This window comes from Rissa tridactyla, chromosome 12, assembly GCF_028500815.1.
Source record: "Rissa tridactyla isolate bRisTri1 chromosome 12, bRisTri1.patW.cur.20221130, whole genome shotgun sequence".
Classification (NCBI taxonomy): domain Eukaryota; kingdom Metazoa; phylum Chordata; class Aves; order Charadriiformes; family Laridae; genus Rissa; species Rissa tridactyla.
The window spans coordinates 10,574,831-10,719,009 of record NC_071477.1 but is presented as its reverse complement, the minus strand read 5'-3'; the positions used below and the strand labels follow the sequence as shown (position 1 = coordinate 10,719,009).

The 144,179-nt window shown below is 41.5% G+C and overlaps 1 protein-coding gene and 2 long non-coding RNA genes across 12 annotated transcripts; 1 reads left to right on the top strand and 2 right to left on the bottom strand.

Annotated features, from left to right (window-relative positions):
• The first annotated feature begins 38,581 nt into the window (after positions 1-38,581).
• On the top strand, positions 38,582-137,788 carry EYA2 (EYA transcriptional coactivator and phosphatase 2). Of its 10 annotated transcripts, none has more exons than XM_054218818.1 (17): positions 38,582-38,693; positions 81,080-81,198; positions 82,963-83,007; positions 85,155-85,203; positions 85,797-85,939; positions 88,835-88,951; positions 103,942-104,009; positions 105,974-106,151; positions 107,776-107,903; positions 108,370-108,453; positions 121,998-122,087; positions 128,932-128,990; positions 130,205-130,365; positions 131,390-131,504; positions 132,120-132,241; positions 133,068-133,168; positions 137,201-137,788. In XM_054218818.1, exons 2-17 carry the CDS (start codon positions 81,090-81,092, stop codon positions 137,279-137,281), a joined length of 1,650 nt encoding a protein of 549 aa, XP_054074793.1. In that variant the 5' UTR covers positions 38,582-38,693; positions 81,080-81,089; the 3' UTR covers positions 137,282-137,788. The 10 variants fall into 10 exon arrangements, with proteins under 10 accessions (XP_054074793.1, XP_054074791.1, XP_054074787.1 ...); XM_054218816.1 differs by lacking the exon at positions 38,582-38,693 and adding an exon at positions 39,680-39,741; XM_054218812.1 differs by lacking the exon at positions 38,582-38,693 and adding an exon at positions 40,057-40,171 and having other exon boundaries at positions 82,963-82,998.
• LOC128916779 (uncharacterized) lies at positions 99,350-106,185 on the bottom strand. Its single transcript, XR_008469045.1, has 3 exons — positions 106,097-106,185; positions 102,937-103,074; positions 99,350-99,513 (listed from the first exon to the last, which is right to left on the bottom strand). It is a non-coding gene; the product is annotated as an uncharacterized LOC128916779 (long non-coding RNA).
• LOC128916778 (uncharacterized) lies at positions 111,460-128,995 on the bottom strand. The gene is made up of 5 exons (XR_008469044.1): positions 128,903-128,995; positions 127,958-128,079; positions 126,776-126,978; positions 116,932-117,014; positions 111,460-111,536 (listed from the first exon to the last, which is right to left on the bottom strand). It is a non-coding gene; the product is annotated as an uncharacterized LOC128916778 (long non-coding RNA).
• Positions 137,789-144,179: the final 6,391 nt, after the last annotated feature.

Below are 144,179 nucleotides of genomic sequence, written 5' to 3'. Positions count from 1 at the left end.
AGAATCACCATCAATATATACAGATGGTTTGGAATACCTAATGAAGGGTGAAAAACTGGGCTTGTGGTAATTATTTATAATGCCTCTTAGGACAGTTAAAAGTAACTGAAAGGTCTCTGTGGAGTTTTAGAGCTTTCTTCTCACTGCACTCTACTGCTTCCACTCCTTCTTTTGCTCTGTTTTTTCATATAAAATATGGCCTATCCTGGAAATTCATTTAAAAAAATCAAAACTCTGAAGAAACTCACAACAGGCACCTTGCAATGATTAAATTGCAGTAAGCCACAGCAAGAAAACTACTGATGATGCCACGATGATGCCTGCAAAGGAAGGGCTCCTGGAAGGGCACCATCTCCTAGAGATAGCTAACTCTAAATTTGGTCCCAGCAAGTGCGGGCTTAAGGTTCCTTTTAATGCTGCTTTTAAATGCACCAATCCTGCATTTAAATGCACAAATCCTTCCAGCCATCCGATGCGGAGCTTACGTTTTACTTACTCTCAGACCTGCCCACAGCCTCAGCAAGTCTATAAGAAAGATAACTTGGTTCTCTTCTCCTTAGTCTCTATTCAGGGCTTTTGATTTTGCCCAGGTACAAGATTGGGCTGCTGTGTCTGTGCCACAGACTCAATATTTTCCACCTGTGGTAACCTCACTTGAAACACTACAGTTAATGAGGTCTTGGAGCACTTCACCTTCTGCAATCCAGTGCTCATCAGAGTAGATTTACATAACTCGGTGGTCACCAACACTAGTACATCTACTTTGGAGCTGCTTTTTGGATGGGAGGTGCTGGAAGGGTTCAAGAAGAAGAGGCAATACTGAACGGGGAATGAAACTATATCATAAATTAGACTTTTACTCAGAATTTCTAAACGTTGAGTGCTGTAATTTCAAAACAGCAGTCATTCCAGAGATGAATGAAGAAATAATTTCTTTATTACCTACCCAGCACTCCTCACTGCTCCGATAAGATGCCAGCACTCCAAATACTCCAAAGAAAAAAAAGATCAATCTATTCTCAAGTCTGACCACCATGCTATAAGGGACTGTTCCTGCAATTGTTTTGTGTTTCCTAACTTAGAAATACCAATGGACAGAAAATAAGTTAAACCCAGAATACTCCTGAAGCCTTCTTAATCAACCGTAAAAAGGGAAAAGAAAAAAAAAAAAGTACCCGTAGATACAACCAGATTCAGCAATAACAAGTAGAAATCATGGCTAATGTCAGCTGGAGTGCAGGATGCTAAGAAGTTATCAGTGCTATGATATTAGATATATACATATCTAAGCAGAATCGAGCACTCTCTAAGGAAGCATTAAAAGCCACAGCTCTAAGCTCACTATCTGACTCTGGCATAGTGCCACTAACGCATTCCTTGGGGTCTCACACACCATATACCTGGTTCATCTATAAAGAGATGAGCTCTCAGACCGCAGATCTTCCCTCAATGAGACAGCAGTGCCTCCTGCTGTACTCCAGGCTGCATTTATTCCCAGACGTCCAGCTCTGTCTGGTTTCAGTTACCAGTGAAGCTATGGTTGGCATTTTGAGAAGAACTGAGGTGAGTAATGGAAGATGTGTCTAACTGGCCTCAGCAGCTCTGGAAACATCAGCCTGTCTCACAGAAATACACTCTGCACAATCCAACACGGGACAACAGCAAGTTGTGCAGTGGGTGAGGCAGCCTGAAATACAGACATTCTGTTCATAAACCAGCTTTTAATCCATTTCTGAGTACGTTGAGTATCGCAGCACATCAGGGCTGACCTGCGGCACCCACGGGGTTTCAGCCTCCTGGGCCACGCACCCCTCCTCTTGCTTTAACACGCTCCAGCACTGATCTGCAGGAAGCCCTGCTGCAGCTCTGCGACCTTCTGCTGAACAGACTCTCGCTTGTGCTGACCCACGACAAACTATCGCAGTTGGGGAATGCTGACTGTATCACAGCCCACGTGAATGCCAAGTCTGCCTTAATCCAAAAACATCAGAAAAAGGAACTGGGGGTCAATCTTACTTAAGGAATGTGCCAAACTTCCTGGAGGTCACAGCGAGAGAACAAGCCCAATGTTTTACCTCTGAAATGGAGACACAGGGAGGTTTTAAATCCTTTTGAGTCATCAGCCTGTAAAGCAGGTAGACTAGCGAAATAAAAGAGGGGCTTGTCTCCGCTCTGGGCTGTAACTGGGAGCCTTTCACTGGAGAGGGTTCTTCCTCCCCCTCGGGGTGGTTTTCTGCATATCAGGTAGAAAAATCTCTTTGAAAAACAGCAAGTCAAATCTTTCAAAACAATCACTATGATAACAAAGAAGAATAATAATGTTAAAGACGACTAAGCCACCACAACTTCCACCCAAAAAGTTTCTGAAGGCTTTGCAGAACCTATTTCTCAAGCCTCTGTGCGGGGCAGCCAGCTCTGGGGAAGAATATCAACAACAAGCACCTCCACGACTTGGTGTGGTCATTTCTCACTGCAGTGGGAAGAGCTTTGCAGTGGTGAGGCTGCTCGAGCCAGAGGACGAGGCTCTGGGCTGCTCTCAAAGCTCACTGACCGGCACTGGCCGCCCACCACCCTTCCCTCCCCAGCACCACGCTAATCCCAGTAACACGCCCCCAGGACTTACATCAGATGATGGCACTGCTGAGATGGATGTCCGTCTGTCCCGCCCTCGCACCATTTGAATCAGCCTTGTTTGTCTGACTTCCAGGCTTTGGGGCTACGTAATGTCTGCAAAGCAGTTTGAGACTTTTGACTCAAAAGATGCCATGGGTGCAAAGGATAGTCTTTTCATTCCCAGGCAAGTTTTAGACAACCAGGACGTTTCAGAGCACGTCTGGGAGACTTCTACATTTTATATTTGGAGAAATTGAGGCAGGAGGTTACATGGTTTCTAAAGATCACTAAACAAAACTGTGGGAGTGCCAGTAACTGGGCGTAGACAACTACAGCTCTTCAAATGACCTGTTCCATTAGAAAAATTTCTTTTCTACTCCTTTGCCATTAAGGATTGAGAAATATCGTAATGGTCCTGCTCACAGAAAGCAGAGAAGGACATTTATACCTGAAACAATTTTCCTCAGTGAACAGGATTGCCAAATCACCTTCTTCATGCAAGCCCCTGTTCAGTGTCGGGGTAGAAGGGGTTAGTGGGCCTGGAAGCTGTGACACCTCCCGTGCCAGGACCGCCTGTGACCGCAGCGCTCCTGCCAGCCTGGCTCTGCCGCCTTGTGCCAAATCCAGCCCTGCTGCAGTAATCCCCTATCATCAGCATGGCCAGGAAAAATGTTGTCTGCAAGCTGTGATGCCAACATCACTGCAGCGATGAGCCTTAGGAAGGAGTGCCAGGATGAACGTTAGCTCTTCTGTAAGTAGAAGCCGCAGAAGTGGTAGCTGAAGACCTAACGGAGCTGTGGTGCAAAGCCTTGCAAGGATGGCCTCAGCTGAGGACAAGGTCAAAAAAGCAAGGAGGGACTTGTTTGGAGGCAAGAAAGTACCTGTGAACACTAGCAGAGTCACTCCAGACTTACTCTGGGGTAAATGAGAGAAAAAACTTGGTCTTGCGCATGTACAGCCAAAAATGAATCTATGCAAAACCTGAGTAACATGGGGGAAGTATTTCTCTTCAATTCTTCCCCACTTTGCCCATTTCATACTTCTTTTCTTCCTCATCCCAGAGGAAAAGCTCGATCCATCAACTGACAGGCAATCCATATATGATTTCAAATTTTCCTGAAACTCTCCTCAGAAACACTTTTCCTTAGAAAATTATCTGCACCCTCTGCAGACCAAAGAGAGCATCATCTTCTGAGCATTTATGCAAACCAAGCCAAGCTTTTAAATCTTTGGCAGTTCAAAATTCACAGCATAAAACTGGGAGATTTCAGGAGTTTTTCATAGCTCTGTTACTGAATTCTTAAAACTAAGCAAGCACAGCATTTGAGCATTCATGCAAAAATATAAAACAATTAATTTGCATTATTAAGACGGTTTTCTTCAGCTTCATTGGTTGTCTTCTTTCCAAAATTGTCCTTGAGAGTAAGTAGGAGTAGTCAGAAAAGTAATCCTTCTGCCATCAATAGGAATGCGAGCATGTGGCGTCCTTTCTGAAATGAAATAGTTGATGCTCATTGTCGGCCAGAGGAAGGAGATTGTGACCACAGCATCTATCTACATTCTTATCAGACATTTTGTGTGCAGTAGCAAGAAATGCTCAAAGTGAAAGTTTTTATCGGGGAAGGGGAAGAGGCTTCTCTACTTCACACACTAAGATCTGACAAAGAATATTTGCAGAAAGGCAATTCTGAATTCATTCAGGGAGACCTTGAAAAGAAAATATAAGGCTAAAGATTGAGCTCTTCAGAGACTAAGGAGACCGTTCCTGCGCCAGCCACCTAGTACTATACGCAGGAAGTCCACAAATGAACTACGCCCGCAAATAATGGAAGCAACAAGTATGCATCAGGCTGCTGCAAGACAGTTCAAGAGTATGACTCAGAATATGTTAATTGTTGTTAATTTTGTGACCTGCTTTATCTGTTCCACTGTCTTTTTGCTTAATTGTTTTTTACTTGCTTATCTGTTGAAATTAAGCATCCCAGCTCCATTTCCCAGGTCAACAGTTAAAGGGATTAAGTAGGTTCCTTAATTCCAAACAGTGAGACAGGTCCGGGTATGATTGCAGAACTTCATTTATCCTGCCCAGACAGCAATTACATCTGATGGACTTTCTGGCTGCCACAAGTTTTCTAGAGCCCTCCCTGTTTGAGCAGGTTAGCGTCCATGCTAACCTGAAAAGGCTCTGACAGACAGCCAAACACTCATACTTTCTATCATCTCTCGCTTTTTTTTTTAAGTTGAAATAGCCCGGTTTTGGCTTTCTCTGCAGAAGATAACTTAGGCAAGGTCTTTTCTTTCATGCATGTTCACAGCTTTGTGCCAGGATCTAATGAGACTCTGAACCAAAGCTGACACAGTCGGTCTCAGGCAGAATAATCTCTTCTCGCAGTGCATGTAAGTGCTTTTTGGACTGGTTTCCTTTCTCTCAGGCAATTATAGGTGATTTTAAAAAGACAGATGTTGTCAGATTCCTCCTTTGTCTAACATGCTTTTTTTTTTTTTCCTTTGGGTCTCTCTTTTCTGAACAGTAATAAAAAAGTTGGCATTTCTGGGGGACTTCCCAAATTTCTGACCACACTCACCACAGGGTTGCATTCCAGCACAAAATCCCAGCCGTTTCCTGTTTTTCTGTCACAACTAGTAAACAAGCACCCCAAAAGATCAGCATTTGTAGGGAGGAGCTGTGGATAGTCTGCTGGCAAATGACTGCATTTAAGTACAATTTTATATTTATGAAGAACTCTCCTCTCTTGATAAGAGACAAAGGTATTTTTTGTACTTAAGAACGACGTCTCACTGAGCATTTTATTACAATCTGATAGCCAGAAGTATCCTTGGAGGAATAAAATTACCTGTTACAATCCCTATGAACAGCCTGGCAATTAGAAGCAATTAAGATCCCCATTTAGCCTTTCACAGCTCTCACCCAGCTGCTTGCTCCAGCCTCCTATCTTAGCAGCCCTTCACTGGAACTCCCTCCAGTTTATTGGTATCTTAAACTGGGGAGCCCAGAACCAGCGTTTCACTCCAGGAGGGGTCACACAGCGGTGGGGCAGAGGGGAATCACCATTTTCTCCAACCTGCTGGCTGTGCTTTTATTAACACTACCTGATGTGCCTTCATCACCTTTGTGTTCACAATTCCTTCCCTCTTCTTGCTTTCCCTGTGGAGAGATGAACAGATTCCTCCAATCAAAGATAATTTTCATGTGCTCTTTATCTTTCCATTGTGAAAAAAATAATAATAAAATGAGGTGTTATTGGTTTTGCAGTAACCTCCCAGTTTTGGTAAAACTTCAGCCTTAATTGAGCCTACTTTGCAAAATACTCTGGTTCTAGGAAAGCCTGAAGGAATTGAATGGAGCCCAAAATTGAGGCCTTGAGCAAATGTTAGACAGCTGCATGCATCTTTCCAAAGTAAAACAGATACTGAATGTAGCTGCTTGGAAATTAGGATTTTCTGCTTCTGCTATGCTTGTCATTTTGCAAGTTCTTGTTGTTTTATTTATCAGTTTGGATGCACCTGACCTTGTCTGTTCCATCTTGAAAACCTCCCTGTGCAGAGACAGCAGCTGGGCAACCGTCCCGCGCACAGTCCCAAGCAAAGCAATCAAATAACCCAACGAGGTTGTAGATGTGTTTGTTTCAGACATTGTTTAAGCAAAAAGAGGGTGGAAATAAACTTAGTGAGGTTCACCAGCCTTCACCAGAACAGACGCAGCAGGAAATCCCTCTGGGCTGCTCAGCTCACTATGGCTGCTGTCCCGTGGCTCCCTCTGACCTGACCACCCTGTCTCCTACCTCCCAGCTGCCCCTTCCGATGTCCTTACCTAACCGAGATGGAGCAATAAACTCATCTGGGTAAAAAAACACACTGTAGGAAAAGAGAAGAAAAAAGTCACTCTCTGTACAAATTTCTTTCTTGATGATGAAAATGTCAAATGAAAATGTATCTCCCCTCCAGTCATGGGAAGATGTCAAGCACTCGGTCTCTTTTTCCTGCCCCTGCTCTCCACAGTGTCTGTAGGGTGATTTTTGGGAGCTCTCCCCTACACACAGGCCAGACGATGTGGGAACCCGAGGGAGCTGTGGCTGCACACCCTGGCCCTGCCTCAAAGAGCCCTCTCGCTGCTGCCAAATATTCACCAGAGGATCAGTGTCTCTTCAACCTGCCTTCAGGGTTCTAGATGGTATCTTCATTCTCTTGAACAGGGATCAAAAAAAAAAAAGTCCCTTGGATCCAAACACACCTGAGCTGCTGAGGACTGTTGACCTGGCTCTTCCTTCTGCTCTTATTCTCCAGGCCAGTGACACCATCCACCCGTGAGCTACAGCACGAGTGGTCCTTGTGTTGTTCACTGCCTTCCATATTTACTTGGACGGTGATATTAAGAGGGACTTTACTTCTTCTGAAGGACAACAAGTAGGTGACCTTGGCAGAGGCACCTGGACCCTCTGCCCTGCCAGGACAGAGGTCTGGCTCAGCTCAAGGCCTCTGGCCTCATCAAGATTAACAACTGAGATTGGATGCCCTCTTGTGCCATCCTGTCCCCTGGAGCAGGGTGGCTGGCAGAGGCTGGTGAGTGATGGACCAGGGCCACCCCAGTCCTGGCCCCACCAGAGCCCCTGGGAGCGAAGCCTGGCCTCGGCCACAGCTCCAGCCCTGCACTCTCCGGGGTCCACAGCCGTTATTCTCATTTCTGTCACCAGTTGCGACAGCATTGCCGGGGCCAGTTCTTAGCTGCCCTGCAGTGACAGCACTCTTTTACACCAGGGAAAAGTGTCTGCAAAATGCCTTTAAACCCAAACAACAAAAGGCCATATCCACTTTGCAATAAGTAAATGAAAATGTAAGCGTTGAGGAAACGGAGGATCACTCCTCTTGTGCACAGTAAACAGCTTCCCCACCTCCAGGACCATTTCTTGGCTCCTCTCTCTTTAAATCATCAGTGGAAAAACCAGGAGGACTCAGTCCCTTAAAGCTCTTTCCTTTTTTTGCCTGTCGTTTAATTAAATTATCCTATAATGAAATCTTTCCCTAATGAGTCAGTGTTTAATAATTTATTAGACACTGAAGCCCTGCTTGGAGTCTCATCAATTATGTATCACAGCACCAGGCACTTTCAATCTCTCTTTTTTCATTTCTCATTCACTTCATTAAAAGCCCCAGCCTTGCTGCTTCTGGGTTTCAATTCACTTGCCCAGACTTAGAGGTCAGTTCATTGACACCTATTTTTGTCCAGCGCTCACCGACAGATGTGTGCGTGCATGTGTTAGATGCTCTAAAATTACAGGTGGCATCTGGGTACATGTCTGGGCACACATGTACCACAGCATGGTACCTGTCTTTCTGCCTGTTAGCAAGAATGGGCATTTATCACAGATTTATGCAGACCGTCATGTAGTTGTATGTATATATGTCTGTAGATTTATAAAATCAGTATATGTGTGGGTCTTTTTCTGTTCGCACTTGCACATCTACGTCTATAAGGTTATATTTGCTTATACATCCATGTAGGTATATATCAATACTGGCAGTCCTGCCTATGTCAGTGTGCCAGCACATCCTCCTAACTGCAGTGAACGAGTTTGTCTTATTCCACTATCTTTTTCATTTTTGTTCTCCTTAAAACAATAGCACACATAACCTGTATGAATCAGTCAGGAAATACTATACATGAGCTGTAAAGATAATGAGTTTGTACCTACTGAAGTGATCAGTACCAAGCACACATTGCTGCAGTCCTGACTGACACCTGCAGAGGAATTTGGGGAAGGACCTGACTTTTCACTGAGATTTCTCGTCCCGTTCGCCATCAGCCCTCTACAGTCTGTAGAGCTCTAAGCCTTTATATAGACCAGGCTCCCTTAGTTACTCCGCGGTCAGTAACTCCACCGGCTATTTATCCTGGGAGAATTTTTCTGTGAGGATTTGTGTAAAGTACATTGCTGTTAAAAACTGAGTCTAGGGGAACAGTTTTCCTGAAGAATTATTGTCCTTGGAAGAGTTATTCTAAAACTTCACCCATTTGCTCCAGCTTGTTTCATTAATTCTACTCAATTCTCATAAAACTATATTTAGTTTAGTCTCCATTTGGGAATGGAGAGTCAAGTTGGGTTGTTTCTAACTCACGCAGTGTCCTCGGTAATCCCGGGGTGCCGATGCTCGGGAGAGCTGGGAGGTCTGGAGCAGGTGAAGCCCCTGGCTCCACACGCAGCATCGGGAGCGCAGCTCAGCGTGGTGACACTGGCGGTGGCAGAGCAGACGTGATGTTGAACTGGTGCTGTCCTGTAGAGGTACAAAGTTTTTTAGTTTCTTTTCCTGAGACAAAGCCGTGCTTAGTCCCTAGCTGAATTTGGGCACACTGAAGCACCACTGGTTTATCACAACATCTTCAGGTGTATTCCAAGAGAGAAACAGACCCACAGCACACGCATTGGGTCACCGCGTGTTCCCAGTGACCAGACTCTGACTGAGCAGGAGGAACCTAGGGCAGAGGTAATCCCTTCTCCTCCTCTGAACAACCAGCCCAGCCTTGTCACCTGTCCACTGCCTCTGTTAGATCCAGGGCCGCTCTGGTCCCTGGCGACACAGGGTGGGGTTGTTGTTGGTCCACTCTGCCGCTCCCGCTTACCAATGTTTCCAAGGATGGGAAAATCACACTCACTCACATGTACATGCATTTGCATTTTGAATACTTAACTAGACAGCTGTACATGGGAAAGGTTTTTTTGATCAATTTATACCCCAAAGCACAAAATTTTATTTTCTTCTTAATTATCTTATCAGGCATTTCTGAAAGAGTTGTTAGCCGTAGCAATCTCATCAGGCCTTTCAAAAAATCTACTGTGATTTTAGAGGGTCTTTCTTTACTTCAAATTGTTTCCTTCAAAGTGAACATTTTCCCACACCCACAGTAAAAGGCTCCATAACAGACACCAGTAATATACATTTTACTAATTAAATTATGATCTTTTTTTTTAAAAAAAAAAAGGATACAGCCTTCCAGAAGAACCCCGTATTGGTGTTACTGGAACCCTGTGTTGCTCATCAATAAATATTCTGTGTCAATAGGCCATTAACTATTAATCCCAGTGCTGGCCATTTGAGAACTTTACATCAACACTCTTGTTATTTTACACATTGCATCTCATCTTATTAAGTGACTTGCACATGTGGACAAGAGCACAGGCTCACAAATGAGCCCACGTCAATAATGCACAGGACACCACCTCTGATAAGGAAGGGGGAGAATCGCAAGAAAATGAGGATGTCTGGGGCTATCATGAGTATTTATTTACATTGAGAAGAAAGAGAATCCACTCTTGAAGAGCTTATTGTATTACCTAAGCTGAACTTCCAACATATGTTCACTCTCAACCACATTCTGTCTTCGGTTTTGGGGTTTTTTTTATCCTTAAAGAAAATTTGGTGTTAGTGAAAGATGCCAGACTGATGAGCAGCGTACACTGCTCACCGTGCAGGCTGCTGCCCAAACGAGCTCCTCTCCGGCCCCCGCTCCCTGCTGCTACCTGATGCAGAGAGATGATTTCCAGGGTGAGAGCTGAGCTCGCTGCTCCAGCCCTATAGTACTACCAAAGAGTATCACCTCCAGGATTGTGTTCTCCACAATATGACAGACAGCAAGGGGAGAGTCTAATAGCTTTGATTCTCACCCTTTTCTTCAACAGCATCTTACAGCTAAATTGCATTAAACACAAAAAGCAGGAGCAACAATTATTTTAATGGTGAAAAATGGTGCATCAATAAACAGTGATTTTTCAAATTAATTCAATATGATGAACATTGTTTCTCCCAACAAACTCTCTCTGGGCACCTAATTTATGTTCTCAAATCAAATCCTGACCTGTTGATTTTAACCTGATTCTTCTGTAAATCACCCTAGAAATATTTAGATTCCCCAACTGGCTTTTCTCTTCCTTCCAAGTAACAGTTGTGCAAGTCCACAAAGCTCCTCCAAGCAATTACTCAACTGGACAAACTAAGAAATACAATATCCTGTATCCAGCTACCAGAGATGTCCCTGCAGTATTCCTCAGGCTGTTACGGAAGGTGACTGACAAAGTTTTGAAAAGTCCTATTAGTGACATATATGGTGAGACTGAAGGGGAAAAAATACTTACTTTTTGGTTTAGCTCTAGCAAAAAAATAGAAGTGAGAGGATAAGCAAAGAAGAGAGATTTGCAGTAGGTGTCAAGATCACGTCTGGCAACGTGGTAGCCAGACAAACACACACACACACAGAGTTGAATAATATTGAAGTGGCAATTGCTACTCTGTGATTACATGGATCTAATTCCTGGCATTTAGTTGGCCAGAATTCAGCAGGAATTGGTGTGTCTTCGATGGAGAGAAATGATGACAGTGCAACAGCTGTGCTCGCTAGCAAACTGCGTAATGATATTCAGGTTTTATGGCTCTTTGGTTTGATTCCTAATAGCAACTATCCTATTATCCCTGGTCAACACAGGTTAGCACCTGCTAAAAGCAATTTCTCATAAATTAGTTCATGTCAGCTCTTGAATGGCTGCTACTGAAGCCCAAGGTCTGCCCGTACCGCGCAGCAGCGGCTCTGCTGGGTGCAGACGGCCGTCTCCCCGCAGCTGTGCGTCGGCGCGGGCAGCCCAGCAGAACAACCCGGGCAGTGTTGGGCTCTGCCAGGCTGGGGGGGGTGGGGGGTTGCACGGGGACCCACACCTGTGCTGTGCAGATGGTAAGTGTTCTCCTTCGCCTTGGGGGATGGCGGAGGAGGTGAGCACAGGGTCTCTGCTTGCTTCTAAACCGGGGTATCCCAGCGGGCTTGGCTGGCTGCAGGAGGCAGAGCCCACTCCTTGCACCGCATCCCTGAGCGGCCTAAAGGAACTATGTGTGTCCAGTGCTGGGAAAGGTGTCCTCTGTCAGGAGTCAGCAAGTCCACGGCACAGACTGACGCGTAAAGTGGGGCTCACTCAGCTGCGCCGGAGTCTTGCTGAACATTGGGCATTATTTTTACATAACATATTTCCAAATCAACACTTCAAGGAAAAACCTGGACTCTACCAAGCATCTGAGGCCAAACTCTGCCCTAAGTCAATGCCACCGTGAAGATACGGATGGTCCTTGAGCGAAATTTGAATCACTCAGCTGTAAAAATGCAGGTCTGCCTCCAGTTCTCCCTGCCCTTTGGCTGCTAGAGATTAACACATGTTTCACACTCTCTGCATAGACCCACATGTGCCTATTCATGCCTGCTCCATGCACAGCTCCAGAGACAGCATCGTACAAGATCCACGAGCAGCAGCTTTGCAGGCTGAGCTGCCGGCATTGACCTTGGCGCGGACGAGCGGCATGCAGGACACAGATGGAACATTTCCTCGACACAGACAGACCTTATATTACACAGAGTCCAGCAGGTCACTGTAAGTGCTTTGAATCAATGAGGCATCTCACGAGAGCCCGTGCAGGCCCCCGAACTGGGCTGAAACCTGATCGCGCAGCTCAATGTGTTACAACAATTTTTCAAGTGCATTGAAAACAAGGGGGCTATGGGGCAAGCAGTTGTCCCTCCTGAGGAAAGAGCCAGAAAAGGATGAGGTTTACACATGGCTTGTTCAGGATCACCAAACTAGGATTTGAACGGACCAAAACGAAAAGCACCAGTTGTGAACTGGGGGAAGCAACAAAACCTGATGCCAGTCAGTTGGCTGACAGTGGTCAGAGAATGAGTGGTCAGCACAACACATTTCCCAGTTACGGTGATTTCATCGACCTGTCGTTATAGAGCAGTGTTTCCTGCAGATGCCACAATTGTCACCTCGCAGACCAGGGAACCTTGTTTTCACATGTGCTACTGGGCTCCAGTCCTTCCCTTCGCTTGCACAAAGTCCCATCCTGGGGTCTCCAGTCCCAGCAGCGACAGCTGCGGGAAGCCTGTGCAGCCTGCCCAAAGGAGGCACAAGGGCTACTGGGAAACACTACCTTTCCCCCCACCTCCTTTATCACACCTATTTTTACTCCTTTTACGACCCTAGACTTCCTTTTCTATTTCTGACGGGTTTTGTCACCGCCTTTGTTTTCATTTCCAGAAGATAATTTTCTCTTCATTTTTTCCCCTGCATCTGTTCTTCCTACACAGCGTTTCTCGTTTTTCTTTTCCACTCAGTCCTACCACCTGCTATGCTCTTGAAACCATACATTTCCACAGCTCCTTCTTCCTCTTTATTTGTAGACAGCTTCTATTTTTAACACGGCAATTTCTTTAGCTGTTGGACAATGTACGAAACACTTCCCAGACATTTAGGCTTCCAACCAGAGGGAGGCTGAGCAGACCTTTTACCCTTCCTCGGGGGCAGCGGTAATGCGACACGCTTTTCAAGCAAGACATGGATGACTCGCTAAGCAGTCTCAGATTCATGTTAGCTAACAACCAAGCTGGACGGGCACACCGTCATCCACAAAAGTAGTAATGACTCTTGAGAAAAACATTAAATGTCATCTTTTACCTGGGAAAAGGTGACCATGGGAGCAGACCCCGGACCCCGTAACGGTGGTGTGGGTACGCAGAGGTGCAGAGCCCCAGGCAGGCATTGCTTCTACAAAACAGTGTTTTCAACACATCCAATTTCTCAACAGTTGGACCCCAGCAACAGCAAATACTAGCAAGCACACAGCACGGATGCCCGGGAGTCAAACAGTCACAGGGTTAGGTGCACCGATCCCGCAGGACAGCACTTGCCATCCGACAGACTCAGCGGTCTGAATAACAGAAAGTAACCTGGAAAGTTGGAAAAAGGTATGAGAGTCAATGCAGGAAAGTCATGGGCAGCAAGAGCATGAAGACCTCAGTTTTCAGCACCAGACAGGGTGAAAAAAAAAAAAAGAAAAAAAAAAAAAAAAGAAAAAACCTACCAGAGCCAACTTCATCTGTCATAGGCAAGCTGATTACAATCAATAGACACTTAATGGTCTCTCAGAGTCCCATCTGGGCAATTAGCAATAGCATTAAGCAAGCGAAGATGTATTGTAAGTCTGTTTCTTCAGTGGAAGTGACAGAAAAGACAAACAAGAAACCAAATTACATTTTTAGATCCAAATTCTTCACTCATTAATACTGCCTGAAACCTACTGCCACGGGTAAAAATGGAACAAATGTCACAGTTTTTCTTTTCTTTCTGCAATTTTCTGACTGGTTTTTTGTTTTAAATTTAAAAAATTCAATCTCAGTTTCAAACTGTAATAAAACCTATTGAAGTCAGGAGGTAAATACGAGTGCCAGTGAGGAAAGAGTGGCCTTTGGGGTATTTGTTTTACAACCAAATAAATCAAAAATAATGATTTTGAATGCCCCAGACTTCATTAAAATCAAAAAGCAGCGTTCACATTTTCGTTTTCTCAACCTTAAAATGCAGCAGGTATCATCCCAGGCTTTCTGAGGATAGAAAATAGCACTAAAAATAATTGAAAAAAGGGAATTTTTCTGTACATCTTTTATTTTGTTCATGGCAAAATGGCAAAGACTGAATAATAATGTATTAATCAGGCAAAAGTACTCTCAGTTTTATTAAATATGACACTGCTGCATTATGAATAACAAAATCAGATATCTACAAGTCCTGTAACTAAATTACTGTCTCCACTGTGATCTCAGGACACTTTTCGTGAGAAATGACCCAGTATCTTGCACAAATTTAGTTGATTATCCTAAATTATTCTTCTGCAATTCATCTGACCCACTATTGTGCAGATTTTGACCTGTGATTTCATAGAAAATAAAGACTAAGGTTGTTTCTGGATTGGGATAATATTTTCTATTATATGTTGTGCTCTTTTAGTGTCTACCAATCCAGATCTTCCAAGAAATACAGAGAAAGTAAATTATGAATATGTGAGTTCCTATATGAAATGTACTTCATTATTATTGCACAAGCAAAATAGGAATCTGTGCACACAGCTGACAAATTGGGTGCACTCTTACATTAAAATTAATTACCTGTTTTGTGTGCCATCAGCAAACTTACACAGACAAGACAAATTACCATACAGAAGTCAAGTCTATAATATAAAAAAAATCAATTTTGAAAGCTTTTTTATCAGCTCAAGACTTCATAGAGTCTGTCAGAGAGTACAGTGTTAGGCTCCATAAATTTTGGCAAGTTATTAGCACCTTTCTATATCCAAGTGGGGCTAGTAGGATCAAATTTGCAGCAGATGCTTTTAACTTAATCCATGGAATTTTGCAGACAAAACAGACAAATTGCAGAAACGTATGTCAATTTGCCAATGGAAAGCCATATCCTGTCTATACATAAGCTATGTTGAGCAATCAAAAAGAACTGGTGAAATATGCATTCCTTATGCATTTGCTCTGTGCCCTATCTATGAATTGAAGATGATAATCTCAAAACAATAGAGCAAGAAAACACCACGGCCCTGAGCGTGCTAAACCTGTATTGTGGTAACTTACCGCATCGCTTACCGGTGTAACAGAAACTCCTTTGAGCTCACTGTTGCCCCTCTAAGAATCAAATTACATTTTAAACCTGCAGCGCTACTATTTTTCTTATCTTTGATCTACTGTACAAAGCAATTTTAAATGTGTCCTGAGCGGACTTGTTTTCAACAAACTTTTTAACTATTGCACTGGTGGTGAGCTCTGAATGCCAGGAGCAGCAACTCGCTTGGAAATACTTAGTAAATCACTTTATCTGAAATAGTTGTCAGTGAGATAGAGACTGTGTTTCTTTGCAAAATCTTATCTAAGAGTTCTTTACAATGGCTTTATTAAATACTGTAGAAGACTGACAGTTCTCCAAACTGCCAGCCATAACAACTGAGCCACAACCAGATGCCAAGAGTCAGGCCACAGTACCAATTACATTTGGCAGGATAGGTTGCTGAAATGCTTCTAGTCATTGAATTTCTTCTTTAAAACCCCTTTCTTTCCTCTACCGTAATGAGTTTTGCAAACATATATAAAAGATGGCACAGACACAGCTTGTAACATATTGACTGGGTTAACCAGGTCTGCCTAGAAGGGTTTTAGGTATGAAAGTGATACTGAAAGCAATCCTGAATGCTGGCTGCGTGCTCCTAATTGATTTACATAAATGTTTATGTGACTCTGATTTGATAAACATTACATGCAACGTTAAAGGATTCGTAGGACAGATTTTTACAGCTTTCCATTTGGTCTCCATTTATCAGCAGAGACAGAGATCAGCCAGAAAAGGCCCGGGAGGAGAGGCAGAGAAGGACCAGGAGATCTAGTGTCAGAGGCAGTAAACATCAGATTCAGTTTGTCATTTCTGATGGGGTGTTATTAAAAGTTTCTGGGCTCCCCAGTACAATGGAGACATAGACATACTGGAGCAAGTCCAGCAAAGGGCAAGAAAGATGATTAAGGAACTGGAGCATCAGACATATCAAGAAAGGCTGAGGGCTGGGGCTGTTCAGCCTGGAGAAGAGAAGCTTCCTGGAGGACCTTATTAATGTGTACACATACCTGACGGGACGCAGATGAGCAGATGGATCAGTGATACCCAGTGACAAGACAAGCGGCAATGGGCACAAAATCAAATGAAAAATTCCATTAAAACATATGAAAAACCCTTTTTTTTTATGGTTAGAATGGTCAGACACTGGACCACGTTGCTCAGAAAGGTTGTGAAGGTACTCAAACCCAACTGGACATGACCTTGAGCAACCTGCTCTGGCTGACCCTGCTTTGAGCAGGGGGCTGGACTAGGTGATCTCCAGAGACCCTTTCCACCCTCAGCACTTCGGTGATTCTGCTGCACAGATGGGGTCCGCGTAGCGATAAACAGCCACCTCATCTTGACTTACACCATCTGAAAGGTTGGATCTATAGCAAGATACTGAAGGCAAAAGTGATTTTTGCTACATTCTCGATTCCGTAGATCGATCTGGTGGCATACAAAATATGTTGATAATTTATCATTTCTTGCTGTCAAACACAGTGGCAGCACTGTAGAGAATTATTTTTTTTCTGAACATGGTGTGGGTGTCTGTATGCTAATGACAATATCCTACACCTGGGTACAACTGTCGTTATTAATACTGATGTAAATGAAATGTTAATTCTTGCTAACAGATTAAACTATGAAATGCTTTAAAAGCAGAATTGCTACAATAAAAGCAATTGGGTTGTTTCTTTGTAATTTGATGGCCCACAGAAGTGCAGAAACATATCTTATGGCTTTACAAATCTGTGATAATTTCCTTCAACTTTTACTTTTATTGCCTCGTCATTAAATTCACATCGGGTTCTTAAAACAAAAATGTTTAAAACAGATGTGGCTGTTAAAGTTACAATATGAATTTTACAACCCTAAATTTTATGACATTGAAAGAAATTTCAGCCACCAAAGTCAGAGAAAAGAATGGAAGCAGAAGACAGCTCTGAGAGTGACAGATTTCCATAGTTACCAAAAACTTAAGCTAACATAAAGCATACATTATATACTAACTGTGCAAGTCAGTGTTTAGAAAGAAATTTATCTAAAACCCCATGAATTATCAGGACTGAATAGCAAACAAACAAGAAAAATGTGAGGTAAAGCTTTAATGTCTTAGTTCCACTTCTGTCCTTTACCACTTTCCTCTATGGATCTAATTTATGGGACTAAATAGTTTGCTGTACAGTGATCCACACAGTGTCTGTCAAGCAATCATGAGGCAAAGATTCATTCTAACAAAAATCATAATTTTCATTATATTTGGGAGAGGAAATTCAACTTCCATTTAATCTGACTATAAAAAACCTGATATCTGATTCCACCAGAAGTTCCACTTTGGGTAGGCAGACAGACAGAAATGTAGACATGGTCACTTTATGTCTTAAAATAATTCACAACAAGTGTAGGAATGACCTCTCGCAACATATTATCCCCCACAATATGTTTTCTGATCTTTCATGTGTATGGCTCCGTGCTAATTTCTCATTTCCTGGGTTTGAGTCTGGGTGCCACAACCCTTCACCAGTATGTGCACGTTTCCATCACTCCCTTTCAGCAAGAAACATCTTCTCACATTGAATATTCTTCTCAGATCAGGTTCAGCAGGATTACATCATGATTATCCCAAGTGTGAAAGGTAAAAAATTGGCTGCGGCCTTGCTTCTTGCTTTCTCTTGCTCTCAACCTTTATTGCCTTTCCAGTTCTATAAGTATCTAAAGCTTTGATCCTCCTAGCAACTGTATTTCAGTCTTTTCCAAGGCAATTCATATGAGTGGCCATTGCTAAATTTGAAGTCGACATATTTCAGATATGGACTGGCTGACCCTCTTTACAATAAAAAAAAATCCATAATTTGGTTTAAAACCTGCCCCTTTTTTTGTTGTTTATTCAGATCAACACATCTCAGCTTGTAATTGTTTTAAGAAGTTTTAGTGAGAGTTTAAATCTTATGCTCAGGGAAAGTGGAAATTCCAAACCAAGATAATCTTTAGTGAGACTGTATCATCTCCCTGTGTGCTGCAAGAGCACACTGAGAAGTTTTCCTGTTGGGTTTCAGTGAGATGTGTATTTAAATTAAGAGTGGTATCACCTAATCAACCCATGCAATCAAGTTGCTACAAAGATTTTATTTTTTTTCATTTATATACTCTCCGTTTTTAATTGGCTCGATGTTGTTCTTTAGCTCGGTCTCTGGCAGAAGAGCACCTGAGCAGTTCTCCTGTCCACAGAAGCGTCCCTGCACCACATTGCTCCGTGTTTCTTCTCTCTAACTCCTCTGCACATGAGCTCCTGTGGACTTTCTCCTGTTCCCCAGCTCCTTGTTCTTGCCTATATTTTGCTAAGGACTGGGCAGAGGATTTCCAGCCTTGTGCTGGTCCTTGATTTACTGCTTTTCCTCCCATGCACTTCACGGTAACTTCCTCATCCTTGTTATTCCCATCATATCAAGCACATCCGAGAAAACGCAGCTCTGTCAGTCAGCCACATTATGACGTACACTTTTGGCTTCAGCAGAAAAAAAACCCTTTTCCTCTTCTCTTCCAGTCGTCCTGAGCTCCAGCTCCTCTTCACCAGCAGCCGCATTACCTCACGATTTCGGCAGCCCTCCCTCTGATCTCCCCCTTCCCTCGTGACTGATCTCAACGCTGGCCAGGTAACTTTCCATATTAGCAGCTAATCTCTCTGCTCCCATATGGCTGGGGTCAGTCATCATTTCCATGACTTATTTCTTTCAATATCCGTAAAAAGTGAGGAAGTCCTTGGCATCAAGTAGCTTTAAATGATGTCAGGGGTCAACCGTGTCTTTGTTCCAGCACCGTAAATGTTCCCCCGTGCCTGTGCTCACCTCTGAACACTGCCCTGTAGCGAGCAAGGGGGTAACACAGGTGTCCTTCCTTCTCATGTAATTTACGGCAGACATTATTATATCCGCAGCAGTTCAGTTAAAAATAATACGGTCCCTTTTCTATCGGCCAAGTTGTAGGTGCCTGAGAAATGTCTAAGTTAGGAGGGTAAGTCTGGGGCTTGCAGGGAAATCTGATAAAATCCCGCCTCTGTTTCCAGCATCACAATGTCTGCAAGACTCAAATCTCTCTCAAAATTTGTATCATCCATGCAAGGCCACAAAGGCAAAAGAGGAGAAAATAGATATCTAAAATGACATTTTAAAAAAGACAGTGATCTGAGTTGCCAGAAAGCAGAAGCTCCATTGTTTAAGGGAGGTACGCAGCTCTGTTTGACAACGATCGGTATACCTTGCTCAGGTCTATTAAACTTCGTCTCTTTTAAAACTATTTTCTTATAATTCATCCCCATTGTTGTGTAAAATCTACAGGTAATGATGCTTTTACAAGTAAAGCATATATATCTGCCAGCATCTTGGCTCCTCTGTCATCTAGACAAGTTCCGAGTAGGATTGAATATCTCTTTGATTAATGCTAATGCTTGATTAGCGTGCTAATGCTCTCATGAATGGCAGTAAGCCATCACATAGGAGAAAGCGTTATATGAAACCTTTAGAGACTGGCAGGAGAAGATGATATAACAGACCTCTTAACATTTTAATTTTTACAATTTATTGTAGCTAATTTATGTGCAACTTGCATGCTATGGTACAGTGTTAACATTATCTGAAAAGTCAGAAATCTCTCTGATATTGAGACTCATGTACATAAATAAAGTCACATATATACTGAAATTCTTAAATAGCCTCCAGACATTTCCAGTCTCGCTATTGCACGTAGCTTCAGAAAATGTATTTCTTTGTTGAAAGTATCACCATCAGTTCCCATTCACAAATAGTTTGGACATGATATAATAGCGACACCGCTTCAAACCAGGCAGCCCCCAGATTTCACAGATGTGCTGTGTAACTGGCTGCCACCCAAGCGCCGGTATACTCCAGCCAGAGCAGCACAAAGAGGTTTCACCCAGAAAGCCAGACCAGCTCCTCCCTAGGACTGCAGAGAGCAAAGCACGAGCTGTGTTTGTCAGCACTGACCTGCACGTTTTCATCAGCACCAAAAATAGATGGGGCATCATCCACAAGTAATACCAGCTGAGGGGTCCTCTGAGACAGCACTACATTTCCTTTTGTGCTTGGGGAAAAAGGAATACACAAAAGAATGATGGGAATAAATTCCACCTGCTGTTTCAGGACACGTTGTTGAGCTAATTAAGGCTCTTCTGGTCACAAGCCTGCTATACAAGGAGGCAAAACAGGAGGAGGAGCAGCAGAGGGTCTGTGCAAGGTTTTTATCACATTAGGCAGCACAAAGTGTTGCTATTTCAGATCCTGACATCCTGACCCACCTGGGTGATGTCTCTGAAGCTTAGAAATACTGTAAAAATAACAATCTCACACACATTTCACTGACAAGTTCTTGCCTTCTCCCTTCTTTTTAGTAAAGGCTTGACTTCTGGCATTGTGGGAATCAGCACAGCGTCGGGATCGTTTGTAGTCCCTCGTGTGACTACACCTTTGCCTCTGTCTAATTAACACAGTTCAGAAATGCTAGTCTGCAAATACTCATTGGAGTCTCGTGGAAGCCGAGCTATCTTCTCTACTTAGTTGTAAAAAGGGGCTAGTAATATGATTGACTGTTGCAGCATGGATGCAAAGGTGAAGTAATTCATTTTGAGAAGCATTCAGATATGATGGTGATACCACCATGGAAATGTACACAAGTAGATTAACTTTCATATTTTGGCAGCATTTGAATAATGTGAAGTATAAAACATCTGGGACCACATATTAAAAGGGAATATAAAAATCCTGAATAGCCAGTGAACATCCAGTGGATGAAGCAGTACAGGATAATGCAATTGTGATTTAACTGAACCAAGCATTGCTGGGGATGGGGCAGGGGAAGGCTGCACTGAAGTTACAACGTTAATTCTTTACTATCCTAGTTTTTGAGTGCTTGAATTAACAATTTTGACATATTTTGTGAAATGTAATATAAAGTTTGTGCATACCATAATGATTTCAATGGAAGTGCATGTAGGTATTACTAGATAGTATATAGTATCCCTGACACTTTTCTCTAACTTACGTTATAACTGTGTCTTGCACATGAGAGAAACTAGAGATACATGTGAAATACAGAGACAAACAAGCATCCATTTTTTGTACCAGCTATGGCATTAAGGAGTACCTTGGGCCTCAGCTCTGCCTCAAAGTTCCTGCTGAGCAGCTTTCCAGCTTTTTGCAGCTTCTCTGATAAACTCACTCATAGAAAATGCCAGTAGGAAAACAATGTTATATGTGAAACGAATCTGGTTTCAAGTTCTGTCCTAGCCTCCAAGCCAAGTACATCCCTGTTGAAAGATTTGTGTACCTGTGACCCGTTCTTGTGTTGCCCTGAAAACTGAGCAAAGAGAGGAACAGATGGTTTATACACACAAATGAGTTGATTACAACAGTTTAAGCTAAGCTTAACCTCTAGATTTGGGCCTCGTACTCTGCAGCTGAGGGATAACCAGAGCAGACACTCTCTCACACATAAAAACTGGGAAACATTTTTGCAAGGTGCTGGGAAATGAAATATCAGAGATGTAAATGCAAATCTTCCCCAAGATTAACATCCCAAATGTGCAAACAATCAAAGCTGTGTCTGCGCAGACTGTCAAACGTGGCCATCCAAACAGAACTCATAAGCTGTTGAAATGGCCCTGCCTTTTGGTATGGTCATGCAAAAATGCAGTCATAATTGCAGAAATATCATTCTCACTCATTCTTCCTGCTCCACATATCCATGAAGATGGCCACTGACACCTGTGCAGCCCCTTTCACACGAGCAGTTCGGAAGGTAATGAAGATGGTGACCAAAGTTATCATTTGCTGATGCATATGTGGCAGCACTGGCAAACAGTGTTCTTGGAATTCATTCCCAGCTCTGGTAGAAAAAGCATCTCCCTGGTGCAAAGTCCCTTCTCCTGCCATCCCACAGCAGAGCTGGGGACAAACACACGGCAGGGACTGAGTGTGCTTTCACATATGGAGCAGCTCAGCCTGGGCCAGGGCTGAAGGACTTTGGTGGGGAAGAGGAATTCTTTACTTAGTTTTCACTTACTGTGGGATGTGCAAATGAGAACCCATCAGTGCTTCAGCGGAGGCAAAAGTACAGTTTGGCTCCGGAGAGCATCTTTGTAAAAAGACCATCATGGAGTATCTACTCCTCCTCACTTTGATTTCCACATAGAAATATATTACAAGTAAAAATTGTTTAATAAGAGTTAAATTACCAAGATCAAAGTCAGTTTTGTGTGTGTGAGTTCTTTCAGCCCTATGCCTTCATCACACGCTATTCTGTAGGTCAAATTAGAATCTCAGCAATATTCATGGTACCCCACTGCCTTAATGAGTTTGAACAGGTGAATTTAGTGAACTTAGATTTGTATTGAATCCTCAGTTTGCTGGTTCTCCATTGTTTTGCTTCTTTCAAGCTAACAGAAGTAAAAATCAGTAAAAACTTATTTTTGGCACTAGAGGCAATTGATGTGACTGAATACAGAAAAACAGCAGATCAACTGAAACAGTTCCATTATTACATGGTCATTTTGAATGTTGAACTTCACTTGAAGCCAAAGAACACGCTAAAGAAAATAAAGCTTGAATATATTGTTCCCACATTTGCAAACCACTAACATAAGAATATTTTTGAGCATCCTTAGTATTCACCATTTTTGGCTATAACTTTATCTCAGTCACCATCTCCAATGCCAAGTTTATTTTTAAAGAGCAGTCTAGTTCCTGCCCCTTCAGGTTTATGCAGACAGCTGTTTTGTTTTGCTCTTCCCATGCTATGAAAAATCTGTCATTCAGTATTTAATTCTAGCACCTAACTGGCTCTCTTGAGACAACAGAGGAGCCTCCAACAAATATGAACCCATCAAGATCCCCGAGTAGGATAAAAAACCCCAAAGTGAAGGCTAAAGCAAAACAGCAGGTCAGGAAGCTCAAAGGCTTGTAGCGTTGATTTCTTTGGCACAAAAACCACTGCGTTAGTCCAGTCCGTACTCTGATTTAAATGGAATTATCCTGAGGTAAAAATAAAGGAATGCAGCGGTGAATCAGGCTCATTGTCTAGCTTTAGTACAAAGCTGAGATGAAGGCACTGGGCTGTGTGTGATGCAAGGTGTAAATGAACAACACGCGGGAGCACGGCTTGATCTCTTCCTTATGGCGCTCGCTAAACTCTGTGTCAGGTATTTGTCTGCACAGCTCCCTGGGCCACGCAAGGCTCATCTGTTTTGTAATAAAAAGGTTTGGCTGCTACATCAAGATCTTAAAAAACAATTGGAGCCAAATGGTACAATAAGAGCCCACCATTTTCCTGTCAAAATTGGGAAGAAGCCACTTTTATTTGGGGACTGTTTAAGGCTGCCAGCTCCTGTCTGTCAATATGTACTCGGGAGCAATTTGCTGTCCTTGCTTCTAATCCTTTCATGTGGCTGCCCAACAACTGCACTTGATTTTTTCACCCCTTGTGAAGGTGTAAGGGCTGCTCCTGCTGCGGCTCCTTCCCTCCTCCTTGTTATCCAAAGCAATAGCCATCCCCTGCCCTGAATAACCCGCAGAAAGCAGGGGTTTGGCTGGCCCGTCACGCAAACTGCAACGTTTCAGGTGGGGAGAGGCTGTGGGGAGAAACCAGGCTCAGGAAGAGCGGAAGATCAGTAACTCATCAAGCCCTTAACATGGCTTTCAGCAAATATTGCTCTATTGTGCTTTATATATCCCTCAGGAAAACCAATGGCAGGTGACTTTGCCTGATTTCAGGCTGTTTTAAACACTGCACTATGTGCATCAGGTATCATCGCGAGCAAGGGGTTCATCAGACCTTCTGGGTGTCCTGAAACAGGATTGTTGCATACTCGTGGTAACAAGACTTGTCAATTAGACTCGCATTTTTGTGAATTGCCACGCATGTTGAGAATTTTTTAAGCAGGGTCTGTAAAACAGACAGAGAAAACCAGAGAAGCACCCACTGGAATATGCAGAGCTTTTGGCCAAGTGTTGAAGCATTTGAAGTTCCCATGAAAGCAACAACAGCCCTAACGGTATGCTACTAGATAACGAGATACGACTTCATTTGAAATATATGAAGTATATTGAAAATCTCAGTTACGAGGACAATCTAAACCCTCAAAAGCTATAAGAGCACATCATGATTGTTTCAAGCACCAACTGACCTTTCCGTACACCAGTGAGGGAACCTCCATGTGATGCTGGAGCTCTGGGATTAGCGGCACTGTCAGATTCACAGGAACCACGACCTGGGTGTACACGAGCCTCCCAGAGAGGCAAATGACACTTCTTGAAGCAGCTTCCTGCCTTTACAGGATATGTCTTCTTTCCGTATCTCACTATAATCTGGCTGAATTTTAATCAGAAACTTAGCTGAAAAGGGGCTTCTCACTGTGTTTCACAATACCTGGCACTGGCTGCTCCAACAGTGAGCACAACCGCCCTAAGAAAAACACTATTTCAGCCATAATTTCCTGTCTTTCTGTTTCTGCTTTTCGGGGTTATGCATACCATTACCTAGAGCTTAGCAGTGTTGTGAAAGACACTAACCAAGTGTAATGACTTGGGGAATTCAGCTCACTTTAGAGTTTCCAGAAATTTTTCTCCCCCAAGAAGTTTTTCCAGCTCTTTTATAGGCACCAGAAGGAAAAACAGTTTGCCCAGACAGCAGCAGTGTGAGCTGTCTTTGGATTCACACAGTAAAATGCAGAAGGCATTTGCTGGGCAACTCTTGAAGTGTGCACTCCACAAGATTTAATCAAGGAAACTCAAGTTCATGTCCTATTTTGCAAGAGGTATATTCCGCAAAAGGGCTGGGCACACCTCCAGAGAAAACTCATCACTGCTGTGGAGCAAAACCGAGAGGGCAAATATTTGAAGGTTGGAAACAGCCCCACACTGCTCCTGCACTGCCTGGTGACCACTGACCTGCAGAGACAGGACCACAGCTTGTGCTGGGGCAATCGCAAACTGTGGGGCACTGGTGCTGCTTTCAGCATCGTGTGCCTGGCAGCAGCCCATGCAAAGCACCTTGGTGGGTCTTCTAAAAACTCAAGAAAGTCCCTCACAGTTGCCAAAAGTCGTAATAAGTGTTCTTAAATTTTTTTGTTCTTTTGGTAGACAGATAACTTTGATTTGGAAATGCCTATTTAACTACGAGACAGAGTAATTTGGGAAGCTCATTATGTTCCATAAATGACACTGGAGTTATACCAGCCCAACCAGAAAAGCTATCAACAACCAAAGCAGAGAAGAAGAGGCAGATTCTGTTATCTTCACTCACCTAAACTAGCACTTCTGCAAAAGTAACCCCATGGAAGCTGATGGCTATTGAATGAGAAGAAAATCAGCATTAAAATAATATTCAAATAGCAATAGAATCCCTCTGTTTGCAATAACAAAAATGAATGTCAAGGGTGATGATGATCAACAGCAATAAGGAGCAAAGCATGCTTCTTTTTAAAGGGAAAACATCTGCTCTGTTTTGTTTTTTCCTGAACACTGTGAAAAGAGTTGGTTTTGCCTCAGGAGGTAGGAAAGGTTTCACTCCTCTAGTAATGCCTTCATTTTTCTTCTGACCCCTTGGATCATTTAATTGGGCTCCTTTTAAAGCCAGTATGTAGGTAAACTGCATGCATAATTAGCCAGCTGGGTCCCCTGCCAAGAGTGTGTCATTTAGTATCTGTGAGTGCCAGCAGGGTCAGGCATGACACATGGTGCAGTTCTGAAAAGCAAACAATCTTACGGTCTCGTCCATAAAACATGGAACACGTTCAGGGCTCTATCGGGCTCTTTCAGCAGTTTCTCATGCATGACCAGAGGTGTGGATTTTATGTGCAACTCATAAAGAAAACTCTCTAATTTGCACGCCACAAGTACTAGCAGGTGATGGCTCAGGGTAGCAGAGGAGGTGAAAATACTTGGCGACTGCATGTAAAAAATACCCTTTTCCATTTAGTACAGGCATCCATTGCCACGTGACGGCTTAAGGAGCTAAGCAGCAACTTTGAAATGTGGTTGGGAATCACTGTTTCATATCCCAGCAGGACTAGCTCAGCCTCTTTGGGAGGTGAAGTTTTAGGAATCAACTTGTAAGCACATTTTAATTTGCATGAAATGCTCTGGCAGGGTGCACCCTTCGCTTTCAGTGCCAAGGCGATGCTTTGCACAGCCATCAGAGAGTTAATGGTGCCCTGGCCCTGTGGTCACTGGCACAAAATCTTGGGTGGATTTTGCAGAAGGGTGTGTATAAATGAACTCCAGGCATCTCTCCAGCCACTTGAAAAGCACTTGTAGTAACAGAGATGCATTACGCTGCATTTCTGGCTTTGCTGGAAGTTATCAGTCACGATAGGGTCTGCAGCAAGGAGACACACTGAGATTTATCCGGAACTGATGAACAGAGAGACTGTTTCCTGCCCAAGATAGAGTAATTTAATGCATCATTATTATACCATCGCTTCCACTGAGTGACTCTTACCCCAAATATCTGCCTCGCCTTCGTTTAATTTCCTTCCAAAATCCAGATGAGACTCATACACGTGATTAAGCGTTACCCGCCTGCACACAGTGAGGAGCCATCAGACACCATCTGCTTCGAGAGACTCCTGTTTCCATCAGCTACCTTTGCTCTTCCCTGGGGTCAGCTGCGACTCTGCCACCAGAGGCTTATCCGCCCATTTGAGGGTATGATAACAAGTCCGCTGTTGTTAAAAAAAAAATATCCTATTTTGATGAGGAGGACTTTCACACTTTACATGGAAAACAGAACACATAAAGCACTCACAAAACCTGTGATCAAGAAATATGGTGACATTCATACCCTGGCAGTGACAGACCCAAAGCCAAGCCCAAGGCACGGATCCCAGCAGTTCTGTGCTTGTCAAGCACTCACATTGTGCCTCCTCACTGCCTCACAACCAGCTCTGGAAAAGACACTCCAGACACCTATGCATTTTCAAAGAGCCACAGGCAAAGGATGAGCAGGGAATGTTTAAAGGATGTCCTTATCCCAGGATGCCCACACCACCTCTTATACCGACATTTCTTTATTGTGGGCGCTTCATAGGCCACTGCTTTTATTTGTTGAGGCATGGGCAAACTTGCTGCTTCAAAATATTAAGTGCCAGATCTGCAAAATCAAGAACTGTTGCTTCTTCCTATTTCTCAGTATTTGAATCTCTCAGTCTCCCTTCTAAGTTTTTCTCCATGAGTAGGAAGGCTAGTAGCCCGCCTGTGTGCTTGCTTATGTAAGGTACATGGAAACGCTGACAAATTCATCCATTCCAGAAGCTGGAGATCTAAGAAAAACACCCGGTACTGTGAGACTCTCAGCGGTCATAAGACTTTGATGTTTTGAATGATGGAGTTTCCACCACTTCCACTGGAGACTACTCCATAACAGGTCCCTGTATACTCATGTTGCTGTTACTCAGCAGTTTTGTATTTTCACTACAAAACCACTCCTTTCATATCATTCTTGACATCCCATACAGAGGAAAGCCAAAGTACGGAGGTTTCTCAATTCTCCGTAACACTTAGGGGTATGAGATTAATACATTTATGTGGTCCACTTAAGGTTATCACATGATTGTCTTCAGGAAATGAAAGGGGCCAGAGCTTTTACACATTTTTAAGCATATACCAATAATAATTATTTTAAAAACCCCTCTCCAATCTTCTTGTTTAACAAAGAAGATATTGTTTGAAAGATAGAAAATAAATTAATTTTCTACTATGACCTCATTAAAATTGGATTTAAGTTCCAACCCAAAAGAATTTTAGAACAACATTAGTCTCCTGCCCTTAAATCTCCATCTATTGAAGCTGGTCTATTTATTAATATCCCTGCCAGAAAGCATATTTTGACTGGCCTGCGAGCTGAGCAGACAGTCTCTCCCCAGAAGCTCACACATGAAGGCCATTTCCTTATTCATTTCTTCTAAGCAAAGAGGGTGTTTCCAACCATATCATTTTTAATCAAAGCACTCTTGACTCAGACACAATTGTTCACGTTGACAGACAGATGGGGATTTGATCCTGACCCAAGAAAACAAAAAAGCAGAAAGGGCAGCGCCTCTCTTATCTGCAATGAATGAACAAGATTAGCCATAACCTGTTTTCTTCTCACTATACAACAAATCCAGTGTGTGCTCTCAGCACAGCCGTAGATTCTCATCTTGTAATTTTTAATACAAGACATATACAGCCTGAGGGAACAAATTACTCTTCTGTATTCAACACGCTTCAGTGCCTTCAGAGGACTGTGCTTGAGAAACACAGTTACTTTGCTTGGCAGGAAAAGCCTTTGAAAACAAAGGAGAGGACTCTGCGATGAAAGTGAAGTTCATCCCAAAACCAACAAAAGAAAGCAGTTTGGGAAGTTGGACATGCTTTGGTGGAAAATTGTCAAAGCACGAGTTTACTTTCTAAGTGGCACTGTGCATCAAATTGTTTTTCTGTGCAATCCCAAAGCATGACTGTCTTGGAAAAAAAAAAAGAAACACAAAAAAACCCAGTCTGAAATCAGCCAGACTCTGCATCCTGCGCATGAACTTTCCCGTTGGGAACCTGGAGCTGAGCAGAGAGGATGGGGAGCCTTTCTCTTCCCTCTCCCCCCTTCTGTCCGTCTGCTCTTAAAATCTCAGCTCCTCTGGCACTACTTTCTCATGTGAAAGTGAAGGAAAATGGAATCTCGATTGCTACTGAAATAAAAATACCAACGAGAGATGAAAAACGTGTTGAGTCTCCATAAATAAGGCAGAGTGGGCTCACTGTCTGATAGCCTTCTGCAGCTGTGCACTAAATCAGAACAGTGTAGGCCTGCACGCTCAAAACAGTGACATTCTTTTAAGAATGACAAGATTTTTAAAGTTATAAGGTTTGAGAGATCCTATATGTTTCATTCAGCATGAGTGTGTTTTGAGCCTATGAAAGCAGTGAAAACTAGAAACTTATTCTATCACAAAAAAAAAAAAAAAAGAAAAGAGATTTTTGTGTAATGCCCTGTCTTCACAAACAAAAACCCACAAAGAGTAAATTTACTTTTGCTGAGCTAGGAAATGGGCATCTTTTTTTTTAGATTGAATATTTGACAAATCACATCAAATGCTGCATTTGAATTTCCTTTTCCCCGTGCTTTGCCACCTGAAGATTTCTATAGGACTCAAATGTCAAATACAGAAAATGTTTCTATTTCGCTGACTGCAGTACTTCACACTAACTGGCCTATAGTATTTTTTCTGTATAAATACTCTTTATAAGAAACCTTTTCAAGAAAAATCCAATTTCAGACTGCTACTTTTCTGTTTTCCAGAACTGTTTTCAAATATGATATAATTCTATTTCCATTTTAAATGGTCAAAATGAAAATATCAAAATATTCCTGCTTTATCCTGCATCCATTCAGAACATCATTTCAGGTTTTGGCAACTGAACATTTTTGTTTTCCACCTCTGATGGCAGGGCAGGGGGGTTTCCAATTTCTTAACTTCTCCCTCTCTACAAAAAACATTATGGCTTGTAAGGAGCATGAAAAGAGAAAGAAAAAAGTAAAAAAAAAGTTATATCACTTTGCCTAGGGCATGTAAATGGTGTTTATTTATCCCCTTTCTCTCTTGAAAAGATTTAATTAGAGTGCCATTTTCAGATACAGGTTCTTTTTTTTTTTTTTTAGTAGAATTGAGATTTTCCTATGTATTTAAGTGCAACATTCAAGTCCAAACTACAGTCCTATTTCCTCTTAAAAATGTAACCTAGTTCTATATGCCTTTCTCAACAGTTACATGGGTTTGGGAACAATGCAGCCTGTATTTTCCAGTTTACAAGTAATAAAGTGTAACTTCCAGGAAGGAAACCTGGGATGAAGTATCCTGTCATCTTTCTGTACAGTGGCTGGTATATTCATTTGCAGTACTAAGTATGCAAAAATATACACAGACATAAAATGTGATTTTAGTGTACATAAAAGTGCTTGGATAACAACGATCCCTTTGTTTGTTAGTTTGTGGGCATACTTCTCGAAGCGCAATGTTCTTCAATCTGTTCTGAAAATCTGAATTCACATACAGACAAATTCCTCGAGTATCTTCCTTACTAACAATTGTCATAACAGCAAAGAAAGAACATATGCAAAGGTTTACATATACAGTGCCTATTAACACAGCCTCAAAAGAACCCAAACCAATCCAAACAAAAAAACTTGCAAAAATAGTATATATGCTCCCTGCAGTGAATTTGATTTTGTCTGGTCTGTAACTGAATTCCCCTGACACTCCAGTTTTATGACTGTGTGATGTAGTGGTAAAGCAGGGCCATACTGATGATCTAAAGCAGAATAACCAGCATGTTTTTCATTTCAGAAGAGAAAAAAAAAAAAAAAAAAGTTTGCAAGAGAAAGTTTGCCAGTTTCAGCACTTCCTGGCCGCCAAGAACATTTACTGAAAATCAATGGTCTGTCCAAAACCTAATGTGAGCAGGAATCGCAGTGCAGCTGTTCAGAATCTATACTGCTTCCTAGGCAAAGTTTCTAAGCCCTTTCAGTCCTTTAGAATAATAAAAATGATTAATGGTCTTGAACACTGTGAACCAAGTGTTTTGAAGTGTAACCTGCTACTTGTAATGCACTCAATATTTCTGATCTGTATTGTACTGGCATACAGGGCCTCTGGAAGTTAATGTTAAAACAGGCAACGTTTGAAATGAATGAAGAGAAGCTCATGAAGTCTGACGGCAAAAACATTTTCTCCCAAACCAAGACATTATTTTCCATCAGTTTGTAAAGGCAAAAAAGAAGTGACTGTAAATATATATAAATATATATCATTTTCTATAAACATATATTCTAAGAGAGCAATGCAGATACCACACAACATTTTATCAGCAAAATAATCCATCTCATTCAGTGCAAGAGTTTGTTGTAAAGGGACCTGAAATTGTTTGGGAGAAACATAAAAGTGTTGGGTCCTCTCTGAGGCCGCGTGCAGCACAAAGAAGTTCAAAATTTCATAGAACAACTTCTTCCACCTGGACTTTCCCATATTCCTGCCCCTTTCGGGTGCAGCCCCAGCCATAAGCACAACCCTTGGAGCCGGTTTGATCTATGTCAAGAGTTGGTAGATTCACCCAAATAATAAAACTCCAGTGAGGCAGAGTAAAATGCTGGTGACCAGCAGATACCAGACACCTGCAATGTACAATCACACGGGTCACCAAGGGACACTTCTCTGGTTTGCACCGAGCCCTTCTCCAGCTGTCCCACGCCCGATCCCCAGGCCTGCTCCCACTGAGGCCACAGTTGCACAACCACCTTCTTCCGGAAAATTGGACACAGGCCTAAGCTGTCAGTTGGCTCCCCATTTACCCCGACTTGTTTGCTCATGCCCTGTACAAAACTCAAGCAAACAAACTGATGAATTCAGACCTTACCTATTTCCAGACATTGTCAGGGCCCTGAATGCACCAAAAGGTCTTCATTGTCTTGACCAGCCTCAGCTGGGACCCCCACCCACAGCCCCTGCCCACTACCCAGGAGCTCTATTTAAGCTCAGCCCCAGGGCACCTACCCCCTGCCTGGGCTGGAGGTGTTTGTGTCTCTAGCCCTGATGCCTGGGTGGACCTTGACTCAGTGCTGTGGGTGGCTTGTCTCTGGTCTTCTCTTTGGTCCCTCCTGCTTTTTGTACCTGGATGGACCCTGGACCTGGTGGATCTCTCCCTGCACCTGGGGTTCTCAATGGGCCCCACCACCAACATTCATCTCTGCCTGTGCTGGGGTCACACTTGGTTCCCAGATCACCTTCCCTCAAGGATCTATTGTTGTTTACTGCTCCCTGAAAAACATAAACTTTAAGTGAAAAGCTGTTGGGGATGGAAAAATCTGCAACAAACTACAATGGAACAAGAGAAAGCTTGACCCCTGGATGGGATCTCTGCTGCTGCTTCAGCATCCCTGCTGCCTGTGCTACCCCATCTGCTTGTTGGATGTAATAGAAGCTCAGAAAAGCATTATAAGGAACACTCAGCTAACATTTATAGAGAGGTAATGTGCTAAGTTCTCTTATGAAACTTTTTACTCTAAATTTACAGGCCTTATATGCAATATTATTTCAGGGACAGCATATTGTATTCATTAGATATTTCAAATGGTATAAACAAGGCAGTAGAAGCCCTCAAATTGCTGCAAACCAGATGGAGATCTTATCATACTACCTCCCACAACTTAGAATAACTTCTCCTTGAGAGCCCCAAGTTATTCTGCTTGCAGCATAGCTGATGAGTGAATCTCCTGGATCAATACTGAACTGTGCCTTGTAGAGCAGATATTTGCCCGTCCCTTCTCTCTGCTAAGGATGGACACAGAGTGCAGCCTCCTGCCTGAGCACTCACTTCACTAGTGTGCAGTAGTGGAAGGTGCATGTAGGCTTAAACAAGAACAAAGTAAAAAATTAGATCACAAGAAGTCACATTTTCAGAGCATAAGGGAACATTTTAGTCTAATTATCTTCTTGGGCACAGAAAGAAAAGGAAACATTTTACCAGAGTCAGTTTTTAAAAGAATTATCCTAGGTAAATTGATCTGCAGAGAATTGCTCACAAAACTGTAAATCGTATTGATTTACTTGCTTTACATTTCTAAAGGGTGACCAATGAGTTATTGGAACGGTGCGCGGAGCCCTCAGTCTCACAGATTGAGGCCGTGGTTTATTCCTGCCTGTAATATGGATTAGCAAAATGCAAGTGATCTCTCTGTTGTAATAAACAGAAAGGCAATTACTATGTTTCTTAACCAAAAATGAGAATAGATTATTTGTGATTTCCTAGCACTACTTGACTAGATCTGAGTTTCTTAAATTTCACTGTATTTGCCTGGCAGTTAGGAAAGAGCCTTTATTCTTTTAATTTGGGGTGGGTCTTTACAGCTTGTAATTGCATGCATTCATTAGATGTAGAATAAGTTGCAGTCTGGAAGTGTATCTCCTTTGGTACTTTCCAGTTCTTTGGCGTGTAACGTTTTGCCCTTTCATTAGCTTGTAAAACAAATGTAAAAGTACTGTGAATACTAGTGGTGGGAAAATAGTAGAATGATCTTCTGCATCTATTGTAATCTCAGCTTGTTTTAAAATAATTAGCAACCATGTTTTGGAGCATTTTTTTAAGTATTACATTAAATCTTCTAATTAAAATTTTGAGGCAGCCAGATTGACTCATCTGAACGGAGCAATTAGTTTGGCAGAATTGACTCATGTTCATTCTACCTGACAGCGCTCCCTTTTGTGGGAATGTAACTCTTACTGTGAAAATGTTGTACTAAGCAAACCTTAGTTCCGCTCATAAATCAGTTTGATGAAAGGTTTGAAAGCCTGTTTCTATGGTGTAGTTAAATTACGTTGAAAGTACAACCGAATTTGTCCCTAGTTTTTTCCATCAAGTATGATGTGACTTAAAGAAAAGTTTGCTGAAGACAGAGTACAATTTAGAAAGCCAGCTGAGATTTCTTGAACAAAAGTAGATAGAATTTAGGTAAACATTCTCCAAGTTTAAAATAACGGACTGAAGCATTTGTCTTTGATTATCAATTTTAATGTACATTATGACACTTTATTCCCACGGCAAACAGGCGTGTTCAAAAAAAGCTCCAGAGTGCTTGCATTCAGATTCCTAAAATCAAACTCCTCCTTGCAGTCAAAATCCGATGTAAAGTTGGAAGAAGGATGGCTTTTGATTCATGTGTGAAGAAACTTTCCAAATACTTGCCAATTCTACAAAATAAATTAAACGGAAGATTTCTGGAAGACCAATCAGCCACTCTGTACCAGAGGTGCTGCTGAGCTGCTGTCGCAGCAACAGCTAAGGGACTTTGATGCTCTTGCATCAAAAGCTAACCAGTGCCTAATTTGGAGCCCACCCAAAATTCAGCTTTTTTTGGCTTACTATAATATCAACTACCTGGAGGCAGATGCAACACTATATGGGTCAGAAGTAACTTCAGTGGTGTCCCTGAATTACGTTTTGCCACGTGCATGCTGCTCTAGTCATAAAGAAACGGAGCCAGAAGTTGTAATTTATGAGTAGGTTTGCCAGTCTATGGAATTCATAAGTCTTCCCTGAGGAGGAAGCTGATATCTACAAAATACTTCACCTGAAGTGTAAAAAAAAAAAAAAAAAAAAAAGAGAGGAGAAAAAAAAAAGCTAACAGCCCATGAGAAAACAACTGCACAAATACCTTCCATCTTCCTTCATAGCTGCATGAGTGGACCATGTGTCTTCCTTTCGAACCACAAATATATCCTATTTTCAAAGGGAATGTTCTTTTAAGAAAACTTAATACAAGTTTTCTTAATCTGCCCTATAATGCACATATTGATTAGAGTTTGAAACTGGCCGTTTTCCTGCTCTGCTCTATTGCAAAAAAAAAAAAAAGGAAAAAAAACCCAAACACCCCAATCATGAACCTCCTCTCCAAATGGATCAGTGTCCAAATTCTTCCTAGTGATTTTTTTTTGTTACTGGTAATTGAAATAACATTTCAAACCTTTAAAATACTGTTTGAGCTCTGTCTCTGAGCAGGTTTTCAAATCTCTCCTGCAGCCCATCATTCCTCCCACCAGCAGAGCCATGGCCATTTCCCACATACAGAGTCGGGTTTGTAGCTGGATGCGCTGCAGTGAGTCAGCGGAAAGCCTGTATTTGCACATAATGCTCCAGCCCAAGCGAAGAAGGCAGCATGTCACCAGAATTTTGCTTTCCCATTAAGTTATTAAAAAAGCTGTGGGGAAAAAAAAACTCGTGGAGAAAAACTATCAAAACGGTCACAAAATTTATTTTCCATTTTAATACCTTTCCATATAAATTAATTGTTAAGCAGCGGTGCTCACAGGTGAAATTGGGTTTGTTCCTATTTTAGAGATGGCTGGCCGCAATAAAGAGCGGCAGTATCCCACCCTGCAACAAAACAGAAATTTTTTTCTCAATGGATGCATTATTTGTGAAATTTCACTGTTGTCATAGTATAAATCATTTTTCTGTTAAAGCACAAGGAAACAGGAAGGATGGAGTGGAAGGATCTTTTGTTTCTACAGGAGAAATTCCAAGCAAAATAGTGGGAGGGTTTAAAAAAAAAAAAAGGGAAAAAATTTCTGTGTTTTTTTTTTTTTTCATTTCAAGCCAGTAGTGGAAATTGATTAATGAAGCCCGTCTGTAGCTGGTACAAAGGGCCAAATCTTCAGCTAATATAAAATAGCAAGCTTCTACTTTTAAAAACCAGAAAGAGGAAGGGGACATAAAACTGAAAAACAAACAGGCATATTTGATCATTTAGTGGTGAAAAGATCAGGCACTCCTCAGTTGCAGGGTTTTATTTTTGTGCATTGTGTCAACGATTGGAAACCATATGTTTTAAGACCGGCTTCAATAGTATCAGTAGCTACAGTCCTCCTCTCAGATTACTTTTTACTGCCTGCCTAATTTTGAGCTTTAATAGCTAACATGCACTTTGCTTATCAGTTACAAATGTTCTGAATTTTGATGAAGCGGCCTAAACAACACACATTGGTTTATCATCGGTACTGAAGACCCAACTAACAATTTGTTTAATATTGGGGCCTGCGACTCTGCAAACAAGTATTTCTTAGAAATAAGAAGAATAATGTTAAAATCGATGGCTCTGGATGCTGAATATGAGATGTTAGCGTTGGGATCCTGACACAGCTCTTCTCATCCCTGGAAGAATCCATCCTACAAGGTGCTGAGCCTTTTGGCATCAAAAATGCAACCAAGTATAGCACCGTTAGGTCCCCTCGGGTGGCACTCCTGTTAAATAGCCGGTCCCACATTAAATCACACTGAGGTCAGTCTGGCGTTATTAAAATTAAATGTATGTTTAAAGTCTTAATGTCTTTCCAGAATCAGACCCTTCGTACCTTGCAGGATTGAGCATCTATATGAAATAGCTCTTTTTATGTAATTCTGGTTAGCTCTACAACAAAGAAATTCAAATAGTGTCTAGCTTGTGTTATTTATCCTCTAATTACTTGAGGACAGGGTACCTCTCCTTTGTTTTTAAAGCGCTGCATAAATTAATGATTTTCTAACAATAACAGCAGCAGCAATTCTGGGCATTTACCAGAGAGGAAGCAACCATTAGCCTTGAGAATGAAATTTCACTGCAGTCCACAAAATACTGTGTTAGGAAATATTATGGTTGCCAACTTTTGCAATTTTGTTGAAAGTCTTCTAAAATGTGAGGGTTGGGGTGTTTCGGTTGTGTGGGGTTTTTTTTTTTTTTTTCACAAAGCCTGAGCTCTGGCATCATGTGAAAACATGAAAATGTGAGATTCTTAGTTTTAATTTTAGAAGACAAGTAAGTTACTCAGCATTGTGGTTGCAAAGAGAAATTGAAAACATGAACCCAAGGGCCAGAGAACAATTAGTAAGACCTCAAAATGCATTGCTTTTAAAATCTTACACTTTGTAAAGCAATTTTGTGATACTCAGGGTGTTTCTATGCTTGGGGTTAAGCATATTCAGTACCCCAATAAACCCTCTATACCCTTTTCTGGTGGTTTCTCACCTTGGTTTGTACCAGAGGGTGGGATCAGATACTACTTGTCAGAGAGGATGCTGAAGTTACATATTGGCTCATTTCTCGTTTTTAAAAATGGAACTAGTTGTTTGTGCTGAAGTAACTGTTCATTTTGACAATGAGGTGGACAGCAGAAACTAGAAATGTTTCCTCAAGGGAAACACACTTTCCACAGTAACTAAACTTTGGGATCCATCCCCTTGCCTCCTCAGCGGAGAGGCCGAGTAGCTGTGGGCTCTCCCATGCTACGGGATGAGCTCTCCGGATCCCAGTATGGGCTGGCTGCTCAGGTCCCACGGGGTGCCCAAGGAGGACCATTAGCTCCTCAAACTGTCCAGGACACTGACACCCAGCAACTGGGAGCATTTCCATTTGGTGAATATATAAACTTTCTGCACAGTTTCCCTTTATTCTTTAAGTTTACAATACATGGGAATAAGCACAGGGTAACAAGTTGGGCAACCCACCTTCTAAACCTGCCAAAAAAAATCCACCATTCTGAGAAATCCCTGGCATGATATGAGTGACAATGACCCAGCTTGAAGAAATGGAGACTTTTATTGAGCTACTAGGACTTGCTCCTACTCTGTCTTGTCTTGCAGCCTGGTACCCTGTGCAGCCACAAGACCTGTGCACCCCAACCTCTGCGGGGCAGGAACCAGTTTGTTCCCTTGCCTTTCTAAATTGCTTTTAAGATCTACAGGTATTTTGCTGGATACTAACAATGACGAAAATACTTAAAATTCCCAATTGAAACGTATCCTTTATCTTCCTCTCTGCACCCTTTTCTCACCATGCCCTTATCTACTTTTCTAAATATTGCACACAGTGTTTTTAGTAAATAAAAAGGATATTAGAGTAGACAAATAATGTTTACCTACCAGCTCAAGAAAGGTGTTTCTGGCACCAATTCACAAGTTACAAAAATTACTTATACCGAAAGGGACAAGGAGTGTCTTTTTGTGTGCAGGGTGCTGTATAAACAATGAGGTCCTAGTCTCTGCCTGGCTTTCTGTGGCATTACCACAAACAATACTAATTCTTAAATACCTGCCTGCCTTTAAGCACTTAGGTAAATAATTGTATTGATTGTTGTAGGACTATTCACATGCATAAAACTAAGCATATATTCAAATATGTTGTGAAATCAGGGGTCGAGTGAATTTTGCGTGCAAGGCATTTTCAGATGATTAGGATATATGAACTTACTTGTTAAGACCAGCTTCAAAAGCAGCTAATGTGGCAATCGTTTTTTTGGGCAGGGCAGGGGGAGGAAGTAAAAGATGGGTTTTTTTCAAGACGGATCTAAAGGCTTTCTTGTACTTCAGAGACTCCTCACCAGAACCACGACTGCAGGCAAGAAAGGCAGCAAAGGAGTCCCCCAAACCAGCAATCTCTCCGAATTTAATGTGAGAACGGTGTAAACTCAGACCTGCAGATAATCCACAGGGAAATCAGGGGGTTAGTGCTGAGAACTGATGGGGAATAACAACTGAAAGAGCTTTGGTTTTTCTAGGCCGGCGGGAGGTAGCTCATGCTAGGAAGCCTGCCAGCTCTGAGCTGATGCTGGGAGCTTTGTCTCCTTTGGATTGTAGGAACACACTTTGCAGTCGAACTGATCTGAGAGATTTTGATAGTAAAACCAGCTGTCTCGTTGCAATGATGTTTTTGTTCCATTGTCAAAATTTTGAGTCAAATCCATGAGTGGGCCGCAGCTTGTTCAAACCCTGAACTCAACACCCTTTGTGCTCCTTTGGCTTTTCCACTGTGGTTCATGGGATATCTCCTTCCTGAGGAAAGGGCTAGGTGTAATAAAAGCCGTCGGTGTGAGGACTTGCAGGTCTCCTCCGATGCCTCCCCAGTGCTGGAGAGGCAGAACTGGAGAGCTGCAGCCTGCCTCAGGCTGGTGAGACGGGGGGAATAACGAGGAAGAGTGGGATGTGGAAACCAAACGCCCCAATGCCGCTGTGGCCAGGCTGCATCCCCAACAAGCAGGTATGCTGGTGGGAAGGGGCAGCTGTGTGGTACCTGTGCTGAGTATGAGGACAGGTTGGCATGGGCAGGGTGAAGATGTGCGCGTGGTGTGCAGTACAAGGGGATACAGGGAGGGTACACATGGTGGGAGGCCCCAGCCCCATCTCCTCAGCGTGAGCCCTCCAAAGGTGCCTGTTGCCCCTCTCTTGGATGTGCAGATGATGATGCACCTGATAGAGGTGTCATCGGGCAGGAGCAAAGTCCCCCTCAACGTGCACGTGGCAGAGACTGTCTCTGATTTTGTGCTGACATGGGAGATGGAGAAGAACCTCTGTATGGCCACAAAGCCACTCCGGTTCCCTTGAGGAGATTGGAGCTAGAAGTAAGATCAGCCAGGGAGCTTTCACCCTGTGGGGTGCCAGGAGCTGTGATGTTCTGCGTTGGTGAGCGCGGAGGGATGGCCCATGCCAGTGAAGCTGTATCTGCAGGTCTGTGGGACCTATGGCTCAGTGGCATAGCGTGCGTAAGAAAAACAGCCATCCACAAAAAGCTCTTCTTTTTAAATTGGTATTTAAAAATTGTTCCTAGGGATCAGTAACACAAGTACTGTAGTGAGAATGATGACTTTCATGGAAGCAGAGCCTACAGATAAGGTGGTATTCAAGTGTCCCCGCTTTAAACCACGAATTTCTTTTAAAAACTTGCAGCCAAATGTACATTGACTGCACTGACGAAGATAAAACTGTAGCTATGAAAGCGAGAAAAAAAAAAAAAAAAAGCGTTAAGAGAGTACCTGCCATCGGTGAAAATACCGACTGGCTTTTGCCAGGAAGCACGGGGGCAGCGGCGGGGACGGCTCTCTCTCCGGCCAGAGCGGCGGCGGTGGGTGGCAGGGGACAGGTTAGTGACAATAGCGGAGGGGCTGCCAGGGCGTCCCCGCGCTCCGGCCGGGCCCGGCGGGGTGCGGGACCCGCGGGAGGCTCCTCCTCCGCTCCGGCCCCGCAGCCCCGCGGGTGCTGGGACGCGGCCGAGGGCGCAGGCTGCGACACGCCGCGGCCCCACGCGTGCGGTAGGTGGGGTGCGGGACGGCCACCCGGGCCGGCGGGCAGCCCGGGGGAAGCCCCGTCGCGCTGTCGGGGGCCGGCGGTCCCGCTGACAGGCTACCGCGGGGGGCGGAGGGGCCGGGGGTTCCTGCCCGGCTACCGGGGAAGCAACAGGTCAGATGAACCGGTTAAAAATCCCCCGCGCCGTCCCTCCTGCTGCTGCGTGTGCCGGCGGGACGGCTCCGCACTGCTCCGCGCCCCTCCGCAGCCCGCGGGCTCCGGCGGGAGGCGCGGCGGGGAGGGGAGGTGGGCGCGCCCCGGGCGCAGCGCGGGGTGCGGAGCCACCGCCCCGCTCCGCTCCCTTCCGCGGGCATGCGCGCCTGCCTCGCACATGCTCACTGCGCCCGCAGCGGGCGCGCACACTCCGCAGGGCTGCGGCTCCGCGCTGCGCTTACGGTGAGTAGAGGCGGGGGAGGGCCAGGGCCGCGGAGCGGCTTCTCCTCGCGCCCGCGGAGGGGGCCGGTGCCGGACTGCTGAGCGGGGCTCTGCGTGCCCGCGGCTACTAGCCGGAGTGTGAATCCGCGGAGCGGGGCGAGGACGCGGGGCAGGGCGCTGCCGCGGAGCGGGGCGCTGGCCCCGAAAGCCGTCGGGGGAGCGCGGTGAGCCGCTCTCCGCGGGCGCGGAGCGGCGCCTTCCGCAGCGTGAAGCGCGTTGGGGTCCCGCCTGCGGAGCTGCGACCAAGAATTAACAGAGGTAGTTGGTTAGTCGATGCGCAGAGTTTGGTTTTACCTTAAATCTGTCTTCGTTTAGTAATTGTTTTAAAAACTGAAGTGTGCGTTTAAATAAAATGCTCTTTTTCGTTGCTTATACGAGGAAAACTTGTACTGTGATTTTTGCAGTTTAAGTAAACTTTTTTTGGTGTTAAACTTTGCTTGAGCGCAGTGAATGGCCTCTAAATGAAATTATTTATGGTATACAACTACTGCTTTTCAGACATTTTAAATAATGATATATTCTGTTCTATAAAATTGTAATTGTTAAAGTACATATGGTTAACCAATAAACAGTTTATTGGTCTGCATCAAACTTATTAACAGAAATTTTGTTCAGTGTAGTATCGAATTCACACATCCCTTAGCGCTGTTAAAGGCAATGGCAGGAACGGTTTATTGTTTAATCTTTCTCATGGAGTTTACAAATTTACTGAGAATTTCTTATCTCTGCAATGCCATCCATAGAAGAGTTTCCCCCCAATGCGTTGAGAAAGGATGTCTAAGTTCTTTCTGCCTGTCTACATCTGTGTGTATTAGGGCAGTCCCATCCACAAAAGATGGCTTATATTTTAATTAGTAGTTCTGTGTCTAAACTAAACTAATGTTTCTTAGATCATTTCTTACATGTAGTGTTGCATTGTTTTGTGTTACTTGTTGCTACATACAGGATAAAGGTTTTTCTCCTCATCCTTGTTGACATGAATAAACCATTTCTATTCTTAAACAAAGCTGAATTTTTATTTCTACTTTGAAATTCAAGGCATCATGTGGCCTCAAATGTTACTCATGCAAGTAGGAAAGACTTGCCATACAAATGCCTTGAAAATAATCAGTGCTTGCAGCTTTGGAAGCATTCCAGAAACTTTTTAAGCATGATTTGAAAATTCTCTTGAAATGGCACAGCAGCTGATAACTTGATTTAATTATTCTAACTTACATCTCTTAGTTAAAAAAAAAAATAATCTTAACGTGTGGTGCAAAATTAAATTGTGAAATTGAGTCAAATTGTCCACGCAATTCTTGTGCCTCTTCTACTCCCCTACCAACAGGTCAAAACATTTGGCTAAATAACAAGCAGTGTACTCTTTTGGTTTTAGGCTCATTGATTTGTTTTGCTTTGCTTTATTTAGCCCATTCCCTCCAGCTCATTTGCTTTTAAAATACTATGTAGAGACATGATTCCCATGACTCGCTAATCTTATCACCATTATTTGGTTGAAATGTTTGAGATCGACTCCTGTTTCAAATATCTCACAACCTTGGCAGTCTTAAATTTCATTAGAAAAGCTTCATTAGGGAGAAATAAAAATGTTGTTGATAATTCCCCCTCCAACAATAAGCCCCATATTCAACTACACGATGTGTGCAGATACACCTTGATTATACAAAGGAATTAAATTCAAGTGTTAATATGAAGAACTTGATCTCAGAATATCACTTGAGGAATTTGTGTATTGCTGTGGTGTTGTGCTTAGCTAGTTGATATGAAAATGTAATAATTTAACTATTAATCCTGCAAAAATTAGTTGCATGTTTAACTTCAAGCCTGTAAGGCATCGTGCTGAAGTCGGTGTGGCTGTATTTGTATGTCAGTGTGTCTGTGTGCACACTACTGACAAAGAAAACAATTCAAGAAGTTAGTAATTTTCTGCTGTCTTCCCAACTGTTATTTATGATGTGTAGTAGTAAAACAGCTATTCTGGAATCAGCTATAATTCTCTTCAGTAAGATTTGTTTCTTCTGTGCCAAATTTTGCAGTAACCAGGTGGTTTTAAGGTGTCTTCAACTGCGGAACAAGCAAGAACAGTGCTGAAGACTAATTATTCCTTGCAGTAAATTCCTTCTGCAATAAATTCACAGGTTGTTAGACTTAATCTGTGGAAATGATTGTTAAGATTACTTGCGCAGTGAAAAATGCTTTTAAAATTTTGTGAAAACTAGCAGAAGTTCTTAGAATGCTAAGAAAATATTTTTGAATTGATTTTGCCTGGCTGGAGTCACTTTTATTAGGGACAAACTGTTAAATGAAGTTGCAAATTCAAATCCTTTTCATAAACCACAGAATGTTGCACTTCTAATATGAAGATTTTAAATATATCCTGTAAGTGGAGGGGTCATTTGGTAGATCAAGTAGGGAAATCTCGTACTGCCGTTTCCAATGTCCAGTTACCATATGCATGTGTATTGTTCACAGCAATAGCAAGAGGAACTTGATTAGTACATGGTGTAGTCTCCTGGACTAACAATCAGGTTCTTTTCATTAAATGTCACATTGTACTACACGGAACAGAAAAATAGTTGTACCAAGAAGGAACAAAAAAATATATTCAGAGCCATAAACAATAGCATATACAAAAGTAAAGCCATTCAGGTTTTAGATACATCCTCCTTTTCAGTGGCTTAATTTAGTAAAAAGTACAAGATTTATTTTTTTTTAGTGTATATCTACTAAAAAAAAAAAAGCTACAACTGCTTAAACCTCTTGGCTTAGTATTCACTTTGATATGAACAGGGAGAACTAGGCAAATCTCTTTCCCTCCCTTTTCTACTGTAAAGCCAGAAAGACCATCCTGGCTGGGACTGTTTGTGAAGAGGTCTCATCAGAAAACAATTGCTCATGGCAGGCTAATTCTTAAAACAATACTTCATCTTTGTTTGCAGATCTTAACTCAAGTAATGATGTTTAACAAACACCTTGTTTTAATCAGGTGAGGATAAGCCTCTCAATTAGGATGCAAATAATTGCTCATCTGGGTTTGGTCATTTGGGGCCTGGAGGTGTTGCCATTTGCAGGTAGGTTTGGTACTACCAGGGTATTGAAGCAGGAGGGAGGAGGAAGCGGAAATATGGATTTAGGACTCTGCAGTCATCTTGCAAAATATTGTTTGATAACTGCATACAAAACCCAATCCAGTTCCCTTTTTCGGCAAGCTGTTCAGTTGCTCTTGACTTACAGCTGCAAGAGGCGTGAGAGGAAAATTGGATCCAAAATAGTGGTCACTGCATAGATGGTTCCAGTGAGTGTGTCACAGAGTGAATATTTAATTAAAAATAGTCAAACTTCTTTTCACTAAGTCTTTCTACTTGGGCTTTTAATTATGTCTTTCATTTATTTATGTATTATCGTATTTTTTTTCAAAGGTGTGTAAAAAGAGAGGAGAAAGATTACACGGCTATAAGCCTTTCCATTTAAAATTATTTGTCTGCAGCTGCTTAAGCCCTAGCATTAGGAGTCACATATAAACATGTTTGTTTAACATCCGCGTTATCTGTTAGATTGTACATGGTTCATTAACATGGAGAGAATACTTTTTGTTTAATAGTGTGTGGGACCTGCCAGAGGTCAGAAGAGGTTGTTTGCCTGAAGTCGAGATGGCATCTTGGCTTTGCTCTCATTCTGTTTGTCACCTCTGCTGCGTCCGGGAAATACTTCATTAGTGCCGTGCTGAGGTATTTTCCCTCGTGTTTATGTACAGACGCTCTGTGGAAAGCCAGAAGTCTGCTGCAGGGTTGCGGTAAGCTTTATGGAGGATTTTAAGGAAGTTTTGTTATAATTTGTGGAGGATTGTTTTAGTTGGGGTTCGATTAGAAAAAGCAGCTTGGAGAGGGGAGCCCGGGACGTTGTTGTGGTGCCCACAAAGTGCGTGGCTGTAAATCGCATTTTACGGAATCGGGGAGATGGGGGTCCGATGGCTTGGGAAGTTCGGAGAGTTTTGTATGCCAGTGAACAATGTTTTGTTGGTGTGGCTGGGTCACAGTCAGACTCGGAACAGCTGTAGCTGGTGGTAATGCTGAGCTGAGACTCAGGAGGAGAGGTGGCACCTCTGTCTGCTGGGGACAGGGCAGGAACGGGCCCTTGCGGAGTGCTGTCCGCTCTTTCTCCTCTTGACTAGAAACATGCTTGGATATGTGAAACTGTATCAGGGACACTGGAAATACCTTGCATAGAAGTAACCACGGCCTCAAGTTTGAAAAGGCTATTTAAAATGTTCTAATAAGATTTATGTATGCAAGCCAATGGCCATGCACTGCACACAGTATTGAGGCACAGATGTGCACACGCACACCTATGCACATTTTAATTTTTCATTTCAGCTTCTTGAAAATATTTCTGAATGTTTCTGACAAGTCAGTGATTTTCTCCAGCCCGACTTGGATGGTGGAGCTGTTTAGACTTTTTTTGCCTTGGAGGGAGAAGACAATTTAAATTTCTGTTAGGAAAAAAACAAAACAAAAAAAAAAAAAAAAAACCAGAAAATTGACTTCTATGATTTTTATCAAGCAATGACCCCTGGTAGATAATAACCAAAAGACATTGAATTAAATGAGCGTTATTATAGAGGTCAAAGTGGCTGTGGAAGATGCAATGTGAATGAAGCATACCGCAAATGTGCAGTTTTTTAAAAGCATAACAGTAAAAATAGAAGGGATTTAAAAAAAAAAACCAAAAACTGAACTTCTGTGTTGATTGTACGTTGTAACTGAAGTACAGTGAGGGCCTGGATATTGTTTTAAAAAAGCCAGCAAAACAGCTATTTCTAAAAAAAAAAATAGTAGGTTCCCTCAGAAGGGTAGAGAAAGAGAACAAAAGTAAGCGTTATGTTGGGGGGGAATGTCTGGTGTAGGGTTTTTTTTCTTTGAATTATTTTCAACAAGTACTTACTCTGTTCTGTATTTTTAAGAAATTATGTGGACAGCAATTTTGTTTCTTTACCAAGGCAGTGAAAACACCAAGAATCCTTTTTATAATTTGGAAAGAATGTCAAAAGAATGAAGTAGTTAAACCTAAGTGTATTAGATCATACGCCTTAAATGCATAAATAAGCATAACTGCAATCACAGAAACCAATGTTAAAACCACCAGGAAAACTCACCCACAAACCCTAATGACTTAAAGGGAATGACCTCAGCCATTGTGAAATTTGTGCCTATTTGTTGACTGACATTTTTTTGTAGAAGCAGAGTGCGTGTTTCGTTGGGGTGTGGGATTTTTGTTGTTTGAAAGACTTGCTGGGGGGTTTTTTGTTGTTGCTGCCAGGTTTGAATACAAAGAGTGAAAACGGGATTGAGGCCGGGAGAGCCTGGATGTGATTTGGGCCTTAGCGATTCAAAAAGCAGGTGAAGGGTTTGTTATTGATGGACAGAGACTGGTAGAAATTGATTGAAGTTTGTTTTTCAGATGTTAGAAACTTCCTTGATGATAGCCCATTTCTAACTTATTCCCAGCTGGTTTCCTCTTAAGGAAATGAAGGTTTAAAGTATTTGGTTACAAACCTGAGATTTCTTCACGTCCGTGTCTTTACGTGAGTGCTGCATGAAATGCCGGTATCATTCATCTCCCCTCTGCTTTTTGGAGAGGAAATTGATGCACGGTAGAACCTCAACTTGCCTTTGCTGTAACACCACTTAATAATTCAGGGAAATGGAAGTCTTGAATTATTTCAACAATAATAGACTTCTTTGGGAATGTTTTTAAACAAACCAGTGCTACAAACTGCAAACCTGGCCAGAGCCGAGTCACACTGCAGACAAGGCTTCTCTCTGCTGCCTGTTCCTGGCAGTGGGCTCCTATTTTTCTGGGATGCAGTAATTAAAGGAGGTCCATATTTAATTGCCTCCTCTTAGATGTGCAGAAAGGTTTAGGAAAATGAGTAGTTTTGTGCTGTTTGGTGTCTAACTCTAGGCGTTCAGTCTCATGGTGCGGAAATTCTCATTCGCCGTCCTTGCTTTTGGGAAGGAAAACAGCCCAGCTAAATAAATAAATAAAAATCCTAAATGAAAAGAATGATTTAATACTAGTCAGTCCAGATAGTAACTAGTTAACCCACAGAGAGCTGACTCCTCTCTGTGCTGGAATGGGCAGATTTCAGAGAAACTCAACCAGAGTAGGGAAGCCTGGTGCTTCCAAACAAAGACAAGGGGACGTGGGGAAAATTTCTTAAACTCAGCAGATGCCTTAAAAACTGGAAATGCCTCTAGGATTACTCAGGCACCCACAAGAAACAGCGAAGGGAAAGTGGGGCAGGCATCTGATTTTTTTTTTGTTGTTGTTTTTAAAATAGGTTGAGTAAGCAAAGCAATCTGGGGGCCCCAGTTATTTACAACTTAGTCTGCGCACCATGCAGAGTGCCTTATCAGCTGTCTCAAAGGCAAGTTTTGCGTCTATTGCAAATTGTGTCTCTTGATGACACATTTGATTCAGCTTTTTGCCGTGTAATTGTCCTACAGCTACTTTGAAATAACTTTGATCAGGTTTGAATATAGATCCGAATCACCAGTTTTGATTCCCCTTGTGACCGCTCTTCTGTGCTAAATTACTATCTTTAGTGTTTAATTGTAATTATCTGGCAATTCTTTGATTGTAAGTCAAGTCAAAATGTATTTACAGAATACTTTACTTTCTGTAAAAGCTGACAATGTGTACTTGAGTTTGTAAACTATGCAAATTTATTATTTTTTCCCATTTCTGTGGCTGAAACAACTCAAAATCTTGTTTAGAATTGAGCAATACTTTTTATTTGAAAGAGAGAGATTGTTTTTCCACCCTTTAACAAACTAAAAAGCACCATTTTTTATGAAACACGACAGTTTTATAAGTAAAACATTTGAATGTTATATTGGCTTTGTCCAAATTTTTTAATAGGCTAACTTTATTTTTTTAATTTAATAGCTTGCGCTTGGTAAGTGCTACAGTGATACTACTTCTCTCCACTGAGATACAGAGTTAGGAGTAAGTTACCATATTGCTTGTAGCAAAACAGCTAAATTTTCTCCTTCCTTGTGTTTAACTGTGGGTAAATATATTAGATCCAGTCCTGCTGCCACTGCAGTTACCAATCCTTTCACTCAAATAAGGATTGGCCCCTTATTGAGAGGGATCAGTTTTTAATCTTCTGTACTTGTTGCACAAGTGTATTAAAAAAAAAATAAATCACATCGTAACCGCTGTCAGTGCAAGTCCAATTGACTTCTTCAGTGCCTGAGCGTTGCAAAGCAGGAGCGGGAATCACTCTCTTTCTGTGATATCCATGCTCAAAGGCCTTATTTGCAACTCGGCAAAGGTTTTCAGCAGCAGTTAGCAAAACCTAACAAATCCAGATCAGGTGAGAAGCTGGTACAGATCCCTGTGAGGGAGGTACCGCAGCCCCTGCAGTAACAGTGGATGTAATGTCCTGCACCAAAAGACCTTTGCAGCGATGTGACTTAGTGCTTGGTATAATATCTCCTCTGACCTAGTACTCTTTAATGTGTTGGTGCGGTTCACGTGTGCAGCAGGAAAATAAGGCAGACACCGATTTTCTTTTTATTTGTTGAAATAAAATAAAGATCCTCATTTTGTTTAGCCTTGGTAGCCTGTGGTGTAAATACCTACTTTAGAAGAATCTTGGTTTTAATAAATTACAGTTTTATCTGAAGAAGAGAAGAGCTTAGGTCTCTTGACCTAAAATACATAATCATTCAGCAATGCTGTAAATGTGTGTAAGCTGGTACAAGGCAGTGTAAGATATCTTTTGTATGAAGACTTTGACAGACCTTTGCTGTCTCTCCTTAAAATGACTTTGCCCTCTTCAGTATTTCTGCACCTGAAAACGTTAAGTTGTGGCTCGAAAGAAGGCATATTCTGCCTGTTATGTATGACAGTTTTGTTTGTTTGTCAACCATCCTTCCGGTTCACTGCAGCAGATGAATATAATTTGGGGAAGATAAATGGATGGGGAGGGGGCCTAGGGAAGCAAACTGAGTCTTTGCTTAAATATTTGAAATCCAGCAAAACTTCTGTGCTAGATTAGTTGTGAAACACCACTTATACCCCCCCTGCAAAGTAGGGGTGGTGGGTGGAGACGAATGCTTGGTTTTAAATTGAAAGTAATAAAGGATGCTGCTGCTAAAAGTCAGATGCATTGATGTTGGAGCCTGGCACTTTCCTTCTTAAAGCCCAATGCTTCTCTTTCCCCCATTTTCCCCTGACACAAATCAGGATTATTCAATCACAGCAGCGGTTTAACCATATCTGTGGTGGAGCGGGATGGTTGCTTTATGATGCACAGAAGCATTGTGCCCTGGTTTAGGACAGGAAGTGGAGAATGAATATTGTTTTGAACTTGAACTTCGTGAGCAGACAGAAAGTAATTATCGGAGCTGGAACTCCCCTGGGAGGAGCTGGGGAGTGATGCACTGTGCTTGTAAGAAGCACTGTGGGATCTTAAATATCTAGTTGCGCTTACGCTTTGGTTTTACATTTCTGCTTTTTAATTGATCTTCTGCTCCTCAATTTTTCCTTGGCAAATAGAGGAAGAAACAATTGCATGCAGACTTCATGTACTGTATTTATTGATAGACACCTTCCTGCCCTCCGTTTGCTGGTGGGGCAGGACTCTTAAATTTCTGTCTTGGTCCTTTTACTTTCAGTTGTAAAATGAACTCTTTTACTGCCTGGGTTACTTAAGGGGCCTATTATAACACGAAAAATTGACTTAATTGATGATTAAGAGCACATAATTGTATCTGAAACCATTTAATCAGAAGCTGCGAATAAGCCACTTGTGTAGTATTTAGTATTAATTATAAACTGTACAAGTTCTTTATCTGTCTTACAAAATAGAAAACCCAGCTAAATGACAAAAAGTCTGCATAGTTGTGAAGTTAACATTATGAGTATCAATTTTTTTGTAACATATTACTATTAAAAAATTACTGACCACTTTCTAGGAAAAAAAAGGGCGAAGTTCTGCCTTCACTGAATGTTTTTGCTGTATTTCAATGGCCTGTGACTTAAGCAAACTAAGTTTTTTGTGGTGGTTTTTTTTTTTTTTGCTCTGCTTTGGCTGCTACTTTACAAGTTCTTCAATAAAGAATAGTCAGCACAAGACTTTACCTTTTTTTACAGACTGTGGTATCTTCTGCAGATTTTTAAAATACTGTTTCCTATTAAGTTAGATAATTAAACAAAGAAGGGAAAATAGTTTTTGCTTACTTTTTTGAAGGCGATACTTCTGCCTATTGTAGATATGTGGTTTTTGGTTCTCAGAAAGGAGTAATTCATTATTTTAAAAAGAACATTTAAAATGTAAAAGTAAAATTACATTAATCTTCAAAGTAAAATTATATACACGTTCTTTATGATAATGTTTCCCTGATCAAGTTCACAAGACTTATTTTAATCTTACATTAACACAGTTGTGGGATTCTTTATTTGTGGCGAAGTTTTAAAGGTAGTAAAATTAAGTCACCTTAAAAGAAAATTGTGTGGTGATTTATGATAGCAGAGAAGGCAAAATTCCTCTAGAGATTTTAATATCTTCCACCTGGTATAGAAATGAAAAGAAAATATTCTTTAGCTGGTGACTAATTTGTCACTAATACCCAGGGGTTCCTTCATTACAAAGCAAAGATGTCAGTTTTAAGAGAAACGTACAGTGAAAAAACCAAGTGCAACTTCCTGTTGCAGACAGTTAAAAAAGGAGGAAAATAAAGGTCTGGAAAGCAGCCGAAGCGGTGTGAAGGAAGGCTCAAAAGCTATCAATCAGGGCAAAATGGTTGGGCAAGGATTTTACCTGCAGGCTTCAGTGGAATTCATTAGGACATGTTCGAGGAGGAAAGTCACTTGATACGACTCCAGAGGAGGAGCTCTGACATGCAGTAATACCCAGGCTGACGCTTAGTTCTCCTCCAAACTGCACGTACTGCATCCTGGTAATTGTTTGCGGAGGAACTGTATTGTTTAAAAAAAGTCACACTCTGCTTACTGATGACTTTTTTACTTTATCACAATGTTAAATGGATTGGGTCCAAGGCTTACAGTTCAAATGAAAATGCAGCTAGAGAATATCTGCAGCTAATGTCAGCTCAAACCTGACAGCAAGCATCACGGTGTCTCTGCCATATCAGTGTCTTGACAAGGCATTTTTCCCAGTGGAGAGCTATTCTGATGTCCAGACACTTGTGTAGTGTCATCACTTTGCCTTTTGCTGCAATATCAAAACTTTGACTCCCCTCGTGTCCCTTCAGTGATGCAGTTTCACAACAGCTCAGTATAAGGAGGGGGGGAGCATGAGCCATTGCAATATTGGGGGAGAGTGGAATGAGGACTTTGGTCTCCCTCCCTTAAGAAACTAATTCTGCACTCAGTTCATATGTGAGTAGGCACAGTAAAATGTGACTATTGGATAGAAGACATCTGCTTATGACCAGCTTGAGAAATGAGAAGTAGGCAGTTGGCCATGGCAGCAAAGTGTCGGCCTGCAGCAGCAGCGGTGTAGCTTCTTGAGGGCTTTCTGGTTTGCTCTTCCCCTACTTTTTACTACAACCCAAAAAGTCGCTCAGGAAGCGCGTTAGCAGCATTATCTATGACAGAAGTAATGATTCAGTGTTAGGACTGAGCGATGTTAGAGGTTTGGGATGAAGTAGCGAGTACTGCACCAAACAACGCGCATGTTAGAAACAACATGTGCGATGACTTTGTGGTAAAAGTGTTTATGTAGCGGGGGGAAGCCCTGGCATGTCCTACAGGCTCCAGGCCGTGTTAACACAGTTCTCTCTCACTGGAGAGTGAAGTTTAATCTCAGCCATTCTATGGTTAGTTGGAAAAAAAGGAGATTTTACGTTCTGTCAGAAGCAGATTATTGGAAAGGAAATTTATTGGTTTTGCTATGTTTCCTTCAGTTATAGTGTATTCTTCACTCAGAGCACTGAGGTGAATAAGAAGTGGGTTTGTTTGTGTGGTGGGTTGACCTTGGTTGGTGGCCAGATGCCCACCAGCTCCTCTCTCATTCCCATCCTCAACAGGTCACGGGAGAAAATAAGATGAAAAAGCTTGTGGGTCGGGATAAAGACAGGGAGATTGCTTACCAGTTACCATCACAGGCAAACCAGGCTTGGCTTGGGGAAAATCAATTTATTGCCAATTAAAATAGCACTGGATGGTGAGAAACAAAGGGGAGAACTAAAACGCCTCTGCCCACACCAGGCTCAACTTTGCTCCTTCATTCCCAAATCCTCCATCTTCCCCAGAGCGGCTTGGAAGGTGGGGAATGGGGCATTCCAGTCAGTATATAACATTTCCTTTCTACCACTCCTTCCTCCTCCTCACACTTCTCTGCGGCCCCGCTGTGGGTGCTCTGTGGGCTGCAATTCCTGTCAGGAGAACCAGCTCCAGCCTGGTCTCTCCAGGGGAATCTGCTCTGGTGCCTTGAGCACCTCCTTCCCGCCTTTCTCTCCGGCCTTGGTGCAGGCCTCGCAGGGCTGTTTCTCCTGCGTTTTTCCTTTCTGCTGTGCTGAATTTTGCTCTTTCTTAAATGCATTTTCACAGAGGTGCCACCGGCTTTTCCGGTGGGCTCGGCAGGGTCCTGCTGTCCCTCATGGAGCCGGCAGTGCCCGGCACGGGGCAGCCCTTCACCTCTCCTCACAGAGGCCCCTGCAGCCCCCCCTGCCAGCACCTGGGCATGGATGCCCCATACAGTACGACAAAATCAGCACTTTATTAATTAATATCAGACTGTGATCTGCAGCAATTTCACATCCCATCCAGTAGGAATTGCTGCCGGTTTTAGAGTGTTTTACCACAAGGGAAGGAAAGGGAAGGGTGACACAGAAGGTCAGCTCTGCTTATCCTGCATCCCACCTGAGGTAAGAGACGAGCCTGATAAATAAGGAGCAGCTCCTGGAAGTTAAAATTAGATCCACCTTTTCAAAAGTCTCTGAGTTGATACAAAAAGGCTATTTGGGCATCTTGTGGTCACAAGTGATCCAGTGCAGAAAATTGAACTTGTGCTTTACTGATGTTTAAGGACTGAGTTTTTTTGAAAATAATCTCATCCCACTTGTATAGTAACATGCTGGCTGTTGAAATGTGTTGTCTTTTAAATGACTACCTGAACTAGGGGTGTGGGTTTTTCTACGTTTAGGATCTTGTATTTGTTAGATCTATTTTCTTGAGAGTTTTTTGGGTTTAAGTTGCTTGTAATTGTGTAACCACTCTGTAGATGGGAAAGGCTACTGTAGGAGACCAGTCCTCCTTCCTGTCTTGCCAAGTCTTTTAAATGTTTAGGGGTTTTTTTATGCGTGTTCTGTTAATATTCATATCAAGAGCATGGGAACAGGTGAGATGGTCTTGCCATCAAATGGTGGTCATCCTGCGATTCTAATCCTGTATCCAGGGCTTAAATAACACTTTAAATTTCCTTCACGTGTTGGGCTTTGGGGCTTTTCAAGCCATTAACCTGAAGCTTCTATGGTATCATTTTTCTACCTGATTTATGCTACAAAGATCTGTGTTCAGTTCCTTATGAGCCACCTGCCATTCCTGATGGTGATGGCAGCTCTGTGCCTAGGAAGAGCCTGGGGTCTGCAGGGCAGAGTTTGTCTGAGGAGAGCAAAGGATCCTGCTCGTCTCAGTGGAAGCAGGTTTACTTGCAGAGGGATCTTGACAAAGATTTGCCTGTAGCTGCTAACAAGGTGGTAAGTGAAGATGACTATGTGGTCCTAGTGTTATCGTGCATATTAATGCGTTCTGTTGGCAAAGTAACATTTTGTTGGGCTGCTTTTTCCTTCTCAGGAGAGCCTTACATTTATGCTTTTGTCCTGGGAAGCAAGTTAGAAACGCTATTTTAACAGGAGTCAGCTCAGGAAAGAGCTCTATGTAAGCATTTTTATGCTTAACCTGACAATCCAAAATCTTGCTTGAAAATATTGTCTGCCACTCTACAAAGAAACTGTCAGTCTTTCATTAATCATTCAGTGGTCCTTTAACTATACGGTAAACAAAACCCACCAGGCCTGTGTTGTACTGCTTGCAGCCAATTCTCTTTTCCTCAACACCTCATGCAGAACTTGGTTTGAAACCCAATCTAGCGAGGTGCTGCCTCCACCAGCCAGACGTATTATTAATGGCCCAGATGCCTTCTTAATGAAAGGGTTTTGTTGTGCCAACACGATGCTTTCTGTCCTTCCTCAAATGGATGCTCTCTGTGTTGATGCAGATACCATTACCAGAAGTAGTACTATGGAACCTGCAATCTTGTGGTCTCTGGAACTTAAAATGCTGTAATTATTCTTGGCACGTACTCTTAAAGGTTGGTGTATATTGGGCTTTTTTCAGACTCACTGAAAATTAAGCCCTGAGTTGTCCTGGGGTGTTTCTGTGGTGTCTTGAATGGTTGATGCACCCTTGCAACCTTTGTAAGTGCAGTTTGGGTTGTAATCCACAAATCAAATGATAGTAAAGAAGAAATTGCTGGGATGTGACTTGTGGAGACATTTTTCAGATAGTCCCCTGACAGTGAAGTGTTTAGAAGTTGGAGTATTACATATGCAAAAGGGAAGCCAAGGTTTAGTTGCCAAAATCTGACTACTTTAACTTGTGAGTTGACTGAATATAGGTATGCTTTGCCCTGAAGTTTTAGCCTAGAAGTTACGCAGCAGTTCCCAACACTGTAAATCTGAAGATTTCCAGGCTCATTTAAGTGCTGTCAACCAAGGCTTGTGTTCAGTCTTAAGCATTTTTCACTTCAGTTAGGAAGGCCTGAAATAATCAGTTCTTGGAAAGGAAGTTGTGTTATCCTGACACGAGTTTAGAAGAAATATTTCTCCCAGATTGTAAATGTCTGAAATACACCACTCAAATTTGTTCTGCTGAATGTTAACTTACAATGGTGAAGGTAAGTGACTGTAAAGTCAATTTTCATGTTTAATTAGTTGTATGTGTGATTCATATGTTTTTTATTCTCATTCCATTTTCTTGCCAGCTTTGTATTTTGTACTGCTCTGAATCTGTGAGTTTGTATTTTGAGGCAATACTTGTGCAGTGGTGGCTACCAGCTCTCATCTTTCAGGGACATGCTAAGTGCATTTTTGATCTGAGGATTTTAGCTCTCTAGATACTGACACGTCAGATTTATTTTCTTTTTTTGATATAAAAGAGATACGATGCAGTTGTCTTTAACGATGCGTGTAAATTCAGAAGAGTAAAACCCTAAGCTTATCCCTTAAAAAGCTCTTCAGAAAAAGAATTGCATGGAGGAGAGCACCTGCCAAGCCACCTTCTGCTTAAAAACACAAGTACCCTGTAGCCAGCCACTGTGTTCACCCATACTAAACACCAGTGACCAGTCTCCCACCAATTCCTAAATGCTGTTTAATTATTTAGTTATCTAGTAAAGCTTTTTGGCTTTGTTTTTAATTGTAGTAGACGGCTGCCAAGGTACATGCATGACATGAAGTAAACCCCCAAAGTAGTTTGATACCCCTGCAAACAGGACAGCGCTGCAAATACCTACAGTAGACATCAAGTAAGAATTACTGGCTCAAAGTCTGCTTGTGAGTGTAGTTTATGTATTAGGAGGGGTGGGCATGGTCCTCAAAGCCAGGTTAAATTAATCTGTTTGTCAGTTAACATTAAAATAGTGGAAGTGGTGCCAATTTCAACTGTATTGGAGTATTTAATTGTAATCCTGTGTTTACAGGGAAGTACAGGTAGCTGTCACCTAAGCAATGGCATAGTTTGGGCAGACTGTCTTACTTGGCATTAGAACTACAGTCGCCCTGCGAGCAGTGGGACCCTCCTTATAGCAGTCGTGTTGATAGATCGCAGGTATGGTTTCAAGACTGGATTAAGCTGACTGAGAGCTGTGTTGACATCACAAGAAGTGGCCTCCTCAGCCTGGCTGCATGTTCCTGTCTCCTCTGCGTTGGTGCTATCAGATACTCTATAAACTGGATCAACTCACTGATCCAGATGAGAAGAAAAACAGAATAAATAAATAAATCAGTTTGTCAGTCGGGCTGTAAACAGACTTGTGTGGGTGCAGGAGCTTGTGGCTGGGCTGGGGAGAGGACAGGGTTGCATCTTTGGTCAGTAGTAACATCTTTGAATTCTTACAATCATTTGAAGCTAATCAAATCGCAAGATAGATGACAATGCAGTTTTGCTTTTACCTTTGATAACTGAACTGCCAGGCAACAATTTGGGAACAAAGTCAATTTACAAGGTGTAGTCAACTTAGTTGTTGAGGATTAATCAGCTTGATGCTTTAGTTTAGGTATTTTTTCATGTTCCCTCTTTTATTTATGCATTTAATATATAAAATTCCAACCCTTACCTGGCTTGGACTTCCAACAGCATGTGCCAAGTTCTGTCCTGCTCCTTCATCTGGTTCCCAAGGGCACTTTTGGGTAGGTATTTTTGAAATATGCATCTTAAGCACATTCCAGAGGAAGTTCAGAGCAAGACCTGAAGTTTACTGCTGCTTTCTTTTAAGACAGCTAGAGAAGCTGGAGGAAAATTGTAGTTGTATATTGAATGATAAGAGTGCTTGCCCCAGTCATAGGAAGCCCAGGATGATTTCTTCCAGGTGCAAGCTGTGTGTGACATCTTCAGTGGATGAAGGCAACACACTGATTTCATTCCCATTTGGAGCTTGTCAGAAGTGACTTGCCCAAAATCTAACACCGTGTTAGTAGGACAGTGATGAGAATTGGGAATCCTTAATTTCTGGGTTTCTGAAGTCATTGGTGCATTGGCTACTTAAAAGTCATCACTGAAATGAGCAACAGCAATCCGAATTTTTTGGTTGCAATTTGTCCAATTTGGCAATTCTATTTTAAAGTAGCATTAACTTTCCCTTCAAGTGGGGTTGGTAGGATTGACTGACTAGCTATTTTAATTACTGAATGTAGGTTACAAGAAAAACTTCTCTCTGACAAAAGCATATTATATCTTGGCTCTTAATACTAACCAGCTCAACTTTAATTTCACAGCTTGCTGCCAACAGCTGCCTTACTAAGACATAGTACTCATAATAAATGAAATTTCATGAAAAAAGAAAAATGAAAACTTTGTTCCAGCTGGATTGAAAAGGCAGTTGGAGCATTTTTATCCTGCATATAAAGCTGCCATCCACATAAACATTTCAAATTACTTTTTCATTTTTAATAATGAGGATCAGACCTTTTCTTATTATTCAGTCAAATGCAAGATATTAGAAACATACAATTTCATTCAAAGTCTATCAGTTATTGAATCCTGTCCAGAGTTAAGCATTGAAGTGTTTTGGGAGAAACTCACCTTTTAGTTTCAGGTTTTTGACAACCTACTTGGATGAAAACCCTGAAATGAGCAGACTGCTCTAGCCTGCTTGGTAGTGCTCAGAGGGATGGTAGTTACATGATTTGCATTTGGAGCTGTTGCTTGTGTATTGTTGAAAGTCCTGCAGCTGATGAGTGCTTGGCCGGACTACCAATGGGAATCTCAGTTAAATTATCACGCAGCCTCTCTGCACATGGAAGAGATTAATTCTCATAGCCACAAATAGAATGAATGCTTTGTACTTGGTACCATAATGTAAGTTCATGCTGAAATACAGTGCCAGTAACCAACTCCTTTACCAATAAATTCACAGTTCTAATAACCATGTGTTTTTACCGCATCCTGATCCCAAAGGATCAAAGAAGCATTGATTTGTTTAGCTTTGGGTCCCATCCCTCGTTGTTCTCGCTCCTTCCCCTTGCTCCCCATGAGCTCGAAAGAGCCATATATGAGATGAAACCCAACTGTTGTATAGTCCACAGCAGGGAGGGACGCTTTGCAAAACCACAGAAAAGAACATTTCAACCAGTAGAAATGACAGGAAGTGTTGTGGGCAGACGGAACACAAACACTAGAGCCTGCTTTGGCCAAAAGTTGATATCAACCTGTCTAAACTGCTGTAAAGTTCTTTATTGACAATAAATGGATTGAAAGTTAAAAACTCAACATCTTTAAAAATTATACTATGCCTGTGGCATACTGCTTTGCTGCTGTAAGAAAAGTTCCTTGAAGACAGCACTGATCTTCCCAAAATGTGGTTGAGGATGCAACTAACAATATTTGTTCAAGACAGTGAAGTTGAGAAGCGTTGATATGAGGGTCTGATGAAGCAGGTATGCGTTACTCAGTCGAGGTGCCAGCAGCAGAAGCATTTTGTCCTTCAGTTAGGAAAAGGTGAGTGATACTCACAAGGAACATTACTTCCCTGTAGCTGAGCTATTGGTAATGTGATCATGTCCCCAGACCTCTGTAAAGGCCCCTTGTCCTATTGCAAGCACATGCTAAGACTTTGTGTAACATCTCTTGTAAGTAGTCACTGGGGCAGTTGTAGGACTGGTTGATGTTCCTCATTAAAAGGCTGACCCAATACAAGGTTTCTGAAAATTTGAGTTGGCGAAACTATTTAGCAAGCATTACTGAGATTACTTTACAAAAAGGTGTTTTATGGTTCAGACAGTATTTGGTGGCTCTTGTATTACAGCAGCAGGTAGAGGTCCCAGCTCCACGCTGTATGTAGGTGTAACTAAGAAGCTTCTTGCTTCAGAATATTTATTTCTCATGACCAGAGAAAAATGTGTGAAAAACCAGCATGGATGCAAGATACAAATTTCAATGACCAGGTCATTATTTTATTACAAAGTAAACCAGATATTTGGTTTACTTTGTAAACCTGTTTCCCCAGCCTTTGGGAAAGCTCAGTAATTCCTAATGGCTGACTGTGCTATTTCTAAGCCTAGAAATCCTGCTTCTGAGAAAAAATAAAAATATTTAATTATTTTTAAAAGAAGAACCTGGGGCTGAGTAGCTGCAACTTTTACTGTTTTAAGTATTTTTTTTTCAATCCTATCTTAGATCAGTGCAATGAAACAGAGTTACTGGTTGTATGTATGCCTGTGGGTCTATCAGAACTGGCAGTTGTTCAGGGAAAAAGAAACTGATACACTGAACACAAACACTATCAGCAATTGGAGAAAATCCTTTTCTGGCATAATTCTTACTTCAAGATGTTTATGCTGCTGAAGTATATTGTCACCTCGAACTGTGATTTGTTTGCCTGTTTGCTGTTGCCTAGGGTCTATAAAGTAGAGATTGCAGCCAGTACTCGAAGCAGTATAAATGTTTGTTGCCAGCTAGTCAGGACGTGTGGGGAGAGAGGGAAAGATGACACGTTTCTGTGTTCAAGAGCATGTTTCTTAGGGTTTTTTTTGGAAAGGGAAGGTCCAAAAACATTTGCTGCAAAAACATCATTAGTCTTTATAGATGGGAATGGCAGAAATAGGTACATTTATCTGTTACTAGATAGAGAATATATGTAGGAAATATTTAAAAATTAGAGTGATTGAATATCTAAAACTGTTTCCCAGTCTAATGTTTTCTTCTGCATCCAAGATATAGTGCAAACCATTTTTTTGACATTTGATCTATACTGTTTGTAGATCTCTCATATACACAGAGGGATTTACTGCTTTGTAATCAAGCTGCTGAAGAAAAACGTTGTCCTTTTATTCACTAGGGATGACTGTAATAAATTAAAATGGTTTCCCATTAGCCTTCCCTACTTAGTTGAACCACTTAAAATTACTTTGGACTTTGCCCTCGTCTGACCTCCTCACCTTTGCTGAAACATTTCTGCTTCCAGGAGTGCGGCAGTGTTAGTCCTAGAGCCTTACTTCACTGACGGAAGTTACAATTCATTTTGGGCTGGAAGCGGAGTGCCAAGGTGGAGCCTATTTGGAGTTAAAAGGAATGTTTAGTAGTTTTAAAAGCCTAATGAATGGCCTAACTTGCAGGTGTTCTGTGGCATCTTATATTGCTGTTAGCGTTAAGAGCTGATTGTAGCCTGACTGCATGCGTATTTTTCAGTTAAGACTCTGTGCATGCAGATGAAGATAGGTTGTTTTGGTTTTAAGTTTTGGTGGGTTTTTTTATCGCTCCTGTGAGGTTTCTGTGGCAATAATGGTTTTACCAGTTTGTGGACAGAACTGTAGAGTTGAAACAACAAAATCTCTGAGGCTTATCTGAGCACGGAAGTGCATTTATAACATTTATACGTAAAGTTCTCTTTTTCTGCTGCCTATTAAATGCAGCCTGAATTATGTTGATTTACAAAACAAACTGCAGGTTTAAAACTGCAGTTCTGTCAAATGTACAATTCTTGTTTTATAACTGATAGTGCCCTAGTCTTAAATGGATACGCATTAAGAAGTTGTGCTAAAGTAAAAGAAAGCCATGACAGTTATTAGACAGTATATATGCAGTTCAATTCTGGATTGTTATTTTTAGTTATGATATGAATGGAAGGGTTGGATTACTTACTGAGTTCCCAAATCTAGTGTCCTTCTGTCTGTTACTTCTCTTTGTATTCAGGTTCTAAATTCAGGTTTTGTACTTCTCGTTGGCTTGGAATAGTAACTTGGAGGTGATTTGAAATGGTCTCAGTGCAATGTTGTAATCTGGAGAAATTTAGAGAAGATGCCACACTTGTAACAGTGCAGAGAAATACATGGCATTACTGAATGGGATTCTCTGAAATATTTCAGTGAAGTAAATGTGCATGAGGAATCGATAGAGGATAAAATTGAGAAGTTCTTTTAACAATATAAAAATCACTTGTTTACACTTAGAAGTCGGACCAGATTGGCTTGTTTCTGTGCCAGGAAAGCATGTAGGGCACCCCAGATTGACCCCATGTTTGTGGTGTACAAGGTGGTTCAAATGTCTGGCTTTGGAGGCACTGCTAGTGGAAAATCCCCCCAGCTAACCTTGGTCATGCACACCTTGATAGATTGCATGCTTGTTAATACTTACAAATTAATGGCTTATTTTATAGACAATGAAACTGGACAGAGCTCCAACTGTGTCATAGCACACCCATATTGAAGACAAGTAAATGCACTAGGGAGAGAGCTAACCGCACCCTTCAGAAGCACAGCACACTGTGGGAAGGCAGCAACTGAAAAACAAGCTCAAATGGCCTTCAGCAAATGTATCTTGCAGTACCCTAGTTTTATAGGAATTAGTAGCTAATGCCAGTCCGTATCATTCAGGAAAAGTTCCAAAACTATCCTATAAACCCTTGCTATTCCAATTTTAAAATATTTTTTGTTAAGCAAGGGCTAACTTGTCAGAACAGAAAAAAGCAGCCATAGGATTCTTGGCTGGTCATAGTGAAGATCTCACATCTTAAATATTTTCAGCTATCTGTGATTATTCCACATAGGTAAAAACAACTGATAGCCTGTAAAAATTTGAATAAACACAAGGAAACCACAAGATGACTGCAAATGTTGCTTGAAGAAGAAAAACGTGTCCTGTATGTCATTGATCAGAGTCATCAAATCATAACTGAGGGCGGTTTTGTATCACTAGTGTTTTCTGGTCGAGAGGATGCTGGGACTAGGGTCATATTAAGGGTTTCAGGTGCATTGTATAACATGGGGGATATCTGCCCAAGAAATGTGGAAAAACTACTGATGTTTCTGAGACTATTTTTGGAATCTGTACTTATGTATCTTGGGCCATTGGGGTGCCAAGGGCAATATTGTGAGCAGTTAAGAAAAGGAAACCTGTTCCCTAGTTTTGCAGTTGCTGGGGCACACTTGCATCCTGGGAAGAGAGCAGACCAAACAGAGTGTTTGCCCAGTGAGGCTTGTCTCTGTTCCAAAGCAAACTCTGGGCTTTTTGCATACAAAAGTATGCAAGAATTCATAATCTGACCCTCTATATTATTTGTGTGTATACATAACCTGCAATTCATTAAAAAAATCCGTGCTGCAGCGCTCTGTCTCTGCACTGTCTGGGAGCGATGCAGAGACAAGAATGGTCTTAGCAATTGCAAGAGGTTTCATACAAAACCACCAGCTTGAAAGAGCTTATCGCTGGTGAGAGAATGATCTCTGGCATTTCATAAATCATCAGCAGTACTAACATGCTGTTTGGAGATTTATATCATTAGCAAATTAATCATGTTCAGGAACACTCCCGTAGCAGTGTTGGATGAGACGCTGTGCAACGCCTTTCTGCCAGATAAACTGCAGAGGGAGGGTCCTGGGGGATTGGAGGTGGAGAGGAGAAGCCAGGCTCAGCTTTCGTATTACCTCAGTGTTGTCCTTGATAGCCGTCTTTAAGAAATATTTAAACAAAATGACAGTGAAAAGCTTCTTAGCAGCTTGACATGCTATTGGCAGAATAGGAGGAAGGAGTGATTTCTGTTTCTGACATCTTTAGTTTCCGTCCTCACAGGAAGCATCCAGAAAAGTTTTCTCAGTGCCTTCCAAGTTTGTTACACCTCTGCCATCCTCCAGCCCTGGAGTGCAAATGCTCGTCAGGCTGCTCTAATGTAAGGAAGGGTAGAGATGGTAGGAGGTGCAGTATTTTTATAGGCCACAGGAAAACCCTGTTTTGAAGAGAGAACTAAACCTCAAGTTCTGCCTACCTGAGTACTCCTGTTGAAAACCGTAGAGCTTTTCTTGGCATGAACCCAAAGTTTTGGTGTAACTGAGGGTAATTTTGCCAGCCTTTATAGAATTTCATTTATACGCTCAGTTATTCATAGATTTATGCAATATTCCTCTAACTCTGTTTTTCCCTTGAATTCACCAAGCTTTGATTTTTGAATTCTAAAACCAATTAGCAGTATTGCCCGTGCATTGCACTCTCAAATATATACTTAATTGAAGTTTCCATACAGCTAAGGATAATGTTTATACCACTGCTTCTCTGATGTTATCTCCTCTTCCCTTTAACAAATAAACATAAACATACACTATGGGGAACAGAAAAAAAGTGTTATACTACTAAATCATGCCAGTTTTCAGTTGCTGGGTGTTGCCTGCAAATTCAGTGCTATAGCAGTGCAAAAGACCAACAACCATTCTGTATCTAGGTATTTGATAAACTGACTTGTAAGTAGCCTTTATTTGGCTATTTTCTTTGACTACACTTTTGTATTAACCAAAATTGAGTGCTTCCACTAAGAATCAATGCAACTAACTTCAGCAACCTGGAGAAGAATGTATTTCAGGTGTTGCCATACATTACATTAGTCCAGAGACCACCGCTACTCATTTTGTGTTCTGGTGTAAGTCAGAGAACTACTGTGGGTGTAGTCAGCTAATGACTAAACCCACGGTATAAATCTGCTGTGCTTCAAGACAGCTGTTAGATTAGTTCTCTCAATTCTTTTGCTGTGCCAGTGGATGCCAGCAAGTTCCAAATGTAAATGCTTTTTAATGCTTCGTACAGCACTGGACACATTTTATAGAGCTGAGTTGGAGATATGCTATGTTGTGCTTAATAAACTACTCTTTAAAATAGCCATGATTCAGCTGCTTGTATGGAAAAATCTATGCTTAGCTTTAAGAAAAATCTTAACTCTTATTGCTGTGGGTGTCAGGCTGTTGCTTTTAGAACTTGGATTTTTGCTTGAGGTGCGTGTACATGCTTTTCAGAGTATTTGTTTCACGTATTTACTGGCAAAGTGGTATGTGACAGGACAAGGAAAAAGTTGTTAACCTTTCCCCACCAAGTCAGCAACTTGAGTTCTTATAGACAGTCCTATGATAGAGGGAAATAGATGGAGTGTAATTCTAGCAGAAACTTGTTTTGTTTGTTTATAAATTGTACTGAAAGATTTTGTGTGTCTGTTTTTGTGGTTTGTTTTTTTTTTTAATCCGAGGCACAGAAAGGAACAGGGATTGTATTTTTCAGAAGTACTCCATAGCATTTTAAAAGGCTTTTCTCAGGCCCATGTCCCACAAGCTTTTTTTACTTTTATATGTCACATTCTTCTGGTTTTGCGTTGTTTTCTCACTGATTTTTGTCTCTCTCAGCTTCTACTATACTGACACGTGCATGTTAAGGGAAGTAGTTCCTAGACCAGTTCTAGAGCGAGAAGTTCTGGTACAGGCTCTCCTCTTTGTGAAAGCTTGCAGTTTGGGATCTTTGTAGCACCCATTTACTCTGCAATATCTATTGCTGAAAATGCACCCTGTTAACCTTCAAGAACTATGTTAGAGGCGAAAGATGCAGGATTTTAAGATGTTAGTTGAGCCCCGATGCTAGTTTGCAAAGAGAAGCTAAACTAAGTAAAGCTAGTTGTCTTAATTGTGGTATTTCAATTCCATGCTTAAATTTGCAGCTGAACTGTTTGGATTCAGTTGCTGGGCTCCTAAAGAATCAAAATCCCACAAGCAGGCACACAGGCAGCCTTTGTGATGACAGCCTGTAAAACCAGCAGCTGTCCAGGGGTTAGCGGATTGGTTATGCTTAATGTGAACCATGGCAGGACATGTGCTAACAGAAGATGCATGACATACCTAGCACCTATTGCTCCAGGGTAGAAACAGACCAACTGGAGGAGAATGACTGGGGTAGAAGAGTTACCCAGACAGATGTGAATTAAAGGGAGAATTTAGCCATGCAAAAGTTGGGTGTAGGAAGGAGGAGAGATGTTATGTGGTCTAGGAGAAAATAGGAATGTGAGACTTAAGCTTCTGTTCTGTATTGACAACTGCAGGCAGTATCTGCTCTCTGCATTGTCAGAAGAGCAGAGAAAGGTTGTGAAGTAGTAAGGAAAAGTCAGAAGTATGCCAGTTTCATGGCATTTTTAGTAGGTGTAGGTTTACTTTTCTGTCTTTGGCATTTGTATAGTTTTCTCCCTCATGCCCTTGTGTTGATTTACCTGAGTGCAACACGTTATCTTCATGGTTTTGAGCTCAGTGTGCTCAGATGTGGAAAAATGCAGTAATCCCTACTTTACAGAGAAAGGAAGTAGAGGCAAGCAGATTAAATATGAGTTTGGCTTTGTAAAATGCTGCAGCAACAGGAAACCTGTGGCTGACGCAGAACTGAATCCAAGTCTCCCTAATGAGAGCCCTAGCCACTGGACTGTGGCATCAAATTTGCCATTTCTGACAATTCAACTTGAGAAAAAAGTATTTTTTCCCTAATTGCAGTTTTATTGGTGTTAGTATTTTAAAGCAGCTCTATACATTAATTTCCCTGAACTACTAATTAGTTCTGTAGTACTGTAGTTTGTCTGAGCTCAAACCCCTTTACTCCTGTATATGCAGTAATAAAAAAAAGAAAAACTGAAATTAGGTACACTCTCCTTTTTATCTCTTTTTTTTTTTTTTTTTTAATCTCACTAGAGTTACCAGGACTACTTTTTTAGGAAGAAGGAAAAGAGATGAGCTGCTGTATTTCCTTTGGAAGCCGAACACTGCATTCAGATATTTTGCACAGTTTTTTGGGGTGGTTTTGTTTGTTGGGTTTTTTTGGTAGCTCATTGCTGCAAACAGTGGGGGTCAGCAAGAGCATCTTTGCATGCTGCTTATGAGTGAATTAGTCATATCTGTGCCATCCTGTAGTAGCTGGAGGGAGGAAATTATTTTGATTCTTTTGTCTGTTGTAGAATTTATTCCATAAAAGTGTCAGAGATAAACTGTGCTGAAGGCGGTGAGCTGAAGTTAATCCAATGTCAGGAAATGCATCAACTGTTGAACAGGCTGTCGGGGTACTCTTTTAGGCTGTGAAGGGGTGAGGGCCTTTGAAGTCCCATGCATGCGAGAGAAATTTGCCTTTAAGCTAGGGATATTGAGGATCAAATATGAGTTTTCAGTCTAAGGCGATCACCTTCTTAATGGCACATGTAAGTTTGTTCTCAAATATCCAAGAAGCTAAAGTTGGCTTTTACTTGCAGCTGGATTTACTAATCTGTGCAGATGATAAAACTCTTTTCTTAGATTATTTGAATTAATTCTAGGTAGCTACCATTTTCTTTACCTGCAAGAAATTTTCTTGAGCTGCCTTGCAGTCCTGTAAATGAAGCAGTCATCTCTGTTGCTGTTTTGAATCCCAGCACTCTTGTATTTACAGCAGTCCCCTAATTCAGCATTGTGCTTGAGCGGTCGCTGTTGACAGGCGGCCTTAGAGGTGACGAGCTGTATTGCAGAGTAGCTTCTTGAGAGTTGGACTGGTGATCCCAAGGGTAAGTGGTATATAACATGATAGGAGGAAACCGCTCATTAGTGAAACAAAGTGGGCTTTAAGATGCTAGTTTTGTCATTGAAACTGTAAGCATCTTCCAGTAAAAGATACCGTGGTTTGTGGTCATTTGAAGTTGTCCTCAGTTTTGTTTAAAGAATTTGAAGCCATCAGAGAAAAAGTTATATCTTAATAATCAGATCCGATTTGTTTCAGTTTGTTTAATTTTGGGGGATGGCGGGGAAAAAAAGGTCAAGTTTTCACCTATAAACCAATTCTTGCTTTTCATCTGTGCCTAAGTAAGTTGCAACAGGAGGCTGTAAATTTTATGTGCCTCCACACACAAAGACTGTGTTGGATATACCATTAGGATTGCTTGTCAGTACTGTTTATGAAAGTGCGTGGTTACTATCGAGGATCAGATAAATCACTTGAAATCTGCTTTGAATGTTCTTACATTCTTTAGTGTTAACCAGATTGGCAAAAAGCTTTTATGGCACCACACATGCTTCTGACTTTTATCTGCGTGGTGGAGGTGGTGCCTTGTTTGAGAGTTGGTGCTTATAGAGTTTTAAAATTTGGGGAAACTTGGGATGGAGTATGGAGTTTTTCTGCTAGAGGTAATGAGTTGTTTGTTTTTTTTAAAAAAGTAGCAATTGAAAAATGGTGCTATTACATGGCTGTCTAGGTTTCTATGTGAAATAGGCTGGTGGCATCTGTCCAGTTGCAGGCAGATGTCTACATCTCAAATTATCAAACACTTATAAAGCAGAGAAAATCAGCCCATGCTCTTTCAGTTCAAGCCGGGAGAGAGGGATACAATGAAGAAAATTTGCATTTCTCTTCTCCATTCCATCTGCATTTAAAAAAGGAAAATAAGCATACGCATCTCTATCCAGAGCACTGCTCCAACATCATTGGGTAGGAGCAAATTCCCTCTCAGGAAAGCATAACTGAAAAGTATTGGAAAGAGAAATTTGTTGAGACAGATGTGTTGTTGTATGGATCAAGAATTTTTCTTTGAATAATGTAGTGGAACTTGCAGTCGTGCACAGAGATTTTCCTGGCTAATAGGTAGCTGGCTGGTGGTTTTTGTAGGCTCCGTTTGGTATGATGGACATATGAAAGGCACTGTTACGTTACATTTTGGTCCCTGCTACTTCCCTTAACTTTGACACGCTGTTGTAAAACTTTTTAGTTTTCATATATAAGTAGGTGCTAGATTAAGTGGTTAGCTAATCGGCGTCTTTGTTCCAGTAACAAAACCATGGTTTCTTTCACCACTTTTCCATTTACTGCTCTGTATGCTGTTTATGGCAGCAATGGCAAACCCTTTCAGTGTGTCTGCCAAATTTATTTTAAAGATCGCAGTGTTTGGTGCCAACCCTAATCTCTCTTGGTGCCAAACTTGGCTCCAGCAGCAGTAGCTCTACATTGTTAGTCTTGTGCAACAGTTGCATTACATCATGGTGAAAGGAGGAAAAGGGATTTTAAAAATTCCAGTTATTCAAATGCAATAGTCACAGGGGGGAAAAACAAGATGGAAAACAAAACTCCTGCAGTTCAAATGTCAGTGTCCCTCTGTACTTTGGCAAGTCATTTGAGGCCTGTTTAATATCATAAAATGGCACTTTCAGGAAATGTTTTTTTTATCAGATCAGACTTTGCAAAGGAAAACAAAGATGTTTGTGTGAATGGCATTGGGTTTGTGCATTTGTCATTTGGTATTTCACTTCCATGCTGCCCTGTGGTATATCAGTCACTGAATGGCAGGGTCTCCGCAAAGGCGCTCTGTAACTCTTCCTTGTTTGATAATGTCCTCTGGTCATGCCTGTAAAAATCCCTTCCCTCTGTCTTGAAAATAAACCTGATGTGAACAGCTTTGGGATCTTGGGCCCAGGTTAGCTTTCACCTGGGCTTAAAGATAAAGCTTCAGACTATTGTCCCACCAAAACTCTTGGGAAATCAGACCTCAGCCCACCTGAACCCACGAAGTGAATCAAACTGTCCCATTTGTTACTTCTGTGTTGTTATTTTAACCTGACTCTCAAATATCCACAAAAATAAAATATTAATGGAATAAATATCAAGGAAAACACCATGTGAACATTTGCTCTGAGTAAACTCCTTCTCCCTTTGGCCCTTTCCACATACAAATTGGCCGAAGTGACAAATCAAAGTGCAGTTGTTGCTCAAGCATTGCTTTTGATTAGTTGTCTTTTTTTTTTCTCCTGACATACCTAAGATGTGTAGCGATTAATTATGTTACTTTGCTCGCTGCTGTTGTACTGTAGCTCTCTAAAATGAGAAGTCTGCTCCACTTAACTTTAATCTATAAACTGCCATCGTCGGCCTGTCTCCTGATTCAGAATATCCCTTTTGAACCTTCCAGCTAGAGATACAGGAACAAAAAAATTTACAATTTGTTATTCCTGCTGAAAGTTGTAACCAACTTTCACTAAAGAAATAAGAGTTACTCTGACGGTAAATATTACACCTTTCACACAGATTCTTGAAGACCTTAACCTAAACCTTTCAAGTTAAATAAACCTTTAACAGCCCTGTAAAAGGGAATGGGTAAAGGAGGTGTGCTGTGTATGGCCAATGAGTTAGTGTCAGAGCTGGGAATGAAAACCTTTGGCTTCCTGGCTGTAACCTCTAGAAAACATTTCCTTCTGCAGATAAATTATTTGAGATCAATAGTCATTAATAATGACACTTGATTTTTATTTTATTAAGAGTCAAAACAGGGGGGAAAGATGGTTTTAATTATATCAGTGAACAAGAGGAGGGAAGGATAACTTCTTGAGGTTTAGCTGAGTGATAGCCTTTCTTCCAAGACCACCCTCTGCTCTTTTCAAACAAAGACAAAGGATTGTGATTAAGTGAATGTCAGAAGTTTATAAATTTGATTTATTTAACCACAATATTTACCAAATCCAGACTGGTAACCTGACTTAGTTCAAATCAAAACAGGGAAGGTATATCAGAGTACAGTTGGATTTTATAATTCAGGAGCAAATCAGCTGTACATTCAGGCCATGCAGTTGGAAAGCAGCTTCAGGGTTTTATGGTAATGGACAAGAACCTGCATTCGTAGTATTCTTCATAGCAACTGCATTAATGCTTCTACAAGGTTTGCCTGCAGCGTTTATGAAGAAGAGTGTGTTAAGCAGGATCAAAATGAGGGAAGCAGCTCTTTTTACATTATTAGGCTAACTAGTTTGACTAAACATGTTTGAAGGTGGTCCAGACAGAACTTCACTGTTGATCACAGAATGGTGTAAACTTTGTGAATCTGATATTTCAGTAAAATGTAGCACTTATAGAATAGTTTTATTCAGAAGTCTCATAGTTCCTGCCTTACTGATAAGGAGAGCAAGGCAGGAGGATTGAAGTGTGGCTTTCCCTAGCAAGAGCACACAGGCCTCTTGACTTTATTAAATGTGCTGTCCCAATTTTGCAGAACTGGGACAAGAGAGTCCTTCCCACCTGTGCAGTGTTGAGCCTCAGGGTGAATCCATCGCCCTGGCAGGCAAACTGCCCTTGGACTGGGTAGCAGGGCTTGTGTCCCACTGCTGCCACAGACATGCTCAATCACAATTGCTTGGGAACCACAAGTTCTAATTTAGTGATGTTTTAATTAGGACCACAGGAAGGAAAATCCAAAATGAAAAAGAAAACCCCGTTCCCTTCCGCCCCCCCGCCCCAAAAAACCCTAACCCCAAAATCTATTGGGCAAAGAGAGGCAGTTAGGGAAGCCAACTTGGCTTGGGCAGGGTGGAGGGTGTTAGGTTTTTTTATTCTCCCTCATGTGTAGTAATGGACTACCACAAAGATGATTTTTTTTTTTTTTTTCAAATATGAGGAGCTGAGGAATGATTGAGAGGCTACTTAAATTGCAGACTATGAGACCAAGCCAAAGCAGTGCAGATTTTTCAGATGCATCATTACATTATATTATACTTCCAGTTTCTTAAGAAAGTGTCTTCAGTTTTAGAGAGCCCACAAGCTTTGTTACATTTCCTTCTGGTATGTATGACATCAGTTGCATTTAGGACAATGAGTCTGGCATTTTTGTTTTCCCTCATCAAGATACTTCATAAATAGATGAAACAGTGTACTAAAGATATAAAACATGAGGCATTTGTTGCTTTTGCATCCTTGAGAATGATCTTCCTTGGTTTATTCCTGCAGACAGATGAGATAGTCTTCCCTTCCTTCACTGGGGGTGGAAAGAGAGGAGAAGAGAGTCCCAATCAAAGAAAGGTGCTTTCAGCCTTCTATACGTGCAACAGATCTTCCTCTTTGCTGTCTTCTCTGGTCAGAGAAAACCTGACTTGGGGGATTTAACCAAGGAGAGGATATGTCGTTCTCACTCCAGCCTCACCTGTACTGTTATACTAGACTTCTCCCTCACATCCAAGGTCCTGTTACTCACGTTTCATAGTTCTTTTCCCATATCTCTTCTTGAATTATTATTCCCTGAATGCCAGTCCTTTACAGGCTGAGAATGGAGGTGCTGACACAGGCCTGTTATAAAGGGGCGGCCTTACCTTTCTCACTGGGTTGTTGGAGCCATTACAGGACTCTGACAGGTTTAAGGAGTAAATCAAAAGGGTGAAGAAATTCTCATAGTCTGGGAATGGAGAGCTTTTGGACCAGAAATGAGTGAGAGAACATGCCCTGAAGGACAGCTCTCGTGCCTCACCTCCTCCTTGGCTGTCTCATGTTCAGGATGGTCATTATTCATCAGCATGGATATTGATACCACAGTGGTGTAACAGATTTCACCTGAAGATTTCAGAGTACTTTCCAGACCCTAAAAAGAGCTTAATCTACAGTTTATACTGTATTTCCTGGTTTTATGGAGGCCTTAATGTAGTCCTGAGAAACTTGCCCAGTCCATTAGTGACAGAGCTTGGGAGCAAAACTAGAATTGCAATTCTCGGTTGTCTCCTTCAACAATTACACTCAATTCTCCCTAGCTGGTGTCAGACTCAGCCTTGTGACAACATGCACCTTTGTACTGCACCACATTGCTGTTTGTAGGGGCAGCTGCCAGCTGCACAGCATCTAAGGCCAGAGTGCACATGGGTAGCTGAGGCTGCATATGGTGTCCTTCTGGTAGAGCTTGGTCAGGGCCTTCTAAGAGAGTCTGGATTATTCCATCCACCGTGTTTTCCCTGAATCATTCACATGATGTAGCTGCAAAAGTAAATATGATTGGTGAAGATAATCAGGACAGTGCAAACTGTGGGTCAATGCATGTTTTGGTCACACCAGAGTTAGCATAGGCCTATGTCTCCTATCTGTCCACAAATGGATGCTTTTGCAGGACAGTTTTTAGTAGTATCTTGCCTGTGGATAATGTGGATGCTAATGTGCTCAAAACACCTAAGAAAATTTTTCTAAAATCTCCTGCTGTTGATGCAGTAGTGGTAGCAGTGCTGTCTGGTGTGGCCCAGTCACAGGGGAAAAAACAGAGTGCTTTCTGTATTGGAAGAACTCAGTAGAAGCTGCTTTGTGTTACTTCAAAACGAACTGCAGCCCTAGTGAATATTTTTTGGGGTTTGGGTTTTTTTTGGGTTTTTTGTTTGGTTTTTTTTGATGGTGCTGTTTATTTAGTACAGCTGTACCTGGAGGTCCCGCTGAGAGTAGGACCCTATTGCACTGGTCAATGCTTCGTGTGTACGGAAGAGGAACGCTTGTCCTGCAGTCTGCAGCCTCTGTAGGGAAGGCAACAAATGTCAGAAAGCACAGTGCTGGTACAAAGGACTTGCCCACGGATCATCTGAGTTACCAGGGGCAGAGCGGGGAGAAAACCCCAGGTTTCAGACCAGAGCTTGGTCTGCTATTTCGCTATGGCAGAACTTATTTGTTCTCACTCTGTCCTCTGTGAGAACTGTCCCCATGTGAGCACCACCTTTTCCCGCACACAATTACTTGCACATTTCATTAAGAGTGTTACTGCTCAACTATTGTGGGCAAGTATTTTCTGGTATTTTTCTGTGGAAACTTCATGAATGATGCATTGCTGCCCTTTAAATCAGGAGTTCTTCCTTAGGATCTGGCTGGTATAAATGTTTATGGGTAACCATGCACGTTTAAATCCACAACAAAGTGAAGCCATCCATCTGCAGAGAAAGGCAGCTGCCAGCGCTCCCCTCCCCAAGGTAAAGCCATCCAGCACTAAACTTCCTGGAAAATATTTCCCTTTGGCACTCGTTCCAGCTAATGGCCAACTTTCACTGCGTGAAACTGTCTTCGTTTCTCTTGGTGTTAAGAGACTATCCAGCTCCTCTCTTCCTTTGACTGCTAAGTAGCAGAAGGAAAAATGAAGTTGCTGCTAATGTCGAGCTCTAACCGAAACAGAGTGGAAAGATCCTGAGTGGCTCAAAACAGGTTGTGTTCGCGGTGAGAGAATTAGTGTTGCCCGATAACTCATGGATGTGTTCAGCTAGCAGTCATAGCTGCCATAGCAGCTCTCTGCTGCTTCAGGCCTGTCTGGCGATAGCTTTTGTGTGCTGTTTGCATGATGCTTTCCCACTGGGGCCAGCTGTGACTTTTGATGACTTCTTTGTCTTGTCTGGCTGCATTGAATATAGCTTTACACAGATTATTACCTGAAAATATGTTTTCTCATGCCATGCTGCAACTTGGCTGCTGGAGTCTGGGCAGGTGTACCCAAGCTCCACGGGTGGGAAAGGAAAGCTCTGTTTTCCACTTGTGATTTTTTCACTACTTTTTGAAGCAGGTGGTTCTGTGATGTTTAATGCTTTAATGTCTCTACTTCATCTTGCTCTGGTAGAGCTGAAGTAGTTTCTGGGTGCTTAATTTTGCTTGTGTAATTGCTTTATGTTACAATGTATTAATATGAATGTTTTACAAAATAAGGACCCAGCTCTGCAGACACACGCACACACACACACCGGTGTTCATTCCTGAGAATGAATTTTCTGCTGATAAGACCTGGCGCGCTTAGGGGATCTGAATAGGAAAAGGTTTAATGGCATTTAAAAGCTTGTGAAAGTCAAAGAGAAATCTGGAAACTGAAAGTGATTATATATATGTGCTTGTGTGTAGGCATATATATGTATGTATACACATACAATTTTATTTTTCAAATGACTGTAGGCTATAAGCTCATAGCATTTCTTTACCAACTTAGTCTGTTCTGTGTGGTACTTGATTGTCCACAGTAAGACAGCTGAGTGATTTTAATTTTTGGGAAATAATTTTTGGCAAATCTTTTTGCAAATGTTGCTCCATTTAGCAAACCAGTTCAATAGACAAAAAAAAGGCATTCTGAAAAATTCAGCTTCCTCATTTTTGATTTATTTTAAGTGAAATACTAGTGTTGAAATTAATTTTAAGAAACTCAGTGATTCAAGGCATTTATTTAATGTATTTCCTGGTTAGGCTGCCAGATTGAAAGTATGTGGCGCAAACCCCATCATTAGCTCACTTCAGAATTTCAAGCTACCTTTCAGAGTGTGCATTCATAACACTGAAGGTAGTTCGGTTTGTTTGTTTTTGTGTGCACTGAATCCCCTTTACCTTGGATTGCTCAAGCAGAAAATGTTGATGCTTCCCCTGGTCTGTCTATCTTCAATCTCTTCCCAAGTTAATTGCAGGAAGTGCGGGGGGGGATCACAGCCCAGCCCGGCCCGGCCCACCTCTTTCTTCTCGGTATTGCTTTGTGTCTGCACTGTGTAGACTGGGGAAAGAGCACCTGGGGAAGGGAGTAGTGAAGCCTTGCTAGGAGTAGGAAGAGCATTTATTTATATAAAGACAGCCTGCTTCTTTTAAATCAACAGGTCTGAGACAAGAAAGAAACAGCATGTTAAAAAAAAAAAAAATTATTGAAAAGCAGTCTAGAATAGCAGGTGATGAAGCCTGGTGAAGCAAGCCAATGCTTCTGGAAATTCAGGTCTTCCAGAGAAACAAGGTGTGCAATTTTTGCCAGTCCCAAGCAATCAAAAATCTTAAGACAGGCTTTCCTCAAAAAAAAAAAAAAAAAAAAAAAAAAAGGTAAAGTTGGCCCAAAAAATTCATGAGACAGGATTTTTCATCTGATTTTTACTGTCTGGTCTATGGGTTAGAGCAAGACGGAAAACATCCAGTGAAAGTAAAGTTTCAATCAAAAAGACTGTCTCATTTAAAAAAACAAAACAAAAAACCCATGTGGGGAAGGATTTTAAAGCTGTTGGAATACTTTGGGTATTTTTAAACAATAGTGGTTTCAGAAGTGTGACAGAAATGGTCTATTTTGTTATTTTCTCAGTTATTTTTCTTATAATTGTTTACAATTAACACATTTAAAAAAGAAAAAGTCATTTGAATATCTTAATGTAAACCCAAACGAAATTTTTTCTTTCGTGAAGTGAGTCATTTTAGATGTACGTGGTATTAATATGGAAAAGGAAGGGGTATTTTTCTTTGTGAAAAGTTTTCCATTTGACTACTGTATTAACAAACCTATTTGTGATCTGGATCTTACTTGTGTGCTTGTGCTCTTATTTCAAGTTTTGGGGTGGTTGTTTTTGTGTTGTTTTTGTTTTGTTTTGGTTTTGTTTAAATTGAAGCACTATGTGTGTATCTCTCTTACTTTGTTAAAGTTGTAGCTTTTTCTAACGTAACCTTATAGCCAACTATTCCAGTGCTGGACTAAACAACAGATGAATGTTTCAGAAGACCAACAGTAAGATTTAAAAACCGGGTGACAAGACGTACACAAGGGGAGTGATGAGGGGATGCCAAGAAGCACAGCTCAGACTGCTGTCCTGTGGCCCAGGAGGGCTTGGGTGTCCCTGCATGCTCCGTGTGCTGCCTGTGCCCACCTTCCTCTGAGCCACACAAAGGCGCTGCTTGGATGGGGCTTTCTCCCCAGCTCTATCACAAAGCAAGCGGCATCCTGCTTCAGCTGAAATTAAGATTTTCCTTGCTGTGGGCTCAAGTTTAGCCCGCACACCTCCCAGCTCCTTCGTGGACTCACCTACTTTTTTTTTTTTTCTCATCTCTTGTACTTGACTCAGTCTGATCACCAGTTGCAAGAAGGGTTAGTTGTGTGCCTGTCATTTGGAGCAGCCTCACTACCACCTCATTTAATTTCTGATTTCAGTCTGATGTGCTTTGTCCCTTCCCTATCTATCACATAACTCTTCTCGTGTTCTTCTTGGTGTAATCTTTAGCCTGAGATATTCTGTGATGTAGCATAATGCAACAATGTACCCCCACCCTCAGATGCTGTGCTACAAGCCATACCACCATGACTCCTCCTACTTATTGTATCTGGAATAGACTGGGCAATGATAAATCCAGACAAGTACTGCTGCTTTTATTGTCCAGTTACGTCAGCGAAAGGCAGCTCCCAGGAATATAAACAGCCTGAGGCATGCTGCCCTGCAGGTCACCTTGAAAGGATATCTTGTCATCACGGCTGTAATGTCAGTCTTGTACATGAGCATTTATGCCAGCTCAGGTTTAACTTTATGTCTGTTCAAGCCTTTCCTGCATACGTCCATCGGATGTACTTGTGAATGAGCTAAGATTCATTATAAGAGAAAACAGCGTTGTGGTTTTTACCTGCTGAAGCATTTTTGAGTTCTTGAAATGGAAGGAACAAAGGATCTATTATAGATGGAGAGAAAACATCCTAACAGCATGAGGAGGGGAATGTACTGACAGAGGAAACAAAATTACTTTCCTCTGCTTTTGAAATGTGTGGAAATAGCCAAAATCTTCAGTATGGGAGATTCCCTATTATTATACCACCTGGAGGGTGGCTGCAAGATAATAGCATTTTCCCTGCTTAGGAATTATTCCTTATTTTTTCGCAGGAGCAGAGTAAAATGGGGAGCGTAATTTTGCAAGCAGTTGGTCCTGGCAAAGCTGGCTAAGCTGCCATGTTTCCCAAAAATTAAAACAGTAGAAGTCTTAATTCCTAATGAAAATTAATGAGACATAGCAGGTACTTTTGAAAATTTTACCCATGTGGAAAAAAATTACAACAAATCCTGTATTTCCTAGGAATGAAGGAAAGAAAAACGTTTTAGGATTGGAGGGTTTTTTGTTTATTTGTTTTCTTTGAATTGAAGATTGAGAAATCCATCTTCACACCTTTTTTGAAGTTACCTTTTAGTAATTAATTTCTGAAACAGAGCGGGGAATCAAACTGTCTTCTTTTTTATGAGAAGTAGCACTGGAGTCATACAGTTGCAGATTTCTACTTGGTAATCTGCAAAATTTTTTGGGAAGAATAAAGGTGAAAGCAGTTGATCAAGTAATTAAAACCAGATAAAGTCATGGAAGCAAGACAAAAATGTTACTCTTGCAATTAGACTGCAATCTCTGTCTCTACTCCTCCCCTTCCCAGCAAAGCTAAAAGCAGAGGACTTGGCTTGTACCACTCCTGCCTAGGGCTCTGTGTTGGCATATGCATACGTTTAGGAAGATCTAGTGGTTTAAGCTTGTATTTGGCCTCTAGCCAGATACGAGTGAAAATTCTTGAGAAGATGATCGCATGGGGTTGTTGCAGGGAGAGTAATTTCTAGATTTGCCTCTCCCCTCATGGACGAACTTTCTTTGCAATTTCTTACTCCCATAAAGTAACTTGTCTTTTGCATTGTATCTTTTGCATTGTAGGATCTGGCAGGTTTTTCCCAAGGGCAGGGGTCCTGTCTTCCGTTTCTCACCTACTTCATTCTGCAGGGCTCCTAACTCATTAATTCATCCACATATGGCAGATGCAGAGCCCATTCTCCTTATTTTTTCCACAGCCATGCTAGCTTTTTTCCCCCCATACTGTCTTTTACTCCCAGTATGTCCTTTCTGAGCTGTACCATCAACCTCCTGTTGTTCAAATACTCTCCTACTGACTGCTGTCATTACGAGACAAATGCTCTGCTCTTCCTTGCACACATTCCCTCTGAAATCTTTTCATCACTTGGCCATTGAGTTTACCCTGGTACTACTTACTACCCAGGTGTCGTCTTTACTGAAAATGCCCTGGAAGTGCTCTTTCAAACATTTGTTCCACTTCAGGTACTTGCATGTGTTGAAGCCAGAATACTAGCTTCTCACCCCAGAAATGGAGTAGAGACAAGTGAAATACACAGACTCCCAGGAACAAATTCACTGCTTCCACAGTGAGGATGGAAATGCCCATGGCTTTAGTGTGTTTCTGGGGGGGTTGTTAAGAACAAGTTAGAGCAAACTGAGAGATGCTTTATATTATACCTGAGCAGCAGAGGTCCAACCTTTGGAAGGAGTATCCTTCATCTCTTTCAGCTGTGCTGAGCGGAGCAGTGGTGTGGTTGCATCTGCCCACAATGCCATGGTGGTTTCCTGTTTCATCCATTTAAAATACTATCCATCAAGTTCTCATCACCATCAGTACCCAGAGCACCTTGTTGACTCAGTCTGCATGCTGGGTCCAGCTTCAGCATTGCACTTACGCCCATCTTTGAGTACTTTGCTGGGAAGAGATAGTATTGAAGTTTGATCTTCAGCACACGTTTGAGTGTTTTGAGTTGGGATCTGGAATCACTGCCTTCAAAACATCATTGTAAAAGATTACGTGGTTTGTAGGTTACCCCAACACCTCGATCAAAGATTTGAGACCTTAAAATGTTTAATTTGGCATTCCTAGCTCCAGAATGCTGAAAAATAATTTTCTTTTTTTCATTCCTAAACATTAGTGAAGAGAAAAGTTTCTGCTCTTGGCAGAGATTTTGCAGGATAACTTTCAGTGCAAAATATTGGGTTTTGAGTAGGGGATACTAATGGAAAAGCTGAGCACCAAATTCACACAAGGTGGTTCTTAATTGTAGAAGCCAAAAGCTCTTCCAGATGTCTGTCAGCCCAACATGCTAGATGCTGCCATCGCTGGTTTTAATAAAAGCTCATATTTAGCAAACTTTATTACTGATTTACTGTATGTTACTTAAGCCAGAAAATGTTTTTGCTCTAAAAAGCAAGCAAACAAAGATCTGATATTTTCATCGGTTGCACTCCAGCATGTCATTTAGTGTTAAATACCATCCCGCTCCCATTATTTTATTGAAGATTTTCTGTAGATTGCCATCATTAAAACTGGATTTTCAGAAACTCTTGTGAAGAGGTACATAAGCGAGAAATGCACATGAACAAATTGGTAAATGGTGCATGCAAAACAAGCAAAGCCACTAACAACGCAAACGCATACGTGACATGTGCAACCAGACATTTCTGTGAAGAGTTACCTGTTTGTACATGCAACTAATACATACTCTATAGAAAAATGGAAGCTGAAAGAAACCCAGGAGAATGTTATAGAACAAATACAGGGAAGCGTGGTGTGACTTTGTGAATACAAAAGTGAACAGAACAAAACCAGTAGAAAAATCATCAGTCAAGAGAGTAGGTAATGAAATCTCTGAACAATGATGTAATTAAAGTGCATTAATCATTCTAAAGGATCATTTCCCTTTAAACATCTGCTCCCATTCACTTGGCAACAGTCTGGGCAGTGTCATGAATGATGGGGTTTTGGATTATGCTGAAGGGCATGTGTTATCTGAGAAACAATGTAGAACATCCCTAGCCTGACAGGATCTGAGACAGCAGTGCTTTTCCTCGATTCAGGTATAGCATTAAGGAAATAAGGAGGAAAAAAATCAGACATTGCTTATAGTGGAGAGGAAAACCTGATATAAACCTGAACCCTGCCTTCTCGGCCATGCAAACAAAATTTAATTTGGTGTCAATGGATTCAAGTACAGTGATTTCTCTGGGAAAAGAGCCCCTGCCCAGCATGCTGTTTTTAAGAGATCCTTAGAGCCATAGTTGCTTGTAGGAGAGACCTTGTTCCTCCCCACTGAGAAATAAGCACGACAAAAGCTTTCCTGACCCCCTTCTCTGCAGCAAGCTGGCTGTGCCAGGGAAAGAGTGAGATTAGCTGTTTCAGGAAAAAAATCTCTTTTTCCTCTGGCATAAGCAAAGTGTGCAGAAGGGCCATAACCATCCCATACTACCTGACAGTCTGTGGCTCCGAGGCATCTGCCTGCGTCCCCTGTGCCTGAGACTGCCTGTGAAGCAGATGCATGTGTGCTTTGGTAAAAGCCTCTTTCTGCAGGTGCCAGCTCAGAGCATAACTTGCTCCAGTGCTATTAGGACTGAACTTCTCGTGGGCTGTGTTTTGATTAGAGTTAGGTCAGGAGTACTGGATTGCTGTTTTGGATCTGCCATTAGACTGAATCACGTAAGGAGGAATTTTTACAGCTAGGGACTGTTTTTTGTTTCCTTACACAAATCTGACTCCTTGTGGCATTTCCATGTGTGGGCACAATTGGTGGCCTGTGTGCACCTGCATTTTTCCTTCTGTCTTGCTCTGCTTTAGTGTCTGTGTGTAAGGCAGGGAGGGGGAGGCAGAAGTTGTGTTCGTCTTAAAGGGACACATCTGAAGGTAGAGCCCTGTGAGGCCCACTAGCAACAAAGATCTTCCAGCTACAAAGCACCACTGATTTTTATGCTAGTCTTGTTTTCTTAGCAGATCTATGACACACAGCAGCTAGGGAGCTCAGACCACACAAGTGTGGGATTCAGAGTACTGTAGTTCTACCCCATCGGTCCTTTACTGCTGACTTAAGGTCTTCTCCATGGCACATAATGCCGTAAAAGCCTTTACTAGCCTCTGGACTTAAGGCTACATTGGTGATGAAAATGCACATGCCCATATGGATTTCCAAGGGAGGCAAATAAGAGGAGCCCAGATCCCTGTTTGGAGAAAGGACGACTGGGGCTGTGGAGGTTGTTCATGGTTATGCTACTTCAAACCCATTTTTTGGCAGTTCTGCAAATTCACAGAGGATGGATGCTTTTTGTGCCTGGGCAGAGTGCCTTCCCAGCTGTTAGGTGGGAAAAGTGAAAATTAACTCAGCTTTGGTCTTTGCTGTTCAGTTACAGGTGAAATACTTCATCTGGTTTGTTTCTGTTCGTAACAATACTTACCCTCCCCCACAGGGACTTGTGGGCTTTGTAAAAGTGATTGGAGAGGTTCATATAAAAAGTATGTGGTTTATTGTTCTCTGTTTCTCAAAGCTGGTAAAATCATACAGTGGTATTTAAACAGAAGATCAAAACAAACCCCTTTGCTTCTCACAGAAGTGCATAGATTAGTATTGCAGAAGCCTAGTGTTGAGATTTCAGGTTTATGCGCTGTTGTCTTTAGTTTCATGATGTTTTAGGTGTGCTATGGATTGCTACTGGACTGTTGCTGCCTTGCCATCTGCTGCCTTTATAGTCCAGCTCAGATAGGTCCCAGCCTGCGAGCAGGGGTGTGCCGGCCACCTTTGCAGGTAGTGTGTTTGATGCTGAGCAGAAAGGGGAGCCCATGCAGGCTGCAGCCAAGTGCCTTGGATCCGCTCACCACCACATGCCCTCTCTCCCATCTGCTTTTGCCCAGGCCCTGCTCTGTTCAAGAGCACAGTTACGCATTTCCCTAATAGCCCTAATTCCCCCCAGTAGCCTCCAGGGAACTGAAGTTTATGGGACATACTCTATATGGCTGCAGAAAGTGAAGAAGGATGGTGCATCTTTGAGTCCTCCTCTTTTCATCATTTGTTCTGGACCAAAAGCTGCAAAATATATTGATGTTGTCTTAGAAAATTTAGAAAATTGTAGAAGACCTATTTGCGGTCTTCACGGCATTGCGTGTATTTTAAAAAAATACAATTAATTGACAAATTTAGCTTCAGATTTTCTTTGGCCAGTGGGTTCTTTGCAGTTCCAGCTGCAGGCATTGGTTGCACAGGAAACAAGGGCAGAACATCATGGGGGTAAAGGTATCCAGGAAACCTGCCTTGCATAAAAGCCATTGGGCAGATATCTAATGTAACACACAGTTTCCATACTGTACTCACCCAGTTGCCTTTACGCAAACTTGCAAACATAGGTGTGCAAATCTCTGCACTTAATGCCATATTTTGTATCCATTGAAAACATCCAACACTTCCAAGGCAAGCAAGCAGATGTACTTCAAGCAAGCATTTTCGGAGTCCACTTCTGAAAAGGTGTATAGCTGGAGTTAGACACGTATATTGAAAAGGGTGGTATTTAGATTCATGTTGTGCATAGGGTCTGAAATAATGCTTTAGTCATTCTCTTTTCTGAAATGTTTCTCATGCATAGTTTGTAAGCTTTCGTTATACTGTAGATCGTGTGCACATACGAACAGTTATGTTTTTCTTTGGAGACTCAGGTCCTTTATATTGTTCATTTGAAATTTTCAGTTAAAACAGATGATGTTATGTATGCAAAAGGGACTGTCCTTGTATCACTGCCACCTAATGATCAGGACATTGTAGTTAGGTACCTAGTTTACGTGTTCCCTGGAAAACTGATCCTATCACCAGTAGTAAGTACTAACCTTATCATCTTGTAAGACTAGATGATGCCGTTAACTGCCCTCAACTTAATTTTCAGCCCTTAGCAGACTGTTCTGGAGCCTCACTGGACACCAGTGTGTACATTCTCACTCGGATGGCATATGAGATAAGGAAATTTAGTTTTGTATGGCAACATCCAGAAAGAAAGGGAAAGCATTCATCAGATGGGTGTAATCTCCAAGGGAGCAAGTACTTCATTTTAATTCAGCATTTCCCTTTGATGAAAAATTTAGTGAATGTTATTATGTGGAATTTATATGAAGCCTGGGTTTAGGTAATCAGCTTTAATATTTATACTCTTAGGGAAAAAAATTGAATCATTAGTGAGCATGCATAATTAATGAATAAATTATATTTTTCCTTTGTTTTCCTTCAGGTATAAGGAAATGCTAGATCTAGTGATATCACCCAGCCTGACTGTAAATAGAGAGTGCCCTGACAGACTGAAGCTTAACCTTTCTAACATTTATGCCACGGCTCCAGATGACATAGAAGGTAGGCTGCCTCTTTTGCTTACTGTTTACTGGCTTTAACATAACGTGTATATATATATATAACCAAAGGGAACTGGCCACGTGCAAGGCCTCTGCCTCTAACAATTAGTTCTACAGTATAGTGGGCAACTGATATTTTCGAGTATTTTTTCTAGATGCTCCAGTTGTGGCTGAATCCTTTAGTTCAGCAATGGTTTGAATGCAAATGGAATTGAAGCATTTTATATGTAGATATATATCTGTGTATAATAGGTGCATACATACACATATGTGCATGTTTGCTCCAGTGGAATAATTACAGGTGTAAAAGACATTTTTGTGCAGAGCTGGTAGAAAACAGCAGAAAACATTTTGCCAAAGCAGCCCCATGCTCCAGTTTGCATCGCTCGGAGATCATTGCTCTCACCTCCAAACGGTTAGCCCTGCTGGCCTCTGGTCTGAAGTTTCACATTTGGCAGGTACCAAGGACAAATTCTTTCAGTGGTTAAGGCTCTGATGGAAATTTATCTGCTCTTCTCCTCCTCCTTCCCCCCCACCCCATCATACTGTTCAAGTGAAGGAAACAGAAGAATGTTAAATCTGCTAAAAAAATTACTGGCAAGTGATGCAGCTGAACTAGTTCTTGCTAGTACAATCCCAGCTATTGTTTGCTGCGGTCAGGATCTGTCAGCCTTCCTGTTGGAGGGGAGTTAGCAAAAGGCACTGGCTATTATGTTTTAGAAGTATGTTTAACCCTTCATTTATAGGCTCTTAGAAGCCAAGGAGATGTTTTGCTTGCATGTTTGCTAAGGCATTAGAAATTGCGTGATTAAATGATGTACATCATGACTGCCTATTTACAAGAGTAGTCGAAGGGATAACAATCTAAAGGAAACATCCTTTTAAATGTATGTGTTTGCAGAAAGGTTAGAGCTAGAAATGATTTTTAAATACATCATTTTGTAAACTTCTTGGTGCAGGAGCTGTTTGTTATTACGTGATACAAATAAGAGCCAACATAGCACTTGTACTGTTGGAAACCAGTTTGCTAGTGACAGCTCACGTTGATACATTTCTTATAGAAATATTATGGTTATTTTTCTACAGAATGATCCCCTGTGCTACCAAGATTATGCTCTTTCCCTTGAAAATACTTCTTGTTAATTTGAAGAACAAGAAAATACTTGTGTGTTTGTCCAGTCTCAGACTGACAGAGCTTTTAATGCAATAAATCCACACAAACGTATGCTCTGTAATACACATATAGCTTTAATTTTAGCAAGTCTAGTCGCAATACTTACTTATGTAGATGTCCACATAGATGTCTGGCCTGCTGTCTTCATGGGTGCTTATCATGACATGTGCAATTATATCAATATAATTTCCAAATGCAGATTTTGCTTGTCGTCCTATACTTATGGGTATAAACAAGTAGGTTTAACTTGCCTTCTTTTGGCAGTGACAGAAGCATATTGCATATTCACACGCAGTAAAATCCCCACTTGGCATTCTTGGCAAATGCATTTATTCTTTACTTACCTCTTCCAAATATAAAAAATTTGAAGATGTAATATTTTTCAGATAGAAAAGAAATGAAGCTTATGCTCAAACTGTCTGTTCTGATTTTTTTAAATATAAAAGGCATTGAGAATTAAATAAATGGAAACTAAAAAAGTATATTTCTGCAATGCAGTTTTGTTTGGTAATGAGGAACAGTGTGACAGAGAAGGTATAGTTTTTTATTTTCACAATCTAAAATCTAATTTTCTAAACTGTTTTCTTTCAGGTAAGTCAAAGCAATTGTTTCATAGTGAGTTTGAAGGTGAGTCAGGTAAGCCCAGCGTTGGATTTAAAAACAATGTTTTTTGCTATATCTGTATTTATCAATGAATATGTACATTTGTATAACACTATCCTTTGTCAATTTTTTTTTTAAATTAAACCTCTCTGCCTTTTGCTTGGGAAGGAGGTTACTGTTATCCACATTTTATAGGTAGAGGAACTATGGCGGGGTTGCTGGTGCGTTTTACTTTTCTAAGGTGTTTCAGGTTTGTAAGACCATGAAGAAGGAGTCCCTATGGTCTTGTTTCTGTCAGTGATTAGGATGATTCTGTTAGTGATTAGGGCTGTATAGGTTGCACTGTCCCTTCCCTGTCACATTCTCCTCCTCCCTGAGCTGTCCTTTGCAAACAGGTCAGTACTCAGAGCACGTAGTGTCTGCAGGGGACCCTGGAAGAGGACAGTTTGCCCCTCTGGGGTGTTTTGGGGTTGTACTCAGCCAGAGGGAGAGCTCTGGCAGAACTGGGAGACAGCTTGGCAGAGATGGGATCAGAAAGGGCATGAAGTTTGAATTTGATGTGGAGGAGGCTGCAGTGCAAGGGGTATGGCGCAGGAAAGCACTTTGCAGGAGGAAGAGCAAAGAATGGGTGATAAAAGTGTATTTGAACACAGTGTCTGGATTTGGGCGAGTTTGTTCTGTTTCTTCTTCATACCTGGATAGGAGGGTAAAGGAGTGGAACAGGCGACCAGCATGGTGCTAGGAAAGACATTAGAGTCCAGCACATAGGCTTGTGGACAGATGACTCTTGGGGTGTGTTCCTGCACAGATAGATGTACCCAAGCTGGTTTCTTCTCATAATAGTAATAATAATAAGCAGCAGTGTCAATGCAGTCGTGGCCAGCTCGCTCTGAAACCTGTTCCCCCTAGTCATCAGTGCCTTTGTTACCAGAGCCACCTTCCCTAAGGCAACAGTGCTGCAGTAACACTGGTGATACTGGATGTGAAACAGTTGAGAGACTCTTAAAGGTATGTATGGGGCAAGAAAGTGGTCGCAGTCAGCTTGCAGGCACAAGGCTGGGTGACAGGTTGCTGGGGAGAGAGCTGAAAGGCTCAGGAACATTACTGAAAAATGGCTATCTGCTTTCAGATGCAGAAAAGACTTCAGTGAGCACCTACACACAGACACCTTTATTTTCAAATTTTTATCTATTCTAACGTAATGTGTAGTTCTTATTAAACAACTGCAATTATCCTGGAGAAGAAAGTTGTACATTGATATTTTTTTTATCATTATTTTGAATAGAGTTATCTCTGAAGGTTTCTGAGTTTATGAAAAAAGAGCTTCCTTTTTGAAGGAAGTGTGCATTTTAGATGTTTCAATCTTTTAATCAAATGTTATTGTTTTCTAGGGAATTCAGCTCAGTCTTATTAAATTCAGTGTTATGTTTCCTAGGAAATTTAGAATTTCAGTATTATTATATACAGTAAACATTATAGAAATTAACATTCAAAAAAAAATCTTGTAATTGGTATTTTTAGTATTATTATTACCTGTAGTAGACATTATACAAATTAATATTCTAAAAAAAGGAATAATTTCTGTTAATTAATATTTTTAGTTAGAACTCATGCACTTCCATTGAGGTTTTTCAATAAACAAGTGAACAAAGACAAAAATGCATTTTTTAATGAAATTTCATTTTAAAAGGTATCAGATTAAATGGCTCTGTTTTTAAAAATAGCTTGGTGTAATCTCCATGTTATAATGTAAAATGATAAAGCCATGTAAAATGTTGTGGAAAAGGGTTGTGTAGGAAAGAACAATTTCAAAACAGAGTTTAATCGGGAAGAATGAATACTTCATATATGAGCATGTTGAATCTTTTTGGACATTCTCTCCAGGTTTATGGCATAACAAGTTACTCAAACCCATAGGACCATTTGCATGTATTTACACTTCATATGTATTAGCATATTTCATAAAATATAACATGCTTTAAATGTTTAATTCACCAACTTAAGTTGTTAAGTGGAGAATAGCTTTCTTACCTACTTCAGTTTGTGAAGATCCACTAAAAACAAAGTCGTCTCATTCCTGTATATTTTTCTCAAACCGTCAGTGGTAAAAACAGCAGTATCAGCTTGGATATAGAACAGAACATGATGAAAATCTAAGACCCTTTAATTTTGTTTTCCAGGCAGCAGCAAAGCAGCACCGCAGTGTCCTCTCCATCTGTACTCCACAAAGTGAGTGCTTGTGCCAAGTGTTGTACTTTAAAAACCGTGTTTTGCTGAACAGCCGTTTTGTGCAGACTTCTGTCACCTTAAAAAGCATTCACCTTAAGCCAGTCCACCTGTTCAGCTGCACATCTCTGGCCCAGTGAAGTAACTGGTTCTTAATCTTGTTAGATACAGAGTGAAAAAAGGTTTGAGGTCCTGTGCACTGTACTTTCATACCCCTGGGAGTCCCAGCCTTATCAGTTTGAATATTGTGTTTATGAGTGACCACAGAGCAATACTTTGAAATGTCAGAGGCTTCCCATGATAATCGCTTGTTTGGCAAACTCAAAACGAGACATAAAAAGTCAGAATGTTGATTTTATTTTATTTTTTTAACTTGCACATATTTTCTGCAGTCTTAATGTCCCCATACATTTAGGTAGCTTAATCTTAATAGGTCATATCAGGGGCCAGTCTAGTCAATTCCAAGTTCCCAAAATATTCACCATCATACTTTGGATATTATTTTATCAAACTGTCTAGAAATGTTCTACGTGTGCTCTAGAAGATCATGAACAGTAACTATTGCCTTAGACCTTCTGTTTTCTTGTTCTGAATAGACATTATCCCCATATAGTGACAGTTCCATCTTTCCCAACAATGGCAACGTATGGACAGACTCAGTACAGCGCGGGAATCCAGCAGGCTGCTGCATACACTGCCTATCCTCCTCCAGGGCAGCCCTATGGCATACCCTCCTACAGTGAGTACTCTGACATCATGTTACCTTTGAGGACGATTTCTTCTTGCTCTTAGAAAAATATATTTGAAGACTTCAGCTTTAGAATGAAAGGTCCTTTCTGTCTTGGCAATGTTCTCTTCCTAGGCTTTGAGGAAAATCTGACTTTGTTAAAAATGTTGGGATTACTTTGAACTGTCTATCAGCTCTTGATATCCTGGGTTATGATCTTACAATTAAGTAAGTTTGGAGACAGTCAGTAGTAGGATACGAGACAGCATGAGAAACTCGGGTTCAGTAGGATGTGCCACTTAGGAGTAGTAGCTGGTGACTGTTCCCATGACTCACTGCCAAGACAAAGTCTCTTGCAGTAAATATGATATTTAGGTAAACTACACTTTGTCTTCCTTGATTCTTCCTGGACTTTCAATGATACAAGCTTCTTTAAGAAAAACTTTTTGTGTATTACTATGGAAGAACCAAGACACAGAGCAGAATAAGGCATGGGTGAAATGATACAAAGTACTTTGGTTTTGGAAGATGGTTCATATTTAAATGGATTGTTATTAGCTGTAGGCGCAGTGAACATTTCTAATTCCAGTCAGTTTTGTTTCCTGCTTTCCTGCACAGCCTCTCCAGCAGCTGTGGGGAGACAGTTCTGGGTAGGAGCAGCTGGGGGATTCAGGCAGGGGACTAATTAAACCAGCACTCTTCGTGGGGGGGGATGCCTGGTAAGTGTTAAGGGTGTCCTCAAGCTCTGCATGGAAATACCGAGCCCTTGAGGGAACTGGGAAGTTCTTTCCACTCCAAAGAGATACTGCTCTTGCTCAGGTACAGCGCTTTAATGAAATCTTTGGGCTCCTTATTCCCAGCTGGTCCTGTGAGTGCTGAGTCTTGCAGCGTTAAAATGGCTTCATAGTTCCATTTCTGCTCCTGTTTTCTCTTGTGCTCTTAAACACCTTAGTTTGCTTGGCAAATACGGTATCCCTTACCAAAAAGAAGTTTTCATACAGCCATTGACAAGGCTTTTACTGAAGGGAAATTCAACGCAAGAGGCTAGAAGGCCAGGGAAATGGGCTTGGCAGAGCCGAAGCTCTACCAGGATGATGAGAGGAATGTTTTGAGACCCTTTCCTGGAGCTACTTGTGTGTTTGCATCAGCTGGCAGATTTCCAAGGCAAACTCTGAACAGTTGTCCTGTTAGAGCAGGTGAAAGTAGAGCCATTTGCTACTGCCTGGAGTCTTTAGGGCATACATGTGTCAGGCCCATATGCTGCTTATAAATCCTGTGGATGACCTCTTAGCATCCTTGAACGGTGATTTCCCTCCCCCAGCCCATATACCCTCTCTAGGATACTCAACACAGCATATGAAAAACTCCACCTGGCTGACAACCAAGAACAATGAAGCAGTATTGGTTTTAGGCACAAAAACAAAACTGGGCCAGTTTCTAGACAAAACAGAACACTGTGTGGAAATTAATTTGGTGCTAAGTTATTTCGCTGTCTGACAACAATTTTTAGACTTCCAAAAAGGCCCATTCGCTGAAGATTAATTGTAGCTGGGGTAGGTTGAATGCTTGCATGTGGAGTGCTGATGTAATTGAAAAGCATGGGATGTTATGAAAAGCGGCTTCTCTGCACACACTCGCAAATCCCTTTGCTTCCTCAGCAGTAATGGAGCTGGACGTTTGCACCAACACATGTTCATTCGCTGTCCAAATAAACGTCCTGCGTTTCACAATGCAGCATTGTCATCTTGTTGCTAACTTGTACTCAGATTGCATTGCAGTTAGTCTCACCTAAAGCTAAAAGTGGTGATTTTTATTAGACAAAGCAATATCTAGGAGAACTTGTTGCCAACCTGAGCAAATGCAGACTTGTTGCTTTTAAGAGTCATTAAGCTAGAAAACAGCATGTTTGGAGAAAGTTGCATGAATTCAACTTGTCTTTTGGCAGTTTTGCCTACAAGTGCTAAAAGATGACAACAGCCTGGGAAGTATATAAATCCAAGGCCAGAACATCAACAGCGTCTTTGTTTAGTCCCAGCACTCAGGGTGTGTCCAATGGCCGTTTTTTGTTTTGTGCAAATAGGCATGCAAAGGAGGGAAGGATCACGCCCAAAGGGTTCATAATAAGACGCACCTTTCAGCTGTTTATTTTAATAATACAGCTGTACAATCTCGGCAGCATCTCAGAATAAAATATCAACCCCTTTCACTACCAGTAAAGGTTTCATCTTGCAATGTTTAATTCAGCTATTGCTGTTCCCCCTGTAAATTGTCAGTTTAATTGCCTGATTTTAGTAATGAAAAGATTTTTGTGGCTTCGGGGCTTACCTATTATTCCTGAACTGTATGTTATATCTAACTGAATAGATGATAACCCTCCTGTATGACTTGCCAATAAATATTTTGCTACCAAAGCTGAAAATTTAATGCAAGTAAAAGACAATTCTGTTGAGAACAGAAGTCTTGAGGTTATTTTGCTGAAGGTCCTGTTGTTTTGTTAATGATTGCTTGCATCTGATAACCGTTCAGAAAGTTCATGAGTCAATGAGTTCGTTTAATTCTAGAACAAAACTATTTGTTCATAAATTGTTTTTGAAAACAATATTATTTATGGTTGTTTCCTCATCTTAGCAAAAGTTCATTCGGGTGTGCATACAGGATATAGTTGACTCAAATATTATTTGTGATTAATTTACTTTACTCTGTTACTGTAGAGACCTGTTCTGGTAATGCAGATAATTTAAAAAAAAAAAAAAAAAGGAAAGAAAGAAAGCACAGGGAAAAAAGGAGTTTATTAGGTTAAAATCTAGCTGAATAATTGTTAATTCCTAAACTTGCTTTTTATGCCTTTATATGACAAACACTCATGTTCTGCTCTTGGTTTCTTGGTTCCTACTCTATGCCCCGAAGGCATCAAAACAGAGGACAGCCTGAGCCATTCCCCAGGACAGAGTGGGTTTCTCAGCTATGGATCCAGCTTCAGTACCCCGACCGCCGGACAAGCACCGTACACGTACCAGATGCATGGTGAGTACAGCTTGGTGCCTTGCTGGCACCAAGGATGTGGTGTAAGAAGTCAGAATCCTGCACCCCCGTATTAGACCAGTTCTTCTTTTGCAATTACAATGAAAAGCTTAGGTACAGACAGGCAGAGTAGGAGGTAGGTCTTCACAGATCTGTTTTGCTCATCAAGGAATTAATTTCTGCCTGAGGTACTGGATTTAGCACTAGAGTATCCTAGCAAAACTTCACATATGATCAGTATAACCTTTGCCTTTCTGCAGAAACTGTGTTTTCTTTTTTTTAATTAATATTGTGGCTGCATACCTGGGATTGTTTTGTTAGTGTGAATTCCTAGATTCTGAGTGGAAGCAAAGCAAAGGTGGTTTTACACTTCATGCAAACAGTAATGTTAGTATTATGCTTCTGCCCTATGCTGTCCTGAACAAACTGCCCTGTGGTTAAACTGCTGCATATTCTCTCCACTAATTTTGTTTTTTAAAGCTGACACCTTGATACTAAAAAAAAATTTTTTACTGTTAAGATATAACTAATACCTGCTAAGATACATCTGCCTGTTCTAACTCCCAAAGTACCAGCATCGTTAATTACCTACAGACTGCCCAGGTAAGGTTCAGAAGAGCAGAGCTGAAAGCAGCTGGTTTTTCCTCAAGGTTACTGAGCTAAGGTTTCGTAAGTTTAGAATAACTGTTTTATTGTTGTCAGAACAAATAATTAATTATAAATTAATCAATTGGATTCCCTTAAGTCTTCAAAGACAGTGCCTTCTATTTGTAGCTTTATAACACTTTGTTTTGTTGTACAACCAGGAATGCCAAAATATACTTGTATTTCTAAAAATAAAACTTAAAGTTCTTTTCTGGTTATTCCATTTGAGAAGCTGTATGAAACACCAACTCTCAGGATACTGAATGTTGACTTGCCAACTCCAGGAAAGTCATGAAAGGGTTTAAATCTGAATTGCCAAGAAGTGTAAAGTAAATGAAAACGGTGGAATTTCATTTGTGATTCCCTTCAGCCCATTTCTAGCGTGGTATTTGATTTCTTTGAGCATTTTGGTGCTGCTGGTCAGAAACCTGAAGTACATATGGCAGATTTTCATTGTTTGGCTGGTATTCCGTGTGCGTTTTCCTCCAGTATGTACTGTTCCTGATCTTCGTGAATTATCTTAATATTTATTTATTTATTTATTTTCCTGGGACTGGTTGAGTCATTAAGCATGAATTGAATGATTACTAAAATGTGGTTGTACTCTGTGTAATCTGAATTTAAAAACAGCTGTCCAGGCAATCCTACAAAGAATGATGAGAAATTCTAATGCAACAATAGCAGACGAGAGGAACCATAGCATAACCATTTCAGCTGTATCTATCATTTTATATACAAGAAGAATAATATGTCCTTAAAATGTCACTCTGTCTCTGTGCCTTCACCTTGAGTCCCCTGGCAGTTCTGTTCCTCACCTGTAGTCATCATATTCTGAGTCCACTTTGGTGTTTGTATTGAACTTGACTAGTAAAAAATAAAGATTAGATTTTGTCTCCTCCTAAACCTCAGCACCCCTGCATTTGAAAGTGCCTTGCATTAAGCGTGAATTGCCATGACTGCATGAACTGAGATAAGCATTAAAAAAACATTTCCAAGAGATCAAAATGCGAATATTCTTGCTGTTTCTTAGCAAATATCTTAATTACTGTCAAAGATGTGACAGCAGCACAAACGAAAATACCTCAAGTAGTTTAAAATTGCCCAATTTAGGTGCTGGTGAATGGGAAGAGTCAGGAAGCCCATCAGTCACACAGGCTAAACGTGCGGCACCCCTTCCTGCTGGGGCTATACATATCCAGACTCGCTAGTTTAAAAGCAGCTCAGGTACAACTTCAGCAGCTCTCCCGTCAGCAGTGCTAGTCTGTCCATACTACATGCACATGAGCTCTCTGAGAGGCTGTTACACTGGAGGAAAAATGTTACTCCAAGAGGAGTGACTTCCCTGGAGGGCAGGTGAATGCACACTAGGATAAAGCTCTGTCTTCGCTTTATCCTTCCCTCAGAGGTTTTCCAAGGACTGGAAAACCAAAGAGGAATTGCATGGTTTTCCCAAGTTCTTGTAGAAGCCATGGAAGGGGAGAGAGATCAGGTCTCACAGTTTGCTTTTTGATATTGCTGGGAGGCTTTTTTAAAACCTCTAGGCAAAATGCCCTTTTGTGTCATTACACTCAACTATCCCCCTGGCAAAACTGTCAGTGCTCTCAATTCTTCTGCACCCTGAATGTGAAACGTTGACAGATGTGTCCACTTCGATTTTAAGTCTGAGAGCAAATAAAATCCTAAACAGTTAAGGAAACTAGGAAACAAGGTAAAACCCATTTTATTCTAGAAATTATTTGAGAAAGCTGAAGACTGAGAGGTGACCCTCTGCTGAGACTTCACATGCTAGTTTTGTCAGAGCACATATTTCTAACGCTAAGGTGATTTTTGTGGCTTGAATTCCTCATGGAACATGCTGGAGACACCTGGGTTGAATGTGGCACAAAAAATTTTTAAAACCCTGTAGCCTGTGGTTGGGGTTTTTTTGTCACCTTGACTCATTCAAGCTTCATGTGTCCTACTCCTAGCAGGAGTTCAGTTTTTGGCTTCTATTTTGCTCCTTGAATGTATCAATCTTGTCTTGAGATTGTGTTACACTGTCAGCAGCACTTGCAACTGTGGCTTTTGCTGCCTTAGAAGATCGGGGTATTCCTGTCTAGGTTTCTATTTTCTGTTTCCCCAGAACACAGCTTCCACATGTGCTTTGTGTTAGCTTAGATGAATCTGAGCTGTTTGAGAAGGCAAACTCTTGACTCACGTGGGACTGAAGTTTTTAAGATGGCCCCTTTGTTCAATCAAGAGGTTTAGACAAGCAAATTTTGTGCATCAGCACTTGAAAATGTTACGCTTGCAAACAGTAGTGACACAACCATGTGTTGTACCAAAACAGGCTGGGAGGAACTTCGTGGATATGTGTATGAGCATGAATGTGCCCAGAGTGCTTTCAGATAATGTTCCCTTGGGCGATGCTATGGTATTAGATGAAAACACTTCTTTTGAGGTTTTTATGCCAGGAAGATCATTTCAGCCAGCTCACTAAGCCTATAATGCAAAAGAAAACAGAGGAAAACAGTTTCTGCAAGTGGCAGGTGCTTACTTCAAGGCAAAGGGAGCAGGAATAAATTGGTCTTCCTGTTGTAAACAAATATTTCCACCCTTCCACCACTGCCCATGAGAGCAGCAGTCTGAAGCTCCCTGACTGTACGGTTTATTTACCTTGCTGAGTGCTATTGAAAGGTTTGAGTGAGAAGCCAGGAGCCTTCCTGTGCTGAGTGCTACCGAGGAATGCATGCTCAGTGCTTTCCCACGCCACAACACTTGGGGGTGGGGAGGTGATCACTGCGTCCCCCTAATGCGAGCAAGCAACTCTCCATGCCACCCAGCTCCAGGACCACTGAGACTTTTGCCAAGTTCACATCAGTCCTTTTGGTCACCCTGTTGCTGACCCAGGCAGGGACTTTAGGTGGTGGGCTAAATCAGCTGAATAGGGCAAATTTTTGTTTACATATTTTTATAAAATCAAATTTCAAGGGGAGTTTAAGAGTTGAGCTCTTAACCCCCACTTCAAGGACAAAATGTTGAAAGAGAGATCTTGAAGAGGGTGACATCCGGGGGATCAGCAAGGAAGCCTATCCCCAGGAGTGTGTGCTGCTCAGTTTTGTATTTTAAAGTGTGAGGAAAAAAATTATTTTCTTAAGCTAAGCTCTGCAAGTATTGTAAGATGGTAATAGATCAAGCGCAGCAGTGAAATAACTGGTATTGTTTGCCTACATTGAGAGTAAGCTTCCAGAGCAAAGTAGTGAAGACATCTGCAGGCAGGCATGGGTGGTCAGACTATGAATCTTGAGCAGATTGTGCAGCCTGTGTGAATCCTCTTTGCTTTCCCCTCATTTATGAGTTACAGGGTCCAGCCACCAAGTAGGCACCCATTGGAGGTGTGTTACACCAATCACCAAGGAATAAATGACTTCTTAGGCAATACTTTTTCTCATAGGGCTCTAGGACAAATGTTCTCCTTCAGTAAGTGCCAACACAGTTGTTGGTAGTTTGTTTGCTCTCATGTTTCTGTGGTACCAGCACTAACTCTGGCTGGGATACATGTGTCAGGTTGCAGCCTCAGCTCCCTGATGGGCTGTTATCAGTAACATGGTACTTCTGAAGCCAAATTCTGCTGTCTTAAGTCTGTTCATTTTCATTACAAACACAGATGGTGAAGGTGTAATGGGGTAGTGTTCAGCTTTTCTTGTTTAACTCCGATTATCAACTGTATCCTGGTTCTTGAGCAAGAACAGAATCCACTAAAACACAAGAATGAAGATAGAACACACTTTTGGTCACTAAGTGTTACAGAAAAAAACCCCTATTTTACAGCCAGCCAGAAGGGGGAATCTATTTTCATGCTTCCCTAGCATGAAAATAAACTAAATGTGGAAGAGTTTACAATCCAAATAGCTAATGCAATATGTCACACACATATACAGCTAAAAAAGATGGGATTGGCAAGTTCCATAGCTCATAAAAATGACATGAAACTGTACCACAAAGGTACTATAGATTGAAATAATGATTTTAATTGCCATGTAACAGTGGATATGAGAGTATATCGTCAGACTTTGAGTAACATTCAAATAGACTGAAATCTGATATCTACTTATTTACTCTGATGGAGTGACTTTTTTCTCTCTCTCTCTTTTTTTTTTTTTAACCAGTGCTGTATATAGTGTTGTTTCATGTCATTATTGTATTTACAAAATTAATTAGCTTCATAATGAGGTGAAGGTATTTGAAATACGCATGTGACCAGTTTGAGGATGCCACTCATTTTTAGCCATGAATCACCAGAGGAGATAACAGTTCCTGTTAGATTTTTGTCTTTAAAGTGATACATTTGTAATGCTGGTAAGTAAATGTTGCTTCAACGTTTATGCCATTTCTTAAGCAATCCTCATGTAAGTGTACAAATACAGCACCAAATCCCCAAACAACATCCTAGACTAGATATTAGAAGTGTATTGTGCTTTTTAGCACACATTTTTCTAAGTTTACATTTTCTGACAATTTAGCAGTTCAGTGATTTGCTCAGACTTTTGGTAAAATTATTATTCAATGATAGAAATTGGAACATAAGACACACAGATTATATTCAACTTCTGCCCCAAAGAACTTAATCATCTTAACTGGCAGTTGAACAAACTGTCGCTGCTGAGGGTGGGGGAGAAAGCTTCAGAATATAAGAAACTTATCATTTAATGAGCTATGTAAAATACAAAGAGAAAACTGCGCCAGCACATTAGCTAACATGGAGAGCCATCAGCTATGCAGAGAGCAATAGCAGCCAGCTTATAGAGCATTTCCTGTGGTCGCATGAGCATGTGTTACCCCTTTATTGCGCATCAGGCCATCTCTTCTCAGCTTGTCATTAATTTCTAGACAATGCCTTGCTCTTCAGTTATTATTGCTAAAATGACAGCTGGTATGAAACTATGAAGTTGCACAACAGTTAAAAATGTGGCCAAAGACCACTGTGGATACTGTCGTTGGGCAGGAAAAGATTTGACCACTTTTTTTTTTTTTTAATATCCAAATCCATCTACCCACAAAATACTTTTTACATGACAAAGGAAAATTCAGTTATGTAACTGGGATAACTTTCCTTTGCCAAGGATTTGCAAAGCAGTATTGAGTTCAGTACAGACATAAATTTGGGGCCAAAGACATACACAGTGAAATTCTTTGCTACTGCTGAGCATTTGTTTTCTTTGTAGAGTCCATTCTGATCAGCTGTCAAATAATGAATGAATAGAAAGCGGCATTTCTTTTGTGCAACGCTGATTTGAAATGGACTAATTATGTATGTTTCTTATGTTTGTGGAATGAATTGCTTATGAATTGTTCTCCTGGCTTGAGACCAAGTAAAATCTGAATATTTAATCAATTGAAATGTTTTCTTATGCTGGAAATATTTTGGCTCTTGCTAATATGTGGATAACCTAGACAATTTTTTTATACAAGAGAGGCCTGCATTTCTTGCAGTTTGGTGCCAATTTGTGTGTTACATATTTAATATGAGTCCATAAATATCTATTCCGCATGAAGTTAGCTCTGCATGCATTAATTTTGCAAAGGAAGTGGCATGTTTAATTTTAAGCTTGATTCTTTAAGTACTTGGTGATGAAATGTGTGAGAAGAGGAAATTTCAATCTGCACTTGAGAAATGTGGATCACAGTTTGGCATACAGATGCTGAGTCCATCTGAAGTCCCAGAAAATGAAGGAGAGCGAGAGGGTGTTCTCAGCAAACTGTCACTCAGATGCCTTAGATTCATAAAATTAAAACCTCAGTAGAAAATGGGTAGTCTCTTTCAAAAGCTTCTACTTCACAGCTGGTTTGCATTAGTTGCAGTCTAAAACTGTGACAGTAAAGCTGTGCTTCACTCCGTGGTGAGTTCAGCAGGGAGAGGCCTCTCTTCAGGAGGGGTCTGACCTCACTTTTTACAGTGTAAATACAAGGTTCCTCAGAATAACAGCACAGCCTCCCTTTCAAAGAATTTTAAACACCAGTGGCTGACCACGCTACATTTACTTTGTTTTAAAATGAGCCATCTTACAGAAGAGGGAAGTCAAGGGGAGAGGCAAAGGTGTTGACAGTGGTGCACTGTAAGCTGCAACGATCTATGCTACTGCTACCCAAGGAGAAAACCCTGCTCTAACTTTTCCCGTTTACTTCTTTTTTTGAGGTTCCATTCAGAACTCATTCCTTGGTCATTATCAAACAAGGAGGGACTTGGGAAGAGGATATGCTATTGGAAGAGGTAGACACCGGGGTGGGTGGTCCTGAAGCTAGGGGAGCAAATGTGTGTTTGTAAGAGAGAAATGGGCTGACAAATCATCTATAACTTCTGCTCTGTCTGGACTCATCAGGGTTTTATTGTCAATGTCTCTGTCCCCGAGGAACACCAGGTTTGTGGTAAGGCTTAAAGCTGTGTGGGGACATGGGTTCTCATGGCTGAAGAGCACCCACGGAAGTAATGGCAAAATTATGTTAACTGAAGATATGATGGTGGTACAGCGAAAATCGGGAATCTTTTCCGAGGCAGAGGGTTTACTTTGGAGGTATCTTGCGTCTGCTGTCGGATGAAGTGCTCAAGAGGAGGTTTCACCAGAGGGATGTGTGGAGGAGGGCTCTGCCCACACCCAGCTGTCTGCTGTGAAGAGCTGGCTTGCGCTTCATGAGGCTACATTCTTCTACCTTGTTTCCTGTGTTTCAGAGTGTCTGTCCAAATCTCTGTGCTTAAGAACTACTACAGGTAGTTTTAGAAGGATATGTTTGAGTGTAAGACAAATCATTGTTTCACTGCAGGAAGTATTGGATAAAATTCTGTGGTTGTCCTGTACAAAAGATCAGACTTGATTTCCATAAAGTCTAGCTGCTGCTTGACTATCTTGGGAGCATTTGCGGAGGTCAGATAGAATACTCAAAATGTGGTTAATGAGCAAACTCAGCATAGAAACAGTCACAGAGACTCCTGTTTGTGGATTTTATTTTCATCTTTTTTGTAGGATGTAAAAAAAATACAAACTCCAACCCCAAAAACAAACAAAAAAACCCAATCATAGGATGGTAACAGGTTGGGAAATTATTAATTTGGCCTTGATTATTCAGCTTATAGTGCAGTTGGCATAGAATATGCTAAAATGTTATAGAAGCTTCACTGAATAATTGATTCAGTATACCACATGATGTTTTCTTGAAAATATCTAGAAGGCAATAGAAGAGCTAGTGTTAAATTACATATCAAGAAACATCATACCTGCATAGTCAAGCACTTGAAAGTTAGGAAACATCAGATTCATGATGCTGGTGCAGTATTGGTACTGCTTTCTGTTGTATCTCATCTCCAGGCACTGCATGAGGTAATGCTCTGGTGGAAAAAATAGAATGCGGTCATATGATCAAAGACAGTGATGTTGTTTGTGGACAAATAAGGTCTGACCCTGCTTCAGTTTGTGCAACTCAGGAGTTTCTTAACTGCTGTGCTGCTGTTGGATAATGCTCTTGCATGGCTTTTTTCTATGTAATTTGGATGCACTTCCTATTTATGTTGGTGGGTTTAAGCACTGAAACTTCTGCACTACAATACTGTGACCTCTATGATTTATGAGAATTCCTGGACTGTCTGAAGAAAAGTCCATTGACAGTTATTGAAGATAAAAAAGGAGGATGTAAACTTGTCTTAGTCTGTAACTGGCAGATTAATTGAAGTGAACAAGGCAGTACCAGGGCAAAGATCATTCTGTTTTTGTCCTTTTTTTTCTGAGCATCCCCTGTTGTCCATTGTGGGTTTTTTCCTGGAGGCACTGCAGTACTGAAGCAGTGCATGGAGGGCCTGGAAAAGTCTTGGGGAAAATGCCTGGCTCTAGAGTGTTTGGTTGAGAGTTACTATGATCCTGAGTAATGGGTCAAAGAGTGTAGACACGCTGTCCAGCTTGCTCTTATCTTTTCCATTTGTATTTAGAGATTCACCTTACTCAAGGGGAAGGGAATTGCTAAATATGTGGCTATGTTCATGGGCCAGAGATTTATCCCCAACTGCATGACAGCAGATGTTATAGGGCTTGTTAGATTTTAGTGCTGACCTGGGAACTGGAATCTCATAGCCACTAAACAGCACAGGAGGGGACAAATCCAGCTTTCTTTTATCATGTCTTGTTATCTGTCAGTGGAGGATTGTGTCCAGGATGAAACTACATCTGGAGGAATCTTTAATCTCTGGTGTCCATGGAGTGACCCAAATAAAGTCAGTTTTGCTGGTTGTTTTTTCAACAAGGGGTTGCACAGAAACAGTCTACATTGCTGTTGTAAGGATGTAAGCTTTTTGGCCTAAAACATTTCCTTCTGATTTGTTCTTGAAGACAATCCAGTGTGATTTCCTTCTATAGCTGCAGCATCATTTGATAGAAGTGGTTAAAAGGAACATTTTCTCAAAATATAATAAAATGTAATTGCTTTCTCATGGTTCAAATCCTGACAGTAAATATAAACCATCCCAGCACTTTCAGCACCATTGTTGAGCTGGATTGAGCTATACAAGTGACCAGGCTCAACAGGATGGTAAAAGCCAGGCCCTTAAAAGTGCTCTGGTCATCACTTATTAAAGCTTTTGGAGGCTCTGTGGGTTGAGTACTCCCAGAAGCAGGCAGCAGGGGAAGAACTTTGACTCAGGAAAACTGTACTGTGAAATGTGTTTTATATCACCATTGAAAGTGCCCTCAAACACCTGGTCAGGCTAGCAGGACTGAAGGGGATCGTAGTGGGAGACAAATGGACATATCTTAAATGGGTTGCATGTCTGAGAGTATTATCTGCAGGAGGTGTTCATATGCTTCTGGGAGCAACGTCCTTTAATAGACACTGCTGATGTCAAGTGCTATAACATTGCAGAATCATGCTTTTCATCTAGGTTAATATAGTGTGCTCTTCCCTATACTGTCTGAGCCCTTCCAGACAGAAATACAAGACTGTTTTTGGAGAAGGTTTCATTATGCCTAATGGCAAACAGTTGAGCAGTATGCTGCAAAGTACATATGGGTTGAGTTTTTCTTCTCCTTTAACAGGTCGGATAGTCTTGAAATACCTCCACAGCTGACAGCCATGCAACATTTTATGAGTTTTCTTGCCCAATAAATGCAGGCAGATGTTGTAGGATTTGGAACCTTACAAGGCACTGGAGTATAGCTGCTGGGAGGTAATTTTGATGAGTGCTTAACCTCTCACTAAAAAAGTAGCAGCTTGGAGAAGGCAATATTTACTGCAGGAAACATTAGCTTGTCAAAGAGCTAAAGCACTGCAAAGAACCTTTCTGAATGACCATGGAAGTCTTCAACCAGATGTTCTTCATAGCATAGAGTAATGCACACTCTGCTGGGAGTTAGACTAAGGCCGTTCCTTGCATCACTCTCAGTCAACATTGTTTCCTGTAGGAAAACAGCTTGCTGATGTAAGAATACACAAGCCATTATATGCAAGCTTGTAAAATATCATGCAATTCAGCTGAACCCTGTAGGCATTTATTTTAGTAATGCTAAGTGATCAAATAATCCTTTGAGAGAACTCTCCCTGGAACCAGTATGTGATTTGTCTACAAGTTAGAGGAAACGCTTGGATCTAAGGTTTGTTGTTCTATTTCAAGTATATTCACAAGTGCCTATGGAAGCCACCCTCCGAACACCCTCATCTCAATCCAGTGTTGCATCTTTTGAGTGTTCATGGACTCACAATTGCTGCTGGCTACTCAGACAGCTGTGATGAATGCCCTGCTGTTCACCTGTGTTGAAGCTGGCTATCTCCTTCTCTGATTGTTGATTATTTCTTTGAATACTGGAAGTGCAAGCCATCTTTTCTTCTAAATATAGCAGCTTATTCTCTTTTGAGGAGTACAGGAGGCTTGGAGAACACCTTCGTGATGTCAGGGCCCCACTGACCTATGAAATGCAAGAACACAAACCTGATTTTCAAAGCTTGCTGTGGTATTGATCTGAGCTATACCACAGGCCCATTCTGTCTCTGTAATCACAACTCCCTAAGACACCAATATTCCTATGCCGTACTGTGTATTCATAAGCTGAAAGAAAGCTTTTTTTAACAATGCCAGAGCTTAGTTACAAAGATACTGAAAATAACCGTGAATATTCCCTTCTTTCCTTTACTTGCTCTTACCTGGAGGGGAAGAAATGCAGGCTGTTATTGCAGTGACTAAAAGGCAGAAAGGAGAAGCTGGCATGAAAGTTTTTGCAGGACCACAGTCCAGATCACACACCATTAAAACTATCATTGACCATGGCATAGATTTTAAAATACTTGAATTAAAAAGAGAATGAGGGGAAAATAGCAAATTAAATCCATCTGTATGACAACAGGGATATACCATCAATCAGCTCACAAAGAGTTTCTCTATATATGTTGCTCTTGGACACTCATATAGAGAAGGGCCACATCTACTTATCAAGCAAAAGTCGTGACACTGAATATGTACAACATATGCACGCCTTTTATGCGGTGTCTTTTCATGCAAGTGTGTTTGTGATAATACATACTTTACAGGAACATTTACGGTACCATACATCAGAAGAGCTATTCCACTCTAGAGTCCAGATTGTTTTATTACCAGCTAAATGTTCTTTAAGCTACCTGTGAATGAGGGCATTGTGACATTTAGCAACTGGTTTGATTGAACACAGATGTGAACCATATTCCATATGGAGAAGATCCAAAGGGAGAGATCCTAGGCTTGTTTCTGATTTGCAAGTAGGAGTTTGAATGCAATTACTTGACATTGAGCTACCAAGATAGATGGAAACAAATGGCTTGCTCGCACATCTACAGTATTGCAAACGTAAAGTCAGCTGCAGTTTGAGATAGTGCACTGTCTTCAGAAGTCAGGGAAAAAAGCCAATATATGCGAAAGCAAAAGTCCTATAGAAATGGGCAGTATCCACTCAGAAATGGGAGGGGGCCAGGCATTCCTTTACAGTGCTTACCAAGAGGCTTCTTAGGCATGCCCCATGCCAGGTAAGCACCACTTTTTAATGTCATTCCAGTTCAGCCATGCCAGTATGCTTGATAATTTTCCAGCATTTCTTGAGTGTAAAATTTACTGATGCAAAACTGAAATTGCACGTGGCAGAATTAATTTTATTATGTAAATGTTTATTTCTTATCAACAACTTAGGGAAGAAAAGCAAACATTTGGGGCCAGTTCTGATATGTGTTCTGAACTGATGAATTCTATGAGGCTGCTCACAGAAACTGTAACTAGCAGGCCTCATTCTTTGCTCATGAAGAGAGAGGGTTTATCCTTCTCTTCATTGCCTGTGGTGCTTGTTTGTTTTTCTTTCATTTGAACTGATTGTGCGTCATTGAAAACGTGGTCTCTCCAGTCTAGCCTGTAAAGTGAAACAGGGACTGGGCTATAGCTGTCCCTGTGAGACAGCTCTAGTCCCTGAGACAAAGGTTGATGTTGAAATGAAATATTTCTGAACCTGAATCTTCAAGGACTTTCTTTTCCATACAGGTAATTGATTTTTTTTTTTCTCACAGCTTTTCATGCACGTTCAGCTGGGAAGAAATTCCAAGTTTTTACTAGCTTTGGTTGTTTGATTGTCTCAAGGACTCTCAAGTGTCCTTATCTGTAATTGTTCTGCTGTAACAATACCGAGCTGCCAAGAGATACTGAACTTAGCAGCTTTCAAGGTATACCTTGGGGGGAGTTGCATTCTCCGAATTCAGTGCTGTAGGGGCAGAAAAAGGGAGTTGTGTTTGATCTCAGTTTAGACAAACTATGCTCAAAAAATACTCCTGCTTTGTAATGATACAACGACGGGGGCCAGAATAAGTGAAAAACCTGAGTTGCCGAAATCTGCTCCCAGGCCTGTTGAGCTTCAGGCTGTAGGAAATACCAGTCTTAAGCACTTCCACAAGTATTTAAATATGCAGGTAAAAAAGTCAGGAAGTTTAGTTTCTGTCTCTGCACCACAGTCCTTCCTTTTGAAAATCCCCTGGGCAGAGGGAGCCAGACTGCAGCAGTCTGTAGGGACAGCTGACCTTGGACCTGGGGTAGCTCAGCTAAAATGGCAAAAATATATTCTACAAAACCACAGTGTAAAATCCACCACATAAGGTCTAGTCACAGTGTACTGTGGGAGGCTATGGAGCACGAGTCATTCCCTGCATTTCTACCCTCTTCTCCCTGCTCACATACCCGCCCTGTGTGTGCATGGACACACTTGCTTTGTACAGCTGGTGCAAAGTTCAGAGTAAGTTCCTTCCAATTGTGCGGATCTTTCCTTCTTTTTATAATTCTTTCATACTGTTTGGAAACCAGGAAGCTATGGTATCATGTGCAGGTAGCACAGCAATAAACATGTTCTCATCACAATTTACACATAAAGCGTGAGTCCCTTGAGGTAACTCATCCCCCTCTTGACAGCTTTAATAAAGGATGATGGATTGTTTCTAAATGACAGTTTAGGAAGATCAAAAATTCCCCCCTGTATTGTTTTGAGCTCTGGTGTACAAGAGCTGTTTTGTGTTCTGTGAAAGTTGTTTTTGCCTGTAAGCGCTGGGGCTCTATTACTCCCCTTCACAGTGGTGAGAAATGCTTAGTTACCACAGGAATATATTCATCCTGCTGCATACTCGTGACTTTTTGAAAAACTGCAGAAAAGCAAAGCCTAGTGTGAGCAGGAGGTGGGGAAAATGCCAATAGCTGAATGCGTTGCTACCTTTGGGATGCTTCTCTGGGCGGTCTCCCCATATGGGTCGTGGGGAGGAGGAGGGATTGGATACTGCTCCACCCGGAGTTGCCTCCAAGGGGTGAATGCCAGGAGGAGGCATCACCTGAACCCACCTGCACTGGCTTAGCTCCCCAGCCCGCATATGCAGGGGTCTTGGGCAGACACAGGCCTCTAGGTGCCTGGCAGTCACCTGCACCCTCTTTTCCCCCTCTCTCCCCTTTTCTTTTTAAAGACTACATGTGGCAGCAAATTAGTTCTGGAGGGCAGAGTCCCCCCTCTTGTTTCTTTTTGGCTTGAGATTTATATCTCAGTGCGTGTGCTTTGTAGCTGCACTTGGCAGAGTGGAGTTTGTTCAGCTGTCCATTCCGTAGTTAATCTGGCGTCTTAAAATAAAAACAAGCAAGTGGATCTTTGGAGAAAGGTTGCCACATGAAGACGTGCAGAGAGTCATATGGTTAAAACAGCACTGCTCAAAGTCATTCACATGGTAAGAAACCAGGTAAGAAAAAAAAAAGGCTGAGTGCCAAGTAGGCTTGGTCTGATGGTACATCAAGGTGACAAAATGAAGCCCAGACAAGAGCTCACTGTGGCCATGCGGCACCAAAATCATACCTCTTTTACTGTGGAAATAGTGGGTCTGAGTGCTCTTTGGGGCCCGTCACCTTCCATTGGGATGGAATATGGCATAGTCCAGCTTTTGCCTCCTGTACATGAACAGCCAGCCCTTGGAGCAAGCACTGTTGCAAAACACTGGAAGAAGATTTTTAGTACGGATTCTCATCAAACCATACAAACTCAAGAGGAAGTTCTCCACTCACGTGAAATGCAAAATTTTGAAATAGAAAATGGCATAGACTGGAGTTTAATCAAGGCTAGAACTTGCCAGGGGTGCAAGATCCAGAGGATGGGAAGCTTGCAGGTCTCCTACCACTTCCCTGCTGGGAGGCAAAGGAGGACTGTTCCTGCAGATCTTTTCTGAACCTTCATCTCTCCACCCATGAAATTTTTGTGGTAATGCCTTCTCCAGCTAAGGAGGCCTGGCTGGACATCAGCTGCTTCGTTTGGGGCAGAGCCATGTAAAACTCACCTGTCCATCCTTTCTCTTCCTAACATCCCAGGATGAAGCAATGTTTTTGCTCCCTGCCGTCCCAGAAATCTCAGCAATACTGTTCTTATGTTTTGGATATCAACACCAGGGAACAAATTTTCCCAGTCTTCTAAAAATTCCCAGGTACCTGGTCCATAAAGACACATTCCTGGACATACTTATGCAGGAGTTTTCCTACAGGATAAGATGATGAAAAATACTCTTCCATTATTTTTTGTAAAAAGAAGTAACTGAATTTTAAATTTGGGTTGAATCCTCATTTTCCAGCTTTGTTTCCCAGCTCCATAAATGTTTGTTTTAGTGAATGTAATAGTTGTCTTTGAATACTTTTCAGTAAGCAGACCTCAGAAGTAACCCAAAGTCCTTACAGCCTATATTTGTCAAGATTTGTGATACGCTTTTTTTCTAGTGATATGGTACTTTACTTCCTGTTGGAAATTATTTTTGCTAAGATATCCTGTTATTTTGATGGCTGGTGTGTTTTATGACCGTGATATTCTTTCCCTTAGGCACAACAGGGATTTACCAGGGAGCCAATGGCCTGACAAATTCTGCAGGATTTGGTGCTGTGCATCAGGTATGGTTCAGCATTTATTATTGGCAACCTTGTCACTTATTTTAAACACTTGGAAGCTTGGTAGATCAGAGAGATTATTCTGCTCTTTACATGTATTTGAGGAAGGTACTGCCGTGTGTTTTGGTTAACACCATTCTGCTTTACTCCTGTGGCCTGTCTGTTTGATGGACTTCTAATTATCTTGATTAATTTTAAGATGTGTGTATCAATACACACACTTGCACAGAGCGCAGTCCTTGCAGGAGGAGGATGCCCCGGCAGCCTCTGCCGTGCTGCTGTAGCAGTGCCAAGAGTTTCATCGTTCCTCTGCCATCTTACAACTTTCAGATGTTTTCCACCCTCTACAGAGAGCTCGCTTCTAGGATCCCGTCTGCTGTCTTGGCACTGTGTAATAAATATGAACAATTTGAAAGAGGCATTGGCAAGCCCTGATGGATATTGAGCCATCTGAGCTGTCTGTGCGCTTCCTTCTTTGAGAATACACCTGTCTGTGGGCTTCATGCTTCAGATACCTTGATAAATGTGTGTGTATAAATAAACAGCATGCATATATACACAAGACAGATGTTTTTCAGTAGCAAATGGTTCTTTTTGATTGGAGCAAACAAATGAGTACACTGTCCCAGAAAATGTGTTTTGGTTGGCCGATAATTTCAATTCCTTATTTGTAAGGTGAATGTTTATTTATATTTTTAATGACAACAGGGGGCAATTTCTTTATTACTTCAGTTTTGGCTAAAAACATCAGCATTTGCTGGTAGAAGTGCATTCGATTGAAGTATGGAGGTTACACAAAAAGAGAAAAAATAATTGGGCTGTTTTCATTATTTTGTGATATTCTTTAAGAGAAAACAATGAAATTCTCTCGTTTCTTTTTCAATTTAATTGTTATTATGACAACTTGAGTCTTTGCTCTTGAGAGCTCCCTGGTGACTGAAAGTTAATGAAATAGCTGTGTCACAGACAAAGATGTAAGCTGTTAAGGAGGAAAGTGCTTTTAGTCTTTCTAAAGACTATTTATTATTTAATTTTTTAATACCAGAGACTAATTAGTATTTCTGAGGGAATAAAAACCTTTTGCTGGAAGACAATCCCCGGAGCACGAATACAGTTCTCTGTCTGAAAAAGCAAGTAGGTGGACAAGAGCAGGAGTTGCAATTAAAATGAAAAGAAGCAAATTAAACGTTTCATGTTTTAATTGTCCAGAGAGAAGTTTTATAATCTATTGCACTGTCCTGCTTCTCGCAAAAAAAAGACCATATGAAGATAATGGTATGAAATTTGTTTGGGAGCCTTAAAATCAAGACAGATGGTTTTGTGATACCTCAGGTCCCCACGGTCACTTGCACCTCATATTTTTAGTTCATTTTTCTGTAGGTGGGGAAGATCACTCAGGCATTTAGTTATTGCTGAGATAGTTGGGACAATCTCAACTGTGAACATTTCTGCAAAACAATTGTTGCTTCTTTTTTTTCTTCATTTTTGTAACCTATTCTAACAGTTGATCAGAAAATGTTGCTGATCATAGGAGAACGCATTCTGTTTGGCTCCTTCCCTCACCCAGTTATCCATTCTGTTCTTCTGATTTCTGAAATTTTGTTGTTTACAGAGACTATGTGTTCCATCACGGCCCTTATCAAAAAGCTGCCCTACTTCACTCCTGTGTAAAATTGTTGAACTCTGTAACATGAAATGTGTCAGTGCTGATAACTAAAATCCTATAGAAAAAGCAGAATTCACCTGATTTCAAACCTCTTCTTGATTAGTTGATCCTAATAAAATAGGAGTATATTTGGGAAAAGCAGAAATGTAATTTTGTAAGTGAATGAAACATGGTTCTTCAGTGAAATATTTGTGAGCCATGAGTTGCTTTATGTGCAGATAACGCTGCCTTTGTGGTGCCTTACTCATTTATAAGATAAAACCAGATACACATAAGTTAGATGTTTCTTTTTTCCTCAAAGGAATATTCATCATATCCAAGCTTTCCTCAAAGCCAGTACTCACAGTATTACAGCTCTTCCTACAACTCTCCATACGTGTCTGCAAACAGCATCAGCCCCTCAGCCATCCCAACCTCCACTTACTCTCTGCAGGAGTCTTCTCACAATATCACCAGTCAGAGCACAGAATCCCTGTCTGGTAGGTGCATCTCTTCTGTTTTCAGTTTGGCAGTCTCAGCCACCTGTAGGCATAAACATTAAAACCTTGTTGTTGGAATTTTTTAAAATACATACATTTACATGGATAAATCAGATTACCTAGCACTTAACTGTTCTGCTTTCACAGTGCAACACGGGTTTTTGGGAAGAGATTAGAACGTCCAAGCTCTGTAAAACCATCCTGTGTTTTTTCATGAGTATGTGAGGTTTGATCTCTAAAGGTAGTACAGAAAGATAAAACAATTACATACAAACCCCAGATCAGTACTGAGGACTAATGTGGGTAACAGTGGGTTCAAAACAGCCAGCCCCGCTCTGAAAAAGCCCCAGAGTTTCCTGACTCTCTGATGACTTTTTAGCCCACATCTCTGGCAAGGTTTATATTCACCTCTTGCAACAACATGTAATGTATGTGTTCATAAAGAAGTACATCAAGAGAAAGTCCCTCTTTAAAAAGTCAACACAAACTGTTTGTCTAAGTTGAAAGTTTAAGATGAATTCCATGCAAAAAGTCTGCAAAATTTGTGGCTTCTGAGGGCTTCATTTTTAAAGTCTCAAAGCTTAAATGGTTTATGGAATTACTGACGGATTATGATCCTCCAATGTACTGTTCAAGTACAATCTTCAGATATCACTTCCCTAATAAAGTTTTCATTGGCATGCAATAACATTTATATAAAACACCACATAATTTGTGGATGATCACAGTATACGCCCATTGTAGGTCTGCTGACTTGTGAAACAAATCTGAACATCTGTGGTTGCTCTAAAAGAAAAATAAACTAATATTGGTTTTTAAAAAGAAGCGATCACAGATTGCTCTAAAAGCAGTTGGAGGATTTTCTGTTCCTTAGATCTTATCTCAGCCTTTTTGAGAAAGGGTGATTTCAAAAAGGCTTGTTAGGCACAATCCAAGCTTCTCTGAAGAAGAATATGGTTATTCTAGGAAGCTGGAGAGGCCACAACTTAGCAAGGTGAAAAGAAAAATATGTTTGAAAAGGATTTGTAATGTAAGGTAAGTGAAATCTGGACAGGTTTATGAAACTCAAGCCAATCAAAACAGATACTTTATACAGGGAAGTTCACCTTTGACTGTCTCTTCTCAGTTGTGTTCTAAAATACCATCCTCTGTGAAAGAGAATATGGCTAAACAGGCTAGCTCTGTGTTTTTGAATAGAAGTTGATGTTGAAAGTATATTTTTAATCATGAGCATTCATAAAAATTTAAAAAAAAATGTTCAGAGATTGAGTTGGTCTTCATTTCCTTTTCCATTGCCTTTCTAATTTCTCTCTTGAAAAGCAGGTGGGGAGTAAAATTCAAAAACCTTTTTTTTTTTCAATGAAAAATGTGATAAGGTTTTTGAAGTGACACGTCCATTTTAAAATGTTATATATACTGTCTTGGTGGTGTTTGAAATTGTTTTAACAAATCTTATGAGTTAAAAGTTATTTCTCTAACAATGTCAGCTGTTGACGTGAAAAAAGACCTTCTGATGGTGTTTTCACAATGTTTCTGGTGCTCTCCACTAAAAGGTTTCATGCTTTAATTATAATGATAGACTGCAAAATTTAAGCTTACAATGGAATTTCTTTTTTCATATTAGGGGAATATTCAACAACACCAGCAAAAGATATAGAAACAGACAGACATCACAGAGGGTCAGATGGCAAGGTACGAGCCCGGTCAAAAAGAAGCAACGATCCTTCCCCTACTGCTGACAGTGAGATTGAGGTAATAACTTTAATTTATATTCCTTTACTAAATCCAGCAAAGATAAACAGTTACATCTATTAGCAAATCCCACCGTCAGATTAGTGAGTTGTAAGAGCCAGAATAAAAGGAGTAATATAACTGGAACCTACAGGCGTGGGCATCTCAAACTATTCTTCATATGTACATCTTTTTCCTTTGGGCTTTTTATATGTCTCCTGTTTTGTTCCCCTGACTTGACCTGCAACAGAGGATTTCTGTGGTTGTTAGGAGAGCAGACTCTCAGGATGACCAGCACACACGTAGTTCCAGAATTCCTGATGTTTCATTTTTCCTGCTTTACAAAGCATCTACAGTCAGTGCTCCAAATGGGTTTGAGATCTTAAAAAGCTCTAGTCCAACAGGACATATTTCCTGACCGAACAAATTCTTGCAATTGCTTAATATGTAACTGTATTTCTTTTTTCCACCCCGTCTGTCATCACAGCGTGTGTTTGTGTGGGATTTGGATGAGACGATAATTATTTTTCACTCCTTACTCACGGGAACCTTTGCATCCAGATATGGGAAGGTAAAATTTAATTTTTTTAGCATTACTGCTTGTCCAGCCAAATTGCATCGGGAACTGTGGGGGCAGCTAATGAGATGTCTTTTCAAACAGATGCTGCCTATTTTATTCAGACACATTTGTATAAATATGTCCTGTGGCATTTCCTTCTAACATGTGAAAATTCGATTTACCTCCCTTTCATGTTGCAAGTAGCCACTTGTTTTTCAAAAGCTTGTATTGTTCAGCTGCTGCTAGATAGGACATTGGGATGTTATTCAACGTCTGTCTCCTGCGAAAGAGAGCCTATCAAGCAGCAAGACAGCATTAACTCTACCCTGAATGAGGTAACACGTTTTTTGTTAGAAAGGTGTTTTCTTAGGAATCTCAGACAACTTTTTAAGAGAGATCTTTTGTTGGTCAGTCTAGGTTGCCATGAAGAATACTGACTCTTCTTTCCAAATGGCTGCTGAAGGTCACATTTTTAAGGGGTTTTAGGAACCATATCTTTAGCTATCCATACTTTAGATACCCCCTTTGAAATGCAGGCAGTTCCATTTTCTAGGTAACTCTCTCTGTGGCTCAACAGACTGAACTTGGCTGCTAAGGAGAAAACGCTGCCTCTTGGTTTTAGTGCCATGTACTTCAATTTCTTCCTAAGGCAGCTTTTTATGATAAACACTTAAGTCACTTTGAATTACAGAATGTCAAACACTTTTAAATGGGTAGGAAAAAAGACAATATCATTGCCTAATTAAAGGTGGATGACCTAGTTGGCAGCTGTTTCCACACATGGCTTTGAACAGTCAGCTTCATCAGGAGACTGGAAAATAACCCTGCTTCTCTGTAGAAAGCAGAAATATGATTTGACATCATTTCATGGCCTTACCAGCTGTACTTGTTTTACGATGGTTATAACAAGCTGAATGTGTAATTAGTAAGATAGATTTATTGTTTGCTGTTAGATGTGCACAGTTGTAAGGGATATAAAATGGTGTTTGTGGTGTGGAAGTCTACTGCAGCACTTGGAATGCTGCTAACACTTCTAACAGCACCCTCTGAAAACCAAGCACGTGTTTCCAAGCAGGGATTTATTCAGACCCATGTTGTACAAGGTAATTGAAGCGGTTACTTTTCCCAGGGAATGTGAGGTATACATGTGTAAGCGCAAACCTACTGCCTGCAAAAAATAGAATTAGGCAGGATCAGGAAACATAAACTTACGGTGTGTAGATCTGCTATGTGGTCATGCTTAGCAATGGGTAGGGGCTGCAGTATGCTATGGAGAATTCCCTTAATGGGCTGATTTTGTTGTAGTGTAAAACCTTTGATGCCTTCATCTGCTGCCTCCTGCACAAGTTTAGAGGGTGTGGGGTTGGGATCTGCTGCACGGGGGCAGATGGTGATGGACCAAGGGCTGTGATGGACCCATGGAGGTGAGAAGCACTGCCAGTGCAGTACCTGCAAGCTCTTGTTGATGGGCTGCCATAAAGGCAAAACCTGTCATTTCTAGAGCAGCTCATGTGGGGATGAAGTGGGATCAGGGGGTGGAGCCAGAAATGGTTTATCAAAAGCACTTATCAGTGGCCGAGCTGTTCCTGTTGGCTGTGAGAAGGCCTTTAAAGTTACAAAATGACGAACTTCTGTTGTCCGTTTCCTTTATGCAAATGTAAAGAATGATACAAACAGGAATGGTTTTTTTGAATGAATGAATCACCTTTGCTATTAAGTTATAATGGTCTCCTTGAGAAACTTCTCTAGAAGGTTTTTTTTGTAGTTCTTCATTTGTTTCATCAGTATTAAATTCCTCAGGGCTTTCCTATAAGGGAAATGATTGTGTTATAAAAGCATTATAGGCTAATGGCTTGATCCAAAGACAACTGGAGGCTTTGGTGGGCTTTGGAGCAGACCTTAAACCAAGATGGGAATAGAGCAGACTCAGACAGGCTTCCTGGGAACTTTTAACAGTAACACAATTCAAAAATGTTTAAGTGAGCTGAACTATCAAGTAAAAGTGAAGCAGTGAGCCAGAGGTTAAGAGAGTTTCAGAATCTTTTACTTGAATAGGAAGTGTTAATCTCAAAGTAAATTAAGTATTAAGGCCTAAAATTCTTATTTTTGTCCATAATTGATCATAAAAGATTCATGTGCCTGTAATTTGGCATGCATGTGCTTTGAATTAAATCTCATTCATGGTGGTCTTGGTGCTGTATGTCTTCCTCCAGGAAAAAGTGTCAGTTTATATGTTCTTCACCATTCCCCTGACCAACATTAATGTCTCAGTATCACCCTGTCTGTTGCACTGGTAAAGCTGCTGCGCAGCCTCTCAAAGAATTGATCAAGCTGAAGAATAACACCTCTTTCTGGGGTGATTTTTCTGGGAAGAGGGGAGGAGGAACATGAACCATAGCTTCAGAGATTTGGATCTAAACTCCTGTGTCCTTTAGCTACAAAATCTCAAATGGTTCTGCGTGTTGTTCCTTCCTTGATGATTGCAGCAATAGGGAACTGTCCAAAAAAATCTGATTTTCCAGGAAAAAAGAAAAAAAGAGGGGGAAGAATTCACAAAAAGAACTATTAATTGTAGTCGTATTATTAATCATTAATGCTTCAGTGTATGTTTTCTTACTTGATTCCATGTGAAAATTCTCTTTGTTTGGTTTCTGAGGGGAACCTCTATGGTCCTTTCGATAGAGATGGGCTCCTCAAAGCACAGACAGTTCACCTCAGATGTTTAGAAATTAATTTGCTGATGGCGTTAATAGAAGTTAAAACACAAAACTTACTTAAGCTTGAAGGTGAATGAATAGCCCAGCCTAGGTTGCCCCTTTTTTATCCCTTCTGCCCAAACTCTTTGCTCCATTCTATGTATTACAGAGTCATCAGACATTTGGTCTTAATGTCTTTCCCATACGGTCACTGCAGTATAACCTTTATAGTGGCAGTCAGTGGCCTGCAAATTCACATCTCCTTTTGCTTTCTTGCCTGTGGTTGAATGGACGCGTACCTGCACAAACATGTGGAGTCACGGTCTAAGTGATCGGGGCAGCAAAGCTGTCAAACCCAAGGAAATCTCTCCACTCTTTCATTTCTCAGCAGGAGGCCCTCTGACAAAGAAAAGGAAAAAAAAAGCAGCAAGTTCCATAGCCAGTTAACCCTGCATATTATGTTCAGGAGGTTTTAGAAACCTGTTCTACAGGCTTCTGATCACTGCATGGGTGCAGAATATTTACTATGTGCCTAGAGACCACAACAGATGTAGACGATCATTATAGCTTAATGTACTGTCCACCCAGCCCTTTTAATCCCTTCAGGCATGTATAACAGAGCTCCCATTCAACAGGAAGATGGCTGCAGTCTTTACTATGTCTGCAAAGATCTGCCTGCCAAAACACTGACTAAACAGAATAGGAAAAATGGGTCAAAATCTGTAACAGTGCTGCTGGAGTTTCACATCAGTTAGGTAAAAGTCAAGGGGCTTTGGCCATTTGTTTGAAGCAGCTAGGTGCAATACAGAAAGACTCTTTTGGTGGTATTAATTCAGACACAATAAAAAAAGAGATTACAAGCACTCCCATGCCAAAAAAAAGTCATGAGTCTGTTCCCCTTTCCCTGACTGAGATATTTGCAAGCTTATTCCATAATGTGTATTGTCAAAGCATTAAAAAAAAATAAAATTGGAGATTCATTCTCGTGCTTTTCAAAGGACTAGTATCAAGAAGAAAGGGGGCACTGGGTGCATTGTTTTCCCTAGCTGTGGGGTATGTGTGAAACTAATACCTTAGTATTTCGTATTGTTCCCAGAATGTGTGTTCTTGTTCTGTGTTGGTACACTCCTTAGGATTTTAATGTCAAAATTAATTTTGAGTAAAGTAAAATCTGGAGTTAAAATTCATCTTTACGTGCAAGTTACTTTGAAATCCTGGAACCAAATGGAAAGGATTTTATTTTAGCACTTACTTAAAGAACTGAATACATAGGACAGTCTAAATTCTTGAATTGTGTTGGATTTTTATCAGTACTTTGACAAGGTCTGCTGATACCTGGGAGTTAGGATCTATAAAATTCCCTGTAAGATGCATAGCGATTTCTGAGGTTGTTCAGCATCTAGAATTGGCTCGAATTAAGAAAAGCATACTGCAAAAAATAATAGAGCACATTATGTCACAGTTGTAAATCAGTGTTGTGGAAAGTCATGTTCTACATTTTAGTTCACCTTAACTGAAAGGTGTTTAGATTGCCTGTATTACGCTGTGTCCCTGTGAGCCTGGACTATGTGGTGGCTTTGCCTTGAATGGCCACTCTTGCTGCTTTCAGTGGGGACTTACAGTTTGCCTCGTAGTTGCTTGATTGATGTAGAGGCTGTTTTTCAATGATAGACATATTTTTTTGTTGCTTTTGCATTTCAGAATGGCAACATGAGCTTTATCCAAGTTGTAAGCAGACAGGTATCAGTGAGGTAGAGACAGGGCATGTGCTCAAGTTTCCAGCCTATGTGAACATGGGCTTTGCCTCTCTGATGAGGAACTTGCAGTGGCGCAGGTACGTGAAGGACTAGGAGAGTGTCCTCCAACGATAGCGGGGCTTCAAGACCTTTTGGACAGAGTAGCTAAAGTTGCTGCTTGGCCCAGTTGAGGACAGGACATAAACATTTCAAGCAAATGTCATAGCTGTTGTATGTTGGCTGGCTGTGAACTGGACTGTCTTGTTCTCACCAGAAATGATGTTGTCGATCTAAGAAACCTTATTTCTCAAAAGTTTCACTGGCAGTTAGATGTTATTACAAAAAGTTTTTCTTTAAGTGAATTATAATTTCCAATTAAAAAAAAAGAAGTCATTGAAAAGTTCCTGCTTGGCTCTACTCGAGATCCTTGTAAAACCCTAGGGCTGATTGAATGCTTCAAGTAGCTTGTGCTTTTCCCTGCTTTGTTCTCTCACAGGACCCTAAAGCCAGGACCTGATTGAAACACCATAGGGATTTAATCAAATCTGATGGTGATTCATGCTTCTAATGGCCGAATCTGTCCTTTACTACTTTACAAACTGAGAAGGAATAAAACCCCATTTTATTGCTCGGCTGTTAAAAACTATTTGTAGAAGTTGCTAAGGTTCAAATCAAAAGCGCCCTCCCTTGAGAACTATTAGTTAATTCTAAGTGCCATGGCGTCGCTTTTTTTCTTCTTCTCTCACTTGAGATGTGGCCTTATATCACTACTGCTGTTCAAACATCTGAGAGTTTTCCGTTCCTTTGACAAACATGAGCCAAAGTGCTTAAGGACATCTGTTTATTTTATTTCTTTAATGAGAAAACCTTCCAATTTCTTACTGGCTCAGCTGTGTTTATTTACATTTTGTTAGTCATATGTGTGGGGCACCTTGGGACGTTAAAAACCTGCAGAGGCCTATGCTGAGGGCTGCTAGCAGGCATCCTGGTTAGAAAGGCAGAATAAGCCTTTCCTAAGGAAAACACAGTCCTTGGAACTTCATAAAAAAGATTTTCAAAACAAATAGAGCCTAATTCACTCAGTAGATCATGGATTAAGTCAAGATGAATACAATTTGGAAAGGATTTTCTGAGGAAGTTGGAGATTTTTTTACCCACTGGAGGCTAAACCTTGTATTTAATGCCTTTTTAAGTTAAATTAAAAAAGCATTCAATCACTGCAGGTAATAAAAAAGTCTGTTACTTTAGACATGCTGCTATATCAATTATTAGTTCATTATTGGAGAGAAGGGAGTAAATAATTCCAGCCGTTTGATTATTTCAAATGTGTATTTCGGGAGCAAACATCTGTGTTTATCATCTGTACTGGCTGATGCAAAGCAGCAGCAGAAACAGCAAAACCAGATCCACAACAGCTTAGATGGTGGGCATGGGAGATGCTTGGAGCTCGTGTAGATGTAACCTCTTGTACTAGAGCTTAGGTGAGCAGAGGGTTTTCTAAGAAAAGTGCACATGTGGCATTTGGAAGTATTAAGGGATTATTTTTGACATAAATTATATATCAGAAACAATGCTGGATTGTCAAACAAGCATGAGTAAAGGGAACCTGCTTTCCAGTATCACTGAGTCATGACTTGATTTTAGGGGGAAAATAGTCTAAAAAAACTACTGGGAGAAAAGTTGTGTTAGGAAGTTGCAGGTGCAAAATATGCAGTTGTGCTGAGGATTACGTGCCGTGATGTGTTTCCACCAGGCTTTCCAGGAGATTCGTATTTTTCACAGAGCTATCAAGGGCTTACACATAGAAATACAGTGATTTTCCTATGAGGAGGGGAAGGGAATGAAGACGCATTTGGTTTAAATTCCACTCCTCTTTTGACGTTTATGCCCTCTGTAATAAAAAGAAATTATTTGTAGATTTTGGTCATGAACTTTTTGTATTACTAAATAAAAATAATTTCCATTTGTTCTCAAGGATCACGGTCCAGATTTTAACCTGTATTTAAGTACAATATTCCCACAGGACTGGAATCCATTTCAGAACTCATGGGTTCAGACACTGGATAAATTAATGTAGTCATTACTGCTTGTCCCTAAGCATAGTTCATTTAGAGAGGGAGGAGAACCTTTTCAACTTCCACATGCTCTTGAATGTGAGGATTTAGTGACTGGCATGCCCATTTGCTTATTGGAATAATTTCCAAAGTGTAGTCCCCAACCATTTCTGAACAGATACATGCCAGTAAAAAGAGAGTCCTTCAGTAAATCATAAGCAATACTTTGGTAGTACCTTTCAAGTCTCAGTAAGGGTGAATATGAAAAGGTGTCTGAAGAAAAGGGATTAAATTATATTTGCTTCCATCTAGCATGGACTTTTCACAAGGTCAAACTGTAATGACTTTATTCATTATTCATTTAAAATAAGTAGACTGTCTAATAAACCTGGATATATTGATGGTTAGGTAGAACAGTATATCTTCGTTTGGGGGGAAAAAATGTTGAGAGCCTGAAAAGCTGAGTGATTCTATTTGAAAAAGTGCAATCCTTTTTAAAAACGTCTGAAGTGTAGTCACTTCAATAAGTCACTTCTGAAAATGGGTTTCAGCTCCTGAGCTACTTCGGTTACTTAAAACAACTTTTCTCTCAAATACCCACTCTCTGAAAAGCTAAGCTACTTAAGTGTAGCAAAAGAGCTAAATGTGTTCTTTTCCTCAAAAAGATGTGGACCTACTTGAACTAGAACTGATCCACGTGGTTAATTTGCTATTATTATGGGAAAGCCTTGTTCATGTCTCAATTTCTGATCAAGGTATAAAATGTTACAACCAAAGAGTGATTATTCCCACAGATTCTTTTTGTTCAAACATGTGGCCCAGGCATTTTTATCTTTGCTTTTTTAATTATTATTATTATTTTTATACTACAACCAAGCTGGTCCATTTTCCAGGAGTTTCCAAGTAATTAAACCCAATTAAAACTATTAAATTCTTTCTTTTGGTGACAACTTCATTATTAACAGCTAACCACAAGGAGGAGATTTAACTTAGAAAGCCCTTGATTGTATACTAATCCGTCTCTCACCTCTGGCTGACACCTGTGGCAGATAAACCCTATGGAATAGGAGTCTGATGAATACTCTTAATTAATACTTTCTTCCTTGTAGAAAAGTAATTATTTGCTCACGGCATAAACAGGTATTTGGCAGGGATTTAAAGAGACTGATTAGTTTTAAATACTAGGGGTTTATTTTGTTTATTTTAAAGCTGAGGGGGGAGGTCTGAATTCAAGATCCACGCTCAGAATGACTTTATCCTAACATTTTGAATGTCGGGTTAATTGGCACATTGCTGAATAGAAGCAGAGTCAGACAACGAGCTGATTTGTTATCCAGCTCAAAGGAGCCAGCTTTGCCCCTTTGCTAATGGCCTGCAAGTCTGAACAGGGTACCTGTAAGGCAGAAGCTTGGAATGGGGTTTGGAGCCAGGATCGAAGGCGAGAGTGACTTGCACTTGAGAGATTGCCAGAGATAAGTCTGCTTTTCTCTTCCTTTCAAAATGACAGTGTACAAGACGGGAGAGCTGGCTGTGGACATCCAGCCAACTGGATTAGTAGTAGCTGCAGGTGTTAACAAATACATGTCTTTTTAATGCATACTCTAGGGCAAGTATAAGCAGTTTATGAAAAATCAATCTCAGTGTTTCAGGAGAGCAGTGGTAACAAGGTTTTAATACAGTGCCATTTGGGAGGATGCTGACGGTGCAGTTTGAAGTGTGGCTGCAATGCACATGGGCTTTTGTGTAGGTAATACCAGTGCCTTCTGTAGTGAAGGTAGGGCAATGCAGGCTTCTGTGTAGGTTAGCTCCTGAAAAAGCGTCTAGGGACCTACATAGCGCATGCTGCAACATACTTGCAGCGACTTGTACCCACATTACGTGGCTTAAAGCTAATTTGAGTATGCCTACACATTCTACGTTCCCTTTGCTTTGCTAAAGTACAGATTAGTTGGCGTTTCACATGGGAGTAAGCAGACCTAACTTCCTACCTTGTTCTTTACTCACCTCCAGTTTTTGTGGAAATCATCTTTAAGCAAAGACAGACTGAAGGCTGTTCAACAAGCTCCTTCTAGCCATCTTCTGTCATCCTATTACTCAAAATGATGGGACAAAATGAAAACAGAAATTAATTTTAGGCAAGGTGTTACTAGCTTGGAGGACATAATTGAATGCAAATTGTAATTTTAAAATGCAGTTCACTTTAAATGTACAGAACTAGTTCAAGGGTTATGATCAGTGCATACAACCAGCCAACATAAAAGCAACATTCAGAGAAATTGTGTCAGTTCGTGGCATTGGAATATGAAAGAAAACATTCCCCTTGGTGAATGGACACTTTCATCTTCCTCTGCAACATGTTCCACAGTCTTCTGTTGTCCATGTTTTTCTCTAGTAGGACTATCTGCTGAACAGGCAGCAAAATTACCCCAGAACAAGCAGATATGGAGCTGGGAGTTGGCAGTGCCTCATTTACAGTGGAAATTGTCTTGCTCACATGGTGTGGCCATTGTCAGCAGTAGACAATAGCCCATCAGTCCGTAGCTGAAAGTCACAGCTGTGACAGAAACAGCAGAGAGACATGTCCTAGGATGTTCTTTAGGGCAAACATTTTTCATCCAAAATCTTAAAAAGGGGCTTATCTTACTCTTTGAATATTTGGATCGTTTATTGTTTATGAAGGAGTAGTAGGGAGTGGGGGCATTTTACCTCTCAGTTCTCTGAAGGTGTGCACTGAGCAGAAATGGGCAGCTGTGAAACTACTACTCCTGTTTCTTAAAAGTGGGAGTGAAGGGTGTATTGAGGAGCGAGAATATCAAGCTCTTTGAGAACTAATACTTCAAAATGACCAGTGCTCCCTTGGTGCTTATTCCCCCCAGCTGATGGGAAGAGGCCTGTTAAAGCTGTGTGTTGGAGAGTCAGGAGTGCCTTGTCTCTCAGGTCCAAGCACCAGAGGGAAGCACCAAAAGTAATTTGTGGGGCTGTTTAATTTCGACCCTGAAGGAAGCTTCAACAGTGGTGCGTGGCAGAGGTGAGGCATATAGGGATACACTGTGGCGCTGAGGGTTTTATTTACAAAAGGAGTTTATTGCCTGTTTTCTATCCCTGCCTCTCATTGTCCTTGTTTGTGAAAGCATGACTCGTAGATTAGCAGAGGGGTAGGACCTTGCTCTTCTAAAGTTACTAAACAAGCACTCAGGGTTGAGTTTTTAGATTAATCTGTTTTCACTGTAAAAAGCGGTTCCTGGAGGAGATTTGATTTCAGTCACTCTGTGGTCTGTTCTTCCTTGGGCTTCATGTGCATCAGAAAACATTGGCTAGATCTGTTACCCAGGAAGCTCGTTCCCAGGGCTCCAGGATGCACTTTCGCTACAGAAGGACATGTTAGCAGGGATCATCGGTGTGAATGCAGCAACTTTACACTGCTCTGCTACGCTCACAGTACTTTAACATAGGCATTAGCAGTCCACCAGGGCATCCCCTACAGCATAGAGATACCCTTCAGTGGTATGGGATTTCTATGGTTAGGAAGAGCTCTCCATCAAAATCTTAAGATAAATTTCATAATTCTCTTTCAGATTATTTACATACTGTATAGAGAATTCGGACAACATGTTGATATCTCATTTGGTGCTTTCCTGTCAGTCTGATTCTCATATTTTTTCATACTTGAATTAAAAGCTGTAGAGACTGTGTCTTTCCTCTGTGTGGATACAACCTCCAGCACAGTGGGGTTCCAGTCTGGGACTAATGCTTCTAGATGCTACAGTAACGCAAATAAATAACTGCCAGTGGAACCCTGGCCTAGTGCCTCTAGACACCTATATCATACTGGGAGTGCTGATTTGCCTTTTAACTTTATCAGCCTCCTTAAGACTTGGAAGCATGCCTTGCTATAAAGGAAATGTCCGTACTGTGAAAGCAGTGATGCCAAATCATTTCCCCAAATGACTTCCCCTCTGGGTGGTAAAGTGCATTTTTCTGTTTTATTTTCATTCCATCATATTCTCTATCTCAAGAGAAAGATTTTTTTTTTTCCTCTCATCTACAGTTTAATTTCCATATTGTTTAGTTTAAGAGAAGGTAACTTCATACACTGTGGAAATGTTTCCTATTCCCCATTAGTGATTAATACCAATAAAGCTAAAGACAAAACTTAAAGGATAAATGACAGGCACCAACCAATGAGATTTCCTGAAAGAGTTTTAAAGGCTAATGATCCTTGAAATGTATTAAAATAAATTGCTTCATTAAAAACTATTTTACAAAATAATTTCTTCCTAGCAGCATATTTTCTTCAAAACAGTTCCCCCGTGTAACTACACCTGGGTAGTAAAATTTGATTCAGTGCTGTTTGCATGGGGCCACAGTCAGATGCCCTGATTACCCCTGTGTCCCTGTGCCTCGTCAGGGGAGCAGGTTTGAGGCTTAAAAATTAGAGACATGTTCAAGGCAAGTCTGTTGAAGTTTAATTTTTGCCCAGAGGAGAAAGTGCCCTTCTTTCTGGGACAGCACCAAGCATGTTTAAACATGAGTGACAGAGCTTTTCTTTAGATTGGGCACAACGCTTGTGAGTCACACACATGGCTGAAACCACAGCCATTCTGCTCTAATTAAAGAGAACTACACCAAGAATGCGTAATAATTAGGTTAGCGTGTAATACACCATCTATGTCAACAGCATCTGCCGCAAAGGTTGATTGAAATGTACTCATCCTCCAAACATTGTGCTCCCTGTTAGAGCTCCTCAACTAATTCATTTCTGTCCTGTCATACAATAACATGGCTCCACAGAAATCTGCAGAAAATTAGAGGAAAGACTACATATAAATCTACCCTGGTTTAGCATGACTTGTAACTGTAGTGGAGGAAAACCACCCACGTAAATGTAAAGATGAGGGATCCCTGTCCTAATGAAGATGAATTACAAATAAAAGTCTGTTGTGGGAATCTCTTTTTTTTTTTTCCTTTTTTTTTTCTTCAAGTTGTCTGTTACTGTTTAGTTTGAACAGGCACAATGCTTTTGAACTGTAAGTGTTTATCAAATTAACCACAGATTATTTTTGTATGTGTTTTTGAAGTATTTAATGAATAAGAAAATGTTCTGCTGGCGACCTTATTTGCATCACTGTGTTTCTGTGCTTTTGCTGTGAGTTTAGGAGCAAGGTCGGTTGTTTGAGGGCAGGAGGAGCAGTTGACTTTAGGCACAAGAGACATGGAAAAATGATTGAGATTCATTTAATATTGCAGTGCACCGGGCTGGGTACAGCAGGTCACTTGATCACGTTTCAGAGTAGCAGATCTGCAGAGGCTGTAGCCAGTGGCCACTCAAGCAGTAAGCCAAGAGCTGCAGGAGCCCTGCGGCCGCCATCCCGCATCCAAGGGCCATCTTGGAGTACCAAGTAGATCTGCTGTGCACATGCAGTCAGCTGTTAATGTAGCCCTCCAGGCCAGAGGAAGGGGAAATGGCCCAGCCAAAAGTGTCAGTCACTTCTGCCATGTAGGATTCTCTGTGGGTGGCTTCAATGGCCAAGCCCCATCAGCTTGGGCTGATTTAAGACTGCACTTGCTGGCTTGGTGAGGAAATGAAGTGACAGCCCTCTCCCAGGCAGTTGTGGTGTCTTGGCTGGGTAGCAAGGGGCAAGGAAAACATGAATTTTCCAAAATGAATCAACTAAAAGAACTAAAGTAGAGCTGCAGGTCGCATAGTCCTTCTCCAGGGGAATTTACTTAAGGTTTTGCCACTGATGTTGGTAGGAGCAGGATCTGGATGTGAGAAAGTTCACATGTGCTTAAGAATGTGTAGAAGCCATTTTAGAGCTGCTGACATGTACATTTTCACATTAATTGTTAAAAAGTGTGTTTTAAAAATGCTGCAGGCAGCCAGAGCTTCTGCCTCACATCCTTCCCTTTTAGGAAGCAGTTTGGGACCCTCTTGGGGAAGGGACACATTAGACCCACTGCTGGCAGGGGCTGCTTATACAAGAAAGTGGCAGAATGAGCAAACCGTCAGTCAGCCAGCCCATGCAGACAGGTGCATCGTGTGCATGTCACCATTTCAACACTAGCTAGAATGACAGATGAACCCATCCAGCATTTTAATGTGCTGTGTCTTGTCTTTATTTTTTTAATCAATGTAGTTTCTTGGGTGTCACTGTCACCGTGGCTACCGTCTGCAGGCATGCTTTATACCACTGCAGAGCATGCTCTCTCCTGAGCAGGAACAGTCATACTTGGACAAGTGTTTTATCATGCTATAATTGGGTTTGCACAATATGATGGGATTGGTTTAACTCTGCTGATGCTGTTAAATAAGTAGGCAGTTTCAGTGGGGATGGAAGAGCTTTGCAGTAGTGTGGCTGCTCTTGCATCTCCTGCCTGACAGTAGATGCCATATCACATGCTGGGCTCTTATGTGGGAACAGCACCTCTGCCTTTCTGTCCTGTTCTGTGCTGAGCACCTGAGTTATCATGGCAGTAAAGATCTAAGCCAAGCATGCTGACTGAGACACATAAATTGCACTCCTTAGAGCAAGAGACTCAATTTATGCTTGAGCTCCAGGGTTCTGTTCTCAGATTTTGCTCACCGAGTTGCTGTTTGACATTAAAAGAGAATAATGCTGACCTTCTATAGCTGGTTTGAAGGTTGGAGTCAGGAAAGGATCACCTTCTGTGTACTCCATTACTCATAACTATCCCTTAACCATTCACTGATGATGCTATTGGAAATCAGTTCTTGGTTTAACCTACTGAAGCAACGTAATCTTAGATAGTCTCAGGTGTTTAAAGGTTCTCATTATATTATCTAAAGTGTGTGGGCTGTTATTGGTCAAGGCAAGCCATAGATATCCTTCAAAGAACAGAATTTGATTATCTAGGAGAGCAAAAGAAAGGATGGGAAAATCATGTTAAGATACAGTTGGGAAATAAAATTACTTTAATGAACATATGTTCAGAAACAGGAATGTGTAGATCCTATGTTTGCTCTAAGATCTCCCACCCCACCACGCCCCCGCCCCCCCCAAAAAAAATATCAAAGGGAATGGAAAAAAAAACTTATTTTCCCTTAACAGGACACTACAACGTCTGTGCGGATAGGTCTTATGATGGAAGAAATGATCTTCAATCTTGCAGATACACATCTGTTCTTTAATGACCTGGAGGTATGTAGCTGCTTATTTTATTTAACATCTCTCTTTCTAATTGTTTGCATCTGTTCTACAAACTTGTTTTTCTGGACAAGAAACTTTCATTTTTGACCCCAAAGAAATGGGCCTTAGATGGCTTATTGGAAGCATACTTTCCTGTGTCCCTTAGACATCTTCATTCTGTTAAGGAATTTTTTCTAAATACACGGTAACAATGATGGCTTTTGGCAGTTTTACTAAATCTAATAATGAGGACATTGCTGCTGCTTCTCCTGAAATTTGCTATTTAATAATTTTATTAAGCAAAATTAGCATAGATCCTATGGGGCACGTAGCAATTAGCTGTGAGCCAACGCAGAGGTTTTAAAAATGGTCTCTGTTCTTGAGGAAGCTCTGTTTGCACACACAGACAGAGCAGGAGGTCTGCTCGAGCTCAGGCACACTGCAGGATGAAACTATGGGAATTTCAATATAAAAGATTGAGAAGAAAAGTCTTCCTTGTTTGTGGCATGGTTAGATCTGACCATGCCTTATACAAAGTGAAAATCCTTTTGGTGTGTGTATATATGTATAAATATAATAAAATTCAAGCAAAGTAATGCTAGCAGAATTCTGTCACCAGCTGAGAAACAGCTGTATAGCGCTGATGAAAAGTTATTTGCATTTGCAATCAGTAGAAATAGTCTGAATGAGTCACGTACAGAGTGAGTGAGATGGGTTTGTGCTATGGGCACCTTGGAGGCAGAGAACTGCTTGGAGGTGTTTGGAGGAAAAAAATCTGGCATCCCTGGGCAGGCTTCTGTGGTCTTTTTCTTCACTTGAAAAAGGAAGAATTTGTTTCTGTGCCAGATGAAATGAGAGAACTTTTTCTGTGCCTGATGAGTTCACTGAGAACTTCTGGTTCCTTCACTGCTTAACTGCACTGTGGTCCTCCGCATGACAGGAGGTACATCCTTTCCTGCCACCTGTCTCCTTACAACCTGAGGTTTCACTTGCTGAGAATTTTCATTTCCTTTCAAAGACAAGTAGTGGGTAGCACCTGAGCTGACAGATTTTCCTCTTTCAGCTTTTTTCAAAGAGGGAGTTGTGATGAGGGCACAGAAAATGCAAAGTGAAAAAATCCTTCTCTTAGAAAAAAACAAACAAACAAAAAACAAAAACACCCCCAAAACAACAAAACCAAGAGAGAGCTGCTCTTTGGCAGTCCAGGGTGCTATATAAATAGTTGTAATATTTAATGCACAACCAGCGGTTTTCACCCATCAGATCTCAACATGTGGTGCAACAAAGCTCCATGTCCTGCACAAATCCACTTTCCAGAAACCCTCTGCCTATCTAGACTTTTGCAAGAATATAAGTTGGCAAATCGTTTTAAAACAAGTTTTCTCCTTCCTTCACTTACTCCTGTAAAACGTGAAATGAAGTAGCAAATTGTGTGGCATCGGACAAATTCTGCGCATTTATCAGTCACAGCTGTGGCTTCTAGAAACAAAGCCCTTAGGTCAGTTTTGTCTCACACGCCTCTCAAGTCCTTCCTCAGCCACTGCAGTAGAGCAAAGTTTTCAATTATAAAAAGTTACTATGTTGTGTTTCTTTTCTTTTGTGGTTTCTAGACATTAAGGAAGCAAAAGCTAAACCAAAATCCCTCAGATACAGGACGCTCATTCTACAAGGACCATGTAACTGAGTCCGAACTAGGCCAGTGGAGACCTAAAGTTTAGCACTGTGTCTCCAAATAGAAATGAAAACCTTCATCGAAATACCTGACCTCTATCTGCAGCACAGGAAGAGAGCCAGGTGCTACGGGACACATCTGTTCAGCAAAACGTTAAGAGAGGTTGTCTCTAGTTTAGCCTACGAAGATGATAAATAAAAACATTTATGTTACTAGTGCTATTTTGTTGCTGCATGAGAAAAGAGAAGCAATTTTTGCTGATTTTCTAGGCTGTCTTATCAGCTTACCTGCTTTTACTAAAAGATTGAAAAACACCAAGGTGGGCAGCTGAATGAGTGAGCCAGTGTAACCTTACTGGACTTGCCAGAGGGTGTAAAGGGACAGCATAGGCAGCTGAAGGTGAGAACAACTTGCTGCTGTACCTGGATGGCTCAAAACCATGAAAAATGTTAAAACCTTTTGAAAACAAGTAGTGTTCCAGCTAGCCAGAGCAGAAACAAGCAAAGAGATAGCATTGTGAGACAATTTGATCGTAGGTCCTGCACTAAGATAAAAACGCTAGGCATTCTAAATGATGATGCATGGCCCAGGTAGCTGGAAAGAGAAGAGCATTTTCTACTGAGAAATTTCAGTTTTCCCTTTTCACACATGCCTAATAAGTGAAACAAACCAAAGGTTTTTTCAAACCAAAACCAAACCAAGTTGGTTTGGTTTTAGCTGAGCCTTTTCACTGAAAAAAGTGATGGATGAGGGAAAATTCAACAGAAGTAAATGTTCTTGACAAAATTTCACTTTGCAAAAAAGTTCAGTTTGGAAGAATTTGCAATAACAGAGTCATCCATCCCTGCTTGTTAACCACCCTACTCCTTCATTTAGGATGATAAATAAACGTCAGGTTTGATATTCACAAATATTGTTGTGATATTGTGATATTTAAAGATCATACGTCACCAAGTGTTAGGCTTAAAAAAATGCAGTGAATGATATTGTTAAAAAAGAAGTTGATGAACTACAAGCCCAGAGATTGATTCAGTTCTAGACCCACAAACATTACCATATACGTTAGCACCATCATGTGGTATAACACTGGCCTGTACAAGACAAAATAATCTAAAACTGCATGGGGCTGAAACTATTTCTGACTAACTTCTGTGTTGGGGCAGGATGAAAGAAGCTGTAATTGAGAAAGCAGTAGGATCGTTGCCCCATTCAAAACCAAAGCAGGAGTACTCTTACTGGATAATGCTAAATGTAGCACAACTTTTCTCTGGCACAAATCCATAGCCAAGTTCAGGCATTGTGGGGGGCCCAGCAGATTGAACCAACAGGAATATGGCTGGCTTCGGTCCTGACAGTGGAAGCAAGGGGAGAAATGGAGGAGATATCGCCCATCCTCACCAGAGAGGCAAGTTCAACAAGGAAATCAATTATTACCTTGCACAAGGGAATGGTTTATTTTGCTGGCTACAGTTTTCAGTGTTGTGCAGAGCAGAAGGTGCTGTCAGGGTATAAAGCCCTTTTGAAGCAGCCTCAGAAGGTGCCTGATGAGGATGAAACATTTATCCATAGATACAGCAAGGTTTTCACAGCCCTTACTAGCGTTTGTGTGATCTTCCTTAGTCTGGTGAGGACATGATTTCATGTCGTAGCAAAAAACTGGCTTCAAAGTCTGAGTGAGGAGCCTGAACTGGAATACTCCTTTTCTCTGTCAAAAAATGATTTGGAGAGACTGTTGTTAGCCAGGGCTGTACGTGTTTACAGGGTTTACCCAGAAGGGATTCAGGCACCTGTTTCCTGGATGTATTCTCTGGATGCATTTTTTCCTGGCATGCTCGGGAGTGGGAATCTTGGATGTATGAAAAGGCGAATCAGCAGATCCATACAGATAACCTGCTTCAATACATCCTGTCTTAGTGCCTTAGCCTACTAGAGAGGCCAGTTTCCCGTTTGATTCACCCCAAACCTCAGGCTAGTTGGATAGAAGGAGGCTGATCAGTGATCCGCAGGGCCGGTGGGTGACCGGAGAAGCCTTATACCAAGAGTTCTACCAAGCACTTTTGGTCTTTTTACAGAAACAGATTCTCTGACGTCAGCAAGTTAACTCTTAAGTTTTACAACTTATAAGCTTGACTGTTTTGGCATCTGATTCCGGGCAGAGGAGGAGGTCGATGCTTATTGAAGCACAGCTTAGTGGTGTGCCTGCCCCATAGCAAAGAATGAAGGCACCAAACCTTGACAAGGGCGGGCAGTGTGTTCCATTTCCAGGGCATGCGGTGACACAAGCATTGCCCCGTTCTGGAGGTTGTTAGCAACACAATCCAGGCAAGCAAGGCCTGCGTTTGCTGAACCACGCATTGAAATCATACAAGTGTGGTTTTGCCACGCTAATTCATCCACTCATGTAGCACTTACATGCCTGTCGACCACATCATCTCTGCTTGCAGTTGCAGCAGTACAGGCAGGTCTGCAAGTATAGGCCATACAAGATGTTGTGTGCAAAGGGCCCTGGTGACACTGCAGAATATATCAGCAAATATTCACCTGAAAGGAGGGATTCTCGGTCTCTGTTCCCCCTTTGGAAAATCAGGGAGAAAAGGAGTTGCCCAAGGTTACAGATCACAGTGAAGTTAAAATATGAATTCTGGGCTTTCCAGGGTTGTGCTTTTGCTCCCAGATGCCTTTTGTTCACAGTGCAACGCTGGCTAAAAAATAATACCTTCCACCCTTAGTCCCTCTGGAGTTATCATTGTCTATCACTGTGGAAAACAGGTATTAAGGACAGGGGGACTGACAGAAAGATGAGGAATTAACAAACAAGGGGATTAGCGTGTTTACAAGTTACTGCCTTTCGGAGCCATCCCTGGAGGTTTTTGTGTTCTGGGAACCGTTAGCCCCCAGCCTAATGAGGGATGCAAGCTCAACTGAGCAGTGAATCCACAAGATGTCTAAAAATCTCTAAGACAGTCCTGATACACAAATATACAACCTTTGCATTCATAAGTTGTTTTCATATGTGCACGAGACATACCTTGAGAGAGTTCAGATGGAGCATAAATGATAACAGAAGGAGTTTCTCCATATGTCCTCAGGAACAGCTTGTATTTAACAATACAGCAGAGGCTTTCTCCAAACTTGCAGTACCGTTTCAAGACTGCATTAGCTCAGGCTCCTTTACATGCGGGTGCAAGGGTCTGGTCCCACCTGGAGGCAGGTTCGGTAGCACAGACTGACCTAGAGATAGCACAACAGTAAAAACAGTTCAGTTCCCAGAGTTGCGAGGGTTGACTGAGGTCTTACACGTTTGACTCAGTTACAGGCTGTACGTGCCACACATCATATACCGCTGAGATCCTAGAGTATCATTTTAAAAAGTCAGCAGATGTGAAAACTGGGATATGTCCCCATTGCAGACTTACATTTGAACAATCGGGACCTTCTTTTCAGCAGCCCAGATATCCTGCCTTGACTCCCTACTCACTAAGATTTCAAGGAAATTCTGCAAGAATGAAAAATTAGTCTCGTAACCAAGTAGTAAAACATGGTCCACATTCTTGCGTTAACCCGCTTCCCTGTGTTTCACCCAGTAACACGATAGGCTCAGCCAGCGGACTATGAGGTAGCGTCTCACCAAGTGTCATGGTATTTTATTAAGTTAGAAATGTGATAGCTACTGTTGTCACACTTCAGCATACAGAACAATTCATTCACAAATGAGAAAAACAGATCCCTCCACAAATACCTTTCCCCTGACTTAATGCCCTGCATCATACAACTGGAGTGGTCTGCATCAATATTATCCCAGCATGGCTCGCAACAGCTATTGGGAGCGGGGCTTAAAAATGGTGGAGGTGGAGGAGAGAGAGAGGTGTCAGCAGAGATCTGCTGTTCAGCCACTCGGCTCCAGTTATATACAGAAATATACACCCCAGTGATAGGTTGGTAAGAGAACTGATGAGACGAGAACAAGATAAAATCGTATGTCTTTTTCAGAATTAACTAAAATAAACACTGCAGAAAAGCTCATGATTATTGACAAGAACTATCTCTGACATTTTGCCATTGTTAGCAAGTTTGGTTACTTGTTCAGAGATTTTTTCTTTTTTTGAAAGGGGCTGGTTTTAAAGTAATTCATAAAACTCCTAATTGTGTAAGGAAGCTAAGGCAAGTTCTGTGGTTTACAGAATACCGAAGTGGTGAAGAATAACTGTACCTTGGTTAGCTGCGGTTGTTCTGACTTCAGAGTCCTGTTGTACCAAGTGCTTTTACCTCTATTGAAAAATCAACCAGAACAAAAGATAGTGTTCACCTTGAAGCTTTCTGGTTTGTTCTTACCTGCAAGGGTCATGGAGAAAGGAGATTTAAGGTGGTGGGAGAAACTTCCTGATTTTTCTCTTTCTAATCTTAATGCTAAAACTAGGAAAGAAACCAAAGAAATAACATTTCTCAAATTTTTGAGGCAGGGCCTCCACCATTCAAACAATGAATGATTTTGGAAGATAAGATCTAGAGTACATACTTCATGCAGGCCGAGCTCCAAGTATATATTCTCATTAAATATCCTGTGCATAGAGTTCCTCGTTACTGACACATATTATTCCTTAACTCTGTCTGTGGCTGGGGCTCTGAAAGAGTGCCGCCTTCAGTGCTTCAGCCCAGCTTCCCTGCACATCAAAGAAGGCTCAGCCCCCTCAGAACCAACTGGGAGAACACCAGCAGCACAAGTGTCTCTGGAAATTTCTTTGGGACAGATATCTCCCCTTGTAATTACATGGGCATATACCTCCTGTCCAAAGCAGTATTCTCACAGGGGAAGAGGCTGCCAAATCTGTGCCTTATCATGCATACAAAGTTTAAAAAACACAATTTTCCTGGCTAAAACACAAGCATCTCTCTCCGTGCTGTCTGCATAGGAAGGAGTTTCACTTACTGTATTATTCAAGAGCTGTTGTACCCTTAGATAACAGCAGATCACACACACACACACTCTGTCTATTCATGTTCTGTGTAAGTGCTATGTGATACTTGTTCCTAACAATTAACGGGCTAGACTATGCCAGACAATACTAGCAGTATGTAAGATTTTATCTCCCTAGTATTACCCTTAAAGTAATTTTTCATTACGTTCGTTCAAAATTTTTTCAAAGCATTTACTTACTGCTGTATTTTTTTTCATACACTTCTCAGGACTGTGACCAGATCCACATAGATGATGTATCATCAGATGATAATGGTCAAGATCTAAGGTACGGGATCTCCAGGCTGGAAGCTGCAGGTCAGGTAGTCTCCAGCTGTTTGAAAATAGCAGGGGGCTGGTCAGTGATGTAAAATAACATTCTCAGCCATGTGCCCTCTCCCCTCCCTGGCTCCATGCTGTCTGCTTTTATTAAGCACACAGAAACACGGAGTCCTCTTTCTCACATTAATATGCCTGTGCCTACTGTCAAGCCCTGACTGTCATAGAATCATAGAATGGTTTGAGTTGGAAGGGACCTCAAAAATCATCTAGTTCCAACCCCCCTGCCATGGGCAGGGATACCTTCCACCAGACCAGGTTGCTCAAAGCCACATCCAGCCTGATCTTGAACACTTATATACTGAGCTTTGAACCATTCTGGGAAATATATCTAAAATTAGGTTGAACTCCCGTCAGACTACACTAGTTTCTGTTAGATTTGCCAGCATCCCCCCAGCTCCCCCAAACCAGTGAACTGATCCTGCTGAAAAGCACCTTTTTTTTTTTTTTTTTTTTTAAAAGCTGTATTATCTTTTACCTGGAACAATTCCGTCATCTGATTCATCTCAGTGCTGAAGAAATGCTTCTGCTGGCATAAAGAAGGGGACTTTGAGGAGGGTTGAAGGCAGGAACAAATGCTTAGTAGAAGGCAGGATTGCTTCCTTCAGAAAAACTGCCTGTTTAAGGTGTTTGTGGAACTGTCACATGACCCAGTTCATCGTGGTAATTACTCTAGAGTTGCTTTGAAATATTAACTCAGTTTAAAAATAAACAAACAAACTTTTACATGTTGCAGGCAGTTAAGCTCCTTTAGTTAATTTGCTAATTTTTTTTCTTGATCTAATGTGCGTTCAGAGCCTGTTTAGTAATATAGCGGAGCAGTCGGAAAGGTAACACCAGAATGTTCTCCTTTAGGGTTTGAGTATTTCTGCAGTTACCTTAGCAGCCTGGATGAGAGGCAGGCGAGGAGTTTCAGTGACCTGAGGACAGTTAGATGTTGTCCAGAGAACCTCAGAATTGGCAGGGAGCGATAAGTAATCTGCATTGCGTTTACAGTAGGAACATTTTTTAAATCTGTGCTAGAGATGCACTCTGGTTCTGTACAGTGTGTAGACCTGTGCTGCCACTTGTCTTTGCATTTCTTTTCAATTGTTTCCACTCCTTGCTGGCACTGTATAGACTGCGATCATACTGACCTCTCTCCTTCCTTCCTCCCTTTCCCAGCACGTATAACTTCTCTGCAGATGGCTTTCACAGTTCAACTGCCAGTGCAAATCTGTGTCTGGGCTCAGGCGTTCATGGGGGAGTAGACTGGATGAGGAAATTAGCATTCCGCTACCGTCGAGTGAAAGAGATGTACAACACCTACAAAAACAATGTAGGGGGTAAGTGTCTGTGGCCAGGCAACAAGCTTGCCTTTCATCTTCCCAAATACTTCTGACCCTGCTGGGCACATCTATGGAGGAGGTGTAGAGAGCATTGTGATAAGAACACTTCACACTGAGCTGAGCAAGCGTTTCAGCAGTCATCCTTAAATAAGGTTCTGTACAGGATTTGCAAGAGATAGGTTAAAATAACCTGGTTTAGTGATTGGAGAAGGACTCAAGTCTGAGGGGGGCTTTATTTTGTAATTTATTTGTCAGGAAAGCAACCTTCTCCAATTTTCCAAAATGCGTAGTAAGCAGGCAAACAGTTCAAAACTAAATATGCTTTTTTTTTTCTACAGAACATATGGCTGATCTCTTTCTGAAGGCATTCTTGTATCCTAACTACTTGTTTTTAACTCCCACAAAACAGTACCGCCAGATATCAGGATGTCCTGGGTTCCTTCATCTCAGCTAATTCCAGACAGTTCTTCCAATGGGCTGCTGTGCTTATCTTTTACAACATCAGTGCCAGGTCTCTGACTAGAAAGAGAAAGAAGCAAAACTCAGAATATTGCCACATGATTTTTTTCAGTTGGAGGAATAGCCTACTCACGTGTACTGGAAATGGTGCATAGCTTTTCAGGAGAAAGAAAACCACCCTGGCCTCAGATGTCTCTCAGCTCAGGCCACTACCCGCTATACGCAGCAGCTCTTTCATCCTCTTGCTCACTTCCCATGCAAGTTTTATGCTAACTCCAAGAACTCTGAGTTAATGAGGTCCCGCAGCGTGCAGGTGACTGATACCATTCCTCTGGAAAGGAAGGGAGCTGAGCTGCAGTAGCATAGGATGTGCTGCAGTCGGGCCTCATTAACCTCCAAGGACATGGCAGTGGGCAAAGGGCAGCAGCCTGCACCAGCGCCAAGAGGAGGGTAGTGGGAGAGACAAGGTTCAGAACACAGACAGGAGCCCTTTGGCGTTCTACATACAAAGCCATGTAATTCCCTTTCTGTGCTTCTGCAAAGATGCTTTCCCTGCTTACAGGTTTAATAGGAGCTCCTAAGAGGGAAACCTGGCTGCAGTTAAGAGCAGAACTTGAAGCGCTGACTGATCTCTGGCTCACACATGCTCTGAAGGCGCTGAATTTGATACATTCCCGGTAAGAACAGCTTGAAGAATTGCCTACAGGCTTGATCCAGGATCTCCTTTGCTTCCCTTTTCCCCCCCCTCTAAACAAATCGAGACACATTTATAGGACTTTGCTGGCCAAACCTGTGGGAGGCCAGTCTGCACACGTTTGCCAGACTTGTATTATCGAGGGTTGGGGTAAGCTTGAGATGATGAACTGAGCAAAAGAAAAAACAGTCGTTTTTTCTTGCCTTTCCTTGGCTACCTCATCTGTGGCACACTTTTAATATGAGTAGATTTACAAAAGACTAGGAAAGGGAGAAAAGGGCCCTTTTATCCCTGAACATTTTCACTAAAAGAGCCCAACACGGACGTTACTACATGGTGTTTCAATTCCCGCAAAATAGGTCCTGGCATGCATGCAGTAAGGCTGCATCACTGCTGTTAGTTTGTTTTATGGTTTTTTTCATTCTGCTAAACTGATAAAAAGACATTATCGATACTCGTATTGTCTGCGTCTATCTGCATAATCTCCCAATGGCTTGGGAACTTCCAGTTGCAAGAGAAGTTTGCTTCCTGCCATCTTTCAGTCTAGAGTAAAAAAGAGAAACACAGATTGCCACTTCTACTAAATTTTGTTTTCTAGGCCTAACTGTGTGAATGTGTTGGTCACCACAACTCAGCTTATACCAGCTCTTGCTAAAGTGCTTCTTTATGGACTGGGCACTGTCTTCCCCATCGAAAACATTTACAGTGCAACAAAAACAGGTAAGAGCAAACTAACTTAGGCCTCACTGAAGATAGACTGAAGTTTTATCCCTAAGTCAGGCACATCCAGTTTAACCTGATCGCGACCAGCAATGTATGAGCTTTATTTTTAGCTCCGTGTTTACACATCTGTAATTCGCATCCTGACTACCCACACTTAAGCTACTACAGACTGAAAAAAAAATATTAGAAAAAAAAAAATCAAAGTCTTCCCCAGTGTCTCCATGGAGGAGTGAACCTGAAAATTACCCACCCTCTGGAGCATCTACTGCATGTGGGACGTTCAGCCACACCCAGCTAGGAGCAAGTCTGGTTGGACCTGTTGCATACAGAAACGCTCTTGGGATCCTCATATTCTTGCAGAGGGGTCAGGTGTGCTGAATGAGCTTTATGAAGCTGTGTGAGTAATAAATACTTGTAGGGTTGATTTGGGGTATTTTTTTGTGTTCTGTCCTTTCTGGTTTAAGTGTTTGCATTTTCACGTTTTTACTGCAACCAGAACGAACAGAAGAGGGCTCTCAAAACTCAATACCATGATTGTCACATCAGTCTACCAACTGTCAGTCTAAGCAGCGCATCAAAGTCACAAAGCTTATGGAAAACTGGCAGCATTTGGAAGTCTTTGGCTGATAAAGAAAATGCCAGTAGCTGACATGAGATGGAGAGAATCCATCTCAGATGAAGATTGTTAGGTTCTAATTGCAAAGAAAACAAGGAATGTTGCAGCAAGTTCGGTTAGGTCCCAGCTCCAGTTCCAGTACCTGAATGTCAGTCTATCTAGATATGTATCTAGGTGAAAAAATGTGTCTTCTCTTCTGTTGCTTAGGGAAAGAGAGCTGTTTTGAAAGAATAATGCAAAGGTTTGGAAGGAAAGCTGTCTACATTGTAATAGGAGATGGTGTTGAAGAGGAACAGGGAGCAAAAAAGGTACAGTTTGTGGATGCCGTGCTGCATTCTTCCAAGTTTTAATTTCAATGACCCTTTCTTTATTTAAGCATTTCATGAAGCTCCGTCCATTTGAAACGGTTTACAATTGGCCTTATTTCTTCATATGCAAAATACTCAACAACCTTGTGAGAAATTTCCTGCTGTAAATCCCCCCACGCTGGCAGCTAACGTAATTTTTCAGGTAGTCTCTGTGTCACATGTTCCAGGAATCATTCTTGCTTAATAAAGATGGCTTTAAACACACAAAAAGGAAAACTCCAGTGTGTGATCTCAGGTGAGCCAGCAGGGTGAATTTCTGATCTACACGTGTTGCTTTTGTAAATTCTAAATTATTGGAATTAGTTTTGAATTACTTATTAGAATATGCATATATACATGCATGTATTTATATTTATGACTTATTGAGATCATAGAGTGTGACATCATTAGAGTGAATACAAACGGACTAATACTGAATTGCTGCCTTTATTAATGATTTATGGATCAATGTGATTAATTTCACAAGCAAAATGACACTGGGAAGGTGTACTGAATACAAAGTAGAACAGAAACTGCAAAAGCACTATGGTCAGGAATACCAAGCCCTTGGTAACGTGGGATGTGGCCCACTGACAATAAGTAGCATTAAATGGACTAACCTGTGCCTCCAGTTGAGTCCTCCAGGCATTAGTATCCACAGTCCACTCACTGGGAAACGAGAATGGGATTTTTAGGGACCAGTTGAAGCTTCTTTGTTTTGGGTAGACTGTGAGAAAAGAGAAGCTGGAACCCCAGAGCTTGGAAGAGATAAAAGCAAAATTTGAGAAGACCAAAGCCCACATTCTGCTGACACTTAATGGCGGGGGGAGGGGGGGTGGTGAGATTTAGAGATCCGGCAAGGAATACCTTCTGCCATATACAAGGGATATCAGTGTATTAGAGAAGCCAGGAGTGGTACAAACATAGAGAGCAACAACCAAAGACCTGAAGGAGAGCAGTCAGGTATGTCAAGCAAATTGTATGACATGAGAACTGAACAGCTAAAGTTTTTATTTCCTAATCTTTATAACAGAAACCTGCCCGGAATCTCCATTTGTTTGGCTTTACAGGGACAGGAATACAATTTGTTAATGGCCAGCATTATTTATAAGATGTCTTTGTGCAACAGGTTGACCATAAGCCAGCAATGTCCCCTTGTGGCCAAGAGGGCCAGTGGTCTCTTGGGGTGCATAAAAGAGTGTGGCCAGCAGGTCAAGAGAGGTCATCCTCCCCCTCTACTCTGCCCTGGTGAGGCCACATCTGGAGTGCTGTGTCCAGTTCCGGGCTCCATAGCTCAAGAAAGACAAGGAACTACTGTGGTAGCTCGGGTGATATGCAAAACATTACATCACAGGGACTCAGCTGTACAGCTGAACCTTGAGCTGGAGGACCTGACACCTCATTCTGAATGAAGATCTTGCAAAGACTTTCCAAGCAGATTTGAGCTCATCCCGGGAACAAAGGGATCCCAGCAAATAAGGTCATGAGCACGTGTTCTGTCCGCAGAATTGTATCTCAGGTCATCTTCAAAGCAGCAGAAACCCTCTTTTTTTATAGTGCATTTCCTGTGGCAAATGGAAGCAACAAAATCTGCCCCCACTAAAACTATCTAAATCTGCAGCTGGTTCTCGTGTTCATGAAGGGTTAAGGAGTTGTCGGAGAAGAGTCCAAAATGCATGACTGCGAATGAAGTGATAATAGCCTGCTGCTTTTGACAGCCCAGTGCCATACTTCAAAGGCAGTGGGTCAGTGAACAGGACTGCATCAAAGGCTGCAAGGGCTCTTGGGCTGTATGAAGAAGTGGGAAGGTTCAACGATCTTCTATAGGCAGGATTTCAAGAGCCCTCTTGCCTGTGTCTCCTGGCCTAAGCAGCTCTCCCATTAGTAGAACACATTCTTTGCTGGGCTGTCACCTCCTTTGATTGATGACAATCATTAGTCAAGGCTTCTACACACCTGAGCTTTATACCAAAAAAAAAAAAACCAAGGGGGAGGGCGTGCAGGCAGAGAGCCTTTCACTGTTTTGCCGGCGGCACTGATAATATCTCCATTTTAGTGGGTCATTTTTCTTCACCTGTCTGATGAGTGATAAATCTGTAAATGCTGAACAACAGGAGTGGCTGGGAGGCCAAGTTTTCTTCTTGTTTAAGAAAAAAAAAATAGATAATTTAATGGAAGGGGCTTAATAACAACCAGGGGAGGGGGAGGGAGAAGGAAATAACTTTTCCCCTTAAAGTGAAATTGCAGAGCAATGGATTCCAGTCGCTTCAGATGTCTGTGTTTGCTTGCTGTCTCTGCACACACTGATAAATAGCTTGAAGGAAACGTTTGTTCACTGATAGGCAGCATACCAGAGGGAAGCTTGAGTTGTATTTAAACGTTAGAGGAGTGTAAATAGACACTCTGTAAAATAAACATCTGGAACCGCTGGCGTTTTTTTTACACAGGTAGGTACACTTGGAAAAGGAACACCTCCCTTCATCAGAATCATCTATCTAGAAAGTATATATTCTCTAAAGCTTTGTCTAAGCTATTTGCACAGAAGCGGTATGTTTACAGGTGAATTATTTACAGTGAGAAAATACTTAGAAATTTTATTCCCGTGCAGGAAGGGGAGTGAGCTCTGTCGGTGAAGGCTTTCTATACATTTGTTACTGCATTATGTATCACTGACTTCACGGAGACTGGTGTTTTGGAGGACACTTAAGAAAATCAGAGTCCCAAATATTGCTATAAAAATCTAAGTGCAGTAACAAGCTGTGTCTTTGATCTAAAGTAAAACTTCTTTAACTGTTTTGGAGAAGAAACAAATTGAGGTGGAACCCCAGGCTCACCAGGACATACCAAGAAAAGTTGTATTTAACATCTAAAAGCAAGTTAGAATTATTTTGAGGTTATCTCTTTGCAAGGCACCATGGGGATCGTAGCTATTGCTAATGATTGCACAACGATGTTGTTACAAAGATGCTGTCAGAGTACTCTGTGTACCTTACCAGATTACAGTTTCCATCTCAGGTCCTCTGCATGATTGATCTGCGCTTGTTTCACAGCACTTTAAAAAAGCTGATACTTCATCCTCTTTCAGATACAAGTCTTCTCTTCCTGGAGTATATTGGCAATTTTCAAGAGATTAATCAGGATATTTTGAAGAAATTATAATACAGTAGGTCACAGGTAGTTGACTTTTCCAGATTTTGTGCAGATGCTGAGATTTCAAGTGGACCTGGCTGGTTAGAACTTGGATATTTGTATACATAACTTCAGATTTATCACAGTATATATAAATTGAAAAACAGGGAGGCAGGTGAAGAGTATAAGATAGTCTCTCAAAAACAGGAATTAGGCAAGTTTTTGGGGGGACAGGCTGCCGTATAAGCCTGTCGCACTTTCTCTGAGGCAGCAGTGTTACCGAGCAATGATACCAGGTCCTACATTTACAGAAAATGCAGAATGACCTACTGTCCAGTTAACTTGGAAAGGGAATTTTTAGAAAGCACTTTGTGTGGTATTTTATTCTTTTGTTTACATTTTTATAAATTTTAATAACTTCCTTTTATGAAATATATTGTTTACTTGTCTGTGAAGTATTGCCAACAGCTTTCACTAGTGATGTTCACCTAAACTTGTTTCGAGAAATACTGCAATTCTAAAAACAGTCCTAATTAATCCATGAGAACAAAAATAGGAGAGTAACGTTTAGTGGCTAATACATTCCGAAAGTCAGCCTGCGTCCTCCATCATCTCTGAGGCAGGACACCCCTAAATTGTGGAGGATCCATCTTCCTCTCTGCATGGGTGAAACACACCAGCAAATAGGCACTTCCCACTCCCTTCCTTCCTTCCTCACTGAGATGAGCCTCCTTGCCTGTGACACCGTGACAACCTGGTGGCCCACGTACAAAGCTCTGTTCCTGAGGGTGCAAACTAAGAAAGTTGTTTTGATCTCAGTATTAAACAAAAACCAAAAAATACCCTCTTTTGGTTTCACTCTAGCACAACATGCCATTCTGGAGAATCTCTTGTCACGCTGACCTGGAAGCTCTTCGGCACGCCTTGGAACTTGAATATTTGTAGCAGACCCCAACATCTTAGCACTGTGAGGGCTTCACTCAAACTGTTACATCGGTTCCACCTATTCCTCAACATTTTCTTAGTAAAAAAAAAAAAATCCCACAGCAACTGCAGTTTTTCTTTTTTTTGAAGGAGAACCCTTTCAGTGGAAGCCTTTAAGAACTTGCAGCCAAAGAACATTATATCAAGTCCTTCTTCCTTTGGACAGAGGAAAAGCCTTCAGATAACTCGCTGGGGATCCTGCAGTTATTTGGTTAAGCCGGATGCATAGAGCTGTAACTGCCTTTTTGCCATCGACGACAAACACTAGAAGTTTTGGGTCTACTTGTCAGTTTTCTTGCTTTTGAAAGGGGAAGAGGACACAGTAAGGCGTCTCTGCACAGTACATCACATCACGTGGGACCTTCTAAAAACAAGAGTGAAACTGTTGATTTTTTTCTGTTTTTTATTTTTTTAATTTATGAACTAATCTCATTACTCTGGTATTAAGCTCTGTACCTGTGTTTTTAATCTGGCTTTTTGGGGTGGGTGGGTGGGGAAGTTTTACCATTCTAAATTAATAGTTCATTTCTCCAGAATGCACTCTGGGGCAGATCATATTGTGTACATTAATAATAAGGACACATGGTACTGTTGGTAAGAACTATAGCTGTGGTTTTAAATCTTACATAGATGGTATGTGGACTGTGCATGTGTCTACACGGTGCCTTATGCTGCCATCTTGGTTTTGGGGGCTGGGGGTGGGGAAAAAGTACCTTGTGATGAGTGAAAGGCATTAAATAAAAACATGTTTACATTTTGGGGGACTAGATTACCTGCCTTCTCTTCTCCAGATGCTCTTGGATCTAGAGGTACATGTAGAATACGTACTCCCCATTTCAAGGCGGGGTTAGGCCAGGAGGACTCTGAACGGAGCCCCTCGGGTGCAAAACGGAGCCTGCAGCCTGGTGTTCTGGCTCTCGGGGGGGCAAAGACTGAAGACAGCGACGGTGTCCGCTGAGAGAGAACATGGGCACTCAGCAAATCTCACTTGTCCTGCAAAGGAAGATAAAGGGCAAGCAAATACTGCAGCTGTGCATATTTATTTTTATGTAAATAAATGCATCTACAAGTAAGCTTCAGCTTTAGGATTTCTGCGGAGCTGGCCTGTTAATTCTTGCTGTCAAAATATTTCAGTTCTGTGGGCCTGGATGAATCTCTAGTTCACTTTCAGAATTGCTCATTCTTGCTTGCTACGGCACAAAATAACCTCAGAAGGATGAGCGCCTCACGGGAACAAGGTGTTAGAGATGCAGCAAGTAATACAATGCCCTTATCTATCATGTGTGAATCAAGATCAATCAAGTAAGGGTTACGCAAATTACAGGTGTGACACAAGCGCGACACAAGCCTGAGTGATACTCCTAAGTGTCCTAAAAAGATTCACCTCGGGAAACAAATTCATTGCTGGGTCTGAGAGGGGATTTTCTGCTGGACGAAAACAGAAAATCTGATCTCAAATAATCTGATCTCAGTCTTTGGCTCAAAAGGTGGCAGCCGGGCAGCAGCTGTAAAGCACGCTAGCTCCACTTGTCAACAGCAGGCGTGACCAAAGCATCCTTTAAAGTACACGCTTTGGAGGCATTTGCAAAGAGCTGCTCTCTGGGCCGAGTACAACACAAAATCAAACGTGATTTTTCTAGCAGAGGTGTTGCTTGTCTCAGGCCCTGCTGAGAAGCAAGTCTGGCAGAATTTCTCCCTCAAGGTTTTCCAGCAGTAAGACCGTCACAAATAGGAAGTTTTATCACAAGTCAAGGAAATCAAACTCAATGGAATTGACTGATGCTTGCAAGACAAGCACACCTGTAAATAAAACCCTTGAAAAAGGAACAAATGCCAAGGATGGCAGATGCCTAAGAAAGCACAACTTCAGCTTTTAACACCCTGTCAATCAGCTAATTGCTCTTCCTTGAAATTCCAAGTTAACACCTGCCTTATTTGAGTCAGTTATCTGCGTACTGATTCTTTTTTCCTAAAGCTGCTTAGATTTTCCTTTCTGAATTAATTTAGAGATTCTCGAGCTCTCTTGTTTCTGTCTCCAAAGTTCTTGGCAGAGCTTTGTGCCTGTTCTCTGTTAGTGCCTGCTCATGCTCCAGGTACCATTGCTATAAGTGGTTCCTCCCTATTGCTCCCAGCTCATGTTTTTACTTACCCACAGGTAACACAGCAGATGAGGATGGTGTACACCAGCATCAGACACTCATTTGTCAGACAGACGTTCCAGTTCCTTCCAGTCATTGTGACACATGTTCATCTCTCACTGCAGCAAGAGTATCAGGATTTACTGAGTTCCAGAGACTCTGCAATGGCTAAAAGAGGGCATCTGTAACAGCTTTTTTCTCAGGAACATACAAAGGCCTAGGAACACAGACGTACAGGCCTTGCTTAGGTCTTTCACCTATGTTTTTACGCATTTCTACATTGTTACAGCATAAAATCCTTGCTTAGTCACATCACCAGCCAGACTGGAGTACAGCTATGACAAGGTTCCCAAATAAGTTCCAGTATAGCTGAATCTGAGGTGAGCAAACCAAGCAAAAACCAAGTACCATTATTAAAATGTATAGCTGATACCAAAATCTGTTCTGTCATCACATGTTCAGTGTGTTGGTACATATCTGACCTGCTGATACAGACATTTTGAATCTTAAGCAAGTAGGAAAGGGGACATGAAAGGTACATCTGGTGAGATAACACAGGTCGAAGTCTCGGATGGGACTGTCAGGATGAGGGCGCAGGAGCAGCCGTCGCAGCTCCTTTCTAACACTTCAAGGACCAAAATACTTTCCCAGACAATAAAAAGACCCAACACCATGTGCACACTGACGTGACATCCATCGCATTTCCAAGAGTATCCTTTGACATTTCCTTACAGATAACTAATACGAATGCAAGGCTGCAAACTAAAAGAAATCAGCTTTTTAAAAACTACCAATTACTGATTGCCAGTGTTCCCATAATTTCATGTTCAGATCCTTTCCACACCGTAATCTTTACAGGTTTCTTAATCTTTTGTAAAAGAAGCAGAGTTTCACCTGGCAGCCAGGGCGAACACTTCATTGCGAGTGTGAGCCTCTGCCACCGCGTGGGCCCCAGACATATGTATTTTGTTGCTGAAAAATCCGGGACTTGAAATGCTAATACTCTGTGGTAACAATCCACACCTCAAATCATGTCATGCAAATCCCTTAAAAATGTTTGTTCTTGTTGAGCTGTAGCAGAGCAGAAGAGCTACATCAGGCCCTATTCCAGAAGGGTGAAAAATAAAGTAATTTTCAAGCAAGCAGCAGGTGTTGCACAACAGAGCACAGCTGAGGCCCGTGGGGAGTGGATACAGTCCTACCCCGAGCACCAGGATGGGACGGTACCACCAGCGCCGTCGGGCCCGAGGTAGCACCCGCTGACGGGAGCAGCAGCCCTGTGCCAGGCCACCGCCGCCGTTCTGGTCTGGCCGGATGGGCACAATGCACGAATGCTAAAAAGCCCGTCGGGAACAGGGAGAAGCCTCCCTGTTGATTTGGCAAAGCTGCGATCGAGGAAGGAAACCAGATTCTGGTTTGTCCTCAGGAGCAGCCTGCTGATTTGGATTTAAGTTAACAGCCGAGGCACACACTGCAAACTGTTTTTAAAATATTTTACAACAGTATTTCCAGGCTATTCCAGACTCACAGCATGTTTACAGTTTGCATTTTCAATAGTTTCCTAGAAAAATGAATGAAAAATCTGGATAATGCAGATGGCCTATTTGGGCCAGATATTTCTAAGACACAGGAGAAAAATTTGACCTAGTTCATCCTTGTGTTGTTATTATTATTGTTACATTAAGTTAAGGGTGGCAACTCACTTGTTACGTGCTTTTGAGAAAGGATGCTTTGTAGAAGGGGTGGAGTTTCAAATGCCGATGTACTGTAAGTGTGCAGTGGGATTTATTGCTGTCCGAGCACCACAAGTGCAGAGCCTCTGCTGCAGTTACTTGAAACGCTGCAGTTTTGTGGGGATAAATTACATCACGCAGCTCTGCTACGGCCTGTCATCCCGAGGAGTGGGTTCCAAGGGCCAGAGCAATTCTTCCCGCTCTTCCTAGGAGTGTTAGCTGTTGCTGTGTTACCTTTTCCTTTTCTTCTGGTGTTTCCCCGTCATCTCTCTCAGGCAAGGACCTTCCTCACTTATGGTAGTTGCTCTTAAGTAATGTACTGGATACTTCATCAGAGCCAAGGTTTTATCCCTGAAGTTTTAATTAGCTTCAGCGTGACCAGAGCTTCATAGCTAATGATATTCAACAGACTTACAAGGTACCGTGCAAAAAATTTCTCATCATAATTCACAGCACCCTTTCTCTTCTGCTTTTCACCAGAAGATTTTCTTGCGTGACAGGACTCTAAATAAGAAAATAATAGTTTATTTTTAACAGGAAAAAGTTTGATTAAAAACCATACTATTTATTTCAATATGTAAAACGTGAGTAGGAAAAAAACTGGAGATTCTTTACCTTTTCCTAAGCCTTAGCTACCTGTAGTGTTGAAAAATGAGCAAAGAGCAATAGGAAATTCAGTTGTGAAGGCCTTTTATCCTGAGAACAGGGAACTTACTGAACAACTAAAATGAGACGTGACAAAAAAAGCAACACACTGGAAAACTTGCCACCACAACAACGATCCTTTTTTTCTAAGGCTGCCTCTTGCTCAGCACATCAGATCCCGGTTCTGCCCTGGCTCGGGGCTCGGGCGCGTTCCCAGTTCTGTGCCTTATCTGCCCAGCGCACTCCTCTTGCAAAAGCCTGACTCCGAGCTGCGCAGAGACCCATCCACACCACGCACCTGCCCTTCCCTGAGGCCTCCTCAGGTGAAGGACTGAAACAAAAGACACTTTTTTTCCCTCACATAAACCTTATCCTTAGGGCCACTCCGCCCACCTGCTCACAACTGCCACTTGGGTAAGTCAGTCATGGAGTGCAAGACAGTTACCTACAGCTCTTAACAACCCAAAAGACCACTGAGATGGCACACACCAGAAGAGAATATCTCCTTAGGTCTCCGTCTTCAAACTTCTTGTCATTCTGTTAAACCAGAACCTGGATCTGAACCACTTCTGAAAACAACTTTGACAAAAACCACGCTTGGGCCTTGCCCAGCTTTGAATAGTTCAAATGCAACAACAGAACGTAGCGTTTTTGTCAAATAAATAACCAGAAAACTGCAAAGAAAATAGTTGCAAAAGTACACGTCATCGTTGGGGATGGAAAAACACGTTGCAATTGCACTATTTTACCCATTTGCTGTACCGTTTTTCATGCGGTTCTCCCGTGCGGCCACCCGAGGGCAGCCGCCCCTCACAGCGAGCCCCGCGGGCGGGGGCGCCCCGGTCCGGCCCCCCCGGCTGCCGGCAAAACCCGGATTTAGCCCTTTTCTCGTGAGATAGATACACGACTGGCCAGGTCAGGCAGGCGCAGCAGAGCTGACTGGCGCCGGGCAAGGCCTCAGCCGGCGCGTTAGCCCCCGGCCGCCTGCAGGGACGCTGACGCCGGGAACACGCTGCTGCTCCCGGTAAAGCTTTGGAGTTGACTGGCCAGAGAAGGAGCACCGGTGACAATCTTCCCCTACTTCTTCCTAACTGAAGGCTCACGTGATAATGGAAGATAATAATAATATAGAGACTTCTAAGCTCAAACTCCGTGACAAGTTAATTCTGTCCCCAAACCCAGAGGAATCAGCAGTTATACACCCACCTGTCTTTCAGTAGGTTGTAACAGCAGACAGCAAACCTGAAGGACATCCAGTGCCTGTAGCTGAAGGGTAAAAACAAGTTTCCCAGGATGGTACATGGCCAAAGAAGCTTTTCAATATTTACAATTGACTGCCCCCAGCCCCCATCGCCTCAACACCCGACGACCATTGGCATCAGCCTGTGCCGCTAGCGGAGGGAGGGACAGCCATCCAGACTGGCTTCCATCCGGGACAGCGTCAGGTACCACAACAACTGATGAACCTTCACCATCAGAAAGAGGTAAAAATTCCAGACCCAGCACAGTAATTTTTCCCAAAGTACTTGGATCCGAAATAAACAAGCGATGCACTATACAGAGTAGAGGGATACTCTATACACAAGCGACGGATGCAGCTTATGCCTAGCCATGGTATTCAGTCACACATTAAATAAAGTTGCAGCCTATCTTTTACATTCTTATCATATCAGTGTCATCTCCTCCACTAATGTCCAAGCCAGAGATGTGTTCTTCCTTCACTTTAGTTAATGCAAAATAATCTTCAGAAAAACAATAAACTCCATACTGTAACTAGCTAAAATGTGGAAAAAATATAGTCACCAGAACATCCAAGACGATTCTTTGATCTTGAGCTGATAACTCTTGTTGGGAGTTATTCTTCTATATTTATCTGTATCTTTACTAGGATTTGGTCACCTATTATTTCTCATTAGGAAAGAAAACCCTTTTATAGAAAAAATAATGCCCATTAAAAGAAAAAAACCACAGGTTGAAACAGGCTTGAGAAAGCAGCATGCTTTCCTATAACAATTTCTGACTTGTTCATCTCTTTCCTTTTCCCTCCTAACACAAGAGCTTGCGTCAGCGACACCCGCATTCAAATCACACGAGAAGGGCCAAAACACCATTTCAAGCTTTCAGTATTTGTGCTTTTCTTGTAACAGTAGCACTGGGAACATTAACTTTAGTTGTTTTACAAATGCACGTAACAAGGTAACTACAGGAGTAGGAACGTTAAGACCATATTCATAGTAAGGTTTTACAGTGAGCTATTGTGTGACCTCCCTGTTTCTTCTAACAGGTAATTGAGACACACACACCAGGCTTGCCCAGTTCATGCCCTCTTAGAGGGCTACAATG

What these genes read in the sequence shown, in the direction of transcription:
- EYA2 (XM_054218811.1), top strand. Translation starts at nt 40,107, where the DNA reads ATGCTCACTGCGCCCGCAGCGGGCGCGCACACTCCGCAGGGCTGCGGC. An exon ending in TGAGTTTGAAGGTGAGTCAG is followed by an intron (nt 83,008 to 85,154) that starts GTAAGCCCAGCG and finishes TTTGTTTTCCAG; the next exon opens with GCAGCAGCAAAGCAGCACCG. An exon ending in TGTTCTTTAATGACCTGGAG is followed by an intron (nt 122,088 to 128,931) that starts GTATGTAGCTGC and finishes TACACTTCTCAG; the next exon opens with GACTGTGACCAGATCCACAT.